At 53.8% G+C, this 126,957-nt stretch overlaps 1 protein-coding gene across 1 annotated transcript; it reads right to left on the bottom strand.

Annotated features, from left to right (window-relative positions):
* Positions 1 to 42,796: 42,796 nt before the first annotated feature.
* RUNX3 (RUNX family transcription factor 3) lies at positions 42,797 to 102,796 on the bottom strand. Its single transcript, XM_026012534.2, has 6 exons — positions 102,302 to 102,796; positions 71,523 to 71,791; positions 69,595 to 69,751; positions 61,474 to 61,578; positions 50,351 to 50,509; positions 42,797 to 45,731 (listed from the first exon to the last, which is right to left on the bottom strand). Exons 1-6 carry the CDS (start codon positions 102,357 to 102,359, stop codon positions 45,205 to 45,207), a joined length of 1,275 nt encoding a protein of 424 aa, XP_025868319.2. The 5' UTR covers positions 102,360 to 102,796; the 3' UTR covers positions 42,797 to 45,204.
* Between the last annotated feature and the right edge of the window lie 24,161 nt (positions 102,797 to 126,957).

The raw sequence follows: 126,957 nt of genomic DNA, 5'->3' as shown, positions 1-126,957 counted from the left end.
ATTTTTAAAATTCATAATGGAAGAATTATGCCCCTCCATAGCCCATAAATATCTGGAGAGGGGTGGGAAACCTAGGAAGCTTGCCTGACAAGATACAAAGACTTAAAAGCTTACAGTAATTGATAGGTAGGATATAGTAGGTCACACCAACACAACATTCATACTGCAATTAACAAAAAACACCAAATAACATTTTAAAATGAGAACAAAAAGCAATAAGGACTAAACAAATTGGAATTTCAAAGAAGGAAGCCTTTCTGAGGTGAACTGATGGTTTGGCCATTTTCTTCCCTGAGGGCATTTTTGGATTCTGGGCCTGAAACAGGATTGGTTTGGGCCATGCAGAAGAGCTCTGCTGCTGAGGAAAAGAAAATCACAAGGCTCTTAGTTACAAGGCTCACTGGAAACCTGAGAACCCCAAGTACATGATGGTTTTCTCACAGGACGTTTGCTGAATTCCAGAGCTGTACATGACATGCTAGAAGCTGATCCCAGGGCTTCCAAAAGGCAGGATGAACTCTCCCATAATCTCACCATATTTAGAAGACTAGATTTCATTGGCAGGAGGAGTTTACCCAAAATACACAGAGAGCAGCATAATGATTGCCTGGCACTTGAGGTGAGAGTGGGAACTGCAAACAAGCATAAGGGATCTTTTGGGGATGATGGATCTGTTCTAAACATGGATTATGTAATAGTCTAGTGTCCAGAATATATAAAGACTTCTTAGAACTGAGTAATAAACGAGCAAGGATTTGAGTAGATATCTCTTCAGAGAAGATACACAGATGGCCAATAAACACATAAAAGAAGCTTAACATTATTAGTCATTAGGGAAATGTAAGTTATAACCACAAAAAATAACCTCTAGTATGGCTATAATCAAGACACGATTATTAAATGTGGGCAATGATGTGGAGAAATTAGAACTCTCAAAAATTGCTGGTGGGAATATAAAATGCAGCAACTTTGGAAAGCAGTCTGGCTGTTCTTCAAAAAGTTGAACATAGAGCTGCCATGTGACCCAGCAATTCCACTCCTATGTTTAGGAGGAATACTTTTTCTACACATCTTGTACACGGATCCTCATGGCCTTGTTATAGTAGCCAAAAAATGAAAGCAACCCAGCTGTCAACAGATGAATGGGTAAAAAAAAAAAAAAAAAAAAAAAAAAAAAAACCAAACACCCCCCCGCCCCCCCAACAACTCTATTCATATAATGAAATGCTGTTCAGCCATAAATAACAGACGCAAGGTAAAAGTGAACCACGAAGGCCTGCTCAGTGAAAGAAGCCAATCACAAAATGCCATGTATGATTCCCTTTATATGAAATGTCCTGAATAGGGAAATCCTACAGAGATTGACAAATAAGTGATTTTTCAGGAGGTGGGGGAGGAAAGAATGAAGGGTGACCGCTGTGAGATGAGGTTCCTGCTTGGGGTGATAAAAATATCCCGGAACTAAATAACAGTGATGGTTGTTCAACTTTGTGTATACTAAAATACAAAAAACCCACTGAATTGTATACTTTAAAAGGATAAATTTTATGGTATAGAAGTTCTCTCAATTTTTTAAAGTTGCATGGAGGCAGCTCTGCCATGCTAAAGTTTTGGATAGTGTATTGACAGGTTAATTGGCAAAGCTAGTGATTCGAATTTCCTTTGTGTTTGAATTAAAGTTCAATTATTTTTTTTAAAGTATTATATATATATATATTTAAAATTTATTTGAGACAGAATACAAAAATGTTGGAGGGTCAGAGGAAGAGGGAGAAGCAGACTCCCACTGAGGAGGGAGCCCAATGCAGGGCCCAATTTCAGGACCTCAAGATCATAACCTGAGGCAAAGGCCGATGCTTAACCAAGGTGCCGCCAGGTGCTCCCAAAGTTCAATTAAAATGTCATCCAAAATATATTCCTTAAAAAAAAAAAAAAAAGAAAAAGATTTGATAGCATGAGAGGGAGAGAGACAGGGAGATGGAGAGACAGAGAGGAAGAAGCAGACTCCCCACTGAGCATGGAGCCCATCATGACCTGAGCCGGAATTAGACATTAAACCAACTGAGCCACCCAGGCACCCCTTTCCAAATATATATTCTTTTTTTTCCCCAAATATATATTCTTCTATAAATTCCAAAATATATTCTTAAAAGGAAAAAAGGAAAAAGAAAATAATTTTCTATAAACCATTTACTTGTGTTCCCCTAGAATGGGTGAATTCTGCAGTTGATAAATTAAGCCTTAATAAAGCTTTTTTCTTTTTTTTTTAAGCCAAAAAGCACAAATCTGCAATCCATTTCATGGGTTTAAGAGCAGGATAGACTGCAGAAGACAGGATTAGTGCTCAAAGGTAGATTAACAGAAAAAATCCAAGCAAAGGCAGTACGAAAAATGCAAAAACAAATCTACAAGAAAACACAGGAGGCAACATAATCTAAAGATGTGTAACTAAAGTCGCAGACAGAAATGTAATGGGGCAGAAGCAGTATTTGGTGAAATAATGGCTGAGAAGACAGATTTATAAGCCTCAGCAAACTCCATATGGAATAAAAACAAAGAGACCACATCTAAGAATGTCATAATCAAACTGCTGAAAACGAAAGACAGTGAAAATCCTAAAGACAGCCAGAGAAGAATGACACATAGCCTTTGAAGGGGTAACAATACTAGTGGCTGACTTTTCAGCAGAGATGGAAGCCAGAAGACAGGAGAATCTTTAAACTGCTAAAAAGAAAAGAAAAAACCCTACCAACTGAGAATTCCATATTTGATGAAAAGTATTCTCACCTGCTAAGTCAAAAAGGGCATTTTCACACAGGCAAAAGCGGAGAGAATTTAGCACTACCAAATCAGTGCTACCAAAGATACTGAAGGAAGTACTTCAGCCCAAAGGAAAATGACCCCCAGAATGAAGTAGGGAACCAGAAGGGAGAATAAAAAGCAATGGCAAAGGTAAAATTTGTAGGCAAATGTAAAAGCATATTGACTATTTAAACAATAACGTCTTGAAGACAGCATTATATATTTTATTTCTGTGGAAGTAAACATTTACATATTTATATTCTGTGGAAGTACATTTTGTGGAATAAATAACTGGCTTATAGAGGTAAAATATAATACGTAGAATATATAACAGTGGTTATGTATGATGAATATATAACGTTGGTGGAAATGTAGTAGGAAAAGTAAGTGGAGTACATGTAGAATCTTTATTTGGCAAGTGGTAAAAGTACTATTTAAAAAAACTACAATAAAATAATGTCCAGAGTAACTATTAAAATAATTACAAGAACAAATAACTTGAAAATTTAAGATTCAAGGGGAAAGGAATTAAAAATGCAATGAATCCCAAACAAATGACAAGAGGGCTAAAGGTACAAAGGATAGAACAAATTGAAAAAAAGCAAAAGGATAGCTATAAACCATACACACTAGTACTTATATTAAATGTAAGTGGACTAAAAAATCTGATGAAAAGTCAGAAAGTGTTGAATGATGAAAAAAATCAAAACCCAATATATGACATATATAAGAAACCAACTGAGAGAAACCAACAGAAAGGCTGAAATTAAAAGATGGAACAATCTGTTGACATGGTAAATCAAAGGAAAGGAGATGTAAACATTTATCGTACACAGCAGGCTTTGAGGCAAGAATTACTAGCGCTGAAGAGGACATTTTATAATACAGGACATTTGTAGTGTCCTTTTGTAATGAGAAGCCTATTTGCTAGGAAGATATAAAAGTTCTAAATTTATATGCACCTAATAACACGGTCTTGAATACATACAGCAAAAATTAAGCCAGAAAAAGAAATAGAATAGCCATCATAATTAGAGATTTTTAACACAGAAAAAAAAAAAGCACCTGTTCCACACACACTAAGGAATTTGAATAACTCAATTAACCAACTTGACCTGATTGCCATTGGAACACCATATCCAACGATTGCAGAATGCACATTCTTTCCAAGTACACATGGAACTTTCAGCAAAGTAGACCATATGCTGGCCCATAAGGCAACTCTCAATAAATTTCAAAGAAATGAAATAATACAAAGTATGTTCTCTGACCACAGTAGAATTAAATTAGAAATCAATGACTGAAAGACAGCAAGAGAGTTCCCAGAATGAGGAACCAATTCTATAGGAAGGGCAACATAAGACTGAGACCTACACAAACGAAAAAATAAAACAAAACAAAACATACGGGCTTCTAACGTGCCAGGAACCCTGCTAAGCCCTTAGCTCAGTCTCCCTAACAATCCTATGAGATGGAGACTGTGATTCCCACTTTTTTTTAAAACTTTTTATTTATTTATGATAGTCACAGAGAGAGAGGCAGAGACACAGGCAGAGGGAGAAGCAGGCTCCATGCACCGGGAGCCCAATGTGGGATTCGATCCCGGGTCTCCAGGATCGCGCCCTGGGCCAAAGGCGGACGCCAAACCGCTGCGCCACCCAGGGATCCCTGATTCCCATTTTACAGATGAAGTTGATGTACACGGCGGTTAAGAAAGTTGCTCCAGGTCACAGCTAGTCACTGACACAGCCAGCGTTAGGGCCCGAGGGGTGGAGCACTGTGCGGACTGTGCTGTGCAACCTGCGCACGCGTTCTCTGCTTCTACTGGGGCGGACCTCGACTTGGCTGCCGGCCCCTGCCAGCCCCCCGGCCCCTGCCAGCCACGCTCCTTGGGGTGCCGGGTGGGCACAGCTCCGCGGGAGCCAGCGGGGCGGGGCTCTGGCGAGCAGCAGGAGGCGGCGCCGCGGCCCCCCAGGGGGGCGCAGCGCCCGGCGCCGCAGGAAGCCGGGACCTCGCCCTTGCTGGGGGGCGCCGCTCGGGCCCGAGCAGCAGGGGGCGCAGGCTCCCCCCGGTGGCCCCGCGGCTGCACGCGGCGGAGGCGGCCGCAGCCCGGCCCGCGGGGAGCCGTCAGCTCCGCTCGCCGCGCGCTTCCTTCCTCTTCACCAGACGTGCCGGGGCCCCCCAGCGGCGCGCGGCGGGGGCACCTCCGGCCTCCTCCCCTCCTTCCGGGGCCGAACGGCCGCTCCAGCCGGGGAGGGGGACGCGCTGCGCCCGGAGGTGAGGGCGCCCCCCTTGGGCTCCGCGCGCCCCCGGGGGGACCGCGACGGCGCAGGTGCAGGTGCAGGTGCGGGTGCGGGTGCGGGGAGGGCGGGCGCCGCCGCGGTGCGTCCCCGGGGCTGGGACCCCGCTCCCCGAGCCCCGCGGGGGACGGCGGGGGACGGCGGGGGACGGCGGGGGACGGCGGGGGCCGGGGGCGCGGGGCCGGGGGTGGGGGACGGCGGGGGAAGGGGCGCGGGGCGGGGCGGGGCGGGGCTGGGGTGGCGGGTCCGGGAGGAGGGGGAAGGGGGGAGGGGGGGAGGGGGGAGGGGGGAGGGGTCCGCCCCGAGAGCGCCCGAGCCGCGGTCCTGCGGGAGGGGCCGAGCTCCAGGCCGCGGCGCCGAGACACAACCCGTGGGGGGAGGAGGAGCGGCTGGGGGGGGGGGGTCCCTCGGGAGAAGGGCCCACGGCGCCGGCGGCGTGTCCCGGTGGCTTCTCCCGCGGCGAGAATGGCCACGCCCCCAGTTTGCCGAGTGATCCTTTCTCTGACTCCCTCGGTCAAATGCGGGTAAATAACTTTCAGCGAACAACTTGTGCCACTTACTGTGTTCAGCTTATGTGTGATGTACAGGTAAATCTAAAGAATATATGAATGTGTAAAAAATGTTTCAGATCTTTTAATTTTTAAAAAAGATTTTTATTTACTTATTCATGAGAGACACAGAAAAAGAGGCAGAGGCAGAGGCACCGGCAGCGGGAGAAGCAGGCTCCATGCAGGGAGCCCGAGGTGGGACTCGATCCCAGGACCCCAGATCACGCCCTGCGCCCAAGGTAGAAACTCCTCCACCGAGCCACCCAGGCGTCCCTCAAACCTTTTAATCTCGTCAGTAATTGAGGTAGGGATGATTTTTACCCCCCTCCCCTTTTTAAGATAAGTGCAAGCATAGAAAAACTAGGTTCAGTCCTTTGCCCAAGGCCACTTGCCCAGGAATGTGATAGAGACGCGTCCTGCTATGTCTATGTCGTGGTCGCTGGGCCTGGGTCAGAAGCTGTCACCTCCCCTGAGCGGGGAGAGGCCCCAGCGGGGACTCAGCAAGGCTGATTTCTGGGTCCAGCCGTGTGGCTGCCGAGAGCCCCCCAAGTAGACTTTTCCAGCAGGCCCCCCGGGGTCAGGGCTCTACCTTGCTCAGCCCCAGCCTCCTGAGCCGGTCAGTGGGCGCCCGGGGAGCAGAACTGAGCCCGCTGCGACACTAATGTGTCGCTGGCACTTATGTTTCCTCTGAAAGGGGAGGGTCCTGTCTGGTGAGACTCTGGGGCCCTGGGAGCCGGACAGGGGCCTCAGAGATAGATGCGCAGCTCCCTGTCTGCAGAGGTCACTGTAAGCCAGCAAAACCGCCCTGCTGGGGAGCAATGGGCCGCTTCCCCATCCATCAAGGGAGGGGCAGGGGAAGAACCGCCTGGGTACTTGTCTCTCCCTTTCCTTCACTGGAGGCAAGTCATGTCAACGGTGTCATGCCCTTCAATAGCTCACTGCACAGAAAACCTTCTTCATCTCTACACGTGCTCCAAGACCCCTGTGGTCCTTAGCGGTTGCCTATTTTAATCATTTTTATTTTTTTAAAAGATTTTGTTTATTTATTCATAGAGACACACACAGAGAGGGAGAGAGGCAGAGACACGGGCAGAGGGAGAAGCAGGCTCCATGCAGGGAGCCCGAGGCAGGTCTCTATCCCGGGACTCCAGGATCACACCCCAAGCTGCAGGCGGCGCTAAACCACTGCACCACCGGGGCTGCCCTTTAATCATTTTTAAAACTGGACCTAAAGACAAAAAAGTGCACATAAAGTGGAGCCCAACTCACCGGTGCCTAGTATTGATGTGATTATCAAGAGAGCCTTTTTTGTTTTTTGAAAGAAAAATTCTGCAAGGCTCTAAAGATACCTTTCAACTTGGCATCCTGAGCCAACCTGCATTCTCAGACGCTTCTCAGAACGCACGGCGACAGCAAGCTGGAAATCCTCCAGCACCCTCGGCTCATCCATGAGTGAACTCAGGATGAGTGACTTGCCCACGGCCCCTTAATTAGTTGCAGGATGGGGGCCCCTAGGACAGTGTTCTTGGGACTAGACAATGCGACGGCCACCGGGTAGGGTGGAATCACATCTTGATCCCCTCTGCTTGGCTCCCAGGGAGTTCTCTGACTTCACAAGAGGTGGGTTTAACAGATGATCCTTGGGATCCAGAATCTTTTTCTCCTGTTAAAACACACTTAACTACATCAGATGCTCCGTTCATTAAAAAAAAAATACCATGAGTGCCTCCTGGGTACAAGGCACCGACTGATTACGAATAAATGGAGACACATGATTTCTGCCTTCCAGGAGCTTCCAGGATCACAAGGGAGCAAAGACATAAACACAACTAACCAGGCAATAAAAGCAGGTGAGAAATGATTCGCAAGAGACTTAAAAGCGCTGTTCATTCCTTCACTCATGCATATTTATGGAGCCTACCTTGAGCTGACTTGAAAGGGAAAATTGCTTTTCACTGGGAAAATCAACAGGATATCAAGGAGAATAATTTCATAAAAGGTTTTTAACTGTTTAAGTGATTGCCAAAGTAGTTCTGCCCCCTGTAGAAATTTTGGAAAGTACAGAAAAAAGTAAAAGAAGCATATACACAAATTTCCCCCAAATTCACCACCAGAGGCAATCCGTTCATGGTGTGTTTTCTCACCTATCGGCTAGGATTTTTTTTTTCCTTTAAGAATTTTACAACTTACTTTCCATTAAAAATCTATCCTATCTTAAGCATTTCCCGCATCATCTGGAACTCTCGATTATTAGAAGGCTATTTGCCCAACGCTTTTCATCACATGGACGCATCATAATGGACTCACTGATTCCCCGGCTCTCTGTTGGGTGTTTAGGTTGTTTCCAGCTTTCTGTTATCCCACATTTACATCGCAGTGGGTATCTCTGCGTGTACATCTTTGACCGAATTTTAACTTTCATGTTTCGGAGAAAATAATCAGAACTGGGAACCAGAAGTTTGAACGTCTTAAGAGAATTGGCATGTATCACCAAGTTATTTGCTGGAGAGTTTCTAAGGAAATGGTTCAAAAAAAAAATACACAGGGACAGACAGTAGGCACATTTTTCAGGCTTTTGATAAATACCAAGTGGCTTGCCAGAAACCTCTCACCGGTTTACCCCCCTCCTCCCAGCACCCAGGCGGATGCCATCTCCCCATGCTCCAGCTAGCAGGGAGCAGTGTCTTTGCTGACTTAATGGCATCTTATTGCTATTCACCTTTTTTGGCCTTTAGACAGACGGAGCATCCTTTTCTTCCCTCCTCCAAGTGTTCTCTGGCCACTTCTATTTGCTTTTTATTAAGTCCATTGCCTTTTTATCCATGAGCATCTTTGTGTGTGTGAATGTGTGTGTGTGTGTGTTTATTGATTTATGTGGGTTCTTCATAAATTAAGGGTTCTAACCATCTGTCTGTGGTATTTTCTGCAAACATTCTTTCCAGTTGTTTGTCTTTTAATTTTGCTTGTATTTTTTAATCACACCGGAATTTTTTGTTTTTTTGTAGCACGGATCTGTCAAACATTTCCTCTGTGGTTTCTTCCACGGCTTTGAAGCTTAGAAAGCCCTTCCCCGTGTACAGAGCAGTTGGGGAAGGGAGTTCCCAGGTGAGGGATACAATGGGGCCTTGGCCCGGAGGCCAGAGGCGATGATGCCACAGTGGGTGCCTGGACTGGACTCGTAGTTTGGGGCCGGATCAGGGAGCGTTTTTGAGGCTGAGCTGTAGCGTGACAGGGGAGCTACCAATGCTTTCCATGCTGGGAGATCTAGATGTAGGGGACTGGGACCAATAGGAACCTATTCTGGAAAGCTCTTACGGGAATCCAAAGTTCATAGCTCAATGACACGTGAGAACTCTCTCCTCTTTCTTGTGAGTCTGCATCCATTTGGGGCTTTGAGGGTGATGTTTCTGCTCTGATTCTGTTCCCATAAGCCCCGGGAAGGATCTCCCAGGGCCGCAGGTTTCCCTCTTATTTCACAGGGGAGGAATTCCTGCTGTTGGCCCACCACTTTGTGACACCTTCGCTCTCCCCCACCCGGGTCCCATCCTCCCAGACCGTGAACCTTGGGAGTAGGCCTTCACTCCTCTGCCTTTAATGTAAAAGGTTGTCGCAACAACCGATTCTGCTAGAGAAACCACACTGGAGCGATTTGTAAAATCTCTGGGAAGGAGTCCTTCTGGGTGGCCGGATTTTTGGTGAGTAAAAAGCTTACTCCTTAGAGGACTGTATTGTAGTTTCTGATTAGACACCCTGCAGAAATGTAGTTTACCTCTTGGCCCTTTAGTTCATTCCTTTGACAAGACTGTCCAATACAGTCTTGAATGAGGAATCCTTAAAGATGTAAAGATGGCCTGGAATCCCCGGCCCCCAACGCAGACATTTCCCTTTCTTTCCATCCTGCCTTCCATGGCGTGTGCATGCGTGGGACGTAGACCACTGTACAGGCTCTCCCTTAGTACAGACCAGAACTTGGTCATAGGTGTCTAGATTTTATACAGTGCATGTAAAATGATCATTTTTAATCATTTTGTATTGAAATGGGGTTGTACCTACAGACTAGTAACAAATGTACAGCTTGATGAAACTCTGCAAACTAAATACACCCATGTTCTGAACTAAACAGCCCCCGAATCAAGAAGTAGATCATTATCAGCCCCTGGGGGCCCCCTCCTGACAGGCTGCAGTCGCTCACCTCCCCCTCTCAAAGGGAACCACTATCCTGATAGCATCAATTAATTTTCAGTGTTTTTTTTTTTTTTTTAAGTCTTATTAAGGGTGCCTGGGTGGCTCAGTTGGTTAAGCATCTGCCTTCAGCTCAGGTCATGATCCTAGGCGCCTGGAATGGAGCCCCTCATTGGGCTCCCTGCTCAGTGTAGGGTGTCTGCTACTCCCTTTCCCTCTGCCACTCCCCTCCTTGCGTTCTCTCTCTCTGTCAAATAAATAAATAAAATCTTACCCCCCCCCCAATAAAGGTCTTATTTGCTTATTTATTTATTTATTTATTTAAATAATCTCTACACTGGATGTGGGGCTCAAACTCACAAGCCTCATGTGCTCCCCAGACTGAGCTGGCCAGGCACCTCAATTTTGAGTGTTTTTGACCTCTGTATCAATAAAATCACCAAGAATGTCCTCTGCTCTCTGGCTTCTTTTGCTCAACATTGTGACATTCACCCACACTGTTGTGCATCGCATGGAGCTCGTTCACGTTCCTTGCTGCGTGGCGTTCCAGTGCATGGGGCGTCGCTTATCCACTGCTGTGGAACAAGTTACCACTAAACCTAGTCACTTAAAATGACAACATTTGTTTATTTATTTTAGTTCTTTTTTTTTTTTTTTTTTTTTTTTTTTTTGTGATCAAAGCATTTCATGGAGGGGCTTTGGGGGCAAAGTCAAGGGCCAAGAAGATGATGAGATCCAATGTCCTAGGCCTGGCTGGGATCTCCACAGCTTCATAGACACCCTACCACAACACTTACTCTCTCATCGTTTCTGTGGGTTAAAAATCTTGGAAGCAGCTCAGTTGGACGATTCTACCTCAGAGTCTTTTCTTTTTTCTTTTCTTTTCTTTTTTTTCTTTTTTTCTTTTCTTTTCTCTTTTCTTTTTTTTTTTTTTTTTAGATTTATTTATTTATTTCTTCATGGGAGACACACAGACACAGGCAAAGGGAGAAGCAAGCTCCCCGCAGGGTCCCAGGACCCCGGGATCACTCCCTGAGCCGAAGGTAGACGCTCAACCACTGGGCCACCGAGGCGCCCCTACCTCAGAGTCTTTCATGAGCTTCACTTGGGACGTCAGGCAGGGCTACGTCATCTGAGAGCGTGACTGGGGCTCCGGGGCCTCCATTCCCAAGATGTGCGCTCGTGTGGCTGTTGGTGGCGGGAGGCCTCAGCACCTCTCCCCACGGGCCTCTCTGTCATGCTGCTTGCGTTTCCTCATGACGTGGTGGCTGGCATCCCTCTCCTTAAGCTGCTTCCAGCTCTTGCTCCATTGCGTCCCCCCGGAGTGAGTGACCGAGAGACCGAGCTGTGGAGGCTGCAGCAGGTCTCATGACCTCACCTTGAAAGCCACCGGTGGTCACTCCCGCCAGAGCCCACTGGTCACCAAGTCAGCCCTACCCAGTGTGAGAGGGGACTTCAGAAGCGTGTGACTACAGGGAGGCGGGGACCCTCGTGGGGCCTCATGAGAGGGGGTGGGGGTGGCTACCACGTATGGACGAGCCATGAAGAATGCCTTCTGTCGCACTGTCGCGTTATGAATGATCTGCTGTTGCAGTTAATATTGACACAAACCTCTCTCCGCACACAGCTCTCTAACTCTGCCGAAGGCCTCCTTGGAAATACATCCCTGGGAATGACATTCCCGAATCAAAAGACCTTAAGCTGCTTCCAGCTCTTGCTCCAGTGTCACCCATTGCTTCCAGAAGGATGGTCCCCGTTTTCAGTGCTGGTAGACTGAGTCCACTTCAGCTTTATCTACAAAACGTTGCACACGGAACGTAAAATGATCCTCCGTCATCAAGAAAATGGCAAGTGATGGAGCTCGGTCACTGTTCTGGGCTGTAATACGGTGGTGCCCGGAGGGGCGTCTGTATCATAAAGAACCGGTGACTCTTCTCTAAGAGGCGTGGGATAATAGACCCTCCGGTTAATAGATCCAAACTGGTTTAGAAGTTGCATTTTCTTCCACCTCAAGGAAGGGAAGCAGAGTGAGGTGGGAAGAGCAAGTCGCTTTATGTGCCTCAGTATATCCACCTGTAAAATGGGGATCGTCACACCAAACTCCCAGGATGGTTGTGAAGATTCCAAGGATAACAGACGTAGCATTCCTAGCACCTCACGTAGCAGGCACCCAACAAACGTTGCTTCTCTGGCCCTCTCCCTCTCCCACGGCCTCTTCTTAATTTAGCAAGTGTCACACATTTTACACTCAGGCTGAAATACGGCCAGTGATATGTCCTTGGTTTCTCCTGGAGAGAGAAAAAAGAAGGATAATATTCTTTGCCTAATTATAATAGTGATACATGGTCACCAAATAAAAATTTGGAAAGTGTGGGAAAGTACAAAGAAGGAAATAAACATCGCCCACAGTTTCACGCCCCAGATCTGTCCCTGTGAACGTCTGGGTGTGTCTCCTCTGGGGTGTTGGGCCACTTCTTATTCTCAGAATTCTAAGGTGTGGCCCTGGGACCAGCTGTGGTCCCAGAGGTGTGACACCTCTGTCGAGGCACCGTCGACATGGAGGATTACAGGGGTGGGGGGCATGGGAGACATGGGGTCCCAGCTCTGAGGGGGTCCTGGAGGTGGCCAAGGGGAGGCCCACGGGCCTCAAGGCTTGGTCCTCACCACTCAGAGAGCAAGACTGGGAAGCCTTGGGTGACAGGCCTGGGCTTTATTTTCCCCCTTCCCCTGCAAGGCCCTGGACAAACTCGTCCAGACTTGGGGCTCCTCCTGTCTCTGGGCCTCAGTTCCCTTATCTGTCAAAGGAGCAGAAGGGCCATGAATTTCGGGACTAACATTGTGTGGCGCCAGAGGCGTGTGTGAAGAAAGGGCTTCGATGCTCGCAGGGCCTTACCCAGAGGACATCCTCTTTGTGTCATTTGTTATTTATTTAAAGATTTTATTATTTATTTGAGAGAGAGAGAGAGAGAGAGGGAGACACAGAACGAGCAGGGAGGAGAGGCGGAAGGAGAGGGAGAAGCAGACTCCCCACTGAGCAGAGAGCCTCCCCAAAGGAGGCCTCGATCCCAGGACCCTGAGATCATGACCCGAGCCGGTGGCAGATGCTTAACCCACTGAGCCACCCAAGCGTCCCACATCCTCTTTATTTCCCCGGTGTCCTCACAGCGCTCGCCTTAGAAGAGGATGGACCTCCTACCAGCCTCCGACCACCTTAGTACCGGGCCAACTCGGTCAGCCTCCTCAGCTGCTCTTGGAGTCCTCGAGTCGGGCACGAAGCCCTCTGGGAGCTGTGTGAGCGTTAGAAACTGCACACGAAGAGGCCTCTAAGGCGATACAGCGGACTTGCGGCCCCGCTGGTGGACAGCGATTGCTCAGGTTCAAATCCCAGCTCCACCACCACCGGCTGCATGAGCTCAGCCAAGTTACTTAACTGCTCTGTGCCTCCTTCGCCTCTAAATTGGGAAAGATGATGGGAATCAGGTGTGGATTAAATGGGTTCATCGGACGTGAGAACCTTAGAACAGCGCTTGACACGTAGCAGGTGCTGGGTGAGCGGTAGGCAGTGTTGCTCTGCTGCCGAAACGCAGGGAGCCCTCGGGAGCGTGCTCTTGAGAATTGTGAACAGATTCCAAAAGTGCAGATGCGTTTGACGTGAAAGTGAAAGTTTCTCTTCCTCCACCTACTCTCACCCTCCAGAAGTAAGCACTGTGAGTTCAGTGGGCCACCTTCCAGATCTTTCTCTAGAATACACAATGATCATATGTACCTAGAGTTTTCTTTTAAAAACAACAAATGGTGCATGTTGCCTTCTCACTCCGAATGCCGTGGGCATCCCCGTGTCCCAGCGTGCGGGTACACAGCTGTTCAAGTTATGCCTCCAACCCTCTTCTTGTGGACAATTATGCCATCTCCAGTCTCTTCGACTATACAGAACGCGGCAAGGCACATCCTTGTCTAGAGTTTCTTACTCCAAGAGGACTATTCTGAGGGGGAGAGGGTGCGGGGAGAGAGCTGTGCGTCTGCGCCCCTCTGGGAGGACCGAGTCAGAGGCGGTGATGGTCCACCCTTCTCGGCACTGGGTTCTGAGTGGCTGTAACATGTTGCCCTGGGAGGACGCTCCTGACGCTCCTGAAGCAGGCAAGGGCCTGCCCTGGGGGTGGGGGGGGGTCTCTCCTGGCAAAGAAGACACCCCTGCATGCTGGGGGGAGGACACAGAGAACTCAGCTGACCCTGGAGCCCCTTTCTCACCACTTCCTTTCAAAAATCTGAGTGAAATAAAAATATTTCATAATTTTTATCATGCAAGCTGTCAAATGTACAGAAAAGATGCGAGAATGGTCCAACGGGGGCACCTGGGTGGCTCAGTTGATTGAGCGAGCGTCTGACTCTAGGTTTCAGCTCAGGTCATGATCTCGGGATTGTGGGATTAAGCTCAGCGTTGGGCTCTACGCTCAATGGGGAGTCGGCTTGCGATCCTCTCTCTCCCTCTCCCTCTGCCCTGCCTCTGCCTGTGCCCTCTCTCCCTCTCTCTCTCAAATAGATAAATAAAGAAAATCTTAAAAAAAAAAAAGAATGTCCAGCATATATCTCTGAACTTGCCATTTGCATATAATAGCTGTTGACACTTGGCCTTCTTTGTTTGCTTATCTATGCTATTTCTCTGTATCTATATTTCTCTAGATCCGTATGTGCATCTATATCAATAAATTTTTCCCGAAACATTTCAAAGGAAGTTGTAAATGTCATGACACATCGTCACTAAATAATCCAATTGTCCTCATCTCCTAAGAATGTGGACCTTCCCCTACACAATTTGATGCCTAAGATAATTAACTCTTATGTTCTAACGTCATCTAATAATAAACTGTTTTTCAAATTTCCCAAGTTTTCCTCCAAATATATATTTATTTATACACACACACACACACACACACACACACACACAGTTTAACAAACCAGTGGCTCACCATTCTCTTCCCCTCGGGGCCTGTTAGGTAGAGACACCGAAGTTCCTGCAGCCCGCGTGAACTGTGGAAGGGCAGGCCTGGGGCGGGAGGCTGGGGACAGGCATTTTCTTACTATAGAGGGATGGGGAGCCAGACAGTGGCCGCCACCTTCTTAGGGTGCCTGGAGCTGGAGTGGCAGGACTTGGCAGACACCGATCCAGGTCCTGCGAGCGGCAGTGGCTGGGGCGAGCTCAGCCAGGGATCCGCAGCACCTGCAGCTGCCCGTGTGGCACTTTGGGGACAGACTGGAAAATGTGTCTCTTGTGGGCACCACTCACATGCAGGTGCGCCTGGCTAGGCAGCCGAGTCAGGTTGGATTTCAGCCCCCGTTCCGGTGACAGCACTTTGTGCAGTGTACAAGCTGGGCAACCACCTGTGGCACCCCTGACCGGGGGGGCTGTGATTTGGCCAGCGAGGCAGGGCAGAGAGAGGCTGTGGCCCGAGAGCAGGCAGGGTTAACAGCGGGCTGGCTCTCTGTCACCGGCAAGGACAGTAATGACAGCTGGTGTTTACTGAGCGTTCACTCTGTGCCGGGCCCTGCGCTGAGGGCTGTGTGGATGCTCTAGTGTTTTCTTCCTGCCCCACATGGAGGAGATGCCAGTATTATCCTCACTTTAGGGATGAGAAGACAGGCTCAGAGGGGTTCAGTTATTGCTCAAGCTTACACAGCTCAGAAGGGCTGGGTCAGGGCTCCGTCTTCTGGCTCTTGGGATTGAGCCTTAAGAATTGTGCCCCACATTGCGATGGTTAGGGGCCTGGGAGCCTAATTCGGGGAATGCCAGGGCTTTGAGGATTCCGTGGAGGAGGTCTGAGGTGGGGGCTGAGCTATCAGTTCGTCGAACTCACCCTGGGGGCACCCCATGTGCCCCCCATCCCGTCCCATTAAGAACCACTGGGTGGCAAGAGCATGTGGAAATCCAGGGCCCCTTCATTCTCATCCACTGTCACTGTCAGGGGCTGCTTGCTGGCCTAAGTCCCCAGGGCAGAAATTGAATCATGTGAAGGCTAAGGTGGGGGGGTGGGGGTGTCGGGAAGCCTTTGAGAATTTGTGACTCAGGCCACACGGGGCCCGGTCTTGTCACTCCCTGTCCCTGCAGCATCAGACGCAGGGTATGGCAGGCAGGGAGGAGGTGTGGTTGGGTGCGGCTCACGTGGGCACCCAGCCATCCCATCACCCTGGCTCGCCCTGGGTGGCACTTTGGGGACCTACCTACCCTGGCCGTGGCCGTCTGCGTGGGCCTGGAGGGGTGGCAGGAGTCGGCAGCCGAGTCAGGGATCCTGGAGCCTCCAGCTCATGTTCCCTAAAGAAGTAGGGGAGTGCGGTCTGCGAGCAGGTCCTGAGGCCCCCTGCAGGCCCTCCTTCAGACAATGGGCGAGTTCCTGGGCACCCCTGCCCAGACGTGGCTCAGACTGGCACTCCCTGCTGGCAGGAGCTGTGGTTAACTTTGACAAATTCACTGAATGTTTGGATGGGGGATCAGAAGGGCTGGGCCACTGGCCGGGTCACCTCCATCCGGGACAGACGTCCAGCTGCAGCCCGCATCAGAGCTCGGGGCTGGTTCTCAGTTGTTAGAGAAGGTCGTGTCTGGGCCAGGCCGGCTTCCAGAAAAATCAGGCAGCGGACCAAAAAGACACTTAGGCTGTGCCTCCTTCTGACTTGTTTGTTTGGAGGGTGAGGCACTTTGCAGAAAGTCTTGGCTGTGGCCCCCAGCTGCGGAGGTGAGGAGGTGAGGGGGGTGGCCGGGGGGGAAGGGAGCACCGCGGGTGTCAGATCAAGCCACGGGTCCGTGCGGAGGTGGGGCCCCCAGGCTCCCAGAGAGGAAACTGAGGCTTGGGGTGGCCAGTGGTGAGCCCAGGGTCACACCGTTGGAGGCGAGGTACCAGTGACGGACACCGTCTTTCCGGGCCACCTTGCTGTCCCTCCTCCTGGGGACAGAGCCTGTGCTTTCCCTGCGCCATGCTCAGCGGGGGGGCGCTGTCCCCATCCTCCTTGCCGTCAGGCACCTGCAGTCCCTTCCTGACTGCCAGTGTGGGAGGCCCGCGCGACTTCAGCCCCCTCACCCCCGGGTCCTCATTTGCCGAGGCCCAGCCCCAGAGCAGCCTCTGGCCTGTGCTACTCCCTGCCCACTCCTTCCCACCCCCTCGGCGCAGGCCCCCCCACCCCAAGCCACTGCCAATGATAAAGAGGAAAACAAGGCCGGGGTGCCCGGGTGGCTCCGTCGGTCAAGCGTCTGACTCTTGGTTTCGGCTCAGGTCACGATCTCAGGATGCTGAGATCGAGCCCCGCGTCGGGCTCTGTGCTGGACGTGGAGCCTGCTTAGGATTGATTCTCTCTCTCCCTCTGCCCCTCCCTCCCAAACAAAAACAAACGAGGAAAAGGAACAGAAGAAAAATAATGCCTCCCATTTACTGGGACTGTACCAGGCACTGCGCTCAGTGCTTACGAGCACCCCTGGGCCCTCCCACACTGCATGGGTGGGGACACTGTCTCCTACTGCAGCCCAGGGAGTGGGGAGCTGGAGCTTCGGGAGAACGTGGAGGACCGGGGTGGGGTGGGCTCTGATGGTCAAGAAGCGCCCTCCACCCATCCAAGGAAAAGAAATTCAAGTTGTGTGTGTGTGTGTGTGTGTGTGTGTGACTATGTCTTGTAGGAGGCCCAGCTCCCAGGCCCCAGGAGGGGACAGTGGGGGGCAGGAAGTGAGACCCGGCTCCCTGCAGTGACTGTGACTCTGGGTGGTCTGCAGGAGCCCAGCGCAGCATCCCGACAGCGGCAGTCCCTCCCTCGCTGCCCAGGGGCCCAGGTTGTGGAAGCTTCTACGGGAAGGGACTCTTCTTGGGGTGGTTCCAGAGCTCTACCTCGTTGTGTGTGCTTTTCCCCCAGCATGGCCATGTGTGTGTGCTTGTATGCATGCACGTGTGCACATACGTGCACATGCTACATACATGTGTGCATGTGCACAGACACACGTGCATTCTTACCCACCTTTCTCCGACCGCCTGCGTCTCCCCTGACTCGGTCTCCTAGACTTTCCGGAGTCGTCCTCGTTAGCAGCCTGTGTGACTCCCCGTGTGAGGGGATTTAGTGCCTCTCGTAAAACTCCACTTCACCTTGTTTTCTTTTCTCCTCTCTCTCCCTCTCTCTTTCTCTCTCTTGGCCCCTTGGCTACATAGGCTGTGTTTGGCAAGATACATAAAATAAATACATTCACTGTGCGGGAGGAAATGACCTTCAGGTTTGGGGGCCTTTTTAATGGGGCCTGAGCGCTGCTGACAGCTCCACGCTTCCCCTGGTTCACCCCTTCCTGATCTGAGTGCCTGGCCCCCCCGCGCTGGATCCCGGCGCTTCGGGCCTCGCAAAGGCCCTCAGTTGCTCATCCGGCTTCACCCTGCCTCACCTCTGCCTGTGGACTTCCACTGGCTGTGGGTTTTTTTCTTTATACTAACAGAAGAAATGCGTGTTTGCCTCTAACACCATACACAGTCTAGACATGATGATCCTCCTCTCTTCTCGTCCGCATCTGGCCCCCCGAGAGGGAACCGAGTGACTGGCACCGTCCTGGAGCAGCTGTCCATTTCTCATGCCCCCTTCTAGAACGTAGGGCTGCTGTTGGAATCTCTATACCACAACCAGAGGCCTGCCCTTCACAAAGATTGGACGAGGGAGTGAATGAATGAATGAATGAATGAAGAGAAGGAAGCTGTGCTGGGCGGTCTGTTCCCAAGCGGGCAGCTGATCCCAGATGATGTGGCTTCAGCCATCCCAGAGCTGGAGGATCCTGCTTGGGGATGTGGTCCCACCCCTTCCTCCTGTGTGACCTTGGGCAGGTGTCTTTACCTTCTAGAGCTTCAGCTAGTCCGTTTGCAAATTGGGGCTATCGCCTGCCTGGCGCGTGTCCACCCAGAAGGGCAAGCGATGGGTGGGAGGGAGGGGAGAGCATGGGGCGTCTCTGAGAATGAGCACCAAGTGGGGAAACCAAGTGAGGGCCCAGGGATACAGGACGGTGATGCTTATCAGTTGAATGCTCCCGTTTATTTATCCAGATGAGGAGAAAAAAATGTGGAGGTCACCCAACCAGCGGTGGTTGCCAGGAGCTTCTTTAGCTTTATTTACAGTGTTTTATTATTATTTTTTTATAACAGAGGGGTAGTGGGGTCCTATTTTTCTATTGAAAATATACATATAAGTAAAATAACATTAATAAGAGTCTCCATGTATTGAGCTCTGTAGCAGGCCGTGGGGATTATGGTGATGCCCATTTTACAGATGAGGAAGACAAAGCCTGAGAGGTGAGTGGCCCAGCTTCCTGGCCAAGAAAGGCTGACAGCCACAGACGGCTGACCCCCATGGGGACTTGCACATCCTTAAATGGACATAGGTCATAGCAGCCACTGGGTGGCTGGCACACCAGGGCAGGGATTCAGAGCAACATCCTTGCACAAGGGGAGAAACAGCCCAAAGAATGTGTTCATGGCGACAGAACTTACCACGTCGTGTCAAAGGACAAGATATTTGGTGTCAGAAAGATGTGGGTTTGTGTCCTAGCTGGCGCCACTTTCTGGCTAACTGACCTCAAGCAAGTCCCTCTATCTCTCTGGGCCTCAATTTGCTCATCTTTGAAAGGGGCGAGAAACTACCTACCTTACAGGCTTGTGTGGCTTGAGCATGTTGTGGACGGAAACAGTGGGTAAACTGTAAAGTGCTGCTTATTTGTTCCTGAAATGAGCCTTTATAACATACCTGCTCTCCTGCTAGGCCCATCTCTAGGGCCTGAGGGAGTAGCAGCAAGCATGACAGACAAAGTCTTGGTCCCCGGAGGTGACTTTCCAGTGGTCAGAGCTGGACAGTCAACCAGGAAACCACTGAGACAGTCTGGAGGGTGGTGGTGAGGGCGAGGCGGTGGGAACTGATGTGGCTGGGCCAGGGAAGTCCTCTCTGGGGAGATGACATCTGGACAGGGCACATGTCCTAACTAGAGGGACAGCCCCGGGGAAGGGAATTGCTGGTGTGGCTAAGGGACAAAAGGGAAGCCAGGGTGCCAGGGTGGAGCAGGGGTGGGAGGTCAGGCCAAAGTGTGTGGGGCATGAGGTGTCAAGACACAGGGAAGATGGCAGGAGGCTTTCCCAGGTCCATGATGTGACTCGTGGTCCCTGCCTGTGTACGAAGTCTCAAGAGGCGAGTGTGTGCTTGAGGACATATGTCCTTGAAACAGAGAGAGGCTCCCCACATGGATGGGCAGGGAAGAAGGCAGGAGGGGTCCCGGGCAGGGCCCCTTAGGGGAGGGTTGAGGCACCTGCTCATGCCTCTGGCCCCGACAGGAAGATGAGGGGTTAGCAGGCGGGAACGGGGATGGGAGGAAACAGAGGGCAGAAGGGGGCAACAGGAGCCCCGAGGCCTACAGGTCCAGGGAGGTGTGGGCAGGTCTGGCAGGTGCCTTGAGCTGGACCGGCACAGGCTCAGGGACACATTTCCAGAAGGGCTCTTGAGGCCGCCCCCAGCGCCCAGGCAGGGGTTGGCCTGGTGAACCCAGAGATCTGGCACCCTCAAAAAAACCCCAAATGTCCAATGACCATCATGAGCCTTAGTGAGATGGGTCTTTCTAGAAATGTCTTTTTCTCCCCACTACAATTGGTTTGGTTGAAGGCATTTTCCCTTTTTAGCTCCCCCGGTAGTTGGCTTCGTGCTTATGATTCCTGGCTGCGGTGAGTACCCGACTCCCCGTCTTTCTGGCTGTGCAGCATCGGGCAAGTCGCACAACCTCTCTGTGCCTCTGTTTCCCCGGCTGAAAGCAGAGGCGAGCCAAAGGCGGGGCAGCTGGACGAGGTCTGTGACCACGGCGATGACCGGTGCTCGGCTGCAGGCACGTTGGTGCACGGACGGGGGCCTTTCCCCGGGAGGCTGGAGCCTGCCTTCCCGTGGCCAGCACGGCTCGGGGGACAGGAGACTCGTGCTGGCCACAGGAAACCGCAGCTCCAGGTGCCCGCCTTGGTCACAGTGTAGGGAGGAAGGGGAGTCTGGGGGTGGGGCAGCAGAGATGGGCCCTCGTGGGGGCTCAAAGGACAGCCACCCCAGAGCTCAGAGTGGCTCGGTGACAGCGACGCCCGCCAGCTCCAGGACACTCCTGTGGCCAGCCCCCACCTCCCGCCCCTGCAGACGACCTCACTGCTCCAGGCAGCGACAGCATCTGCTGGGAGCGGGTCAGAAATGCAGATTCCCAGGCCGCACCGCAGTCCTGCAGGAGGGGACCTGCCTTCACACGAGGGCCACAGGTCATTCGCGAGCCAAGGCTGAGCAGCGCTGGTCCCGGGGACAGGCAGGACGACGTCCAGCACAGCCTTGTCTGTGGCAGGTGTCACTCCCTGGGACGGGACGAGGGGGGAAGGGAAGCAGGGAGGGTGGGCCTGGCTGGCGGCAGGAAGGGGCACGAGGACAGTGTTGGGACAGTTGGTGGAGGGGACATGGACCGTTACTCAGGGAACAGTGTTGCCGTGTCAACTCTCCTGAAAGACAACGTCCTCGTTCTCCGGAGGCACCGGGACATTTAGGGTGAAGGGGCCGGATGAGCCAAAAATAAAGCACGTGGGTACGTGGAGAGACAGCACAGGTAGCAAAATGTTCATAATTGGTGAATCCGGGCGACAGGGACATGGGGGTTTATTATGTTTTTCTCGTCACCTTTATGAGGGCTTCATTTCTTTTTTTCCATATTTAAAGTAAGATAGGAGGGGCCTGGGTGGTCAAGCCTCTGCCTTGGGCTCAGGTCATGACTCTGGGGTTCTGGGATCGAGCCCCACGTCCCGCTCCCTGCTCCACGGGGAGCCTGCTTCTCCTCCCTCTGCCTGCCGCTCCCCCTGCTTCTCCTCTTTCTCTCTTTCTGTGTCAAATAAATAAATAAAATCTTAAAAAAAGTTTAAAGTGAGAATACTAAAAAATTCAGCACAACACATTTGTGCCAGTTTAAGGCAATATTCATTTAATGAGGACAAGAGAGAACCAGCCAGATGGGTGAAGCGAGTGAGAGGTGGGCCTTGCTGGCTGGGCCACTGGTGGCTCAGGAGGACGACGGGTGTGACTCTGGGGGACCTGGCCCCCTGAGCCCTCTCCTCATCTGTGGAGCTGGGAGCAGAAGCACCCCTCCGTCGGCCTTGCTGCGAGGCCTGAGGCTCTAGGGTTTGAAGGACCCATGGCCCAGCACTGGGGCCGTAGTGAGGACTCGGCACACAGGGCTGTCCCAGTGCTGGGTCCTCCTGACCCGGGATCACAGACTCTCAGGGAGGAAGGGACTCTGGACAGGTCCACCCCTTGGTCGTGCGACTGAATCAGCTCTACGGTGTCCTGGGGCCAGGGCCCAGCCTCAGCTTGACCTTCTCCAAAGACAGGACACTCCATGCCAAGGCAGAGGTCATCCCAATTTAGGGTGATCTATGGGTCATTCTTTCTTTTTTTTTTTTCTTTTTTTAACTCCTTTTTAACAAATGGAGGTGTCATTGACATACCCCACGACGTTAGTTTCAGGTGCACAACACAATGATTCCAAATTTGTAGAGATTGCAGATGATTTCCTTAGTGAGTGTCATTAACATCTGTCACCACACATGGCTATGATTTTCTTCCTGGAAGGAGAACTTTCAAGATCTAGTCTCTTGGCAACTTTCAAATATGCAGTACAGTAGTAGTAACGACAGTCGCCAGGCCGTACACTACAGCCCCATGACTTGTTTATTTTATAACTGGAAGTTTGTACCTTTTGGCCCCCTTTCACCCACTTCACCCACTCCTACCTCCACCTCTGGCATCGTCAATCTGTTCTCCGTATGTTTGAGTTTGGTTGTTGTTTTGGGAGGTTTTTTTTTTTTTTTTTTGCCTTTTTCTCTTTCTTTCTTTCTTTTTCTTTCTTTCTTTCTTTCTTTCTTTCTTTCTTTCTTTCTTTCTTCTTTCTTTCTTTCTTTCTTTCTTTTTTTTTTTTTTTATTCTACATATAAGAGAGATCACACAGCATTTGTCTTTTTCTGACTGGTTTACTTCCCTTAACCTAATGCCCTCAAAGTCCATCCATGTTGTTGCAAATGGCAAGCTTTCCCTCCTTGTTACGGCTGAATAATATTCCCTTGTATAGATCGATCACATCTTCTTTATCCATTCATGCGTCGATGGACGCTCAGCTTGTTTTCCACATCTTGGCTCTTGTGAATAGTGCTGCAAAGAACATGGAGTGCAGATACGTTTTTAAACTAGTGTTTTCATTTTCTTCAGATAAATACCCAGAAGTGGAATTACTGGATCATGTGGTAGTTGTATTTTTAATTTTTTGAGGAAGCTCCATACTGTTTTCCACGGTAGCTGCATCGCTTTACATTCCCACCAACAGTGCATGAAGGTTCCCTTTTCTCCACGTCCTCCCCCACACTTGTTATTTCCTGTCTTTTTGATAATAACCATCCTGACAGGTGTAAAGTCGTATTTCACCGTGGTCTTGATTTGCACAAACCTGATGATGAGTGATCTTGAGCATCTTTCATGAGTCTTTTGGCCATCTAGGTATCTTCTTTGGGAAAATGTCTATTTGGTTCTTCTGCCCATTTTTTTTTTTTTTAAATTTGATTGTTTGGGGTTTTGCTATTGAGTTGTATGAGTTCTTATATATTTTGGAATATTAACCTCTTTTCAGATATAAAATTTGCAAGTATCTTCTCCCACTCAGTAGCTGGTCTTTTCATTTTGTTGGTGGTTTCTTTTGCTTTACAGAAGCTTTTTAGTTTTATGTGGGCCGCTTGTTTATTTTTGCTTTTGTTTTTTTTTTCAGTTATGGTGTCAAGTCCAAACTATTATCACTAAGACCAATGTCAAGGAGTTTACCACCGATGTGTTTTTTTTTTCCAAGAGTTTTATGGTTTCAGGTCTTACATTCAAGACTTTAATCCCTTTGAGTTAATTTTTGTGGGTGGTATAAGAGAGGGGTCCAGTTTCATTCTTTTGCGTGTGGCTCTCTAGTTTCCCAGCACCATTTGTTGAAGAGTTTGTCCTTTCTTGGGAATGTGTTCTTGGCTGCTTGTCATAGATCTATGGACTGTATATGTGTGGGTTTATTTCTGGGCTCTCCAGCATGTTCCATTGATCTGTGTGTCTGTTTTTATGTCAACACCACACTCTTTTGATTACTATAGCTTTGAAATCAGAACATGTGATGCTTCCAGCTTCATTGTACTTTTTCAACTGCCAGTTCTTTCTGAGACAGAGACCAGCTTTATGTACCAGGGGTCTCCTCCCATGGGGTCCAGTCCTTTCTCTTGGGACCACCTGGAGCACATTGCATATCTAATCTACTGACAAGTTCCAGTGACCTGGGTCTTCTCTCTGGTCCCCCAACCTTCATCATGATGCTCCAGACCCCCCACTCTTCTTCCCTCCCCCCTCCCCACCTTCTTATTTGCCCAGATCTTTCCACCCAGCAGGCCTGTACCCAGACCCATGGCTGTAGAATGCAGATAAGACATAGGGGCCTTCAGCAGTTTCCTTTTATGGGGTGGACTTAACTGATGCCACAGCCTTCACCAGCATCCTCCTCATTCTTATCTTTCTCTGGTCTCCTAAAAGTCCTAGCTTTCTGCAACATAAAGGTGGGGCTCCTCGCCTGCCCCCTTTCCTCCCTTAGCCAGAGGAGGGCCAGGCTGAGTCTGCCCTGTGCCAAGAGACCAAAGGAGACCCCAGCCAACCAGAGGGATTTGTAACTGAAAATATGTTTTTCCCCCCTCTTTTCTTTTAATTACAAAAATAAAACAAGTTCATTGAAAAAGACGTGAAACAATTCAGAAGTGTGTAAAGTAAAAAGAAAAGTCCTTCTTTGCCTCTCCTCCTCCCCAAATCTTAACCTGTGTCAACAGTTTAGTGTGGCCCCTTCCAGGCATCCCCCCCCCCTCTGTAAATAAATGTTTTTTCCTTCCAAAGAGCACACTACATACAGGGATAGCTCATGTATCAGGGCCATGTTTCCACGTTAGCACATCGAGTCCAACCCATTTTTTTTCTTATTTTTTAAATGAAATACTAAAAACAACTTTATTGACTCTTCTTAGAACAATGGTGTGCCCATGGCAGCCACACAAGCAGTGGAAAGGGTATAAAGCAAAAGGCAAGCTACTTCCCAGGGCAGAGCCCCGTCCCACCCCAACACTGAGGCCCTGCTCACAGTCCTCCACGTGCACCTGAACATGGGCTCCATCGTGGAAACGCCGCGGGCAGAGGTCTCCTGGGTGCCGAGGAGCACAAGGGGTGGGCATGCTACACTTGGGACCCACCTCCACCTGATGACCCTTGGCTTATCTTTAGCTTTTGATGCTTAGACAAGGTGTGGCCATCCCGTGGCACAGATGCCCTGAGGCCCACATAGGAAACATTGCTAGACGGTGGGGCCCCGGAAGTGGGCTGGCTGGCATCAGGTGGGGCAGCACCCAACTGTAATCGAGCTGAGGCACAGCCTCAACAGTGGATATGAGGGCCCCAGTGTCCTGGGAGGCAGGCAGAGGTAGGATAACGCGGGAGGGGAAAGAGCAGCGCGGGGCCAGGCCCTGGGCCACCTGCGTTCCAGCCCCGGCTCTGCTGCTCCCCTGCTGGGAAGGCCCAAAAAGTCACCTTCCCTCCCTGAGCCTGTCTCCTCACCCTCAAACGGGGATGCTGGCCAGAGGGTGCCCAAGGCCTTGCCTGCCTGGCACGCGGGACCCAGTGAGTTTTCTGTACAATGCTTCTCTGCAATCTGGACCCGACTCTCGGCCCCAGGTCCCCAGGGAAGGTCTATGGGGCTTTCCTGGTGTTTGGGATTGGGGTTGGGGGTTCAGCTTCTGTTCCAGGATCTGTGTGGGTGGGGCTGGCCCTCCTCAGAGAGAAGTGGCCCTGAGATGAGAGGGGCCTGCAGGTGCCCGAGTGACAGCCTCAAAGGATCTCACAAAGGACCTTCCGGATCAGCCTCCCATCTGACTTGAAGTCCCATCACATGATGGCAGGAGGGTCTTCTGTCGTTTAGGGTCCAACCGAGAAACAGAAACACCCTAGGTATTTCAGACAGAGAGACTTCATGCAGGGAGTTAGTCACACAGGTTATGGGAGCGCGGAGAGCCGGAGAGGGGATGATGAGTCCACCCGGAGATTAGCTGGTGTGGAAAACTGCCACTGCCCTGGGGATGGAGGGAACGGGCAGGTGGTGGGGTTAGCAGAGCCCGGAACCCCGGGCTGCCTGGGCCAGCTGGAGCCTTGTGGGGTGGGAGCCGGGACGCGGCGGGGATGCAGCTGCTGCTGACCATCTCACTCGAAGAGAAAGATTCCAGCTTCTCTCCGTACCCTTCTTCTTCCATCTCCCCAGGCTGTGTCTCACCTGGCCAGAACCCAGCTGGAAACCCACCAGCAAGGGAGTTTGAGGCACAGACATCAGGCCCCTGCAACACAGGGAGGCACGTGTTTGAGGCCAGAGGCCCAGAACTGGCCCCGTGATGACTTGTACTTAAATGCTTCCGGTGCTGGGGAGCTCACTCTCTAACTCTGGAAGTAGCAGCAACAGCCCATTTCATTGCCAGTTGAGTATGAGTGTTGGCTCAGTATAAGGAAGAAATGGTTTCCCGGTGACTCCCCACCCAAACCGAGGGATCTGTCTCCTTTGTGGACCGTTGGCTGCCCCGGGCCTCCTGGCTTTGCTCACACTGTCATATCTGCCAGGAATGCCCTTCCCACCCTCCGCTGCTTGGCTAATTTACCCATCTGATGAGATTCAGCTCTTCCAGGAACTTTCCAGCACACCCCATGCCCTTCTGACTTTGGTCTCTGTTCAGCACTAACCACGTCACAGTAAACATGGATTTCCCTGTTTGGCCTCCCTGACTCATCGGGGGCACAGAGATTGATGGACCCGTGGAACATCACGTTGCAGAGACGCCAACGATATGCCAGGCCTGTCAGTACTTTGCATACACCACCTAAAGTAATCCTCGCAGCAACTCTGAAAGTAGCTAGGATTAATCCTCATTTTTCACCCGGAGGATCTGCACAGAGCTGGGATTTGAACTCCGCATCTTCCGGCTGTGAAGGCCATGCTCCTTAACCGTGGGCCCCGGGGCCTTGTCACGGCACAGCTGGGCAGCGGGCGTGACTGCCTCACTGGGACGTTTTCAGTTCAGCTTCTGGGACCTCGTCCCCCACCCTCCGTCCCAGCCCCGACGTCAGCCCTTTACAGACGAGGATGCCGTTCCCATGGCCACTTCTCCATTCTGAAATGACCAAGCGGCCGGGCTGGGACGGCGGGTCTAACCGCAGATTGACAGATGTTTCCATGTGTGGAAGTGGGGTTTGAGCCTTGATGTACTGTTTTCGTGGTTCCCTTTTTGGCCCTTTTCCTTGGGTGATGAGCCCCATCATGGTTTTGTTGCCCTGATGTGTTTCCCATGTCTATTGCTCACCCTCTTTAGGGTGTCCTTTTAATAATCCTTTTTTCGAGCACAGCCTGTTCTGGTTTGCAGAGCCTGCTTATCCATATTAGCTCACTGGATCTTCCCAGTAAGACTAGGACTGGGCTCATGTGACAGAGGAGGGTTCAGAGAGTCTAAGAAATGACAGTGGCAACAGTTTGCAGCCCTTGGCTGAGCTCTTAGCATGCCTCCCTGAAGCACGGTGCTCAACCATGCTATGCAGCTGCAGGAGGTAGGTAGCGTTATTGTTCCTATTTTAGAAGTAGGGAACTTGAAACTCAGGGAAGATAACTGACTTGCCCAAGGTCACACAGCAGCAGCTTCAGACCTAGAACCCGCCTCTTAATTCCCGGTCCAGTGTTCTAACCAACACTTGAGAACTGCTGTAAAACTGAACAGAAATGTATTGCCGCATCCCAACAAATCTACGACATCACTGCATCCAGACACGCCGCTACTTTATATGCCATAGGAAATAAAAAGTCAGTGAAACTAAGACAGTACTTTCTTATCGCTTAGAATTTTATTTATTTATTTATTCGTAAGAGACACAGAAAGAGGCAGAGACACAGGCGGAGGGAGAAGCAGGCTCCATGCAGGGAGCCCGATGTGGGATTCGATCTCAGGTCTCCAGGATCATGCCCTGAGCCGAAGGGAGGCGCTCAACCCCTGAGCCACCCAGGCGGCCCAGGATTTGTTTTTATTTCACACTTAATAAGAGAGCTCTTTTAGACTTAGGAGCATAACATACATATATCACTCTTGTACATACATAAAAGGGACATTTATATGAAAATGAAATGATATGAAATGAAATGTACGCGAAAATCAACTTCACATTCAAAATCTGACTTTGAGTCCGAGTGACCAATGCTTGTACTTTTTCAAACAATATTGCTGTCCTCTGTGTCAGCAAGTGTTGGTGATTTCTCTCTCTCTTTGTTTTTAAACCCATTTTATTCAGCAAAAGCTTACATATAATGAAGCGCACGAATCATAGGTATAGCTGATGAGTTTTCATCCATGTAAGTATACATCTCTGATCAGTGGTGGGTCGATGGTTAAATATTTAGGAATTTTGCAAGCCAGCTTTTAAACTGCTTATTCAAAATCAGCCATCATGGGAGTATTTACACCATGGATACTGGCAAATGCTACAATTCAGGGCTTCTTCTCCCCCTCGGGGACCAGTTTACCAGCACAGTATTGAGTGAAGCCACCACTGGGTTTAGGGGAGAGATTTCCAGCACCCCTAGAAAGCTAACTTTATGCCCTCCCTAGCCCCTCTGCAACAAGGAAACCATTCTGAAGCAGCATTTCTTCAAAAAAAATCCACAGGTGGACTGACAGCCACTGGCGCTGGGCCTTCCACCAGCTATGCATTGTGCTGTGCTCCCCACTTTGGACTCCCACACGAAGAATGCTGCTAAACACGTCTGCTTGCCCACCTCCCTTGCCCTGTACCCACAACCATCTGGTTCCTAGAGGCCAAAAAGAATACTCCTGTATTGTCTCCAGGATTTTTTTTTCCAAGCCACAGAAACCCACACTAGAGAGATGCTTGGCTTGAGCAGACGACGAGAACTCCATCCAGACGGCCCTTAGCCAACAGCTATGGTAAGACACACCCCAATTTTCAGAGACATTAAAATGTGAAAAAAAGTGGCATCTCTTAGGATCGCTAAGACACACCCCAATTTTCAGAGACATTAAAATGTGAAAAAAAGTGGCATCTCTTAGGATCGCTGAAATGCAGTGCACTATAATTGCCCTTTTGAATGTCTTCCTTTACGTTTTCCTTTGAGAGGCAGCTTGTTTTGGTGACTGAGCCTAGAACGACGTGCCTGCGTTCCCTCTCTGCTGGTGATCTCGAGGGCACCCCAACCTCTGGATGAGCAGGGTCTGTCTGATTCTGTTCCCCCCTCTGGCCCCAAGCTGGAAAGAGAACCAGAACCCTGCAGGAAATCTCAGCTCTGCCACCAGCCTGCTTCTGGACGGCTCTGGGGATTGCTCCAAGTGTCCCTTACGGGGTTGCACCTCGGACACACCCCTGTGATGACTGTTTCAGGGTCAGTGTCATCTTCTCAATCCGGACATGACCTTCTGCAATGGACTTTAATCACGCCCTGCAGTCCCTCAGAGCCCAGCCCGGCCCAGAAACAGAGCAAGTGCCCAGGGTATATGTGGATGAATAAGCAGGTGACAGACCAGGAATGGAGAGACTTCGTTCTGAAGCCGGCCCATCTCATGGCCCGAGGAGGCCACCTCTCTGTAAAATCCATGGGAGCACTTGAGATGACCGCGCAAAATGTCTTTGCACGACTCAGGCGGGGGTTGAGAACATGTCCCTTTTAGAGTCATCAGGACTGCCTGGGCTGCCTCCCTGCCTTAACCCTGCTGCCAGGGCCAAGGCTTGGGGCAGGGGTGGGGCGGGGCAGGGCATGGCAGGGAGGTCCCAGGCCCTGACCTGCTCTGGGGGCTGGGCAGGGGGTGGCAGGAAGCCACATCCACCGGGAGGTGGATCTGGAGCAGCAGGTTTAGATAAAATCTCCAAATGGGCAGGGAGATTGCAATGAGTTCACTGGGGATGGAAGGGGAGGGCGGGGGTGTCGGGTGTCTGGAACGGACCTTGTGTGTGTGTGTGTGTGTGTGTGTGTGTGTGTGTGTGTCAGGGGCTGGCGAGGGTGGGCAGGATTCAGAAGGAAGTATGACTGCTCCTGCCCAAGGAAGAGCCTTCAACCTAGACCTGAATCCCTGGGCTCAAGCCCCGCCCGTCTTCACCACTCCAGGTAGCCACTGCCTTCTCTGGGCCTCTGTTTCCCCACCGGGAAAACCAAAATCATAAGCCTGGTCCTGCAAACGTCACAGTTGTAGTCGTAGGAATAATTAAAATGGGCTCACGTGCTATTTGGGTCCTTGCTCTGGGGCTGGACACAGAGCACTTTGCATGGATCAATTCGGTGCTTCTCAAAGTGTGGTCCACAGACCAGCAGTGTCAGCATCACTCGGGAACTTGCTAGAAATGCAAATTCCTGGGCTCCTGCTGAATCTGAAACCCCGAGATGTGGCCAGCAGTCTGTATTTTGACAAGTTCTCCCGAAGATTTTGCTGAAGCCTAAAATTTGCAAATCACAGCATGAGCTCGTGAGCCTGTCCAACAATCCTGTGAGGTAGGTACCGTTGTCATAAAGAGCAAAAGGCCCAGTCATGCCAGCTGGTCCCCAGTTTGTCCAGGCTGGAAGAAAGTTGTTTTTTTTTTTTTTTTTTTTTAAGATCTCATTCATACACTGTACAATTAACCCTTTCATAAAGTGTACAATTCAGTGGTTTTTAGTATAGTCATGAAGTCATGCCACCATTACCACGATTTCCACGTTATGTTCATTGTCCCCAAAGAAACGTTGTGTCTCTCAGCAGTCCCTGCGCACTCTCCTTCCCCCAGCCTCTGGCAATCTCTCATCTACTTTCTGTTTCTGTGGATTTGCCTATTCTGGACATTTCATACACATGGAATCATATAGTATGTGGTATTTTGTTTCACTTAGCACAAGGTTTAGCCACGTGGTAGCATGGGTCAGTACTCCATTTTTTTAAACTAATTTTTTTTTTTTTTTTGCGGCTAACTTAATACTCCATTGTATGGATGTACCACATTTTGTTTACGCATTCACCCAATGGTGGGCATTTGGGTTGTTTCCACCTTGTGGCTGTTGTGAAAAGCATTACTAGGAATATCTGTGTACGAGCACTTGTTTGAACACCTATTTTTAATTCTGTTGGGTATATATCTAGGATCAGAATTGCTGGGTCATATGGTAACTCTGTGTACTACTTTTTGAGGAACAGTTTGAGGACTGTTTTCCAAAGTGGCTGCACCATTTTATATTCCCACCAGCAGTGTATGAAGATTCTGATTCCTTCTCATCCTTGTTAACACTTGCTATTTCCTTATTTTTCCCCATTAGTGATAGCCTTTCTGGTAGATATGAAGTGGTATCTCATTCCACTTTTAATTTGCATTTCCCTAATTATTAGTGATGTTGAGCATCTTCATGTGCTTGAGGGCCATTTGCATATCTTCTTTGGGGATATGTCTATTTAAATCCTTCGTTTGTTTTTAATTGAATTGTCTTTTAGTTATTGAATTTTAGGAGCTCTTTATATATTCTGGATATTAATCCCTTATAAGATATACGAGTTGCAGCTATTTTCTCCCAGTCTGTGGGTTGCTTTTGGACTCTATCAGTAGTGTCTTTTGCTGCATGATTCTTTTTTTCATTTTGATGAAGTCCAATTCATCTGTTTTTTCTTTTGTTGTTTGTGCTTTGGTGTCATATTTAAGAATTCAAGGTCATGAAGATTTAACCCCTCTGTTTCCCTTTTTTCTTTTTTTTAAAGATTTTGTTTATTTGAGAGAGAGAGTGTGAGTAGGGGGAGGAGCAGAGGGAGAGGGACAAGCAGATTCTGTGCTGAGCATGGAGCCCAATACGGGGCTTAATCCCACGACTTTGAGATCATGACCTGAGCTGAAATTAAGAGTCGAATGCTCAATCAACTAGTCACTCAAGGGCCCCAACTCTTGCTTTCTTCTGAGAGTTTTATCGTTTCAGTGCTTACATTTAGGTCTCTGATCCATTTTGAGTCGATTTTTGTATATGGTGTGAGGTAGAGGTTGAACCTCATTTTTTTGCATATGGATGTCCAATTGTCCCAGCACTATTTGTTGAAGAGACTAGAAGGAGACAATGCTTTAACAAAAAATGTTAAGTAAAATACTCGAGTAGCTGATACGTGCCATATATGATAAAAAGTGGGAAGGTGGTACTTGAGCGAGTTTGGGAGATGCTGTTTCTAGTGGATTATTGCTCCTTAAGACTTTCCTCTGCCCTGGGGACATGCTCTGTTCACCAGAAGATGCCAGGACTGAGGTGACTATAGCCATTAGTCTCCTACCCAGAGGGGCAATTTGTCAAGACCAGAGCCAGGTCTCTGCTTTTTCTAGACGCACGTCAATGAACAAATGGTCTCTGGGAACAAAGGCGAGTGATCCCCTCACTTGCTCACCTAGTGCTCAGCTGCTCCCTCTTCTTCCCGTAACTGGATCTTGGTCCAGCTGCCAGGCCTGGCACCTCTCCCATCTGGCCCGATGCAATTCCAAAACAACCTCAAGAGCATTTGGGTGTGTTTTCCAGCCTGGACTAATGACACTTCTGTCCACATCCTGGACCCAAGCTCTTGTTGGGTGGGACTGCAATCCTCACCTCCTGAAAGTTGGTGGAAGTGTGTGGTTTTTCCTTTTCTCATTTTGCTTTTTTTTTTTTTTTCGTTTATTTATTTTTTTTCCATTTTGCTTTTGGAACATAAGTATCTTTCCAAGTCACTTTGGCCAGAAGATGACAAGTGCGAGCCTTTTGGCCTCCCTGTCAAAGCCAAGTGGCTCCATGTGCCGCCTGCCTTACCACCACCCACATGGTCCCAGGTGTATTCATTTCCTAGGACTATCATAACAAAGTGCCACACGCTGGGTGGCACAAAATAACAGAAATGTGTTCTCTCACAGTTTGAAGACTGGAAGGCCAAGATTAAAGTGTCTGAGGAGTTGGTTCCTTCTGGACGCTCCGCGGGAAAGTCTGTTCCATGCCTCTTTTTTGGCTTCTGATGGCAGCTGGCAATCCTTGGTGCCCCTTGACTTGTAGAACACCAGTCCCTGGCCTTCTCCCTATGTCTCTTCTCTGTTTATAAGGACACGGGGTGGATTAAAAGCCAGCCTGGCTCCAGGATGACTTAATCTTATTTCATCTATAGAGATCCCATTTCCAGATAAGATCACATTCTGAGGTTCTAGGAAGGCTATGAATTTTGGAGGGAGACTATGCAACCCACAGCACCATGCAATACCAAGGGCACAACTGAGAAAAGGCTGCAGCTGACTCTCCATTTCTTTCTTTGTTTTTAAAAGATTTTATTTATTTATTCATGAGAGAGAGAGAGAAGCAGAGACATAGGCAGAGGGAGAAGCAGGCTCCCCACGGGGAGGGCCCAGTGTGGGACTCGATCCCTAGACCCCGGCATCACAACCTGAGCCAAAGGTAGACGCTCAACCACTGAGCCACCCAGGCGCCCCTGACACTCCATTTCTGAGAGCCTCCTGTGCGGCTCCGCTTCTGACAGCCTGCATCTAAGCCTGGGAGGTAGCCCTGCCATATAGCGCTTCTTCCTCCATGTGAAGGGGCTGCCCAGACGTACTGCTCACGGTCCTGTGTGCAGCCCATGAGCCCAGCATGACAGCTTTGCTCCTCTGACAGCTGACTGTAGGGAACTGTGACCATGAGGCCACAGGTGTGTGTCTAGTGTTAGGGATGGAAGTGACAGAAGCAGGTGACATGGGGAGGGGAAATCTGACACATCTCTTCACCTGCTTGGATCCTCTGGATCTGCCCAGTCCGAATTCCAAACAGCATACCATGTCTATTATGACTCGGTGGATCTGCTAATACCCAGGCTCACGATGGAAGCTCAGCTAGTAGGGTTGCTTCGTGTCCCAGGCGCTCCGTCTCACTTAGGATCCAGTAGCAGGCCAAACACTGTTTTTCAAAAGGAGAGGTTTGCCGATGACTCTGCCCACTATCCTTGTCCACCTCTGTGGAATCTGCTTGGTCATGTGGCTTGAAGAGCAGGGCTTCAAAGCTTGGGCCTCAGCAGAGTCCTCTCTCTCTTTGCCTCAACGCCGATAGCTTCCTATAACAAGCATCAGTGAGGATGTGGAGAAATTGGAACCCTCGTGCACTCTTGGTGGGGATGTCAAGTGATGCAACCACGGTGGAGAACAGTGTGGCAGCTCCTCAAAAAATTAAAAATAGAACCACCCTATAATCCAGCAATTTCACTTCTGGGCATGTACCCCCCAAAGACTGAAATGCAGGGTTTGAAGAGATATCTGCGCACTCACATTCACAGCAGCGTTAGTCACCGTATCTAGAAACGTGGAAGCCACCCAAGTGTCCATCGAAGGGTGAGTGAATGAGCAAACTGTGATGTATCCATACAACAGAATAACATTCACCCTTAAAAAAAGAAGGAAATCCTGTCATATGCTACAGTGCGGAAGAACCTTGAGATTATGCTAAGTGATTCCCCTTACATGAGGCACTTAGAGTAGTCAAGATCATAGAGTCCGGAAGTAGAATGCTGGTTGCCAGGAGTCTGGGGGTTATCTTTTAATGGGAATAGAGTTTCGTTTTGATAAGACATAGAGTTCTGGAAATGAATGGTGCGAGGATCACTCAACAATGTGAATATATTTCATATCACTCAGGATGGCTGGCATAGATTTAAAGCGGTTAAGATGGTCACTTGTATGTGTATTTTAAAACAATTAAAAACACCTGCTAGCTTTCGGATCACCTGATAAATAGGTCAGAGTAGTATTCCCGAGTGTGGTAGTTGCTGCTTCAAAACTCAGAGGCCAAAGAGGGTGCCTTTAAACAATAGATTCCCTCCAACAGATTTCAAGGTGGAAGCCTGAAATCAAGGGGTTGGCAGGGCTGTGTTTCCTCCGAAGGCCCCAGGGGAGAATCCATCCTTTGCCTTCTCCAGTCCCTGGTGGCCCCTGATATTCATTGGCCTGTGGCTTCATTACTCTAATCGCTGCCTCCGTGGTGACACGGCTTCCTCCTCTTCTCTGTGTATCTCTTATAAGGACATTTGTCATTGGAGTTAGGACCTGCTCGGATAACCCAAGATGATATCCTCATCTTGAGATCCTTAAAGACCCATTTTCCAAATAAGGACCCATTTTCCAAACAGGTTTCAGGGATTAGGCCCTGGACATATCTTTTGGGGGGCCTTTTTTTTTTTTTTGCCTACCACATGATAGAAGGTGAAAGGCACATAAACATGTGTTTTGTCTCAAAAGTGACAGCTTGGCACGCCTCAGCCTGCTGGTCCCTTGGTATCTTCATCAACACAATAGACCCCCGAATCTTCATGACACACTTGTTCTTGCCACTCCCTTGCTCCCTAGATTCACAACAGCAGGCGAAGGGGGGGGGGGTGGCCCATGAAGGACATGTGGGTAACCTTCTGGGACCTCCCACTACAATGTCCTTGATAATCTTGACATTCCACAGACATCACCTGGGGCCATCATGTTGACGTCACATGAGCGTTGGCTGCTAACAGCGCACATCTGCCCCTTTCTGTGGAGAACCGCTCTCTGCCCGATAGTAGGGATCTTACCAGGGAGGTTGGGTCTCTTCCGGGATCAACAAGCCACAGTCTGGCTGACTGACATGGGAATACAAAAGGCTGGCTCTTGGTGGGGAAGGGGCACCTCAGAGAGGCCCCTGTGAGGCCAGAGTGAGGCCAGTCTCCAGCCCAAAGACACCACGGATTAGCTCTCTTCCCTTGCTCTGTCTCCCTTCCCTCATTCCCCTCCTGAAAGCCCCCCACACACAGATCCCTACTTCTGGATCCTTCTAGGAACCTGAGCTAAGATCATCTCCCAGGCAATGATCTGATGGGGAACAGAGCATCAACATAGCCCTCGGGCAGGGTCACCAAGCTGTCCCTGCCTTGTAAGGGCAAACTGCTTTGGCTCCTCTCTGCTGCCAGATGTCATGAAGAAAATCTTTGCTAAATCAGTGGCCACGTACCAAATTCCAGCCGCCGTGCCGGGCTGCCCGCTGGAGAGACCACAGGGGAGGCGGGGTGGGACGCGGCCTGGCTCACGGTCCTCCTGTGCAGTCACTTCCTCAGAGGGACCCTCCCTGACCTCATGTCGCCCCCCAGTAACCAGTCTTCCTCCAACTCACTCTCCTGTTTTATTTTTTACAGCCCTTATCACTATCTGAAATCATGTGGCAGTTTTGACCGTGCCTTCCCCTCCACCTGGGGCCTCGCTGCGCTGGGCCTGCCTCACAGACACCCAACTCTCCCATAGGTGCTGGACCAACACGCACCAAACGATTGAAAGAACAGGCCAATGCTCTTTCCCCTGAAGTGGACAGAAGGGAAGAATCTGGGTTTTCTGTGGAGATTCGAAAGAGAAGGCCATCCCTGGGAGGTCACGAGGGTTGAAGAGAGCAGGTCACAGTAGGCCGTCCTCCAGGTGCTGAAATCCCCTTGGCCCCGGCCAGCCCCTCGCCGGCCCGTCTTCTTGTTGGGTCTGGCGCAGACCTCAAGGAAACATAACATTTTTAATAAAACCCCAGAGTCAATAAAGCCGAAGGGTCTCGGGTGCCTCTCTTGCTGGCCCCAGCTGTTGACTTTAGAAGTCAAGAGGTTGGGGTGTTGGCCAATCCCCGCGTAGTCCAGGGAGATATAAGCTAGGAGGGCCTGGCCCATTTTCTGCAAAAAAAACCCAAAACAAAACAAAACTCACTGGGCCCTGGAAAGATTCCACCGCCAGCCAGAATCAAAGGTCCATTCAGAGCGACAGAACTCCTCACATTCGCTGCTAATGAAAACCAAATTTCTCGTCCCTCTGAGCATTTCCAGGGGCTGCAACTGGAAGGGGCCGCCGCGGAGCTCTTGGCCACCCCTCCCGCCACCGGCAGGGCCCCACCGTGTTAAAATAGTTTTATGATAATATGGGCCTCGTATTTTTCTAATTTCAGGCATTGGTGATTTAGGACTGAGTTGTTTTCATGGAAAAAGAAATAGGACTTGTTTGAGGCAGGGCGAGACTGCCACCTCGGCAGATACTCCCCCTGTGTGCGAATCCAGGGTGAGTGGGCCCCCCCATAAAGAGGCCCCGGGACCCACCCCCAGGGAGACCTTATTCATGGGATGCCCTCTCGAATGGGGAAGGATGGGCTGAGGGTGGTCACCAGAGGGTGCAGGGACATGGATTTCCGTCTTTCGATGGAAAGACCCTTTCAATGGACCCAGAGAGGCAGACACATCACTCTCAGAAGCAGAGAAAGGGCCATAAAGCTTTGTGTCCGTTCTGCTGCTGCTTTTTAAAAGAAAAGACCGAAAATTAAAAAATGATTTCTTTTTCCTTTCTTTTCCCCCCTCTGATGAGCAGTCTTGATGCCCATATAAGCCATGGGGACAAACTCAGGTGTGCAGGACGTAGCATGTTTTCCCTGAAGCCAGTTCTGACTTTGAGTCTCCAATACCTTCAGCTGATGAGAGGCAAACAACCTTTTCAGGTGTGGCTCTGCCCTCATTAGGATTGGGAGGGATTTCTGTTCTTGGTCCTCAGTTTCCTCATCTGTAAAATGGGAATAGTGACAGGACACATCTCAACGAGCTGAGTTAAAAATGGCAAAATATTTACAATACTGTCTGGCAGGCAGTATTAGCTTTTGTTGTTGTTGCTATTATTATGTCAAAGGTAGATGCACAGAGAAGCCACCAAACCTAGCACAGGGTTATCAAGGAAGGTTTCCTGGAAGAGGTGATGCCTCTAATGTCAAAAAAACATCCAAGCAGACGATGTTGTGCTGAACGAAATCAGTCAATCAGAGAAAGACATTTATATGATCTCACTCATAGGTGGAATTTAAGAATTCAAACAGAGGACCATAGGGGAAGAGAGGGAAAAATAAAACAAGATGAAATCAGAGAGGGAGACAAACCATGAGAGACTTTATTTTTTAAAGGTTTTATTTATTTATTCATGAGAGACAGAGAGAGAGAGAGGCAGAGGCACAGGTAGAGAGAGAAGCAGGCTCCCTGCGGGGAGCCTGATGCAGGATTCGATCCCAGGACCCCGGGACCACGCCCTGAGCCGAACGCAGACGCTCAACCGCTGAGCCACCCAGGTGTCCCAAGAGACTCTTAACCATAGCAAACAAACTGAGGGGTGCTGGAGGGGAGGGGCGGGGGTGGGTCGGGGGTAACTGAGGGATGGGCATTCAGGAGGGCACGTGATATAATGAGCAGTGGCTGTTATATAAGATTGATGAATCACTGATCTCTGAAACCAATAATACTTTGTATATTAATTAATTGAATTTAAATTAAAAAATTGGTCCAGATCCAAACTCCTCTGCTTGTATATTTATCAAGGTCTAGAAGTTTAATATATGATCCCCTTGACAAATGTGCTCATTTTGGAGAACTTCAGAAAACACTAAAAAATATAAAGAACATGGAAAACAGCTATAACCCCAACTTCCAGTGATTTCTTTCTAGATTACTTTTATTTCTATCTTTAAAATGCATTAATTGATATACTGTTAAACAATGTATACTTGGCCAGAAAAATGTTTATTTCTAGAAAAGTATTTATGTGTTTATAGAAAATAGAGTTCTAAATGGGAAAAAAAGCACTGAAAATACTAACAGTGGTTATCTTTGGAGGGGTGGGATTATAGACGCTTCTTCTTGTGTTCTTTTTTGGTGATCTGTATTATCTTCTTTTTCTCCCACGACTATGTATTATTTTGTGTAATTTTTTATTTTACTTTATTATTATTATTATTATTTCAAGAATCAACATCTTCAGCAGGCTCCATGCCCAGGGCAGAGTCCAACACAGGGCTCGATCTCACGACCCTGCGGTCATAACCTGAGCTGAAATCAAGAGTCATACGCTTAACCGACTGAGCCACTCAGGTGCCCCATTATTTAGTGTAATTTTAAAATGTGATTTTACAATTTAATACAACTTGGGAACCTCAAACTCAGGGTCTTCTCATTATTACATCTTTGGGTCATGGCGGAGAACAAGGTGGCTGGACCAGACTCTGAAGCCTGAATGCTGTAGTCTGAGAGGCTGTGTGTGGCCTTGGGTGTGGTGGTCAGGGGGTTGTCATGAGGCAGGACACCCTGTGGGGTGGGAGCTCAGGGAGACGGCAGGGCGGTTGTTTCTGCACAGCTGGCAATAACAAAAACTATTCTTGTGAACTCTTATTTGCAACTGTTTGTCCGGTGGTTCCATCAGATGCTGCAAATCCTGAGAAATGGAGAAGAACAAAGCTGAGGTTTGGGGTGTGGGGTCCCTCCTGTGACTTCAGTGCTAGAGCTGCCTTAGGAATCCTTCGCTCCTCCTCCCACCATTTCGCACAGGCTTTGCCCTCCTTTGCCCGGACTATTGCAGTGGCCTGGGAACAGGTCTGTGCACCTGCACGCAGCCCACAACACCACAGCGATATCCCCTCCAACACACACCTGTGTGAATGCTTTGCCGCACCTCAGCTTGGCTCCCCAGTGTCCGCAGAACCAAATCCCCTCCAGTTGGCCTCTGGCCCCTATGACCCGGGCCCACCTCTCTCCCCATCCTGTCGCTGTTATCCTTCCTTCCCCACTGCCACGCTCCGGTCCTTCGGGCCTGGGCACGTGCGGTGCCCTCTGCTTCGGGAGCCTAGCTGCCACATCTCTGCTGAATACCTGATCTTGCCATCTTGTCTCATCCAAACCATGTAGCCCATGGGTCAGCACACCTGTTTTCCTGCCAGCCCTATGCACTCCTCCAGAGCATGGCTGTGACTTATTTTTCTTTTCTTTTCTTTTCTTTTCTTCTTTTTTCTCTTCTTTTCTTTTTTTCTTTTCTTTTCTTTCTTTTCTTTCTTTCTCTCTTTCTCTTTCTTTTTTTTTAAAGATTGTATTTATTCATTAGAGAAAGAGAGCACGAGCTGGGGGAGGGGCAGAGGGAGAGGGAAAAGCAGACTTCCCCTGTGCGAGGAGCCTGATGGACATGGGGCTTGATCCCGGGACTCTGGGATCGTGACCTGAGCCAAAGGCAGAAGCTTAACCGCCTGAGACACCCAGGAGCCCCTTATTTGTCTTTTCTTCTTGCTGTCTGGCAGCTGGTGGTACGGTGGGGCTTGGGTCTCTGGCGAATGGTGAACAAAGCCTGGCCAAGGCCTTGCTGACATCAGGCCGAAAGAGCAGAGTGGGGTGGTGTGGCCCAAACAGCTGCCACCCATTAGGACACCAACGAGGCCACAACCGTTTCCAGCAGTCGGCGTGGGCACAAAGGCCGGGTGGCTCCAGAAAGCTGGCTCTGGGGCTGTTCCACTCCCCTTCCCCTGAAGGCTTCCTCCTGGCTGGGCTCAGGGAAGGCTTTCTCTGCGGGTGAATATAAATATATAAAACAGCACGAGTTTAGCTGCAAAACTAAAAATAGGAAGCCTGGAATCCGGCCCCCTAGGCTCCTCTAGCCGCTGGACCACACAGGTATGGATGCGGATATTGGGGGGTGCGGCCCCTCCCCCTTGCAGCTCCCCGGCCCTTGTGGGGAGGAATGGGGGGCACTCTGGGTTTCCGCAAGGAACAGTTCATTCTTTCACTCTGGCTGCCCCCACCCCCATATGTTTGACAGCTCATTTCATTTACGACCCCAAAATGAACCGACCCACTGAGGTGCCATTCCCTGCTCACATGGCCAAGCGGGTGTCTGGTGTGGCTGAGAGCCGCCCCCGGACCATGCCAAGGGGACCTAAGTGCCTATGTTTATGGGGTCTGCATCCAGCCCTGCCCCCTCCCCAGAATACCCCCAGGTGGCCCCCAGGAGTCTTCTAAGAGCCTCACAATCTTCCCCTTGGGCACGTGTCACTATCTCAGGCCATGAAACCCTGCCAGGATGTCCATCTCAGAATAAAGGCCAGAGCCATCCCCATGGCCTGAAGCCATTGCAGGGCTGCTCTGAGGTGGGTGGTGCTCCGTTTGGGGACCATGTCACCTCTCAGGAGGTGCCAAGCACAGCCCCGTGCCCAGGAGGCCACCTCTGGGAACCCCAAGGCCTGCACTGCCGCTCTCAGCCTATGGCCTGGCCAGCCACACACAGGCTGTGGGGCAGGCGTGGGGCTGGTGAGGCTGTGGGCACCGCCCAGCCCAGAGCAACCCCTGGAGCCTCCAAAACAGAATTCTGGAGGCCAAGGGGCTCCCAGACTCTGCGACAAAATGGCTCCTGTATCCTGGATGGGCTGCTTCATCCTCAGCTCCTGATGGTGGCTCGGGGAGGTGGGGGCGCCTGGCCAGGGCTCCAGGACTCTGGGGTGGCTGAACTGGGGAGGTCATCCTAGCCTTCAAGCCCCATACACGGCTGTCCCAAAGCGGGGCCTTCAGGGGTCACGGGACCTGTGATTCCACTGTGCACACTCGCACACGGGGCTGGGCACAGTGTGTGCTCAGGTACTACTTGAATAAAAAAGGAAGCTCGGAGAGGGACAGGGACCACCCACTGCCACACAGCTACAGGGGAAAGCAAAGCCTTCTTCCAACCAAGGCGCTTGAAGTTCCTCTGCACGACCACCTTGAGGGGCTCGCGCACGCGCCCCGTCTGCTGCCACCTGCAGGCCTCCGTGGTTACAGCAGCGCTGTCCCCACGCCCGGAAGCTCCGTGACCCTGGATGGAGCCGGGGCCAAGTCAGGGACTGCTTCCCACCTGGCCTGTCCCCTCGGCTGCGCTGGGCGCGCCCGTCTGTGCCTGCTGGGTGGAGGCTCTAGGCCGCAGCTCCTCTTCCATCGACTGTGGCACCGAAGCGTGGCCGGGAGGGGCTCGAGCTGTGGTCCCCTCCCAGTCTCCACCATTGCCTACAAAGTGACCCCGACGCATCTATGGAAGCAGAGTGTTGGCCTGGTGAGGACCAGCCCTGCTCACCCCGGCGGACGCCACCCAGGGCACACTCGGGGAGTTCTGCAGCTGTGTCTGGGGGCTCGCTGGGAGACAACCTGCCCGCCGGGGACCCTCGGGGTGCTGCCGGGGCGGGGGCCTGGATCAAGGGTTTAGGCCGAGGAAATGGAAACTTCCTGTCGGGTGTTGGGTTTCAGGCAGACCAGCCTAACGGAAAGGGGCAAAGTCTTGGGATTAGTTTTGAAGTATTTTCATTAGAGAATAAGGTCGTTCTGTGAAAATTCCCCTCCTCAAGTCCCACCTGGACAGGCAGGGAGGGGTGGGTGGGGCCAGGCCTCGTGGCTGGCAGTTCCCCACCAAGTCACACGCACAGCCCCTGTCGCCAGCCACAAACAACTCCGGGGCGATGTGGGGCCAGATAACACCCCCACTTTGCACCTTCGCTGCCTCATCTGCAAACTGGAGGAGCTGATGTAGCTGCTGAACTACCCCTGTTCCAGCAAGCACAGGCCCCAAAGGGGCTCCGCCGGGGGCCGGTCCACCCCTACCCACCCCTGCCCCTGCCCCACTCCCAGCCTCGGGCACCAGAGCTGGGTGGCGTACATCGCTCCTGTGTACGTGTAAAGAGTCACAGGCCGCTCGGGAGGGGTGGCGGCACCTCAGAGATCTGTCTGTTTGTCTGGGGTTTCGGCCACACCAGGAGGAGGCTCTGCGGGCTGCACTTGCCCAGAGTGGCCTCTGTGGTCACTACTGATGGAGCTGGATGCAGGGAGGCCAAGGGGCTGCAGTCTCCGAAGCAGTGGGTTTAGTCCTATTCCTGTCCCCAGGCCCTGCCCTGTTCCTCCTGGGCCACGGTGGGAGGTCCCCTCCACCCCCCGCTCCCTTCCGCCCCCCACCCCTGCACACAGCCCTAGAAGTCTGGCATTGGGATCCTTCAACACATCTCAGTTATATTATTGTAACAAATCAGTCAAAATTCCATTTTACAGTTAAATATTACAGAAGACAGACAGTTTACTGTACAGCAAGTTGTGCATTGAAAACAAACACACCAAGCAAATTATAGTGCAAAGCAGTTTCCACCCCACCCCCTCCCTCTTGCCAGCTCTGGGCCGGTTTTACTGAAAGATGTGTGCGTGGCAGGTATTAACACCTCGGCGTGACAATATGTCACAGAGGATCCGAACCCGCCACCAACAGGCTTACAGTAAAATGGTTGTTTCCTTGTGCTTTCTAGATCAGTGTGGTCGCCTAGGACGACCTTAAAGCAGCCTTGTAAATAAGGACCCACTTCCCAGCAGCCCAGGCCGTCTGTACCCACTGTGGGCCTTAACAACAGACGTGGCGTGGCTGTCATCACTTCTAGTTGGGGGGTGATGGAGGGGGGCATTTCTCTCCTGCCTCTGCCCCTACCAGGGCTCGGCTATTGGGCAGGGCGAGCCGACTGGAGCTACAAAGTGCTGGGCCCTGGGAACCCCGGGGCGCCTCCCACGCAGGCCTGGGGCCGGGCGGCGGGCACAGAGGACAGGAGCGGAGAAGGGAGGACGGCAGTGGATCTGTAGCTGCTTCCTGAGAAGGGGTGGAGAGCCCCCCCGGCGCGGGGGCTCAGCAGGACACCCCAGCAGCTATCTTGACGAGATGGGAGACTGCTTTTTCCAGTGAGGACAGGACCAGAGAGACTGCAGCAGGAGGGGTTTGGGTAAGATCACCAGCAGGGCTTCCGAACTCGGGGTGGGGATCGGGGGTGCATCATCTGGCCGCTGCTGCAGGCTGGGGGTGGCGCGGCAGGCCCGGAGCTAGCACAGAGGCGACGACGACCACGACGATGAGCGAGGGCAGATTGTCACATCCACAGAGGATGTGGCTGAAACGATGACTGAAAACCACACGCCGTCTAGCCCTTACAGGTTTTCTGGTCCTTTTCCACTTATGCCTTTTTAGGACTAAATTCAGACACGAGAACCCATGTCGCCCGAACCCCTGGGCAAGTCCCGCTTTCCCATCTGCAGACCAAAGTGGGGGCCGCTCACCCGAGTACAGGGGTACAGCCGAGGGGAGGCTGGTGAGCCCTTCGCAGCTCTTCTGTACCACCGCCCGGCCCTCTGCCTCTGCACTTCCTCCGGGGCGGCGGGCTGAGAGCCACAGATGTGAGTCCCGGCGTCGCCTGGGGTTCCCTGAGTCCCCACCAGCCCGCGCCTCCAGTGGGAGACGGTGGGGCGCCGGAGGGCCTGAGGATGCCACCTCCTCAGGAGGCAGAGGGGCTGCTGTTCGCTACTGTAGGGCTTTACCTCTAAGAGACTGTGTGTTTGAAACTGTTTCCCGCTCCTTATTCTAAAATCAGCTTTAAGACCTGGTTTTTGCTCAAGACTGCTTTCGGAGCACAGACTGGTTACAGACAGAGCTGTCTGAGGCCCGAAGAGCCGCTGGGCCTGCCTGCAAGGCTGGGGGCGGGGGTGGGCACGGCTTGGCTGGACCCAGCTGGGACAGGGGTGCCGAAATCTCCCCCCACGGCCTCTCACCCCAATGCCTTCTGCTAGGGCCTATCTGGTCCCTGGGGCTCTCTCCAAAAATGGCAATTCTGAGACCAGCCTAGGGGGCAGGGGATTCCCTGGCCCTCCACCCCGAGAACAGAGGGTGAACGCCTTGGGCTGGTAAAGTGCACGGAGGACCGGTCTGTGGGTGTCTTTCCTGGTTTTAGGGCCCTGCTGCCGTTGGCTAGTCTCCTCTGGGGCCTGGGACCCACAGACAGCTGGGACGGGGTGGGAGCTTTGAGCTGTTAGGAACTATGGGGAAGCAGAGCTGGGGCGGGGACTGGCGTGCGGGTGTTCTCATCCCATCTCTGGGGCCTCTGGATGGGTCCCGTCCCCATCTGTACAACGAGGGGACACCCTCTCAGGGGTGGGGAGACCTTCCAGTTCTGACCCAATTTGTATAAATGCTGAGGGAGGGCTGGGCCCATGGGATACAGGGTCTCCGGGGAAGGTGAGGGGCCGGGGAGGTCTTGCCAGGGCCCCAGGGGGAGGAGGCCAAGCCACGTGGGCAAGTGCCACCTCTCTCTGGAACGGAGATGGTCTCTGCCCCAGGGGCCCTGGGCCCTGTGATAGCACCGGGCACGGCTGGGGACAGCCAGGTCATTCCAGGGGAGGCGGCAGGAGGATGCTTTCCCACGGGAACGTGGGATGAGATGACGAGGATCTGGGCTGGGGCAGTGTCCTGAGGGAGGTCCCTACCTATCTGTACAACGACGTGGCTGGACTAGACGCTCTCAGAGCCCCCCACCAGCTCCGGGCCCCAGGACTCGGGGCCCCTGGGCCCATGACCGGCCCGGAGCTAAGTCCCACTGCTGCCTGGGCCTCGCTTGCCGGGAAGGTCCGCTGCGCCCCAGGCGGTCAGTAGGGCCGCCACACGGCCTCGTCCATGCGGCCCGGCGTGCTCAGGGCAGTGGGCGAGTTGCTGTGGCTGCCGTCCGCCTCCACGCTGTCGCTCTGGCCGCCCAGGCCGGGGTTCATGAGGTTGCCGGCGGCCGCGGCGCTGCTGGTGCAGGAGGCCAGCATGCGCGGGGGGGAGCGCTCGCCCCCGCTGCCGCCGCCGGCCACCATGGAGAACTGGTAGGAGCCCGACGACGCGCCGTAGTACAGGTGGTAGGGGGACGGGTTGGCCTGGAAGGGGCCGCTCTGGTTCTGCGGGGCCCCCGGGTAGGGCGGCGGGAGGTAGGTGTGGTGGAAGCGGCCGGTGGCGGGCATGCTGGCCACGCTGAGGCCGCCCGACGGCGAGGCGCTGTAGGGGAAGGCGGCCGGCATGGCCCCGGGGTAGTGCATCCTGGGGTCCGGGAAGCGGCTCTCGGTGAACGTCTGCAGCGCCGGGAAGGAGCGGTCAAACTGGCGGGGGTCGGAGAAGGGGTTCAGGTCCGAGGTGCCTGGGGGACGGCAAGGGGCACAGTCAGGCGCGGCCCGACCCCGCCTCCGGGGGCTTCTCCAAGGACCGCCTTGGCAGGGGCGCCCCCCTCGGGGTGGCTCAGGTCTGGGGTCGTGAGATCGCGCCCCGCGTGGGGCTCCGCATTCAGGGGGAGTCTGCCTGGGACCCTCTCAAATAAAATAAATAAATAAATAGTAATTAAAAAGAAGCGCCCAGGGCTCCGGTTCACAGGCCGTTTGCGGGAGTCCCCGCTTCTCTATCTGCCTCTGCTCTTGCTGCCCCGGGGCTGCTTGAGGCTGGAGCCTGCCGGGCTCAGAATCGGGCCCCACCTGGGAGGCAGGTGAGAGCAAGCGCCTGGGCCACAGGGGGCCATGGGACGTCCCTGGGCCGGTGGACAAGGGGGAGGACTTGTCTTTCTCCTCCTGGAGTCCTCTTCACAGCCTGGCAGTGCAGAGGCCTGTCCAGGGCACCAAGGTGGGCCCACCTGGGCTGCTGGGGGTACGAGGAGCAGCTTCTGCCTTCCCGCCTCCCCATTCACAGCGTGTAAGACCCTGGGGAGGAAGAGAGTCTCTGATGGTGCTCCGAGCTTCGGAGCCGGTGCTGGCTTTTACAGGTAAGGAAACTGAGGCCCAGCGAGAGATCCATTCTTCCTGATGTGGCACAGGAAGGGCTGGAGCTCTCGCCAGGCCCCTGCCGTCTGCTCCCTGATGCTGGGTGTGCGCACCTCTCCTGCCCAGGTGGGGCTCAGGTAGCTCATATGAGCTCCTGCCGGTGCCATGGGGGCTGGTTCACAGCAGCCCCGTCTGTCCCCCAGCCTCCCATCCCTCACCCAGGGCTGTCCTGTGGGCTGGAGCCCATTAGTGGCCAGACAGCCATGAGATGCCACCTTCACTTGTCTCAGCAGCAAAGTGAGATGGCAGCCGGAGGGGTTCAGTGGCCCAGACCCTGCCGTCACCCAGAGGGGCCCAGTGTCCAGCCCAGGCCCTGCCCTGGCTCCCTCAAGTATGGCTCCTTGCTGGACTCCGAGACAAGAGCATCTCAGCCTCTGCCCCCTACTCCTGTAGTCACAGACCCCTGAAACCTCAGCATTTAAAGGGGCTTCAGGATTGAGTCTAACCCTTTCAGTAGGAAAACTCAGGCCCAGAGAGGATGAGGCACTTGGCTAAGGGTCACACAGCACCCTGGACCTGGCACAAAATCCTAGGGTTCAGGTTCTGAGCCCTGACCTGTGCCTGATAGGCAGCTGTCCCATCTCTGAGGCAGCCCAGCGCAGCACTAATCCTAGGTCTGCACTTACTGGCTGTGTGTCCTTGGGCAAGTCACCTAACCTCTCTGTGCATCTGTCTTCCCACATGAAAAATAGACACAGTAACAGTTCCTAGGAATTAAATTAGTTAATACATGTGAAGTCCTTAGACGACAGACTGGAGGCTGCTGAGGATTTGCAAGCTGCCCTGGCTCTGACACCTCTTGCTCTGAGCACCCAGGAGCACTGGCTCATTCAGGGCCCGGCAAAGATGAGTCCCTGACCTGGGCCCTTCCTTGTACCCTGGCCAAGGGGCTGACTCTGGGCAGCAGTAGAGAGGTGGGCAAACCCTCAGCAGTGGTCCCAAGGGCAAGGCTGCCGGGCCCCAAGCCCTCTGTGCCACCCCACCGAACAGGACGCAGAGGGAGACCCGTCTGTCACACGGCCAGCTCTAGGCGGGCACGACCTCCTCGGACTGAGGCTGGGCTGAGGATGTGGGGCAGGTACCCTCAGGCCTCGTTTCCCCAGATGTGCCTGCGGTGCTGTGTGATCTCAGGGGAGACCTGTGACTTCTCAGGGCTTTGGGATCTTCCTGACTCCCCCGGGGTGGGGGTGGGGGGTTGCTTAGCAGTGGGCTCTGGTTCTGGTCCTGGCCGTGAATCAGAATGGAACAACGCTCCCAGGCTCAAGGTGGGTGGATGTGAGGACAAGGGGCTGGACGACTGGGGCCTTCTGGGACACGCAGCCTTCTCTCTAACAGGTCCCTTGGCTGGTCAGTGCTGCCCTGAAGCATAAGGGATCAGAGGTGCCTGGCTCCCCACCATCATCTCAGGACACCAGGGCAGAAGGTCTTGTTGGCAGTGCCTGGCACCCCGAGCAGAGCCAGGCATGAGGCTGACACCTCCGCTCTGAGCGAAGCAAATTGAGCCCCATGCTCCAAACAAAGGAAACCCAAACTGGGCCCCCAGGATGTGACAGCAGGGCTGCAGCCCATGAAGCACAGGCCATGCATGGTGGGCCTGGGCCTGGGGTGTATGGCCCTTGGAGTTCCCACGGGCTGTGGGCTCTGAGCTGGGCTGGCCCGGACAGCCACTGTCCTCTCCTGCCTCGCGGCCAGGGTGGGGGGGGAAGCGTCTGCCCTGAGCACCCCTGTGGCAGCTGCCCGCCCCCCTCCGCCCCCCACCCCTAGCCCAGTAGCCCCAGGAAACCCGAGCTGGTCGGCTGAGGAGCAGCCAATCCCAACACTGGAAGGAAATGTTTATTTTCTTCTCGAAATTGCCTCAGCTGCTGCATGGTGGCTGAATGAGCCCTTTGAACGGTCAGAAGCCCCCACTGTGGGCAGCCACAGCTGAGGGGGCCGGGGGCTGGGGGCTGGAGGGGTCGGGGCCTCATCACTGCTTACTAGTGACCAAAACTATGAAGGGGCATCAAGAGAAGTGACAGTGGGATGCCCCGAGGGGATCCCCAGGATAGAGCCTGAGGGCAGAGGCTCATCCTACCATGGTGGGAAGGCCAAGGAAAGGGGCCCAAACCCGGCCCTGCCCACATCCCCCTGCAGCAGGCACCTTCTTCCCACATTACAGATGAGAATACTGAGGTTCAGAGAGGTGGAGTAATCTGCCTGAGATCACAGCTGAAGGGGAAGGACTGGGTCAGCCACGCCCCATACAGATCCAACCTCCCCTCCTGGCTGCCCCAGAGTGGAGGGAGGGGCTCTGGCCCTTCAGGGCTGGACAGGGGGAGGCTTGCCTCAGGCTCCTGCGGGCACTGATTTCTAAGCCAAGTTCATGCAACTGTGCTTCCATGGGAGCTGTGGGGCGGGAAGCCACTGTTTACTTTCACCTTCTAGGTTTTGGGGCTCCCTGGCTGGGCCCGATACCCACTGGGCCCCAGCTCTGCCCACGGCAGGGAAAAGGCCTGGAGTGTTAGACTACTGTCCCTTGACAAGTGCTGGCCTGCGAGAGACTAAAGCATAGACAGCTTTTGGGCAGGGGTGGGCAGGACCCCCGGGAGCAGAGTACCTCCCACTGTCTCTGGGGGTCAGACCCTATGCTGCAGGCCCCGGGGCTCAAGAACCACCGAATGTCTCAAACTCACTAGCCCATGGGTCTCTCCCGACCCTGGGGGCTCAGCAAGGCCAAGAATGGAAGCTTCCCACACCAGATAAGAAGGGACCCCCTCTTCATACTGAGGGGCTGTAACAAGTCCCCCCGCCACTGGATCGTGCCTGGCACACACGGCAAGGGCTAGGGGCAAGGCCTCCCGTAGCGGAGAGCCCCAGTGAGCCCCGAGCTCAGCCTGGAGTGTGAAGGGGAGAAGGGAGTCAGCTTGCACCCTCACCCTGGGCTCTTCCTGTTTGTGATGCCCTCATCTGCATTCTCAGAAGTGCAGGGACTAGGGGCTGGGGGGACATTGGACCTGGTCATTGATGGGCTCTGCGACCAAGAGTGGCTCTTAATCTCTTAAGCCTCAATTCACTCATCTGTCAGATGGGTTGTAAGCAGGCCCTGCAGGACCGGGAAAGAGGGGCCACCCACCGTCCATGGTGGCAGCCGGCCCTGCTGCCTCTGTCCAGCACTCTGGACGAGAGCTCTGTGCCCCAGGGCCCGCCTCACCCCGGCTCCTGCGCCCCAACCCACCGGCTGAGAGGGCCCGGGGAACAGGGCAGATACTCCTCACCCGGCCATTCATGGGCCTGCCCTGTGCCAGGCGTGTCTCCGCAGTCCGGCCTCGCTGTGCCTGTCGTGTCCATCCAAGCAGGAGGGACAAGGACACCTAGAGGCCTCCCTTGTCTTTTCTGTTTGTAAGAAGTCTCTGGGCCAAGGGGGGACTTTTCCCAGGTGCCGCTGTGTATCTCCAGGGCCGTGACATCACTTTGCTGTTTACGAGGGTCACCTGAGGGCAGTTATGGCATCTGAATGTCGCCCCAGGGTTGGGCAGAGGCATCCACCCCTGCCCCTCTTTCGGAAACCACAGCTGAGGCTCAGGCGTGGGGCACATGGTATCTCTGGCAGGGGGAGGTCTGTCACGGGCTCCTTAGACAAGTCACGCCCCAATTTTAACGGGTACGCTATGGGATGAATGCCCATATCCCTCAGGAGACGGCGGGTTCCTGGACGCAGGGACTGTGTCATGCTGACCCCTGGGGCCAGGCACCTTGCGCGTGGCACATGGTGGGTGTCGGTGAGTGTTTGCTGAGTGAATGAATGGAGGGCCTGGCCCAGGTCTGGGCACGGAGCATCCCTAAGGACACATCCGTAGGAGCCAGTGGGCAGGAGCATCCTCCTTCACGAGGCAGTGCAGTGCCTGCTCCTCCAAGTGCGCTCTCGTCCGGGGCCCCGTCCCCGTCCCCGCCCGCTCCCGCTGGGCCGTACCTTGGATGGGGGTCTGGGCCTGGCTGCTATAGTGGCTGGTGGTGCTGATGGAGCCGCGGGGGCTGGGCGTGCTCGGCGTCACCCGCATGCGCAGCCGTTCCAGCTCCCCGAAGCGGTCGGGGAACGCCTTGGTCTGGTCCTCCAGCTTCTGCCGGTGTCCTGCAGAGCACGGGGAGCCCGTCAGCAGCCGGTTCCCGAGAGTCTCAGGGGGACAGAAATGCCTCACTCTGCTGGGAGGTTCTCCCGGAGGTCCAGCCCGAGACCTCTCCAGGGCAATCCTCAGCTTACTCCCAACCTCCTTCCTGAGTTCCCCAAAGACTTTCTGGACAGAGGATGGCCATGACGTGCTGCCTTGGGGCTGCGTGATGGCCCGTCTCAGCCCTGCCTGCCTGAGTGGGAACAGACATCCTTCTACCTGAACTTCTACAACCCACTGTGCAGAAGGGGAAACTGAGGCAGCGGGCCTGTGAAGGTGGTTCATGGGGGCTCCCGTGGTAGCGAGGGAGAGAACCCAGGAGTGCTGCCACCCTCTGCCTCCTGGTGTCCCAGACGTCACACTCCCCACATCTACAAGAATAATAGGTGGTGCCGGAGTGGGACAAGTGGCTGCTCCAGCCCTGGGCCAGCCTGGGAACCCCCAGCACATGCTGCTTCTCTCCTGGCCTCAGACAGGGGGGGAAGATTCACCGAGACGTGCACAAGACGCATGGGGCACTTCAGGGAGGGGCCGAACTCGCACCTCTGACTGGAAGCTGGGGACAGAGGGCCAGTGCCCTGGCCTGGGGCGTCACACCTGGAGAAACTATTAGCATTTCCTATTACTTCCAAGCCATGGCCCACACAGGAGGGCCCCAGCTTTGTCTCCTGGTCCCCGGGGAGACGGGCAGGGGCGGGGTGGTCATGCCCCTGCCTCTGTGCAGCTAGCTGAGGCTACCCTCATAGCTTCTGGAATGACATCAACTTGTGGGGACCACCCCCCACCTCCCACTTTTTCAATTATTCATTTTACATTTCACAAGCAGCACACGAACCTCTATAAAAATAAAAGCATTGCCAAACTATAGGTAAGGCCAATGGTTCCTCTGACCCGCTCTAAACCCCTCCCCAGAAGCCCCCACGTGGTCAGTTGGGTGGTCTCTCTTTCCAGCCTTTTTTGGTGTCACATGCATGGAAAACACAGAACCAGTTTCTCACGGAACTTCTTGAATGGTCTCAGGTTTATCATTCTCTAGCTCGCTTTTCCAGTAGCACATCCCAGAGTACCACCTCAGTCTCCTGATCTGTAAAATGGGGGGAGGAACCCAGCACCATAGAAACAAAAGAGCTCCCGCTACACCTGGGGAGCCCTCCCGGGGGGCACAGGCAGGGCTCAGCACTGGCCAGCAGCTGTCCCTCCTCCTGCCCTGGCACGGCCCCTGGAGGCCGCAGCTCACTCAGCCGGCCCGGCCCTCTGGGATGGATGATTAGGTTGTTTTCACATTTCCTCCGCTATTCACGGGCAGTACACCCCGGAGCAACGCTGTTCACACCTCATTGTGTCTGGGGATCTCTCCAGTGCAGACACCAGCCACGAGCCTAACACCCGAGGCTGGTGGCTGGTCCGTTCCACTCCACTGGACCCCACCCCAATCCCAATCCCGACAGAGGCAGGAGGCCAGGCAGGCAGGGCGGCCGGGTTCTCTTTTTACAAAGAGAATTACAGCTCAGAGAGGTGAACAGGCTTGCCCTCAGTCACACAGCGAGGAAGAGAAGGATGTCCTCAGAGAAGAAGCAAGGGGAGCGGCTAAGGGCCTTGCCTGAGTCCTCAGATCTGCTGACCTGCCGAGTTTTCTAGACTGGCGAGGAGAGAAGAGAGAAGTAGATGGGAGGTAAAACAGAACCCCTCACGGTTCTTTCTGAGGCCCCGACATGTGCTGGAGGCCTAGAAAAGTGTGAAATGACTAGTGAGGGTCCCTGGGAATGAGAAAACAGAGGTAGAGGCCTCAGAATGGGTTTGATTTCTGATTTTCAAACTGGGGATGCAGTGGATCCTGGCACCATAGATGCACCCAGGCTCCCTGCACATCCCTGCCTCAGATGGGCACCTGGGGGTTCTTAGAGATGAACAGGGAGTCCTGGGAGCCACAGCAGGCTCAGCAAGTCAGCAAGAAGCAGGGAACCCACTTTCTCCTCGGAGGAGGCCCCAGTCCTGGAGGCCAGGGGATACCGTCAGCCAAGATGAGACCACTCGGCTTCCAGCCAGGCCCCTGTGCTGCCTCCTAGGACCGTTGGTAAGGGGGCAAATGAAGGCTGGGGGTGACCTGAGCTGGAGCTGGGGCTACAGACTCTGACACCTGTGGGCACCAGGCAAGTCACGTCCATGAGGCACACGGGATGGGTGGGGAGTGGGGCAGAGTGGAGGGGGTGTGCTTTGCAGAAGGGCCAGTTGCCACCCAGTCCAGCTGGCCGGTGCCCTGATGAGGGTGGGCCCAGTGTTGCCAGAGCCTCCAGGTTACCAGGAGAACCCCGCTTCTATGTGAACTCTTTATATGCCGGCCATTAATTCTAATACTGAAAACGAAAACAAAAACAAAAAGAAAACAAAACCCTCTAAAAACCCCAAACCAACCTGTAGGATGTGTCCTGCCTACCCGCTGCCAGTTGGCAACCTCAGAGTTCGAGATTTCATTTTCTGGTTGGTTGGGTAACCTTAGCCACTGAGGCCTGCTTAGCGGAGACCCTCAGGAGGTGGTCTCTAGGGGAGTGTCGCAGCGCAGCCCTCAAGGACCTGGGGAGAAACACCGTCGACGCAGCTGTTGCAGCCACCGAGGGTGGCAGGGTGACGTGTGGCCAAGCTGGACGACACATGAATTCAGGACGATCCCAACAGGGAGGAAGTCGGCCGCGTAGACGCGGGGCTGCAGCCTGACCTGACAGCAGCTGGGTGCAAAGATTCTGGGTGCCTCGGTCAACCACAAGTTTGAAGTGAGCCAATGGGGCCCACACAAAAACTGGTGCAGAACGTCAGGCCTTGTAATTATCGTCACCGCGGAACGAAGTCCTGTTTCTGAGTCACACTGTGTACGAGGTGTTTACGGTTACTCCTGCAGCCCAGCGGAAGGAGGGCAGAGTTCACAGCAGCCTGGGCTCAAGGATGGGCCTGCCACTTGTGCAGCCTGGTGGCCTCACTCGAGTCACACTCCCCTCCACCCCCCTGCCCCCGCCAAGCCGCAGCATCCCTGTCCTGGCCAAACAAGGTCTAGGAATGCGCTCCATCTACATGGGTCGCTGCTATCTTGACTGTCACTTCTACGCAGGCTCACAAGGAAGAGGGCAGGATTAGCATCCTCACCCGAAGCCGAGGCCACAATGGTTGAGTCTGGGACACAGAGCCAGGGTGGTGGGGGTGGGGTGGGGGGGGAGCCTGCACTGGCAGGCAGACCCCTGAGGCCAAGTCCTGTGCATGTTCTCTCTCCTGACACTTTCCGTTTTGCTCCCACTGTACAGGTGGGACTACTGAGGCTTCTAGAGGGGACCGACGCTACGTGCTTGGCCTGGGACGGACACCAGGCGGTCAGGCCCGAGAGCACGCGCTCCCCATCTGCTGCTCTCTGCCTTCGCCAGGGCCACACTGGAGCAGGGCAGTTCTAACAGTACTTGGGGAGTCGCCTCCTTGCTGCCGCGGGACTCCGGAGCCGCTGCCAGGGAGGGGCGAGGGGAGGCTGAGGTGGCTCCGCGTGGCCCGGGCGCCAGAGAGTCTTGGAGCCACAGGGCCCCGGCCGTCACATTTGGAGCAGAACGGAACTTCCTGTGCCTGAGGATAGATGGGCCTACAGAATAGACCTCTTTCATTTGGCCACCCACCATGGGAGCTGGGTGGGGCGCGCTGGCCTCGCTTACTCGGTCACCTGGGGCCCGGCCCTGTCACGTTGTGCCTCAGTTTCCCCGCTGTGCCGCTTGCTCCCTGAGGCCCGTCTAGCTTTGAAAGTCTCTGGCATAAGATTACAAAGCTCAGCCTCTGGCCGTAGGAGGGCCTCCAGAAGGAAAGAAGGCAGGGCTGCTCACGCAGGGTTCACCCCCTACCACCCGCCTCCTCTTGCTGCTGCTGTTCTCGGCCTTTCTCAAGCACTCTCCGCCTCTCACACTTCAGAGCCCCAGCTCAGCTCCAGCGCAGCCCCTGTCAGGAGGCTTCCCGGTCCTTTCGGGCTCAGCCCAGAGCCCCTCCTCCCCTTCAGGCAGACCCGCTGTCTCCGTGCCCAGCCCACCCGGCAGCACCCTGCAGGCTCCGAGCAGTAGGAGCACTAGCCGAGCACAGAATAAGAGCTGCAGCCAAAGCTTAGCTTGCTGAAAGCTTCTTCCGCTCCAGCGTCTGTGTCGTCACTGACATGCCCGCCTGGCTTCACCCTGCACCGTCCCCACTGTCCCTATTTTACAGGTGAAGAAACAGAGGCTGGCTATGGGTCAATGACATGCTTGAGGTCACACAGACAGCTTGAGGCCACCTTCTCTTCCTGGAGGCCTTCCTGCAAGAAAGGGGCCTGGGTTTTGATCATCAGGGGGCCTCAGACAAGGGTGTTAGGGCCCGGCCCAGGCTCAGGGCCCAGACTGGCTCTCTGTGGGCCCAGGAGGGTGGGCCTGGGGAGGAGAGGGTCTCGGTGGACCCACCAGAAGCTCTGCCCTGCTCCGAAGCTAGAGCCTCACTTTGCTCTAACCTACAAGTCCCTCTCCCCCTCTGGGCCTCAGCTGCTACTCCTGTAATGTGGTTTTTACACGGTCTAGCCCCCCCAGGTGAAGATGAGCTGCAGGACAGACCCCCCAAGGGTCTAAAGGTAAGGCACTTTGCTGGGAGGATGGGGGCCACCTGGGTAAGGCCCCACCTCGGCCTGCCACACCTGGCTCAGGCGACCTGTCAGCCTCCAGTAGCTGGGCTCAGGTCACTGACAGCCCCTGCAACACTGTCTTCCTTAGAGCTGCGACCCCCATTTGTGGGAGGGCAGGTCCCAGTGGCCCAGGCCTGTAGGAGACAGCTCTCCCTGACTGGTGATGGGGGGCAGGTCCCTTTCTCCCCTGGGGCTTCAGCTGTCTCATCTGTAAAATGGAGATCACAATCTAACTCCCAAGGGCGGGAACAGGCTGCAGGAATGAAACCAGCAGTCTGGCCTGGAGCCTCAGGGAAGGCGTCCTGGGCTCTGCAGTTCTTCCTTAATGTGTCTACAAAGTGGGGGTGCCCAGCCTCGCAGATGTAGGAGAAGGGTCAGAAGGAGGGGAATGAACACTGGGGCCCAGCCAGACCGCTGATTCACCCAGGGTCACGCAGTGCTGGTGGCAGAGGACAGGGCTAGGTTCTGGGCTGGGGGCTCCCTTATCCGCAGTCCCAGGGCATCCTTCATCACCACCAGCTGGGCCAGCATGGGGACCCCGCACCTACCAGGCACCTGGTACTTCTGGGGAAACGGTCGGAGCCATCGCCCTGCCTTCACGCTGGCCCAACGCAGGCCCCCATGATGAGAGTGCGACCACTTCTGTGGGCATCGACGATGGGCCACGCACTGTGCTAGGTGGGCCACGCATGTCACCTACAAGGGCCACAGCCCTCTGTGAGGCTGCTACTGTTGTCCCCATTTTACAGATGGCAAAGTGGAGGCACGGGGTCAAGGTCACACCTGGAAATGGTCAGCACCTTGCATGAAGCGTGACAGCTAAGGTCTTGGCCTCCTGAGACCTCCAAGAGGGGAGTGCTGTGTTGACGGGCGGTGAGGCTCCACTGGCCAGAGGCCAGCTCATCATTCTGCCTCAGCTGGTGGGAGAAAGGAGGCCACGGGGGCCAGGGGTCAGGGGCCAGGGGCCAGAGAGAAGCCGAGCTGGGCAGGGCTCAGGAACAGCATCAGCTGCCGGGAACAATGTGGGCCCCAGTGACGGGGCCTTCACCCATCTGAAGCCACTCGGCTGCCTCCTCGGCTGCCTGGCCCAGCCCTGGTGCGGTCACAGCCCAGACACAGCCGCCACTGTCCGCCCAGCCACGGGGTGGGGCACCCGGGCCCAAGGCCCGCTCTGTGGCCTGTCAGGAGATTTACACCCGACTCTTAACAACCGCGCGCGGAATCGCAGGCGGGTGCTGGGCCCCGGGTGGTCTGCCTTGAATCGGCCCCCTGTGAGCAGATGAAAGCTGGTCGGTGGCTGGGCAGGGAAATGGGCTGGCGGGGGGCCAGCGGGCAGGGAGGCAAGCTGCTCCCTCCCAGGGCTGCAAGTGGGGCTTCCAGCGGCCTGGGGTTGATTAGGGGAAGCCGGGAGGTCTGAGGTTAACCCCTTCCCTCCTGCTGGGTGCACTCCCCTGGGGAATCTAGGGGATCCTGGGAGCCAGGGGCCAGGAGCAGTTGCCTCTCCTCAACCCAGGCACCCCTCTGCCTCCCCGTACCTGGAGCTGAGAGCGAAACTGTGGCACCTTGAGGACCCTTGAAGGTCCAGAGACAGGCTTAGGGTCACTTCTCCTGCCCATGCTATCTGGGGGCCCCCAGCAGCCACAGTGGCTCTGTGCTTACTTCCTTCAGACCTCTCTGGCCAAATGTCACCTCTTCAACCGGCCCCCCTGGATCCACTCCCTGCCCACGTGCTATCCCTGTACTCCCTACCCCTTCACCCAGCTCTGTTTTTCTTCATTAAGACTTCTCGCTACCGGGGCACTTGGGTGGCTCAGGGATTGAGCGTCTGGCTTTGGCTCAGGTCGTGATCCAGGGTTCTAGAATTGAGTCCCGCATTGGGCTCCCTGCAGGGAGCTTGCTTCTCGCTCTGCCTGTGTCTCTGCCTCTCTCTCTGTGTCTCTCTTGAATAAATAAATAAAATCTTAAAAAAAAAAAGACTTCTCACTACCTGAAATTAAATCAGCTAATCATTTGTTTACTTCATTTACTCAACAAACATTTACTTGAGCACCTCCTAAGTGCTCACATCTGCATTTCGGGCTCTAGGCCAGTGCCTAGCAAAGCAGAGGAGAGAACCTCTGCCCCATGGAACACAGACACTGGTGAGGAGAGATGAGAAATAAATGAAATAAATGCATGAACTCTATAGCATCTTGGAAAGTAACCAGGGCTCCAAGCAAAATCCAGGCTGGTAAGTATGGGTGGCGGTGGGTGAGTGTGTGATCTGAAGCAGCATGTCAGGGCAGGCGGCTCACTGAGAAGTTAGGGTAAAGACTTCATTCGGGGTGGAAAAGAGTCAGCCGTGATTCTAGAGGTGTCTGGGGAGGATGTTCCAGAGAGAGAGAATAGCAGTGCAGAGGCCCCGCGGCAGGGACGTGGCCGCCCAGTTCGAGGACCAGCCAGGAGGCCGGTGTGGCCAGAGTGGGGTGAGTGAGGAGGAAGATGTCAGAGAAGAAGGCAGGGCTAAGGAGCACAGATCAGGGAGGGCAGTGTGGGCCACGGTGACAAGAGAACTATTTACCATCTTTCCCCACTGCTAGCATGTAAGACCTGAAAGGGATGGAGCCTGTCTATTGGATTCACTGTGGCATCCTCAGCTTCTAGAACAGTGCCAGACACCTGAAAGGTGCCCAGGGAAATATTTGTTGAAATCATTCCGTGTGCATTTTTGGGAAGAAAGGGCCCACAGGCAAGATGCCAGAACCGCCCCCCTCTGCCCCAGGCAGGATTAAGAACTTGGGTCCTACGCTTTCAGGTACCAGCACCTGCTAAGCTTGGAAGATGGGACGAGCGGTTCTTAAACCACGGTCCATGCCAGAATTGCCAGGCACTGGACTGCCTCCTGCCTGAATCCTGGATTCTGCTCAGCCACCTGCTTTTTAAACCAGCCCCCGGTGACTATGAGGGACACCAGCATTGAGAACCTCAGAAACCAAGGCCACACAGGCAGGAAGCCACCAAGCCAGCCTTCAAACCCAGCCAGCCACCTGGCTGCAGATCGGGCATGCTCTGCAGGGCACCAGAGGGGAACGACCCAGCCACAGAACCCACAGCTGGGCCTCAGGGATCTGCAGACTCCCACTCCTTGGCTCCCAGGACCAGCCCCTACTCCCACCCCACCCAACCCCACAGAAGGCTCAGCCCTCACATGGGGCTGGGAGTCACAAAGCAGGAGAAGAGCCCAGAAAGGAAATCCTGTGATAATCCATGAGGGTTTGGGTACTTCCTGTGGGCTGGGCAGCTGCAAGCTCCTTTAATGCTCAGACAACTCCCCAGAGCAGAGGCTAATTATTAGCTAATATCATCCCCATTTTACAGATGAGCACAGTGAGGGAGGAAAGGCCCTTCTAAGTGGCCTCCACTTCCCTGAGTCCCAGACCAGAGCCCATGGGATGTACTGAAGCTCACCCTCAGGCAAGTGGCTCTGCCTCCTGGCCTGTCTCCTCCTGGGCTGGCTGAGGACCCGTTAACGGGGACTCTGCACCAGGTATGTAGGAGACACCCGGTGACCAACAGCACTGAGCTGGTCCCTTCCCTCTTCTAGGAGGGGAAACAGAGGCCAAGAAAGGAAGACGATTTGACCAAGCTCACAGACTGAAGGCCAGGTTGAGGTCAGAAGCCCGGATGCTGGTCAGACCTGACCTGAGGGCTGGGTGGGCAGGGGCAGGAACACGCAGGTCCTCAGGATGGGAGGCTGGAGAACTGCTCCCTCCCACAGCTGCTCTTCTCTATAAATAAGCTGCTGTTAAGATTATGTTTGAACAAGTCGCTTTAAAGCCACAGGTCTGGCCCATGCCAAGGCCCAGAGAGGGGTGCTGTCTGCCTCAGGTCCCAGGGCTAGCCCGGCCTCTGACTCCAGCCTATTTCCTGGCCTCCAGCTCCTTCTCCTTCCTCTTGCTGCCTTGTCTCCCTCTGGCCTCTGTTGCCTTGTCCTGTGCCACCCCTTCCTCTGTCAGCTTCCCTCCCAGAAGGGCTATCTCAGGTCCGTGGGACCCTAGGAGAGAAGAGCAGCCAAGGGATTCTAACTGGGGGCGCCCAAAGCCAGGGCTGAGCCTCTACTGTCACCCAAGGGACTCCAGGGGGAAGGAGAAGGTGGGCAGCTCTGGGAGGAGCAGGGCTGGACAGAAAGGGCCCTGAGGGATTCCAGGCATTACTGGGCCCTCGGAACGTTCCTAGCAAGCTCCAGGACCCCCTGCTCACATGCCTCCATGGACTGGGTGCTTTGTGGACTGGTTCCTAAGTGCTGTCTCATCACACTGAGCCTGACTGTAGCTTCTGTCCATCCCCATCCTGCCCCTGGAGAACAGAGTGGCACATCACCTCCTTTATACCTCTATGGCCATAGCATGGGTTTGTCAGCATCCGCGTGGGTCACCAGAGAGGGTCACCAAAAGAGGGTCACCATTCCCTAATGGTGGTGGTGGCAGTGGGAATGCATGGCAGTGGCCAGGTACTGGGGATAACAGAACACCACGGATCCAGTGACTCAGCAGGACCCTCCCTCTGCCACAGCCAGATGCTATCCACATGCTGTCACTGATCTCTAGGCCTGCAGTGTGGGTGGTATCACCCCACTTCCGGGAGGAGGGGCTGAGGCCCAGAGAGGCTAGCAACTTGCCCAAGGTCCCTCTACCAGGCAGGCTGGCTCAGAATCTGTTCTCTGCACCATGGGGGCCTACGGTTCACAAGGGCTTCCCAACCATCACCACCTTGAGACTCTTGGGATCACTGACCCAGTTCACAGATGACAAACGGAGGCTAAAAAGAAGATACAACCTATCTGGGGCTGTGAAGCCCAAAGCCAGGGGCATGGACCCATCCAAGTCCAATCCCAACAGGAATCTGGCCAGAGCAGATGCCCACCTGTGGGCCTGATGGCCATGCGTGGGAGCTCAGGGGGGCTGGAGGAGGAGGCCCTGAGAGCCTGCAGGGAGGACTTCCCATGTGGCCAGACACTGGAGTGGGCCCAGGAACTGGACAGATGGGGAGCCAGGCTGGGCTGATTCCCAAGAAGGAAGGGGCCAGCCCAGAACCTGGTCTGGGTGGCCCTCACTAACGACACCCTGCCATAGCCAAGCCTTGTTCTGAGCCTCCCAGGCTCAAGTCTCCATTCTGTCTTCCTGCCCCAAGTCCACCCAGCTTGGAATGGAAATTGAAGACCGTCTCTGGATGGCAAGGCAGCTCCCAGCAGACCGTGGGAGGCCCTGGCAGGTTCTCAACATCCCCTGGCCTGGATTCTCTTCTCACTGGCACTGGGGTGACCCTTTGGCTCCGCTGTCACAAGGATCCCATGAGATAATAAACACAAGAGGGTTTCTAAACGCAAAGGGCCACTATCACAAAGAGAAAGACAGGGCAGCTCTCCGTACCCCACACTGAGCATGCTGCAAGTAGGGGTGGGGGGCTCCAGACAAGCACTCTGGGCAGGGTCCAGAAAGCAGCCAGTCCAAAGGTGGCCAGCTGGTTCTCAGTTCCATTTATTCATGAAAGCACAGTCATTCATTCATTTGGTGAACACAGGCCTCTGGCCCACCCTGTGGCAGCTGCCCCTCCCACCCCTCTAATCTAAATCTGCAAACTCTGGGTCCTTTGGCAGACAGAAGCAATTAAACACAAATTCTCTCTGATGCTAAACTGCACACATCAGGACTCCCTACACATAGTAGGTGCTCAATAAACATTTGCAGAATCCAGTCTGCATTCTTGAGTATGGGTTTTGGGGTCAGATGGCCTGGGCTCTGTGTGACTTAAGTCATATACTGAGATCCAAAGAAAGTTTCCAAGGAGGGGATCTGGCCTCGTAGCCAGACCAGCTCCTGTTTTTGATGGCTCCCTCCCTCAGCCACTGGCAGAGGAAGCTGGGGTGGAGCAGAACAAACCTGGCTCCACCCCGCCCCCCTCACAAATACCCTATCTGAAGCTTTTTCCATCCTATTCCTTTCCTTAACAGATGCAAATTGCAAATCCATACTCCTTTAGCTGCGCCCCGCCCCTTCGTGGGCAGTCATCCCACAGGGAAGGAGGTCAGGCCAGGGCTAAGCACCCAGGGTTTAGGGTTTGCGGGCAGGTACACAGTGTGTTGGGAGGTAGAGCCCAGGACTGGGATCCTCCACAGGGGCACTCCAGGGACCCGGTGCCATCTATCTGACCCTGGCTGCTGCCCCTCCCGCCCCCCGCTGGACTCTTCTCCCCCACACCCAGGGGATCAGGGACTCTGGCACTTACGTCTGGGTTCCCGGGGTCCATCCACAGTCACCTTGATGGCTCGGTGGTAGGTGGCCACTTGGGTGGGGTTGGTGAACACGGTGATGGTCAGTGTAAAACTCTTCCCTGGGGAGAGTGGAGGATAAAGGCAGAAGGTTGGCACCTGGAGCTATTAACATAATTAACTTCACCCTGTTCTCCCTTCCCGAAGGCACAGATCTCTCTCCTTTGAACCTGGGCAAAGGGGCTCTAATTCTAGGGTGAAGTTCTAATTGCTGGCCTTGGCATTCAAGGTCTCAGGAGATCTTGCACCAATTTTATCATCTAACCCCACCCCATGCTCTGGGCACCCTGCTATTTCCTCCTGCTCCCCGCAACCTTTGTGCCATTCCTTCTAACCAGAGACCCTCATGATTTTGGGGTGTGGAGCATCTCAAGTATATCTTTAAAATATGTATAAAAATACATATTTTGGGGCCACCTGGGTGGCTCAGTGGGTGAAGCATCTGCCTTTGGCTCTGGTCATGAGCCCGGGGTCCTGGGATTGAGCCCTGCATTGGGCTCCCTGTTCAGCAGGGAGCCTGCTTCTCCCTCGCCCTCTGCCCCTCCCCCCAACTTGTGCTCTCTCTGTCTCAAATAAATAAAATCTTTCCAAAAATACGTTATTTTTTTTCCTGAAAGTAATTATGACCTTTGTAGAAAATTTGGGGAACACAGAAAAATCACCCGCAGTCCCACTAGCCAGAGAAAGTTCGGGAGTTGCCTTCCCTAATCCCTTTTGTGTGGGTATGTGTGTTTACAGAGTGGCAAGGATACCAAAATACGCATCTTCAGATTTTGTTTTTCTTCATTTAACCTCACATCATAACCACTTTCTGATGTCATTAAAAATCCTTCATAAACTTCATTTTTAAAGGCTGCAGAATGCTTCAACGCACAGAAGCCTCGTCTTTTCCTTCTCTGCCCCCTTACTCTGGGGGGCTGCCCCCCTGCGGCCTCCTCACTGCTGAGCGGAGGGGGCGCTGAGAGAGGGCCGACTGGGGAGCTGCCGACATTTCATTTGTAGACGCAACTGTTATTTCCAGAACTCTGTTCTATTTTTAGATAGACGTTTGGCTCCAAAGTCTCCATTCAAAATTCCTAAGAGAGGAAAAACTTTTAAAATAATAATTTTTTTTTTTTACCATTTAAAATAAAACGAAAATGACCTTTTGTTTATAAAAAATCTTTGTCTCCGTCTCTGCTTATTGCCTTAGAACGGGTTCCAAGAAGCGGTGAGTGATTTCATCGCATCAGAGGGTTGGGATGTATTCAGGGACATTGATCTCGAGTGAGAGGATGCTCCGGAGAGTCACCGTGACCGCTGCGAGGCTCCCCCACCCGGCGCAGGGCTGCCTGTCGAGGTGGGAGACGCTACTGGCTCCTGCCTCCATCCGCGCCCTGCCAGCGCGTGCGGAGACTGGAACTTTTCATAGGCTTATTGTCTGTCCTAACCCAACACAAATGATTGCTTCGTGGTCCTTATTAGCATCCTCTTGCCTTTTAGAAATCACCCAGTGATAACCTGCTAACACTTTCCCTAACCTCTTTGTGGCGACCAGTTTCTCAGTTCAGTGGCCTTTACGTTTTGCCTTCTGACACCGAGCTGCTTTGCATTTTCAGTTCTTCCTCTTGTTGGGTGATTTCTCCTACTGTTTTATGTTTAGGCACGTTTCCCCATGTGACAAGCAGGTAAAGCTGACCTTCGGTGAACAGGGTCCTCTCTACCTCCTACCTTCAATTCTTTGATTCTTCTGGGGGTTTAACTGGTGGGTGCGGTGAAAGGTAGAGTTTTTCCTCAAAGGGCAACCCAATTTTCCCATCACCTTCACTGAAGTAGGCGTCCTCCCTCTCCTGCCCTCCCCTCTGTTCGCATCAAAGCCCCCGGCTGTGAGACTGGGGAGGCTGTGGGAGGAGCTTCGCTGATATGCTAAGCTTGGCCTCCTCCTTCTCTGCCTCCGAGCATCCCTATCTGTGGGACCCAGTTAGGATCCAGGGGCTCCCTAAGGGCAGGGCCCATGGCCTGGTGCACCTGTGTCTGCCAGGGCTGGCCCAGAGTGGGCAATTGAGAGAGACCACCTGTGTGGACCACTGTGCTGCCCTGTGCTCCCGGCATCTCTCCAAGGCAGCCGGGGTGGTCTTGACATCCCCCTTTCACAAGTAGGAGATGAAAACTCAGAGTGGGGGACGGTAGCTTGAGGTCCTCTTTGCACAGCCGGGTTCACTGTGATCAAATGAAAACTTGAGTCTCAGAAACAGGAGAGTCCAGAACCAAAGTAAACCAGCTCAGGCTCCCAGGGCCACACCAAGGAACCCTAGGGCGTCTGAGACACCAGTGGGTGGTTTTAAATTGAGGTGTGACTCAAACTGGGGCAGAGTGGGGCCTTCTGGAAGGATTTTCCTGAGCCAGCCCACTGGTGGCCGGGATGGAAATGCACACAGCACCTGTCCTTGGAGTCCTGGGTCAGAGGAAATCGAACCCCTTACCCAGACCACAGGGGCACTTTCCACGGTTTCTGGAAACCGAAAGTGCAGAAGGTCTAGGGAAATGCCAGGCAGATGGCCTCAGGCTCCCTGCCCACCTATCCCCCTTCCTGGGATCTGCTTTCCCATCCCTCTCTGGTCATTTTTGTCCTGGATTCCTCCCTCCCCTGCCAGCTGGGCACTTTCCCAAGGGGTGTGTGTGTGGGCTGTCCCTGGGCCTTTGCCGCTTCCATCACCTCCTAGACACTGCAGGGTGCTGGGCCAGATGGGTCTCAATTACTGAAGTGCTCCTGTGTCTCCCTCATTTCCCTCAGGTCTCCACTGAAAAGTCACCACCTCACTGAGGCCCCCTCTGGTCCCTTTACCTAAAACTGGGTGATAGGCACTAAGGAGGGCACTTGATTGGATGAGCCCCGGGTGGTATACTATATTTGGGAAATTGAACTTAAATAAAAAATAATAAATAAAAAATAAAGCAAGCATTTTAAACTTGGCATCTGGCGGAGCTCCTTTTTAGGATTAAGTGGGCCCATGAACAAGGACAGGAAAAAAAAGAGGACTGTATTGTGTCTAACCTCTAGCTGCAATTTAGCATCTCCCTCAAGTATGACCATGGGCAACAAACCACAGAGGTATTACAGAAGTCCCTGTGACCTTGTCACCAATAGACGTCACAGATATTTACATATCATATTACAGACGTTGCAAACTTCTCTAAATATCTTCTATGCTCGTCACAACTTCAAAATCATGGTCGTCATCAGACCCATTGCCACATCTTATTATTTAATATCCTAATAAAGCAGCACATTTATCCCAATTTTTTAGACATTTTGCTAACTATGTTTTATTATAATTGGTTTCCATTATAATCCTTTGTATTTTATTCTTTAAAACACATTATTCTCAAACTGTCAAGTGGCCCATGGGGTAAAAAAAGGTTAAGAAACTCTATCTGAAGCGTCAGACCCTCCTGCTCCCACCTTACCTGCTCAAACTTCCCCATGATGCTTACTACTTTTGGCAATTCATCTATTTATTTTCTCTTGTCCCCTTCTACTAGGTGGTAACCTCCCTGGGCACTAGAACTTTTGTCTTCTTCACTGCTATGTCTCCAGCCCCCAGAACAGCATCCAGCACATGGCAGGTGCTCAAGAAATGTTTGTTAAATGTATTAAGGGAGAGATGACTGTTTCCATTTTACAGATGAGAAAACTGAGACTCATAGAGGGGCAATGAATGAGTCATTCAGGTCAACAGTTATCTAGGTAGGGCTAGAAAGGTTAGAATGTGCTGGAGCCTGCCCAAACCCCCACCCCATATTAAAGATCTGCTCCTGGGGAGTGAGAATCCCCCACTCTCACCAGGCAGCAAACCACAGGCTACCCCTGAGGTAGGTCACCAGCCCTCCTCAACAGCTTCCTCTCACTTTCCAAGCCCGGGACCACCCCTCCCAGGTACCCAAAGAGAGAAGGGAGGAAGGAGGACAAACGGGAGAGGCTGGGACCTGGCAGCAGGAGTGGAAGGGAGGGGCATGTGTCAGGTGCCATGGGAGGCAGGGGCCCCGGTCAACAAGGGGTCGGGAAAGCCGTCTCCCCGAGTGCCCCTCACTTCTCTCTCTCTGCCTCGTGGCAAACCCATCTCTCCATCTCTCCCCGTCTCAGCACAGGAAGCAGAGATGACCGAGAAGGTGGACGATTTTGCGCAGGAACCTCAGGCAAACTTGCAACCAGTCATTAGTCCAAGGGCTGGCCTCGGCTGGAGGGCAGAAGTCCTAGTCTGGAAATGGCTTCCCCTCAGGGCCCTGAGCGACCCCAGGCAATCTTGGGGGACCCGGGGCTCTGGACCAATCAACACATCCAGCCAGGTCTGGCGGTGGTGTGGCTTTGGGCAAGTCCCTGTCCCTCTCAGCCTGGGCTCTTGTGTCATAAACCCCCATCACAGGGGCTTCACGGGCCTCTGGGTTTTCTAAACATCCACCTAGAAGCTTGTAAGCTGCACCCACACGTCTCATCCCAAATCTCTCTCCACCTACTCTCATTTCTTTTAAACCAGCTAATGACAGTTCAGGAACTCAGGCTTTTTTTATTTTCCCCTAGGCCTGTGGCCGCCTCCTAGAGGACATTTTGGGAATTTGTGGTATGTGGTCCTGGAGAGGGGACGTGGCGGGGTGGTGGGGATGGACACTTACATCCATCCGTTCCTCCATCAGGGCACTGCACAGGGTACTGAGGTAGTCATTCTTCCTGTGTGTGCGACACTTGTTACAAAGATTCTCCGAGCCATGAACCTAACTCAGTTTTACACGAAATAAAGCAAAGTTTTTTGCACACTTCATAACAACTGAATTTTCCAGAAGATAATCCATCTTTTCCTTTCCTTTCCTTTCCTTTCCTTTCCTTTCCTTTCTCCTTTCCTTTCCTTCCTTCTTTCCTTCCTCCCTCCCTCTTCTTTCCTTTCTTTCTTAAATTTTGTTCAGAATTGTTCGCAACCTCAGAAAACCATGTCATTGACAGCAGAGGACTTGGAGTCCTGGGCTGCGTGTGCCGTGGGCTGGCGGTCTGCCGTGGTGGTCCCAGGGCTTCTGCAAGCACCCACTCACCTCAGCATAGCCTTGTCCGACATTTACACATTCAAATGGATATTTTATCATAAATCACTTGCCCATTTTTTCTCCGTTATAGCTATGGACTTATATAGATTCTGAAACTGCAGGTAAGTAGGTAGGTTCCATCAGCTACACGTTTCACTGTAGGACAATGAAGGGTGTGTTATGTAATATTTGTTGGAAGAAGGTCACTGCGTCTGGTGGACTGGGATCCTCAGCCCTAATCACTGCAGGAGGCATCAGTGACTTGGTTTCTTTCTCTCCCTTTTCTTGGGTCCACCTTCAGGTTTATCAGGGCTCTGGGGTGGTGGTGTGTCTATGCATCCATGGAAACCTATCTTCCTAGAACTAAGACAGAATCAAGGACTAAAAGGTCAGGAAAACAAACAGAGGAGTTCCTACTTGGCTTCTCGGGCTTGGCAGAAGTCGGAGGGCCAGGGAAAGGCTCTGGGTCCCAAATTCCAACCTGTCCCAACTCCTCAAATGCCCTGTGGTCTGTGTCAATCACTGATGGGTCCTCTCAGTGGGACTTTCCCGATGGGCAGCATGGGCACAGCAGATGCGCTGCTGCATGCCACAGGACCCCGGAGCCCTCCTTCTCACTGCTACCCGCCTCCACTTCTCCCACTCAACAATTCACACCTTCTGGGTTTCCCCCACCCCCGCCCAAACCACACCATAATCACAGAATCAGTGACTATACCACTCAAAGGGACTTCAAAGATCTCTTCCACTCGCAAGCATTTGAAGTAACAAAATCTGTAACGTGTATCCAACCCTCGATATGAGCCAAGTGATACACTGTGCCAATTTCCTTAATCCTTATAAAATCTCACCAGAGAGGTGTCATCATTGTCTCTAGTATACAGACGGGGAAACTGAGGCACAGAGTGGTCAAGCCATTTGCCCCATGTCATCAAGCCAGTCAGCGGCAGAGCTGGGGCTGAAATCCAGGTGGGGTGATTGTGGCACCCAGGCGGTTGGATATCATGAGCCTCTGAGGTCTGAAAGTCTTGTCAATTCCCCAGGTACTGGAACTCCCACTCGGGCCCCTTCCTGTCCCCCCCCCCCCCCCGCCCCCGGCCCAGGACCAGTGAGACTGATGGGAGAAGGGTGGTGAGAATGGTTTGTAAACTCAGCCTCCTGCATCTCTCAGAGCCACAACCCCAGCCTCGGCCTCACCTGCTTCAAGAGCACCGGCTAAATGATGTTCCGCAAACCCACCTGTCTCCCCCCAGGCCCCGCAGGGTGAGTACAGGTCCCTGGGCCTAAATGCCACAAAGAAATCACTTTCTGAGGCAGAATGGCCAGCCGGCCAGCCATGCTCTTGGTAACTCAGGGAATCACCGTGTCTTCTCTTTCTCGATCTCACCTGCTAGGACAAGGAGTAAGGTGCCATGCTCCTGACACCTTGCTGGGCTCCCGGCATGGGCCTCCCCCTTCTGCCTGCCTCACCAGGGCTTTGGCTACAGCGGGACCTCCCTGTGCCTCCCCTGCGCATCCTCGCATCCTCATGCCACCAGGCCCTGCACACCTGGCCACCGCCCCAAAGGCAAGCTGCAATCCCAGTGAGCCGCCACCGGAGCAGTGGCCAGTGGTTCTCCACTCAGGGCTGCAGCTGGGATTAAGCTGCAAAAGGCTTGAGAGATTGGGGATGACAAAAGGGGCTTGGAGACTAATTAGGAGCAGCAATGAAAGCTTAATTCATAAAAGCAAACATTTTCCATCCATCAACCTGCAACCAGTTAAGGGCAACGTTTGAAAAGAAATCTGTGCGTGGGGAAGGGAGCCAACAGGAACAGGAAATGTTTGAAAGAATGTAAACTATTTCGGTTTCATAAAAAGTAACAAGTAAACAGTTATTACATGCAAATAATGCCCTGGTTTTAATTAATGCTGAAAAGTCAAAATATGTTTGACATTTGTATGTATACATTGAACGGTTGGAGAGGAAAAAATGGTGCCCAGATGCCCGTTTCTGAGCAGGGCTGGCGGCTCAGAGGAATCTAAAACCTTGAGAAGGTCTTGTTTATTGGTGATGAAAAGCACAATGCTGCCTCCGCCTCTGTGGAGACTGGGGGCAGAGGGAACCTAGCTTACTTTCTTGACAAAGCTGGAGGGGCAGGCTGGGTCTGGGCAAGGGCACTCCCCACTTTTTAGCAGGCTAGTCTTAAAGGGCCAGTGAGTCCTCAAACCTCCATTTCGCTGGGGCAGGGTTTTCTAGGACTTCTCCACCCAGAAGTGATGATGGGTTTCAGGTCCCAGCAGCCTCCCACTCAAGAGCCCCGGGGCCGGCAGCCACAGCGGCGGCGGCTGGTCCTGCCTTCCTTCGTGCTGCCAGAGGCAGCTCACACACAGGCAGGGGGTGCACTGGCCTTGGTTCTGGGGCGGGGGATGGCAGCCTTCAGGCTGTGCTTTCCAGCATTCGGCATCCTGCGCCGCATTCTTGTCTCTTCTAAACCACCTTAAGGCTCAGGGTGCCGGGGAAACAGGCTCGGGGAGACCGCAACTGGGGAGAGGCGGCCTGGAAGCTTGAAGCTCAAGCTCCGGGAGATCCCAGCCCCCTGCGGAGGAGAGTGGCTGGGGTGCCAACCGCCACCCCCCCCCACCCGCAGACCAGCCATTTGTCTAAGCCAGCCTAGCCACTAAACCCGCTTGCCACAAAAGACCTATGAGGTCCCCTTTAGAGCTCTTTAATCCATGATCTCCCCCCAGCATCTTTTATGAGGCCAGAATACTCCATCAGGAAAGAGGGGTGACATGGGCAGCTTCGAGAGTCAGTAAACCCCAGAAACTGGGAGCAAACTGCTGTCTTTTACTGGCGAAGGACGCATATCCTCAAAGAGCTCTGTAACTCCCCCATGGGGCTCCAAATGGCTGTTTGAGACCAAGCCAGGCCTAGGGACCTGTTTCTGGGGCTCCCACTGGGACCCCCCCGGGCTTGCTCTCAGCTTCCTTCCCCGACCTTTGCCATTGCTGGCGTTAGGGTTCGCAGACTCCCTGCCGCTCACCTCGCCCACTGCGGCCCACGAAGCGGAGGTCATTGAACCTGGCCACCTGGTTCTTCATGACTGCCGAGGCATTCCGCAGTTCTGCAGAGTAATTCTCATCATTGCCGGCCATCACAGTCACCACCGTTCCATCGGGCACATCTCCCAGCGCCACCACCTGAGGGCACAGGGGCAGGGGAACAGCTTAGAACGGCAGGGGAGGCCAGGGAGAGGCAGGGAGGGGCCGCGCAGCTCCCCTAGGTCCCAGGCGCACTGCAGGATTTCTCAAAGGCAGAGCGGAGAAGAGGCTTAAGGGCAATGGACACCTTCCCCCCAGAGAACAAACACAAGAAGCCAAAATCGTTGCCTTCCACTCCCAAATCCTAGATTAGCTGGTGAAGCCATGCCCTGAGAAACTATCCTTTCAGGGAATCTAAGCGGGAGCTGTGAACGAGCTTCATCAGTGTGGTGCGGGGTGCAGTTTTCCTCTTTTCCTTCGGCCCGAGCAAAAGAGGAATCAACGTGCTCCTAGCAACCAAGTCTCTAAGTAAAAATAATATCAACAACAATAATAACGGGACTGCTCCCCACGCTCGATTAATGCAAGAGCCGTTTGGGGTATGAAATTTGGCCCTGAAATGCGGCGCGGGCCCAGTCTGCTGGCCTCTGCAGAGCCTGAATTCGTTATGCAGGGAAAATGCAAAAATGCAAAACAAACCAGTGTTTTGAGAGGCGTTGTACAGAAAACCCCCTTTAAAGTGAGAGAGGGGCTTTCGATAGCAGGAGGATGCACCTGCTGGGAACTGCAGGATGGCGGTGGAGATGCCCCCCCCTAATACGGTCTCCCCCACCCCTCACCCCAAGCAGCGCGCAGAAGCAGATGCCTTTTGAAAAGGAATCACACTGCAAATGTAGTCACAGCCATTTAAACGTGGCCACCGCGTGCAGGGACTAGGGATCCAGATGGTAAAAATTTCAAGGAGAAAATGTTTGGGGTCTGATTAAAAAGGCCAGATTTCCTGTCAACATCCTGTCTTCTTTTAATTTCAAAGATTCCTTTTAAGCTCCAAGTGACAGTAAAACCTCCGATCTGAGGATTAAAGTCACACGGGCCTCCCCCTCCCCCCCTCCCGGGGAGATTTTCCCCACTGGCATTTTAAGATGTCACCCCGGAGACCTCCAAGAGCCACTCATCCTTTTTTTTTTTTTTTCTTTTCCAATTTGGGAGTCATCTTAATGGGGGAGCAAGGATGGCCTCAGCTGCCAGAAGCCGCTGTTTCCAGCCACCTCGGGCACCCGCCACCCCCAGCCGCTGGCCCTTCCTGCCCTGCCCTTTCTCACGGCAGCTGTGAGAGGTTTAGGGGAAAACCAAGGCGTTTTCGTTTCATCTCGCTGCCCCCTTAAAAAAATGAAAATGAAACAGTCGCCTACTCCCTAGCAGAGAGAAAAAGATCCTCTGAATGGCTGGGGGCTGCCAGGGGTGGGAGCGCCCCCCCGACTTGTGCCCGACGTTCGGGATTCCCGCTGCAAACGTTCAGGGTCCGGTGCACCCCCCCCCCCCCCAAGCCCTAGACTCGCCCGGTGTAAAATTTCAGAAGCCAGCGGCTGCGGGCGTGAGCAGGAAGTGTCTCTGAAGCGGTGCCGGAGGAGGGGTGCCGGCGGGGGGGCCATGCACCCTGCGCACCCTGCGCACCCGCCGCCCGCGTCCTCGCCCTGCGCCCCGGCTCTTCCGCCCGCCCCTCTGCCCGCCGGGCTGTGTCGGGGGATGCGGAGCCGGAGGCGCGGAGCCCGGGCCGCCCGCCTCGCCATCAACGTGCCTCGGCTGGGCTCCCGGCCGCGGAGGGGCGAGCCCCTGGCAGCGCTGCGCGCCCGGGGCAGCGGGAGGGACGCCAGGGTCGCCCCCTCCCTCCCCGCGCCGGGGCCCGCCGACCCCGGGGCCCCGCACTCACCTTGAAGGCGACGGGCAGCGTCTTGTTGCAGCGCCAGTGCGAGGGCAGCACGGAGCAGAGGAAGTTGGGGCTGTCGGTGCGCACGAGCTCGCCCGCGTGGTCCGCCAGCACGTCCACCATCGAGCGCACCTCCGGCCGGGCGCGCCCTCCCGGCCCCACGGCCGCCTGCGCGCTCAGCGCGCCGCTGTTCTCGCCCATCTTGCCGCCGCCGCCGCCGCCGCAGGGGAAGGCCGTGGAGGGAGGTGTGAAGCGGCGGCTGGTGCTCGGGTCTACGGGAATACGCATACCAGCGGCCGTCAGCGCGCCGGGCGGGCGGGCGGCGGCGGCGGGCGGCTCCCGGGGCGGCCGGCGCGGCGGGAAAGCAGAAGCGGCCGGGCCCGGGCCTCGCGGCGAGGGGGCGGCGCCCGGGGACGCCCCGCCGGGGCCCGCCCGCAGCGAGGCCTCGCCGCCCCGACGCCGCGCGCAGCCCGGCCCGCTAGCCCCGCATCCTGCGCCCGCGGCCCGCGCGGAGGGACGAGGGTCTCGGCCGCGGCGGGGCCCCTGCGCGCTGTGCCGCCGCCGCCGCCGCCGCCGCCGCCGCCCCCGCAGCCCGCGCGCAGCCGCCCCGCAGACCGCGCGGCCGCAGCCCCACGGCGAACCCTCGAGGATCAAGTGGCGGCGCCGCGCCGCGCCGCGCGGGGTTAGTACCCCGGGGCCCGGGGGGCGGGGCCGGCCCGAGCGACGCGTCGCGCAGCCAATCGGAGCCCCCCTCGCCGGCACCTCGGCCGCGCTCGGGGGGAGGAACGGGGACCGCCGGGGCCGCCCAGAGGGGTGGGGCGGCAGGCCCCGCCCCGGGAGGACGCCCGAGCGGGGCCCTGCGCGTGAGCCCGGGGCTCCTCGAAAGTTCGGGGGCGCGGGCCGACGCTGACGATTCGGCTGAGCCGCCCAGGCCTGCGGGGGGCTCCCTGGCCGCCGGTCCCAGGCCTGCGGAGGGCTCCCCCACGCGGGGGCCGCCGCTCCCCTCGTCGCGCCCCTTCCCTGCAGCCCAGCCCGGCCTTCCCCGCCTGCAGCTCCCTCGGCCTCTGCTGCCCGCGCCCTGAGCTCGGGGACCCCGGGGGGAGCCTCCAAGGCCGGTGGCACGGAGCGGGGAGCGGCCCCGTGGAGGTTTTCCACCGTCCCCCGCGCCCCCCGCCCTGCGCGGTCCCACGAATTATTTTGGCCCAAGCGCTCCCGCCGCACACGAGACTCCACGACCACCAGCCGCTTCCCGCTCCCGGCCCACGGCGGCTTTGGGCCCGGCCTCGGGGGTGACAAGCGCGGTGCCTCTCCGCTCTCCCCGCAAAACAGCTCTCAGGACCGGGCAGGCCTCGCTTCGTCGTACTTCGTTGCGGCGGCGGCGGCCTGTGAGCCTGACGCACGGCGGGGCCTGCAAACGGGCGTGTTTGCCCCCAATCGTGGCCCGGCGCGCGGAGCCACGGCCCTGCGTCGAGCAAGGGGACGCGGCCCAGGCAGGAGGACAGGCGTGCGGAGAACGCGGGTCGGGCCGCGCAGCCACGGGCCGGGCGTCGGGAGGAGGCGGCTCTCCTCCACCGCGTGGGTGCAGACGGGCCCCACGAGGGCCTGCGCCCCGCCCTCCCGGGCGCCGTGCTCCGGCCGCGGGCGCGCGGCTGCTCTGCGGAGGCGCCAACGCTCCCCCCGCGCCCGCGCGGCCCAGCGCCTCCCAGGGCTTCCCGGCGAACAGTCCCGGCCTCTCCCGCCGCGCAGGCCACAGGGTCAGGCCTAGGGAAAGGCCACGGCGCGGAGGGGAACTGCAAAGATCGAGCCCCCAGGCCTTCGGACTCGTCGCCCCACGCGGGCTCCCTGGAGCCTGGGGAGCGAACGAACCAACGGACCGCGCGCCGGCTCTCCCGCCGCCGCCGTGGAGGCTGAGCCGAGTACCCGCTGTTCCCGGCTCGGCAGGTGCAACCCCACGAATTCCAGGGCTCGGACGCGAAGGAGCACAGGATCCGAGGGGGCCGCAGGATCGCGCCCCGGATCTGACCCCGGCCCGGGCGCGCCGCTTAAGTCGTTGCGGAACGAAGTCAAGCCCCGCGTGCGCTCCAGGGCGGGCAGGCTTTGGCCCAGCCTCGGCCACCTGGAGAGCTGGTCCCTGCCTCTGCCGTAGCCTCGCGTCAGCCCCCGGGGCCGTTCGTTGGCGGGGACCGCGAGGGACCCTCCCGGGATCTTGGCGAGCCCGCGTCTCGGGGCTGCAGGGCCCCTGGGCCAAGGGCCTCGCGCTCCCGGGAGCGCGGGCAGTAGCGGCAGAACCAGAAGAAAGCGAGGGACCGAGCTTAGGCGCCCCCAACCTCTGGGAGCTTCCCGTCAAAAGGCCTTGCAAGTCGTGGCCAGTTAGGGCCCAGGGCCGGGGCGGGCGGGCGGGCGACGCGTGTGGCCCGGGAGCGGCCGTGGGGCCAGGACCCGCTGCGTCTGGGGTTTGTAAATTCGTTGCGTCTAGTGGTTTCGGTTTGCACCCGTGCCCTTCCTTGTCCCTCCGCCTGATTTCTCCCTCATTTTACGGCGGCTTCGCAAACGGACATCCTGAAAAGGCGGTTCCTGTGGGTCTCAGCACCTGGCCGAGGACCCGGCTGCCTGCAGCCCTCGGGAGGGTGCTCGCTGCGCGTGGGCGCGGGAACCCGGGGACGCTTGGGTCTCCAGCCTGAGGTCGCCGGGGGCCCGCGGGCCCGGGAGCAGTTCCGGGAGCCACCGCTAGTTGGCGCCTGCACCCTGCCCGCCGCGGGGTTGCCCGGCCCGCCCTGCCCACAGATGTGAGCCAGCTGCGCCCCTGCCCGGCCCAGCGGCCCGCCTCCTATGAGCTGCCCTTTCTGGACAGATGTCCCTACGATTCCTCACCGTCTTTGCGGCCAGGCTCTGTGTCCGACCGGAGGCTTCCCTGCGCCCTGCCTGCCTCTGATGGGCACAGATGCCTACTGACTGGGCCTATCTGGGACCCCACAGTCCCTGTGCCCTCCCACCTGCAGAACATTCTCCCTGCCTGAAATGAGTCCTCTCCTGCCCCACTCTGAGGGGCCAGAGGGTGAGGAAGACACGCAGAAGAAGGGGCCGGCTCATTCCCAGTTTTTCCCTGTGGCTAATCTACCTCCTCCCCATCCCTGACCAACAGAGATCTACAGTCGCCCCTCTCTCTGTTTCTCTTTGTACTGTTTCCAGAGACAGTTGGACAGCTCCCACTCCCGCACATGGGACAAGTGGATACCCTCCCCCTTCCCCATTTTGTATGGCTAGCCACCTCCTTTCCCTCTTCCAGTGAGTGGACTGGTGTACAAGTCTCCTGCTTTCTCTTGAAGGACTCCACATAGGAGCACCCCAGATTGTCTGCAGCAGGGTGGGGAAGCCAGGAGGTCTGGGCCTACCTTAGCCCAGAGTTGGGGGGGGGTGGCAAACCTGAAGCCCACAGAACTCAGGATCTGGGGGCCACTCCTCCCACCAGCATCCTTTGACCTTGGGAGTGGGATTCATGGCATCAAAATGACCCTGCATCAGGGCACCCTCCTCCGGCCACCTGAGAGTGTCTAGGAGTGCACTATAAAGGCGTTGGTGGTAACGAGGTGCCTGCATGTGTCTCCCCACAAGCCAGAGAGCTTACAAGGGCAGGTCTAATTTCTCGAGAGTCTAGTAGCAGGGGAGGGTGAGGATCCCCCAAGGGTGCCACGACGCTGGACAGACCTGATATGGAAAATCTTCTAAGATGTTCAGAAGGGACTGTGGAAGGGGCCTGGGCCTGCAGTCCCGCGGCTTCAGTTTGTCTTCTCCCACCACCTACCGTGATCTAGGTAAAATTGCCTAAACGTTCTCTGACCCTTATCTATTTCATCTGTAAAGCAGGGCTGATAGTGGCCTCCTTACAGAAACGTGTGTAAGGTGCTTAGCACAGGCCTGGCACATAGGGGGTGCTCCATCCATGCAAGCTGTCACTGTTATCACACTGAAAAAATAAGGCCTGATTGCCCCTTATTGGGGGCCTTTGGCAAGTCTCTTCCTCTTTGGGGGCCTCACATTTCCCATTGGTGAAATATCCAGTTCTTATGTTCAGAGCTTGTCAGGACTCGGAGCCTAGTCCATGGCTATCCTGTCCCTTGCTCCCCCACACCTTGGTTCGCCTAGGGGCTGCCTGGGGGAGGTAAGGAATGTCTCTGACCTGCTTCCAGGCAGAGGAGACTTGCAGGAGGGTTTTTCCAACAACCTTCACAGGGCTGCCTGAGTTAAGACTCACCTTCTTTCCCCTGAGCTCTTAGACCCTCACTCTGGAAACTCACTGGCCCCTACTCCCTATCCCCCTGTAGGCAGACATTCTCTTGACTAGGAACTGGGTCTCAGCTGACACTGCTAGCCACCTCCCTGTCCCCAAGGAGGCTTGCGTTCCCAAGTCTCATAGGTGCCCCAGTCCTGTTACTAGCAGAGGACTGTCTTCTAGACGTTAATGATTTCTCCCAGCCTGGCATCGACATTCCCGCTCTGGTGAAGCCCTCCTTCCTGGTGGCCTGGAACTTAAGGTAGGACACTTCTGTCCCTCAGCGAGCCTTGGTTTCCCCTTCAGTGAATGGAGGTGGTTCTCATCGCTCCATTTCACAATCCAGAGGATTAAAGACTCCCTCTAGGAGGGGAGGAGCATTGCATTTCACCACATCTAAAATGCCATCACTGTTCCATGTGAAAGAAAAAGAAAGAAAATACTGCTAGTTAAACCAAGACTTGCCTGCATCCCAATTTCAAATATGTATGTTTATGCATATATATTATTATACACACACATAAAAATCAGTGAGAAAGGGTCATGAAAAACAACAATAATATGGTCAACGGATTGTTGCTGGCAGGGTTGGGGGCCCTTACCCCAGAGAATTCTTTCTGGGCAGGCTCTCTGGAAGGCTCCCTAATGTGCAGAAGGACAAGTGTGCTTCTCAAATTACAGGGTGGCTTTTTTTTTTTTTTTTTTTTTTGGAAAGGGCCAGACTGTGAGGGGAGGGAGAGGGAGCTGGAGAGAGCCCTGTGGTTAGGACGCAGCTACTGGCTCTGCCACTGACTGCCTGTGTCACTTTGGCACCCCCCTGAGCCATGGTCCCCTGGCAGGGGCGGGGAAGAGGGGAAAAGGCAATAGCGTGGATGGCTGAGGGATTACCGTGCCCAGGCCCCTGTGTTTGGGCTGCAAGTACTTGCTTTCATTCCACTCCAGTAATGGTGTGGGGTAGGTGTCATGCCCATTTAAACAAAGAGAAACATTGCGCAATATTTTCTGGGTTAGGGAGAATCAGAGTGGGGTGAAAAGTCTGCTCTGACTCAGAATTTGGGGATCAGAGGCACCACCTGATTATGCACCCCCTCGCTGGTTGAATAAAATACTGGGAAGAGCCGGCATATAGATATTGGAAGCACTTGATAAGCGTTAACTATCACCGTGGTGTTGGAATAGCCATAGGGAAACAGCCATAGGTGTGGAACCAGCAGGCCCTTCCAACCCCAACTCCCCTGTAGGTCCTCCTGAGAGGGCACTCAGCTTGAGGAATTAGAGAGACAAGAGGGAAAGATGGAGAGAGATGGTCTCAGCATGAGCCTGTCCAGGTGAGGGGAGGGAGGCCCCATCAGTAGCAGGGGACGTGGGCTCTGGTGTTGGCTCCAGTCAAGGGGTCTGGTCTTCCTACTGCCCTCGCTTTGGTCATCTGTGAAACAGGGAAATAATTCTGGTAAAGCCCTTGGGTGTATGACTAATAATTGCCCTACTTAGTTGGAATCCTGCGTGCTGGGAGTTTTACCTTGATTATTGCTAACCCTCACGATGCCTCTGCAGGGTATTTTATAGTCTCCATTTTACAGATGGGGAAGTTGAGGCTCAGGGAGTGAAGAGCTGCCCACCCTGGGCCCGAGAGCCAGAGGGCCCTTCTTTCAACAGCGCTTCTTGGTCCAGACTCTATCTCTGCTCAGCTGGCTGGTCAGAGCGCCTTAGACTCTCGATCCTTGTCAATGAGTGGGTGCAGAGCTCCCTGCTGGCAGAGTCATCAAACCAGAGGATTCTCCATGGGGTGCGGGGTGGGGGTGGGGTGGGGAACAGAGTCTGGTAAGAGGTTGACCTGGGTAACTCAGAGCCCAGGAGTGTTCTGGGAAGGGCATACTCTTTACCCAGCCCAGGATGGGGCTTCAGCTCTGGCAGTCAGGCAGGGAAAGAGCTCCTCTGAGTGGCTGTCATCTCTTGTACTCCCTATGACGGAGGAAAGACGGGAGGATTTTCAGGTTCAAAATGTCTCCAAACCTTAATCAGATGGCAAGAATGGGAGCCAGTCAGAAACCAAATTTTGGAATTGAATTGGAACCACGGGATTAGAATCTTGAGCTCTGCTAACCATTACTGACAACAACAGTTAAGCTCTTCCGGCATGGGCATGCCGGGCATGATCCCACACTTTCTGCTCATTTGTGCCTCCCAGTACTCTTATCGGGGACATCCAGTCATCATCCACATTTTATAGATGAGAGAAGGGAAGACGTAAACCTGCCCAAGGTCACTCAGCTGGGCAGCTAGGAGCTGGGATTCCAACCAGGCAGCCTGGCCCCACACTCTGTTCTCATCGACCAGAGTCCGATGCTTGAAGTTATGGTCGTGGAAAAGAATTAGAATCCTGGCATGAGAATTGTGGGCAGGATTCAGAATTTTATAATGTCAGATGATGCCCCTCAACTGGACTCTGCGATTTCATTTCCAAATCTCCCATTTGTCAGGCGGCAGAGCTGAGGCCCAGGGAAGGAAAGGGTCTAGTTCAGAGTCACAGCCTAGGCCAGGGGCAGAGTCTGGAACCCCCTCCCACCACTTACCCTTGACTCTGGTCCAAGGTGCCTTCCTCTCCGTGGCGGGCCCTGCTCACCCCACCGCCCACCCAGTGGCTCCCCAGCCCAGCCAGTCCCATTAGGGATTTTCCACCTCCCCAAAAAGATCCTAATGACAGTCAGTCCTTGTGAAGCCCTAATTAATCTCAGAGGCTGATGGCTCGGAGGAGACCGGGGGCTTTGGCCTTACGCAGATGAAGATTACGGCTCCATTTCATGTGGTGGTAAAGGAACGCCTCAGACATTCCTGCCAGCAATAAAAGCCACATGGCTTTCCAGCGTCGCCCTTGGAAAAGAAAAAAAGCGCAGCCCTTTGCGGAAAGAAATCAACTATGTGCTGTATGCATGGCATGAGATAAAAACGGGGCATAACGAGGTGGAGAACAGTTGGTCTTTTATGCTGCTTCCAGTGGCCACCGAGTGGCAGGGCTCAGCAGTCGTGATCCCAGCTGCGGCCCTGGGGAGAGGCGGTGGCCACCTGAGCTGGGTTTGAGCTGCCCTAGCCTGTCCCATTGGCAGGGCTGGCTTCCCGGGCCCGTGACCCGTGCGGTTGTACAGCGTCCCGCTTGCAGAAGTGCCCCCTGCTCACTCTCATGCTCTGCCCTCACTGCCACAAAATTATCCTGACTTTTCGAACAAAGGGCCTGCATTTTCATTTTGCGCTGGGCACCCCCCCCCCCCCCAATTATGTAACTGGTCCTGCCCACAAGCCACCACATCAGCCAATTGCAACACCTCCCCTGGCCTGGGGAGGAGTGTTTTTCCGAGCACCTATTTTGCCCACATTATCTGAGATAGACTTCAAAACAATCCCGCGAATTGCACAGATGTGGAAGCTGGGGCTCAGAGAATCTTTCACGTGGCAAGGAAGCCTAGATTGAGAGTCAGGTCCCTCTTACTCCAAAGCAAATGGCTTAACCACTCCATATTCTGCAATATTTCATCTTCACATGGTCCATGGAGGTGGCAGTACAAGTGGTTAAGCTTTTTTTTTTTTTTTATTTTCATATAACAGAAGGAAAAACAGAGGCCAGAGAAGTGAGGGTGCTCACAGGCGTGCCCAGTGGCTAGTAGAACACTCAGTACCATGCTGTACGGTAGTGACAGGGGCCTGGATCCACCCAGAGGGCCAGGGCCGGGGGGCAGGGGGCGGTGCCCCGGTTTTATGGTTATTTCTTCCACTCGTAAATATAAATATATTAGCTCTCAGTGGGTCACTGCCTCGAGTCTGGCCTGGGATGTAGCAGGAGTCCCGGCTGCCCCTACTCGTTTATGCTCCAGTCCTTCCTCTGCCACCCTTACTGGTTGGGGAAACAGTTGCACCTTGTAACTTGATCAACTCAAAGGAGTCCCAGTCCTCAGTGAGTCCTAGAAAATTGGGGCTGAAAAGAGCCTAAAGACTGTCACGACCTATAACCTGGGTAAGGCCCAAGGCTCATGGACCTGGCTGCTGGCTCCAGAGGAGCCGTCCCCTTATTTCTTGATGGGTGACCCTGGATAAGTCCCTTCCCTATCTGGGCATCAGACACCTCATCAGGGAGATAAGTGCATTGGGCCACACTTGATCCTCAGGAGGATGGTCCATCATCAGTGTTCTAGAATTCCATGTTATTTTTTTAAAAGATTTTATTTATTTATGAGAGATACAGAGAGAGAGGCAGAGACACAGGCAGAGGGAGAAGTAGGCTCCATGCAGGGAGCCTGACGTGGGACTCGATCCCAGGTCTCCAGGATCACGCCCTGGACTGAAGGCGGCGCTAAACCGCTGAGCCACTCGGGCTGCCTTAGAATTCCACGTTAATATATGACAGTTCTGGGGCTACTGACATCCAGGAGAGATCAGAGACTTGCTCAGGGTCACACAGGAGGCTCCCTGGCAGCTGGATTTGACTCTGAGGTCCCTGCCTGCCAGCCCAGCTCTCCCCTACACAAGTCTTGGTTTTGTACCCCTGTTCTCACTCCCTAGTCCACCTTAGCCTGTCAGGTACCCTGGGTGTCCTGGTCTGGAAGCCACAGCTATGGGGGCTTCTGTTCTATTATTTATTCTGGACGTCTGTTTATTATTATTCTTTAAACAATATCTATGTTTTATAGCCTCTTCCTTTACTATATTTTACAATAAACATCCTAAAAGAAAGGCAAAAGGTAAAAAATAGAAAAAGCTCTGCTCACCCAAAGTTTCTCTAAAAAAGAAACGGACAAAAATGTCTACATTTGTATACAGTTGCAAAACTGCCCATGGTGTGTCAAAACTGAGGAGTGTTTATTCTCAGCCAGATCATGGTTTCAACCAGATTGTCCCATCTATCAGTTCAATCTCAGCCGAATGATCTGCTGGCCCTAGAAGCCATCCTCCTCATGGCAATACCCCAAATGGGGCATTTCTGGGTACCCAGACCCTGCTGAGCACGCTCCCTACTAAGCTACTTAAATCTTACCAGTAGTCCTCCAGATGCGTGTCAGTGGGCCTACTTTATGGGCGAGGAACTAGACTTCCCTGAGGAAGCCGCCTGGACCGAGCCAGGAAGCAGCAGAGCTGGGATTTGAATCAAGATCCGTTGACTCTGAAATTGTGCTTTGCTCACCCCAGGAGCTTCATCCCAGGGCCTTGGGCCCCTCAATTATAATAACTAAAGCTATCTATGCTTTGCGTGCATTATATCATTTAATTCTCACGGCCACCTTATGTGTTCGGCCCCCATCATCATCCCCATTATAACACTAGAACAACTGAGGCACAGGACGGTTAGTAACTCACTCCAGTTCACACTGAGGGTAAACATGGGAGCTGAACTTGGCACCCAGCACCTGGTGCTGCCTGGCCTGGATGCGTGGAAAGTAGACACCATGGAAGCAAGACAGAGCAGCAGCCTTGGGACCACAGGTGACCCCGAGAGACCAGAGGCCAGCAGGGCTGGATGGCTGGGGCTGGGGGGTGTGGCCTGGGAGATCAGCCTCCTGGTCTACCAGGCCCATGGCCCTTGGGGAGGTGCTGAGGATGTGGGCAGAGCCAAATAGAGACTTGCACAGGCTTATAAACCCCTACTGGCATGTCTAGGCCACAGGCTCAGACACTGGGCATTCTTTGTCATTTGCTGTTGGCCTGAGTTTGTCATTGGCAAGAATGTGGCATTTGTCACCTGTGTGTCTCTGGCTGCACCTGAGGGGGCTTCTACAAGGGGATTGTAGACAGTACAGAGATCTAGGGTCAGGGCTGGGCCCTCTTACTGCCCCATCTTCAGGCCGCAGTTAAATCAGGGATGGGCCTGATGATGTGAAACTCCTTTAGCTCACAGAGGCCTGGGCCCATCCCCAGGAGCGCAGGGGACGATGTTCCAGGTCCTATGCCCAGGGAGCCCTGTGCTCTATGGGGGGAGCTGGGATGGAAAGGAAGAGGAGGAATGAGCAGCAGACGGGGAGGAGGCATAGATTCGTTAGCTCAGCAAACACTCATTGAGCACCTACAGCCTATGTGCTAGTGGCTGTTTGGACAAGACCAGCATGGAGGTCCACGCAGCTCTGATTCCAGCAGGAAAGGCAGGAGATGAACAAGGAGGTAAACAAATAAACGCACCAATATTTGAGAGTGTCTTGGGATGTTGGAGAAAACAGACGAAGGCCAAGGTGCAGAAGATGACTGGGTTGGTGGGTAGGGCGAGGGGGTGGTCACCAGCACTTTAGAGCAGGTGCTTAGTGAAGGTCTGTCAGAGGAGGTGACATCTGAGCCGAGAGCTGGAGGCAGAGAGGGACCCAGACAGATGAAGGGAGAACTGGCTTCTCCTACCTGCTTTCTCCCTCCTCCTCCGTACTGGGCATGTCCACAGTTTTTAAAACATTTCCTGCCTCTGTCTCTTCTGCTTTGCTCACAATGGGCCCTGAAAACCAGGAGGGGTGAATTGAGGTAGCACCAGGTGCAGCTGAGGAAACTGAGGCTGGGGGGGAGGGGCTCATACGGCTTGATGCCCGAATGCCAGGAGCAGAGCCGGCCCCCGCCCTGGGCCTGGTGTTCCTCTGGCCGCCCCGTCGTCCAGCTTGTCCTTCCAACGCCCAGGTCTGGGCAGGCTGCAGCCAGGGGGAGTCAGGCAGTGGGCACCGTTTCTCAGGGGTCACGGGGCTGGAAACGTGGGCTGCTGGGCAGGGCCGGGGAGGGGCAGCAGCTCGGGGCTGGGCGGGGGGTTGGGGGGGAGTGGGGGGTCCAGAGCGGAAGGCGCCCAGCCCTGATTGGAACAAGGTGGCTGCACTGGGAGCCCAGCCTGGTTCATTGATCTTGCCCGGTGTTCCAGCCACCAGGCGGGGCCAGCGCCGGGCAGGCTGCCGGTTTTCCCAGGTGTGGGGACACCCTGGGGGAATGGCTTTTCATGTGGTCCTGGGGTAGGCATGCCACCCAGCACGTGGGGGAGGCCAGGGCGTTGGGGGCACGCTGGCCGTCGGGGCGGGGGTGGGGTGTCCTGGAGACTTGAAATCCCACAGCCGGCAAATGTCAGGCTCCTGGCGACAGGGTCACAGACTTGAGGCTCCAAGACTGACAACGTTAGAATCCTTGTCACTGGAGCTCATGTTAATTGGGTGCTCCCTGTGTGCTCGGCACAGTCACTGTCACCATCACCCTGCCCGCAGAGGTACGTTTTGCAGTCGTCCCCACCTCCAGTTGCCCAGACTGAGGCTCGGCAGGGGAAAGTAACCTGTCTGTGGCCACACAGTTATGAGGGCTTTGTCCTAGAATATACGATCCCTAGAATCAGAGGGCCTTAGGGTACGGGGATCACAGCTGGTCAACACCGGGAGGACCTTGAAGATCCTCGAGTCCAACTCCCTTATGTGGGGGAAACAGGTCTGGGGAGGGGACATGGCTTCCTGAGGTCACAGCATGGCCAGTGGCTGAGGTCAGGACTCACCACTCCCCTCAAGAGCTTGGCTGGTCCTCGAATGCAGGGTCGAGGCCACTTGGGCCCTTTGACCCTCAGTTAAGACCTCTTCTCTCCTGTTTTCAACCTTTCTGGTAGGTAACCAACAGTTTCCTGGTAGCCCACAGGAGGTTATTTTAAATAGTTACTCGAATCCCTCATATTGCAGGGAAACTTTCCTTCTAATCTTGTAGGACTTCTGGGAGGAAGTCTGCTCTCCGATGCAGGAGCAACTGTCAGCTTAGCAGAACAGATGGCATTAGGGACAGGGCTTGGGGAATTGAGGGCCAGGAGGTGGGTCATCAGTCAGCCCTTTGGGATTCTGCATGACCAGCACCCCTTCTATCTCCCCATCTTCATCCCCTTCCACTTGCCCCTCCAGCCACACTAGCTTCCTTGCTGGTCCTTAAATACCAATCGTACCCACACTGCAGGGCATTTGCACATACAGTTCCCTCTCCTCGGAGAGCAACTCACATTCTGTCTGCCTGGCTCCACTCACCACTTCATTCAGGTCCCTGCCACCCTGTGAAAGGCCTCCTAGGAGCCCCTGTAGGTCAATAACGGTCCTGCAAAATGTCCACATCCCAAGCCCCATAATCTATGAATATTCGACCTTACACGGTAAAGTGGACTTTGCAGATGCGATGAGGGTTAAGGACTTCGAGATGGGAGCTTACTCTGGGTTAGTAGGGTGGGCCTAGTTTTTCACAAGGGTCTTCGTGAAAGTGGAAGGAGGAGGCAGGAGACGATGGTCAGTGGATGATGTGATATGGAAAACTGGCAGAGGAAAGCGGGTGACCTTTGGAAGCCAAACAAGGCGAGGAGATGGGTTGTCCCACGGCCTCCAGAAAGAAACGCGGCCCTGCCTGCATCTGATCTTAGCCCAGTGAGATGCACACAGGACTTGTGACCCCCAGAACTGTAAGATAATACATGCGCATTGTGTTAAGCCATGAAATTTGTGGTAATTTGGTTTAGCAGCACGAGGGAATCAATATATCCCTGTTCCTTGATTTATACGTCTTCGGCACCTTCATCATTGCCTGATAAATTATGCCTCTACTTATGAACTGTCTCTTTTCCCCTGTGGAATGTCGACTTCAGGAGGGTAGGGTTTTTGTTTTTTTTTTACTTGATGCAGCACTCCCAGTTAGAGTTGCCAGATTTAGCAAATAAAAATACAGAGCATCCAGTTAAGTTGGAGTTCAGACTAACGACAGACAATTTTTTTTGGCATAAAGGTATCCCAAATATTGCAATTATTTATATGTCTGAAATTCAGATAATCTGGGTGTCCCCTATTTGGTCTGGCAACTCTATCCCCAGTGCCTAAAAACGTGGTTGGGTACATACGAGGGTCTCAATAAGCATCTGTCGAATGAATGAAATGCATAAAAGAATGAATTAATATTAATTTCTAGCTTAAGAATACTTTGGGTTTCCAGAATGCCTCCTGGGTAAAGTGTAAATAATAGCAAATAATCAAAGCAAAGTATGTTATGGCCCTGCCTACACACCTGGTGCTGCTCTGAGTACATTGCAGTTGTTGCCTTGCTGGGTTCTTGCAATGACCCGATGAGGTCATTAGCTCATTTTCCAGGAAACTGAGGCCCAGGAGGTTTTGCAGCTTGCTCAGAGTCCCATGACCATTGAGTGGCACAGCCAGGCTATACTCAAAGCCCTTGAAGAACCTGGCTCACAGAACATTCTAGTTTTATTTCCTGACACACTTCCCCACACACAGTAGATCCTCTCTAACAGCCCGTGATACCTTTGCAAGTGGTACCTGCCTCCATTCTGGGGCTCCAGAACTCCTCCTTGTGCTCTGAAGCCCTTGTCCTAATTTCCCCTCATCGTGAAGGGAGTGATGATCAGACATGATGCTCCTGGGAGGCCTCGGCCCCTCTCTCTTCACTATTCCTGTGGCCCCTCGTCTGAAGGCATCATAAAGACTTACCATCATGCCCTTTTCTCCCCCAGACTGTGATGTCCCTGAGGTCAGAGACAGATCACTTTCAGCTCTGGCTGTGAGGCTTGGAGCCTGGCTCTAGGGAGGTGTCTAGAAGCTTTTGAGAATGAATGGATGCATGGATACACGGATGCATGGATGGGTGGATGGATGAATGGGTGGATGGATACATAGATGGATGGATGAATGAGTGAATGAGTGAGTGAGGGAATGAATGGATGGATGAGTGAATGAATGAATATCCATCTTTTTCACACTGGGCCTCAGTTTTAAAGTCTATGAAAGGACAAGAGCAATTTCTAATCCCCCTGCCCCATCTCTTAAAAACACATTTTTTTTGATTATAAGAATAATACACATTCATTAAAGAAAAATTGGAAAATAATACAATTATGAAGAAGAAAATTAAAACCACCCATAATCCTGCCACCCAGAACAATTGTTAACATTTTGGTTTTTGGCCCTCTGGTACTCCTACTGTATGTACAGATTTAATTTTTTCTCACCTCCCCCCACCTCCTTCTTTTCTTTTCTAACATTGGAAACACATAATACATGCTGCTTTCAACCTGCTTTTGAAGCGCACCAACACGTTGTGTGCGTTTCCTGCCCTGCTTGTTGAATCCTCTCCCCATCGGCAGGGCATGTGTCTGTGCTGTCCGGCATGGGGTGGCACGAGAGGTGGGGGGAGTGTGAAGACACCCCCACTCCCCCAGCTGGACCACCGTAGTGTTCCCTCCTGGCCAGCCTTTTCGGGTGTTTCTGCATTTGTTATGAAGACACTGCTGGGAACACCCCGGTATCCACTGCTTAGCCCCATCCTAGCTTCCTCCCTGAGGACCAGTTCTGAGCCAGCCTGTTCCACTGGGCTGAAATACCCATTTATTCAGCCATTTGTCTACATTATGGTCTAAGGCTTATGGTTTCCATCCCAGATAATCAGTTCCAACCAGAATAGCCTCACAGATGACCACGATCTGAGGGTGCTTGTGACCTCGGGCGTGTGTAGACCTCATGCTTGTTAATAATTCGCTACCTGAGCTCACCATGTACCAGGCCTGTGCATCTCAGTGTGTCCTCACAATCACTCTTGAGGGCAGAGGATGGCTGTGTCTCCTCTTACAGATGAGGATCCTGAGGGTCTGAGAGCTAAGTGGCTTGGCTGAGGTCACAGAGCAGGGAAACAGGGCACCTGGGATCCGCCTGAGGTGAGCCTGACTGCCCCACCCGCCAGGAGCCACACTCATGTAGACCGCAGATTCTGCTCCAGGGAACTGTGGGCTTTGTAATCTGGGGATGTGAAGACCGTGCACCACTATTTCTGCTGCTTGCTCCCCGAGGGTGGCACAGTCCAGCATCACTGGGAAGCAAGCTGTGGCCTAAAAGCTGGTGGCCAGATCCTGTCCTATGTCCTGACTCCACTGTGCCTGGTCTCACTCCATCTGTAAGATGGGTGAGCAGAGACTCATATGACAGCCCCCTGGGCTTGAGGCTGCTTCAGCAGAGTGGTGGTGATGCTCAGTGCTGAGTCAAAGGGAGAAAGAACTGGTCAGATGGGCCACCTCACCAGACAGCCAAGCCTAGTCTTGGGAGTGGGGGGTGGTGTTGGAGTGAGCAGGTCTGAGTACTAGGCTGGGCTAGGGGGACCTGACAGGCCCAGATGGAGCCTGCCCCCCTAACCCCCCCCCCCCAGCCCTGGCAGATGGGAGGCTATTTTTTAACTGACCCCACAGGAAGAAGAGGCCAGAAATGAGTTCAGGGGGTTAACCCAGGTCCCTAGGGCCCCTTCCTATTTGCATCCTCTTTCCCCTACCACCCAGGGAGCTGTGTGGACTTCACCTGGAGCTCCCTGAAACCTTCCAGAGCTCCCAGAAGATCAGAGTGCTGGAGCTGGAAGATCCCCACATGGCCCTAGTGAGATGCATGGGAAGCTGAAGCGCCCAGAGCCAGCCCTCCTTGTTGCTACCTCTGCTGTGCACTTCCACAGAGCTGGGCCACCTCCTCCACTGCCACCTTCCTGGGGACCCTGGGCAGCACCTCTCTCTCACAGCTTCAGTTTCCCCACCTGTCAATTGATGGGTCCCCTGTTGGCATCTCTGAGGCCTCTCCTAGCCAGGAAACCTTGTTCCGGGCCAGAGCCTGTACCCTGTCCCATCGGTCCCAGGTTCCGTGAGGCCTCATCCCTCAAGCACCAGCCCAGGGGACTGGGGCCATTGGCAGGTGTCTGGGGACTCCCAGGAAGAGGAGGGACTTCCTGGCCAGAGAAGCAAGACCAGTCTGGGTAGGGGTGAAGCAGCTTCCCCCTGCGGCCTCCCTCAGACCACATTACCAGGTGTCCCTTGGTCCCCATGGGCAAGGGTTCCTGAAAAGTCGGGGTGTCTGTTGTAGTGGGTGTGGCCCCTCTTGTATGTCTGCCTGTGTGAGCATGTGCATGTTCCTGTGTGCACAGTGGGGGTAGGCGAGTGTGGGGTGGGGGTCATGGGCACACAGGCGTGGGTGCCTAAGGAGGAGGCAGGGCTTTGCTGAGCTGTGACAGGGGCCCCACCACACCCAGGCGTCTGACCAGGAACCCATACCGGTGCTGGTCTGACCTGAAGGCTGAATGCCTGTGGGGGAGGGGGAGGGGCCCAGGGCAGGGGTGCATGCCCTGGAGGGCACAGGGCCCAAATGCTCTTAGGGCCTCTGTAGGCTGGGACCCCAGGGAATATTTGCCAGAAGCTGACTCTGACTTGCCTCCATTCATTTATTGTCTTTAAAATAGCGCTGTTCACACACAGCATTGATTGGATCCCTCACGCAACACACCTCTACCCCCGTGATACAGCTGGTTTGACCCTTGAACAATGGTGAGGGGTGGGGGTGTTGACCCCTGTGCAGTACATAAAAATCTACATATAAATTTTGACTCCCCCGAAATTCAGTTACTATCCACCGGAAGCCTTACTGATAGCATAAACTGTCAATTGACTTTTTGTATGTCACGTGTATTCTATACAATAAAATAAGCTGGAGGAAAGAAAATGTTATCCAGAAAATCATAAGGAAGGGAAAATATTTTTACAGTGCTGTATTGTGTCTATGGGAGAAAAAAAATCCATATATAGGTGGATCCTCGAAGTTCCAACCTATGTTGTTCAAGGGTCAGCTATGACATGGCCACCCTGGAAACAATTAGGTAATATAGAAAAATACTCAAAAAACGTTGAAGCCTGAAATCTGAGAGCCAGAGGGAATACTTTGAGCATCTTTGAGGAGGTAGAGGTCTGCGGGCTTCTTAATATAGTATTAATTCTCACACGCTGAGCGTTTCACATGGGCTGCGAGCAGAGCTGAGCACTTGAAATACTGTCTTAGTAAATTCTCTGTCCTGTCATTCTCCCCATTGACCAGATGAAGAAACTGAGCAAGAGGGAGAGTAACTAGCCATAGGGTAGGGGAGTGAGCGGCGGAGCAAAGATGCCAGATCTGGCTGATTGGAAAGTGCAGGTCCTCTTAGGGTCCATGGTTCGGCTCCCTGAGCAGACTGTGTTTGCTCATTCATTCCTTCAGCTCTATTTCCTGAGCCCATCCTATGAGTTAGATCTAGGCCTAGCATGGGGGGCTCGGTTGTGAACAAGACAGACAATGCCCTAATCTGAACCTCTTAAATGGTCCCAAACCGAGCCCCAACCATGACCAGAGCTTGATCACAAGTTCAGGTGGTCACTGACTAAGCCAGAGTCCTGCCTCCCCCAAGTCAGTAGGGGCCCTATGAGCTTTTATCAGCCACCATGTGTCTAAATGCCCAGGTGAGGTGCCTGTATGACCAGCCCTCTGTCCACTATTCTGGGCCAAGGGCTCGGTGTTGTCCTGGGGCCTGACCCAACCAGGGAGGGCATAGAAGCCCAGGTCTCCTCTTGCCTTAGCTAGGAAGCAAGTCTCTGCTCAGGCTATGGGGCCACCTTGGGAGTCTGAGCTGGTGTGTACCTCTGAGCAGCCCCACGCGGCATTTCCCAACTCAGGTCAGCCACTGGAAGGGCTTGTGTGTCCCCAGGCCCTTGAACTGGGTCTTCTCTTCCTGATAAAGCCCAGGACGCCCCAGGAGACACTATCGTTCCTCCTCTCATGTGGACAAAAAGCAACGTGGTAGGTCTAGTCTGGGCTCCCTTGCCACGTGTGCTCTATTTTTGGGGGCCCCACATGTTCCCCCAATCCTCAGGCAGGGCCAGCTACCTATTCTATGGCATTCAGTGGAAAATGAAAATATAGGGCCCCTGTTGAAAAAGCAGGAAAAAAAACCAAAAAACCTCTTGGCTTTCTTCCATGATATCTCTGACTTGCCATGATGTCTGTATTTTCTATTTATTGTTGCAGTCCCTTGGACATGGGGACCCTCACAGACATCGGGTCCCCCCAAACCTTGATGTATATATGGGTCATGTGCACCTGCCCTCCCCATACCCACATCACTGCCCACAGGGTGGGCAGCACTGAGCCTAGGTGCCAAGTCCCCACATGCACCTCTGTCTCATCCAACTTCACTTACAAAGCACAAATCCAAAGATAAAATTATTAAGAACTTCAAGATGGCAGCTGCAGAGCATTAACCCAAGTGTGGGGTCCCCTTCTGATCTCGGAGCCCTATGTCCCCGTCTTGGGTTGGAGCCTGAGAAGCTGGCCCTGCTTGCGGGAGGGACCCAGCTCAGACATGAGGGTTAGCCACTCACCAGCAACAAAGCCCCTGCCTGCAGGGGTGCAGAGGAAGTGTGGGGTGTGTAGCACATCACATGTATTCAGGAACTGCCTTTTCTGCCCCAGGCTGTGCCTGTGGAAGGGCTGGGCAGAGCCTGGGTTTGAACCTGAGCTATACCGCGTATAAGCCACGTGAATTTAAACAAGTGCCTTCACTTCTCTAGGCCTCGCGGTCCTCCTCCACAAAACACAGACGAACACTCTGAGTCCATAGGGTTGTGAACGTTTGCAGGGACGTATGTAAAGTGTCGAGCCCTGTTCTGGCACAGTCAATTTCAGAGGTGACTCAGGGCAGAGGAATGTACCACCAGGCAAGCGTGGGGGTCTGTAAACAGGGGAAGAGGCCTGTCTGTGTGCCTGTGCCCCCACCCCACCCCGCATGGGGCACCTGAGAGGGGAATTCCAGGGGACTTCTGCAAGATGCCCAGGCCAGTAGGCTTGGACATGATGCTGGATCGAGTGATGCTGCACTGGGTGGGAGGGACCCCTAGGAGGGCTAGGGGCCCAGGGAGAGGAACCCAGAGGGAGAGGCCCCCACCAAAGTGCTCGTAATGCCATTATGGGAAGGATAACCCAAAGCCCGGCCAGATGAGAAAGAAGCCATTTGCTTGGGCCACGTGGGGACTGGGCTAGCCACGTGACTTGGGCCTGGCTTGTTGGAGAGCTTTCCAAGCTCAGCTTCGGCCATCTGTGGGGAGCCAGAGTCCAGGCTCCCTCTGGGCCTCAGTTCCCCATCTATGCACTGGTGGGAGCCAGGGCCACTGTACATCAAGTGCTTTCTGAGTGGACTCTGCAACTGGGCTTTACGAACCTCCCCTCTTTGGTCCTCGTATGACAACTGGCCCATTTCTCAGATGAGAAAACTGAAGCCCAGTTTTGACTCACCCAGCAAGAATGTGGCAGAGCTGGTTCTGATGGGCGGGGCTTGTGGAAGTGCCACCAGCCCTTCCCAGGAAGGGGACCAATGGAAACAAAGGAATGTTCCTCGATGGAGGAAACCTTGGTGAGCTCATAGCTATGGTGCTGTGGTGAGGTGCACTGGCTCTAGATGCCTGCGGGTGGAACCCCAGCTGGGTGAATCTGGGCAGGTGGTTTAACCTCTCTGGCCTTCAGTTACTTCATCTATAAAGCTGACTTAATTATAGCATTTATCTCATAGGGTTGTGAGGATTTAATGAACAGAGATATGTAAAGCATGTTGTGCCTGGTATCAGGAAGAGCTGTGTGTAAGTGTTTGCTGCTAATATTCTAACTATTTAGGAGTTGAGAATTGGTATAATTCCATTTTCTAGACAATTATGCATTTATTAATCCCAATTTTGTACTTTTCTTTTTTGCATTGAGGACCCAGCTAATTTCTCTTTCAAGTCTTAAACAATTTCCTCTGTCCTTGAAAAAATAATCCCTGCCCCCCCTCCCCCATGGGGCCTGTAGCCAGGGTAGATGCAAAATCTCCCTTGGAGCAGTTTACCCCAAAGTGGGCTCCTCAGCACACCAGACTGAGGAGGAGCCTGTGTTCATTAGCATATTAAAGGCTCTGAAAAGTCCTGCAAAATCCTCTGTTGAACATTGTTTGATACAGCCCTCCCCAGTCTTGTTTGGTCACAGAGCCCCTTTATTTCTGCTCAACACCTGACAACATCTGCTGAACACACGGTGGGAGATGCCCCCCTCATTTCCTGGTTTCTAGGAAATGGCAGGCAGAGCCGAGCGAGAACTGTGAGTAATGCCCCTCACAGAGACGCGTGGTTACACCCCTGCAGAAATCATCTGCACTAAAGCTCTTCCCTGATCCACTGGTCCCCTGTGCCCTCACCTTCACTGCCCGATTCAGTCCCCACAGCAGCCAGGGGAGGTCAGAAGCATCAATATCCCCATCTTACAGACGAGGAAATTGAGGCTCAGGGAGGTTAAGTGGCCAATAAGTGGCAGATCCCGGAGATAAGCCCACAGCTTCTGATTCTAAACCCCACGTTCTTTTTCTGAACATTGATAGGAAAAGTAAAAATAGATCTCATTCTGCCAGAATCAATCTTCCCCAGTGATTTGCTTTTAAAAATCTAAAGTGTTTCCCCCCCGTACATTGAATGTATTACAAACTTAAAAATCTTCAGTAGCTTTTTTCTGATGACAAAAGCAATCCATGCGAATGGAGTATAATAAGATTGTTCAAACATGTTGGGAAAAGAAAAAGTCCATAATCTCATTCCAAGAGATAAGCTGGGTTAGCAGTCGGGCATCCGCTCCTCTACATCTGCGTGGTCCAACAGGGTAGCGGCGGTCCCCACGGGGCTATTTAAACTAAAATGATTAAAATGAAATAAGATAGAAAATTCAGTCCCTCAGTTGTGCTACTTGTGAACTAGGCGAGCACATTCTCAGTTCGGCCTGTGCAGGCATTCATGCCGCAATGAGCGGCACACACATAGAACATTTCCAACATCAGAGAAAGTTCTGTTGGACAGAGCTACTCTAGACTCCTCCTAGACAGAGCCTGATGTACACGCATACTGATTATTAACATTCCTGATGAGGTTCCTGGATATGTGGCATGGGTCTGCATGGCCTCAACCCATGGAGGGAAGAGGCAAAAACCAGACACAGGGAAAAATAGTCTGGAAGGAAGTAGATCAAATGAGAGTGGTTTTCTTTGGGTGTTGACATCATAGTGGTTTTTTTTTTTTTAATTTCCTAGGAGATATACAACATAAGAGGCAGGTGGGGTGGGGATGTTGATGAATTCATGTTTTCCCTAATGCTCTTGCTGCTTTTAAAATCTTTAAGGTATGGGGGCACCTGGGTGGCTCAGTGGTTGAGTGTCTGCCTTTGGCTCAGGTCGTGATCCTGGGGTCCTGGGATCGAGTCCCACATCAGGCTCCCCTCAGGGAGCCTGCTTCTCCCTCTGCCTGTGTCTCTGCCTCTCTTTCTGTGTCTCTTATGACAAATATAATCTTTAAAAAAAAATAAAATCTTTAAGGTATGATCTTACCCTAGGCTTAATTTATTATTGTTATTTCTTATATTGTAGACTCATGAAGAGTGGAAGGCTGCACAAGTCCAAGGAATAAAAGACAAAAGAAGGAAAGGCAGACAGAGGTTTATTCTTAGGCCCAGGGCCCTCCCAGCCTAGGACTGTTGTAGGCGGGGCTGGCTTCTTGGGCCCATAAGCCATGCAGTCGCTCATCGAGCCTTGCTTAGGAGAACCCCACGCTGGGTTTAATGTTCTGTGATTGCCATCCTGAAATCCCTAATGAATTTTGCAAGGGGCCCTGTGTTTTCCTTTTGGGCTGTGCCCTGCAAATTGTGTCGCCAGCATGAGTGCTGGGATTCTCCCCCAGATGGGTCGCATTTTGACTGCTCTGAACCATGGCCCTTGTCCTCAGCAGACCACAGACATGCCCTTCCATGGAGCACTCACGTTACGTGCCTGAGAACAAGTATGATTTGGTCTCTCAGATGTGTGTCTAGAGAGTGACAAAAAATAGGGCTTATGAGTGGGTGCGGGAGGGCCCCTGTGGTCTCTGTTCACACACGTACATGGGCTCAAGGAGCACGTCAACACTGGCCTATTTCAGAGGCGGCCCAGTGCATCATGGGATGTCCTATCCCACATCACTGCCTAGCTTGGATCCTGCCTAGAGTCCTTGCACGCCAAATGCCATACCCGACCTTTGGGCCCAGCCTACTTCCCCTCTAGTCTCTTGTCCTACAACCTCTCCTCAAGACCCTAAGCACTCCCATCTCTAAGAAACCCTTTCTATGTGGTCCTTCTTCCATTCCTTAGCCTACACCATTAAGTCTGCCTGGACCACCAATGTTCCTTCCTTCCCAGACCTGCTCATCTCAGGCTCCACCCATACTGCGAAGTCTTCTAGAAGTATTTGAGAAGGACCTAGAGGTGCGTTGGCTGCATAGAAGAGGATATGAATCACTTTGCCTGGGGTGTCAAGGAGGGCTCCATGGAGATGGTGAGTCCAGGCCTTGAGGAAGAATAGACGCCTGCCAGGTAGAAGGAAGAGCTTTGTTGGGCTGGCTTTGACGTCAGACGGAATCTACATGCGTTTGAGCTTCACCAGCTACCAGCTACAGGTCCTTGGGTGAGTCCCGTCCCTTTCCTGGGCCTAGTTTTCCCATTTATAATAACACCCCTACCACATGGATTATTGTAGAGATGAAGTGAAATGAGACACCCTTGCAAAGGAACCGCCACAGCGCCTGGCACACAGTAAGTCATCAACAAATGTGGCTCCCGTATCCCTTCCTCATTGCCTTCTCCTCCTAAATACTACTTTCAGCAGGCCATCGCTGAGTCTGTTCATTTACTCATTTCTGCAACAGAGGTGGGGATAGCTTTGATGAAGATTTAATGGTGTCATGGGAGCATTTACGGAAATCCTAGGGGGCTGACATTGATAGGAAGGGCATAGGCCAGAGGGGTGCTGGCCTATCTCACTGGGGCATTTTGCAGAGGCGAACTCTTTGCCCTCATCACTGGGACACTGGGTGCAGGAGGATGGGTATCTTTGCCTCTTATTGGCTCCTATATCCTCAGTTCCTAGAACAGTGTGTGACATGCATGCAATCGATACTCAGTAAATGTCCGTTGGGAGATCAACACCACCAACTGGTCCACATCCCATCCCAAGTCCTGGGCATTCCGGGAAAACTGCAGATTGGGACCACAACAAAGGCCACAAGCATTTCCTGAGCACCTGCTGTATGCACAGCTCTGCTCAGCCCAGGGCAGACCCTTCCTCTATACCCTATAGAGGTAGGACCCTGGAGTAAGATGACAGACACTGTGATTTTCGAGAGGAAGAGAAGGGGGGTGGCCAGTGAGGCCTCGGCTAGCAGGAAGCCCAGGTCAGTGTTTAAAGGTTTAGAAAACAGGCAATCACCAAATGATTAGTGACAAAGCCTCCCTGCCATAATTGTGCCATGTAGCATTAACTATGACATTTTAGTGGTTTACTTCCAGTCTTTTTTTCTAAAAGCTGCCTGGTTCTCAGAGGTGGCTTCCTTTCCTCTTTGGAAGGAATTTGGCTGCTCTATAGGAGGAAACAGGCTCTCCCTGGGGCCCCCTACTGCCCCTAACGTGGGGCTCCTCTCTTGAATTTCCTGGACCTGACACAGCTTCCTAAGATATGAGGGTGTGCAGAACCATGGGAGGGGCTTTGGAGGCCTCCCCTCCATGGGCAGGGACAGGACTCAGGTCCACTGAGGGAAATCCTCAGGGTGGCGGGGCCTTCCTGGGGCTGTGGGATATTGGTGCTGAGCCACAGAGCACCCAAGCAAATTGAGTTTCAGGCCACCAAAATGGACCTTTCTTCTCCCCACCCCCTAACATTTCACCCTGTTTTCCATTTGCATTCCCTTAATACTCTCCACTCGCTCTGCACCTGCCACCTCTCTCCTCTAAGCAAAAGTGAGTACCTGGCTGGCTCAGGCAGTGGAGCATAACACTCTTGATGTCTGGGTTGTGAGTTCGAGCCCCACATTGGGTGCAGAGACTTTCTAAATAAATAAAAACATAAAAAATAAAGCACAATAAACAAAGGTGAGCAGACCAGGTGGACTCACTGCTGCTAAAGTATGGTGACTATAGGGACCCAGATGGGCACCCCGGGCTGAGTGCCCAAGGTGGAATTTTAGTCACCAGGTCACACAGTGAAGGATGTTTTGAGGGGGACCGACTTTGGTCACCCTGCAAATTGTAAGTTATGGGCATCCACCCTTTCCGCCCACACGTAAGTCTGAACCTTTTGCCAAAAACACTTCCCAGACGCAAAAGAAAACCCCAAAGAGGAACCTAAAACTTCACGCTGGGGTGCGATTGGACGGGAGTGCTCAGGCTCCCACCAAGCAAGCGTTTCAAAGAATGAGCCAGACGGCAAAGGGGGAAGTGAGGAGGCCCCTTGGAAACCTCCCAGGCTGGTCAGTCCTGGTTCATTCAATCACTTGCCCATTCATCCTCCCTTTCCTCCACCCATTTAGCAAGAAACGCTGGGTGGTCCTTCTCCACAAGTGGGGGGTGAGTGAGGGTGGAGCAGGGCACTCCCAAGGCCTGGAGGGGACAGGGGAAGGACCCAGAGAGGCACCCCAGGGGGGCAGCCAGGAAGCTGAGCCTTGAGAGGAGACAAGCAGCTGTCTCACTTTCCCTATTCTGCTTAGAGTCAGACAGGCTCTCGCCGAGGATGGATAGGGGTGGGGAGTGGGGGATTGAAGAGCAATAATTTCTAGCATTTATGGACGGCTTGATTCTGCACCAGACCCCGCGTTAAGCACATAACATATGTTCTCATTGAATCCACCCAGCAAGCTTTGAATTGGCTACTGCTTGCTCTCCCCATTTTAAAGATGAGGAAACTGAGCTTAGAGGGGTGAAGCACTTCATCTAAGGCCACACAGCGAGGAAGTGGCACTGCCTGGCTGCGGCCTGGGCTGGTCACCACATGTCATGTTGCCCTGTCCTGAAAGAATGTCCCCTTCCCACCACCTTCCCAGAGAGCCCTTGACAAGGGGCCTCATAGTCCCTCTATGGTCTCCTCCTCCTTACCCCTCTCCAGCACTGAGAAAACCAGACGTCAGAACATCTACCGTGGAGGCGCAGCGAGTGGCCAAGCCCAGCCGGAGACAGACTCTAAGTGAGCCCTGCTGCCCACCAGCCGCACGCAGGGCTCCAGGGCCCGTCCCATTCACTCTGTGGAAGCCCCCCTGGAGGTCAGTGCTCCCAGCCCCAGCCCCAGCCCACAGAGGAGGAACCTGGGCTCAGAGAGGTGCGTTAACGTGTTCCCTACAGAACAGCTCACACCTGGTCAGTCGGACTCCTCAGCTACGTGCCAGGCGGAAGGTTTGTCACTGGGTGGACAAGAAAACTTGGCTTCTTGCTGCTGAATCCGACCTTCCACAAGACCAGACGCCCCTTTGGACCTCAGTTCCCCCATCTATAAAATGAGGACGTGGCACTCTCTGTCTGCCAGCTCCAAAATCTGCCTGCACTGGCTCCTGTTTCTGGCTCTTGTGACTTCTCCGGGTACCAATGGGGCTCGCTCCCACCCCGGGCCTCCTATACCCAGCGTCCTCCCTCGCACAGGGTGGGCTGGGGGCTGCTCTGGGGTGGTGCTCAAGGCCAATGTCAGAGGGCCTGAGTTCTGCTGGGGGCTAAAGCTATTCCTCCCTCCCTCCCTCTTGCCTTCCCCTTACTTCCACCAAGGAGGGCAGGATGCTGGGCACCAAGGCTGACCCTGGGGCTGAGAGCTTGGAGGAGGCCAGGGCTCCTTGGTGGTTGCAGGTGGTCCCAGGCGAGACTCCTGGCAGAGGGGGTGTTTGAGCTCAGTTTCGAAGATGGGGTGAGACTCCCCAGTACCCGGGGGCGGGGCACACTCTGAAAGGTAGATTGAGGAGAGGGCCTGCAGACGAGGCATCTCCGGGAGATGGAGACGGGCATAGGGACTCATGTATCAGCTGCTGCCCTGCTCCAGCGCCCAGGCAAACTCTGAGCCCAGGCCTCAGTTTCCCCACCTATTGAGTAGTCTGAGCTGGCTCAGGGGCCAGGTTGGGGTCAGAGTTTGCTGCTCTCTTCTGCCTCTCAGAGCCTTCTGGAAGGTCAGGTTTTCAGGGCCTGTTGTCCAGGGGCATCCTTCCCCCTGCTCCCCTCCTCTCCATACACTCCCCCCACTCCCTCAGGTAACCAAGCAAGCCTCAGCTTTGATGCGGCCACTTCAAGCCTCAAGGCCCAGGCGTCAATGGGCCCTCTATGTGACCGGTGGGGCCGCTGGGGGCCGCCCGCTGCCGTAGTGGGCGTGGGTAAGGCCTGGACACACAGTCCCACTGTGTGGGGCCGGCTCATGCCAGCCCAGACCCTGCGGCCGGTGGGGGGCTCCCAGGAATGTCTCCCTGGGGGGCACTTTGGACAGCCAGGGTGGTCTGGGGAGACGGGTGTGTGCAGGGCGGCCTCAGGAGCCACCGTCAAAGGGGCCTAGCAGACGTGGCGCCAGGTAAGCACCCTAGTGGGCGCGGGATGGCTGGCGGTCCGTCTGGCTACCCTGTTCATCTCCCAGGCTTGGGGGGGCAGGTGGGGGCGGCTGCCATGGGCGCAGCACTCAGGGTGACCAACTGTCCTGCGGTGCCTGGGGTTTGGGGCTTTCAGTGCAAAAACCAGGAGAATCCCCTGTTGTTGGCTCCTGCCCAGAGCTTAGGAAAGGACGGCGACTGACCTCCCTGGTCTGGGCAGCTTCCTCCCTGTCCGGTGACCTCTGAGTCAGACCATCCGGGCTAGGTCTGCCCGGCGCCATTTTGTCCGCCCCCTGCCTCCACATGGGCCTGCCTCCTGCCCGAGAGGCCATTTTCCGTTTCTCCCAGGCGTCTTCAGGGGAGGAGCTACCCTCCGACTACCCAACCATTGCTAAGAGAATCGTGGCCAGACTGGAGGCCCGACAGACTGGAGGCCCGACAGACAGGTTGTCCGTCCACTTCAGCACTTCCGCTCGCTCTGGCCATTGGGTGGGTGGGTGGGTGGGGGTGCCCAGGGTCATCTCATTCCTGTCTCCACCTTTGGCCCAGGCTGTTCTCCCTCCTGGGATGTCTTCTCCCCCTTTGTTGTTTCTTCACCCAGCAAGACCCAGCCTGAGTGCCACTTCTCCGGGAGAATTGTGCTTCCTTCCCCCGGGGGTGGGCTAGACCCCTCGTCCCCCCCACCCCCTTAAAACATTGATCACACCCCAGTACAATTTCCAGTTTACTTATCTCTTTCCACACCTTGACCTTGAGCTCTTCAAGGGCCGAGAGCCTGACCCAGTCTCTCTCTTGTATCCGAGATCCCAGCCAAGACCAGGCTCGTGGAACTTCTAAGAATGAGGACATTTATGGGGCGTGGACTCTGTGCCGGGCTCCCTGCTCGTTTCATTCTCTCCAGAGCCCCGTGAGTTTGGTGGAATCATCATCCCCGCTTTACTGATGAGAAAATGGGCACAGAGAAGCGAAAGGACTTGCCTGAGGCTACAGAGGGCCAACTTCCGATTCCAGAGCCCCAGCTTGAATCTCCACCTCTACTCCTTGACAAGCGTTTGTGGAATTACTGGATGAATGGAAACCTTTGCCTCCCCAGGGTCTCCTAAATCCCGCATGTTACAGTTCAGGCCCATTTCCTCAGTCTCTTCCCCAGAAGGGAACGCTTCCTCAGTGTCCCCAAGGGGAGTGCTTTTGCCTACGTGGGTAGGTCAAGGGATGTGCTGCGAGGGGGGTGCCCCAGAGAAGGGCCTCACGGGCAGTTTAGGACAAGGGTGCTGGCCTTCCATGGAGCTGCGGATGGGCCCTTGGGCGTCCTCAAGGCCGTTGCCTGTGCTCGCCAGATGGGGAGACCGAGGCCCAAAGAGAGGAAGAGCCTTGCCCATGGTCCTGCCGTATGTCTGAGTCAGAGCCATGAGGCCTCAGAGTCTCCATTTGTCAAAGAGAGGAATAAATACCCTTTGTCCGGGGGCTGGTCCTGGCAGAGGAGGAGGAGGAGGAAGAGGAGGAGGAGGAGGAAGAAGAAAAATGGAGAATTGCTGGGGGCCCAGGGGGGTCCCTTTTGTCCTCTTTCCTCCTCACCCTCTACTTCACGGTGGGAATGGAATGGCTCTCCACCCTCTGCCCAGACCTCTTCTCCAGAGTGAACTGAGGTGCGTTTTGGATTTGGGAATCCCTGTGCTTGAAAGCTCCAGGGGTGGGGGTGGCAACATCCTGAGCTCCCCTGCAGAGGGACTGGGGCAGTCGGCCTGGAGTTCCCACTTGCACTGAATTCAGGACATCTGTGGCCTGGGGTGGGAACACATGACATTGTTCCCACAAGTCGCAGGTGTTCTTCGGTGTCGTTAGGGCTGTCACAGAGTATCTGGAAAAGCCATTTACGCTCCTCACCACTGTGTGGTGGCCGATACCGAGCACCCAAGGTCTCTGCGCTCCGTATGTCACGACAGAGGCACGTGGCCACAACCTCACCGCTTGCTTTTTTTTTTATAGTTGGATTCCCGCATTGCCATAGATTTGGTTGCCTGCATCGGCCTCTGGATTTGGGTTTATGCATCTGAATGTGATTCTGAAAAGAAGTCTAGGGACTTCCTGAGGCTCTAGAAAGATCTGTGGTTCAGAACAGGTTAAAAACCCCGCGTGGGGCAGTGGGGATCCCAGTATTTTATCCAACCCAGAGGCTGGACCTCTTTGGGGATAGAATCGGCAGCTGCGGCCCTGCAAATCTCGGGGGACAGGTTTGGGAGACAGATCCCCCAAAGCAAGTTTGCTGCGAGCAGACACGGTGGACAGAGCGGGGCCGGAGAGAAGGGGTCAGTCAGACAGGGTGTGGACAGACGCCTCAGCCCCCGGACCTGGAGCCATCCCCGAGGACCCTGGCTCACAAAGCATATCTGTGTCCCTATTGGCCAGGAATCAGCCTCCTGGGCACACACTGAGCCCAAAGCCACCCGCTCTCCTCTCGCTCCCCCTGTTGCTCTGTCTGCCATCTCTCCGGCCCTGTGGCCTCAGGAACCCATCTTAGGTGGCAGCTCCTTAGGCCCGTCTCCCCAAATTCCTTTGTTTTAAACACTACATTTCCCCATCTTGCTCACGGAGGGAGAAATACAGATTACAAAGACCCAGCAAATGGTTTTTATAAACTCTTATTTTCTTGCCACAGACTGCCTTTAATTAGCTCCGGGGACTACAAAGGGAATAGAGTTATAATAGGAGCAGCTTGAAGGAAGGAGCCACGGCTGTCAGCTCCCAGACCCGAGGCTGCTGCCTGTCACCAGCCACAACCAGGTTTGGCGGGAGTGCATCCGCCTCGGGGACGGCAGCCCCCCTTCCTCCCCCACTCAGTTCCCATCTGCCCCCAGACAGCCTGCCTCAGCTTCCCTCCAGGGAGGAGGAAGGCGCCCCACCTCAGAGAAGCCCTCGCAGAAACCTTTAAACAACAAGCGCCTAAACGTGCTCCGGTCCCTGCCCAGAGCTGGCCGCCCAAGGACTGGCTCGGAGTCACTCGGTTGGTCAGCAGTGGGACTGGCCGATGGACAGAAAGGCAGACAATCGGACCAACTTCTGTGTCTCAGCTGCGCACTTCAGCTGAGACAAGGCGACACCAGCCCCCTAACCCTTGGGGTTTTAGATCCCATCCGGCCCCTCTATTCTGGAAGAGACCCTGTCTCCGTGTATAACGCAGTGGCACTGCCCTCATACACAGCCCATCCCCAGCCTCAGACAACCCGAATGTCACAGCCTGGGGGGCCTCCGTTTGGAGCACAGAGAGGTGACATTACTTGCCTAAGGTGGCTGGCAAGGTAGCCACTGACCTGGGACTCAAGCTCAGGGCCTCCTGACTCCCAATTTCAGGTGCCACAGCCCCATCTGGACTCCTGCTGGTGAGCAGAGTGGGTGCAGGGGTTGGGGGGGGAAGGAAGGCAGCAGGGGGTTGTCTGAGGCCAGGGCGCATCAGCCCTAAAAGCCAGGCAGAGGCAGGAAAATTCTCCCCCTGGGTTCCAGCCTCCATCAGAGGTTCCAAGTGGGGGATCCTGGAACCCTATCCTTGTTGAGGGATGTAGCCCAAACATCTGGGTCACTCTAGGCCATGAATAGAGGCAAAAGCCACGCAGAAACACTTTCTTCCCCCCACCCAAAACCTGTGGCCAAGTCTGTAAACCTTCTGCAGGCCTGCTCCCCCCACCCCCGATGCTTACCCAGTTTCAGAGCACCCCAGAGCTATGCAAGTTGTCGACAAAAGCCTGTAGCCACCTTCTCCTCCCTCTGCCTCCCTCAGCCCAGGAGGACTTTGGAAAGTCTGGGAGAAGTCCTCAGAAAGATCTGCAGATCCGTGGCTCTTGACAGAAGCTGGCCTGGCTCTGGGAGAACTGAGCATGTCCCAGAGCCCCCGTCTGCCTGAGCTCAGGTGGAGGGTCTGAGCTCTCCGGGTGGGCCAGGGGCTGGGGCTGCAGGGCCCGAGGGCCCCGTCAGTTAGGCAGGAAGCCTCAGGTCACAGGAAGACTCTCCATGTCCTCTCCACCCCAGGAGCCTTCCAGGTCGGCCTCTGAGGTCTTAGGGCATCCATTCCCCCCCCAACCACTTACTGTCTCCACCACCTGAGGGTAAAAGTCCCACAAAAGTCCACCCCAGGAGACCACGGAGGCCACCAACCCCTCTTCCCACCTCAAGCTTTCAGGAGTCAGCAGATTTAGGTAGGCAGGCCACGCACTTGAAGGCAGCCAGGGTGGTCGGTGGAGGGACGCGGTCCGGGGCCTGGCCACAGCTCCCCACCCAAAAGGATCAGCCCAGGGCCCTGGGCAGTCATTACTCACCGCGGATGAAGGTTGGCGAGTAGGTCGGGAAGGAATCGAAGATGCTGTTCGATGCCATGCCCCTCTCTGAGGAAGGCGAGAAATCAGACCTTCAGGGGGTTGGCTTGGGATTGACTTGGTTGGCTGTTGTTTTATTTTTTCCTAGCTACTTTTGAAAATAAAAGTGGGGGGTGGGTAGTGGTGTCGCTTTTTGTTTTTTTGTTTTGTCTCTTTTTTTTTCCCCTATTGCTACGAAAAAGAAAAAAGGAAAGAACGCGAGAGTGTGTGTGTGTGAGCGAGAGAGAGAAAAAAAAAATCCCCAAGGAAAGTAAGTTTCTGTTTGTACCCAAGAATTTGGATTCCCAGTCCCACAGGAATGTCTAGCCACAAATTTTCAACAGAAGCGTATGCAGAGTGTATCATTAGATGGCGGGAAGGGGCCTTCAGCAGCCAGGGCGGAGGAGCTCGCAGGGCAGCGAGAGCAGAGCCAGGCCCAACATCAGCGCCACGGGGAATGAATGAATGAGCCTCACCCCCAACAGAGCCCGGGCTCCAGTGGGTGCGAGGGCGGCCCGGGGGTGGGGAGGACCAAGAGCCAACCAGCTCCCGCGCAGGGCCCTGAAGGCGGCTGAGGGCCTGGCCTTGTGGTTCTGTGGTTGAGGGACCAGGCCTTCACAGTGTCAACCCAACCTCAGCTCACAGGATGCAAGAAGGCAGCTCGCGGCCTTGGCCCATTGGCTGGGCTGTGGTCACCTGGGCGGTGACGTCACGGCCTCTTAGAAGATTTTGTGGCTGCCTCTCTCTTTTTGGAAAAGAGAAAAAAGAGAGAGAGAGAGAGAGAGAGAGAGAGAAAGAAAGAGAAAGAGAGGGGGGGAAAAGTGGTGGCTTTTATTTGTGGGGCTGGCCTCAGCACGCGGCCCGGGAGCAGAACTGAGAGAGTTGGAGGGGGTGGCCGGGCGGTGGTTTGGATCCTGTAGGAGACTCATTTTTAATTAAGGCCAGTGTTGGCCTGGGCGGGCTGGGAGCCCCGAGGGCCCTGGCCAGACCCACCAGCGGGTGGTGGGGCTCCCCTCCACGCCCCCCCGCCCCCGGGCTGCGGCTGACACCCTGCCGTGGTCCACCACCGCTGCTGCCAGGGAGAAGCGTCCACATGTGTGGCACTTCAGGGGGATTTTATGGCAGCTGGGATCAAGTACAAAGGGAAACACATGGAGTGGCATCACCCGCGCTCACGCCCCAGTGCAGCCTGCCCACCGAGGCCTCCCCCGTGAAGGCTGGCAGCCGGGCCGTCTGTGCCAAGGAACCCTCTGCAGAGCTCGGGTTCTGAGCCCTGAGCTTGGCATTCAAGGCCCTTTGCTCATTTGGGCCACTTTCATCTTGTTGGGGTTTTTCGTTTTAGCTTAGTGGGCCTGGGCTTCCCTTGCCTTCACGGCTGTCCCCCCACCTCCCTGAACACCCCCCTGCCTTATCCTTTATCAAGGCACTTTTGGAATCCTTTGTGTCCCAGAGGGTTCAAGGCTCAGAGAGACTTCGAAGCAGAAAAGACATGGAAAGTGATTCAATCCTATACTCTGTCCCCAGAAGCCCAGGCAGGTCGGGGGCGGCAGAGGGTGGTGGTTTCACCGTTTCCCTTGTAAGCTCTACTCGCCCATCTTATAGGTCAGACACTGAGGCCAGGATGTTGAAGTCAGCTTGTGCAAGGCCACAGAGTATTGTGAGTGGGATTAGCACGCCAGCCTCTGATTGACCAGCCTGGCTTCAGCTGTAATACCACAGCACCCTGCAGTGCCCTTGAGCTCAGTCCGGAGACTTCAGGAAGCCCTCTGCTTCCTGGGCACTGCCCCTGGCCTCTCTCAGGAGGCCTCAGCGTGGAGCCGGCCCCAGGAACCATCCTCGCACACGCGGTGGTCTCTGTAGGCCAACGTGGAGCAGGGGGGGCATCCAGGAGGAGGAGGAGGGGCCTGTCTGAGGCCCCACAGAGACTTGTTCCCACCCACAGCCACACTGGTCACCAGGGAGCAGTACGGCCCTTGGAAACTCAGCTGCTTGTGCCTCCTTTGGAACCCCATGAAGGTTCAGTCTTTTTGTTCCTCAATGGCGAGTGGGTGGTGGTAGTGGTGGTGGGTTGTAATTTGTCCGGGGAGGAAGCAGGTTTATGGTGAAAGCCACAGGGTTCTAGAGGCAGATTTGAGTCCCACTCTCAGCTCTGCTGAATCCCAGTTGCAAGACCTGGGGCAAGACACTTCCCTTCTCTGGGCCTCAGTTTCCTTCCCTGTCAAATGGGGATAACACATTTCTCAGAGGGACAGGCAAGCGGGTGAGGGCACGGGAAGCATGGTTTCCTTGCCAGTCTCCGTGACGCAATTTGGGGTCTGTTATGAGTAGGCACAGGTAAAGAAGCATCCGTCACATGGGAGGACAGACGGCCCCCATTGTGAGCCAACCGTCTGGCCTGGCCCCGGCAGGGCTGTTTGGGTCTGTGGCACAGATGGAATCTGCCAAGGGGCCCTGGCCTCCTGGTTACATTTGGAGCATTTTGGAGGTGGCCACGTTGCAAAACAGATCAGAGACAGGCACAGTAAGAAAGACCCTCTTTAAGAGAAATGGAAACTGAGGTCCCCCAAAGGGCAGAGACTCCACCAAGCTCATCCTGTGAGTCAGTGGAAGCCTGGCCCCCTGCTTCCCAGCCCAGGAGCTGTTTCCGATCTAGCAACACCACCTCCAGTTTCTAATATCCCCCCTACTACACGCTTCGCTGTTTTTTCCATGGGTAAATTGTGTCCCCCCTAAACTAACCTGTGACTTGGTCACCCCAAGGGACTTCCCCTCCCCCGAAAGCTGAGTCCTGGCCCAGGAACTGGAGGAGGCCTAGAAGGCTGTGTTGGGCCCCTGGGGGGCACATTTGCACTGCAGGTGGCTTAATGTGTTCCCCGGGGCATGGGCACCAGGTTTGGTCCTTCCCTCAAGAGGCTTATAATCTCCGCTTGCCCCCTCCAAGGTGTGTGTCAGCCTGAAGGACCCTCTGGAGGTGGCTGCAGAAGCAGAAAGAACATTCCTGAGGCCTGGCTTTGGAATATTCGTGAAGCTATGAGACTGTGGGCCAGAGGCTTTATTTTTCTGAGCCCACTTCCTTGCCTGTAAGATGGGCCAATTGCAGCACCCGCTTCTCACAATGGCAAAGATGATTAAATGAGAAAATATTGTGAGTGCGCCTGGCACGTAGGAGCTGCCCAGTTCCTGGAATTCCTGCCTTTAGCTCAGACTGTGCAGTCTCCTGGCATGCAGCGGACAGCCGGGTTTCCTTTTCTTTACCGAAAAGAATATCTGATACCATAGTGGCCTCTGAACTGATCAGATCAAACATTTTTTTGAGGAAAGGAATTATTAAAAAACAATATTTATGTTCTATAAACACTTTATTTTAACTTTAAACTGATAAATGTACATGAAATGGTCTTCCTCTTGTTCTTCTGGCTTCAGCCAGCCCAGAAGGCATCTCCTACAATTTCCAATTTGGATTTTCTTCCTTCCTTCCTTCCTTCCTTCCTTCCTTCCTTCCTTCCTTCCTTCCTTCCTTTCTTTCTTTCTTTCTTTCTTTCTTTCTTTCTTTCTTTCTTTCTCTCTTTCTTTCTTTTTCTTTTTTCTTTCGTTCTTCTTTCTTCTTTCTTTCTTTTTTGAAGATTTTATTTATTTGACAGAGAGAGCAAGAGAGCACAAGCTGGGGGAGCAGCAGAGAGAGAGGGAGAAGCAGGCTCCCCACTGAGCAGGGATCCTGATGCAGGGCTCCATCCCAGGACTCTGGGATCATGACCTGAGCCAAAGGCAGACACTTGACCGACTGAGCCACCCAGGCACCCCTAGTTTGGATTCCTTTAAAGTGGAAAGTGAGTGTAAAGATGCCTCTGAAGCAATCCGCATCCAGTATCTAGATTTTACTATTTCCCCCAATTTTTTTACCATGTCCCGCCCATACTGGATTCATTTTATTCTTAGCAACTTGCCTTCATCACATCTTTCCAAGGTGTTCAACCTTGTTTCCTAGAAAGAGGCCTTCCTGTTTTGCATCATAGTGTTGATAACACTGCCTCCCTTTCAGTTAGGGTCCAATCAGGAAAACAGAAGCCGCTTTGAGTATTGAAAATTGGAAGTTGGAAATTGAGTAATTGGGGGGTTATTGGCAACGCAGGCTTTGGAAGAGCTGAGAAGCCAAATGGTGGTGAGGAGCCCTGAGATTGGCCACAGCAGGAAGCCACTGCCATCCTTTGGCAAGAGAGACGCAGGGAGAGGCGGTGTTGCCAGCACACCCTGCCCCACCTGCGGCAGCAGAAGCGTGCTAGAACAGAGTCGCATTTGCTGGAGCCACAAAGGAGACTCAGCCACCAAGGCAATGCCTCTGAGACAAATAACAAAGGGGTCTCTCTTCCTCCCATTCTTTAACCTCCTCCCAGTGCCTCCCATCAGTGGAGTGGAGCTGAAACCAGCTGACTTAATGGAATCAGAGCCCTGAATTACAGAGCCTAATGAGGGAAGGGGATAGAATGGGCCTGAGGGCAAAATGGCCCTAGACTGGCATAATATCCAATGAAGTTTTGTAACCATAAAAACTCAACTGGCATCAATGGGTTTGAGAACAAACCCAACTGATGTTTGGCAAGTTGACGGCTCAATGGGTTGATAGGAGCAGAGGGTGTGGATTCCAGCAAGGGATCTGCTAGCCAAGGGGATCGAATGACGTATAACACACCATGTACAACACCAGAAATGCCAGTGAACCCCATGAGCTGGTTACATGGAGATTAGTTAAGAAAGCACCTACTGTGAATGGTGATAAAATCTGTTTTCTCAACCTGTGTGCATAATTGATACTTTCACTATAACCTTGGGCTCCGATGACTGGGGAGCTATGCCACGGATCATGAGCACTGGTTGCGGGGCCTCTCTAGGAACTGTACAAAGGTGGTGTACCCCTGCACCCATGGGGCCCTCCCAACCTCCTACAGGGCAGAGGTGGCTCTCTTCACCTTTCTGATAAGGAAAAGATGAATCCCAAGGATTCACCCCAAATTCTAGCCTCTAGGAATCAGCTTGGATGAAATGGGCGGCAGAATGGAAGCAGGCACTGGCCTTAGAGTTCGAATCCTGGCTTTGCACCGGCAAATCACAGTGCTGGGCTCAAGGAAGGTTCTGGGGTGATACCTACTGCAGGCTGCCCAGGGCTCTCCACGTTCAGCACCCCCCCAGAGACATCAAGATACGCTTCCTCTCCCCTCCCCTCCCCTCCCCTCCCCCGACACTCCATTCCCTCCAACCCCAGCCAGGTTCACATCCTGCTCTAGCATTAGGCCCATGTTCAGGGTAGAGGATGAGGCCTGCAGGCCACGCAGCCCACCCGGGAGCCAGGAGACCCAGGCCAAGCCAAAGGATCCATAGCTGAGGACCAACCATTCAGGATGCACATGCTGAGAGCTTTATGCGCAGTGTTTCCAATGGCGGGCTCTCAGAACGGCCACCCATGCCCAGTTTCCAGGGGGCAGTCAGAGAGGACCTGCCCAAGGTCACCCACTTTGCAGGTGGAGGAGGCAGGAGTCAAACCCAGCATGCCCTCTGCCTGCTTTCTGGGCTCCTTCTCTCCTCCCCACGCTCAGCCTCTCTCTTTCCTGTTGTTTGTTTCAAAAAAAAAAAAAACTGCTCTCGGTGCCCCCTTCAGAACCGAACCCCTCCCTGTCCTCCTCCCCCTTCCTGCACCAGCCCCCTCCTCCAGGGCCCCCCTCTAGGTCTGCTGGGCCCCTCCCTGCACCAGGTTCAGTGGGCACTGAGGACTTTATGGCTGTCTTCAGCCACAGCATCTGCTTCACCAGGGACCCCAGCAGCTCCACTCAAAGCTCTTCCTCCTGCCTGCAACCCCACCATTAGTGCACCTTTGGGTGGGGATACATTTCACTCATAAGCTCTGTGTTACAAAGGTCAATGCGACTGGGTGCAGAAGCAGTGGAGCCTCGCAGAGGGGTTGGCCATGGGGGGGGAGGCGGGGGGTGGGGAAGACCGGTGCAGGCTGAGAGCATCCCCGGCCTCCACTAGAGGATGTCCGCCACTCCCCCCTCCCGCCACCACCTACACGCAAAGCCAACCAAGCAGACATGGTTCACCCCGTTTTACAGGCGGGGACACCCAGGCTCGCCAAAGGAAGGACACCCAGGCTTACACACAGTCATGAGATGAGAAGGGGACTCGCCCGCAGGTGTGCTGCTGCCCTGTCCCCCCCACCCCGCCCCTTGAGCCCCCTGCTCTCCCCCAGGTCTCCTCTGGGGAGGTCCAGGTGCTGGGGCCTCAGAGGCAGAAGAGCCAGGTTCAGATCCCAGCTTTGGCACTTCCAAGTCCTCAGGTGGGCTGTCGGTTGGCTCTATCAGCACCCCACCTGTAAAATGGGGAAAAAGCCCCTCTTTCCCAAGGTGTGCAGGTGAAGGGGGTACCCCTGGGGAGGGCCCGTGGCAGGACTTGGCAGGCTAAGCTGCTAACAGCCTGGGAGCCCCAGCGCAGCCACGGGGGCCGGGGAGGCTGGCGGCCGGAGGGGGCCTGTGGCTGATTCACAGCTTTCGCCCGGTCCCTGGTGCCCCCAGCAGATTCCCACCACCCCGTCCCACCGAGGCCCTGCTGGGAGAGCCCCTGACCCTCCCGGCTGCTGGAGGCGATCCCCAGCAGAGGGCCGCCTGAACCTGGGGCCCAGGCTGCAGGACGGGGCGCGCAGGAGAGGTCACTCTGGCCACAGCACGTCCTCCCCAAGATCCTGGTATTCCTTTGAGACCTGGAAAATCTTGCCCATAAGACATTGCCCTCCCTCAGAGTCCCGGGCCCCTCAGAGGAAGAAAGAAAACCCCAAACTGCAGCCCCTTTTGGCTCATAAAACCATCTTTCTCTGAGTCTTTTGGTGGAATAATCTATTTTTAGCATCAAAGAGCTCTGCCAGGGGCCTAGACCTGCTGAGGGACAGCTTTGTGTGCCCACAAAGGGGCGGGAGGCGGGGGCACTCCTCTATGGGTGGGGTGGGGAGGGGGGGCGGGAAGGGTACCCCCACCCGCAGGGCTGGCAGAGAGGGCCTGGGGGGTACAGGTTGGGCGCTCCTGCCGTCCGGGGTTCCTCCCTTCCCATTCAGGGACCTTGTCTGGGCCAGTCCTGTGTCCCCCACCCCCCAGTCCCCATTCCTTCTCGCACATTCTCCCCCACAAACCTGATAATAACAACCATAGCGATAATCATAAACTAGCGTGCTTACCATGTGCCAGGCATTCTTCCAAGAAGCTTCTGTAAATTAATTCACTTAATCCTCATGGTAATCTGACCATTGAGCAGATAAGGATCCTGAGACTCCGAGTGGTTGGTTGACTTGTTCAAGTTCAGCTCAGAGGGGTGGAACCAGAAATGAACCCGACAATCCATTTCGCCATGATTTAGTCTCCTTTTGCAGCTGAAGAGGAGAGGGTCAGAGAAACTGATGAACTTGCTCCAAATAACCTGGACACCAAATGGTAAGGTCAGAGTTCATGACCAGGCTCTCCTTCCCCAGGGCCCCTGCCTCTGGGCACCTGGAACCTCAATTACTCCTCCAATAAATGGGGTGTGTTGGGGGGTACTCCCTTTGTACTGAGAAAGAAACTGAGACCCAGGGGTGAAGGGACCCCTCTGTGCTTGCCTCCCCTGCACCCTCCTCCCACCCTACCCTCCTCCCCCTCCTGTCCCCCAACCCCCAGCCCCGGCTGCTGCTTTCCTAGAGGAGGTTGGGCCCCCAGGGAAGCCAGGATTGGGTCATAATGCTTAAAAACTGATTTGGTCTTAATGCTATTTCCCTCCCCCAGCCCCCCACATCTCGCTCCCTTTTTCTCTCCCTCTCTCGATCATAATGACCCCGTTTGCAGGGGTGTGCCGGCCAGTAAATTTGCTGACCCAGGCAAAAGGAAGGGGGGGTTGTCATTATGTGGTTGGGAAATGGTGGGGCATTTCATATGCCACCGATCTAGCATCCCAGGAATTTCAGCAACCCTCAAGGAAATTAGAGAATTAGCTACCATCCAGGGCTGTGGCTTCCTTGTCGCTGTGTGTGTGCATTTTCTTGACTTTAAACTAGGGCGCTTTGAGCATTTGCACATACGGGGCGGCGTTGCAGGAGGAGGGGGCTTCTGAGGTAAGGAGAAAGCCCCTCTAGCCGATGAGGCTATAGGCCGAGGCTGACACTTGGGGGACCCGGGCTCAGAGACAGGCAGGAACTTGCCCTAGGCCACACGGCTAAGGCCAAGATCTACATCAAGTGACTCACAGCCTGATGCTCTTGCTATGATGTCAGACTCTGCAAGTAACTTACTGTATGAAATCAGACAAGTTCTTTTCCTTCTCTGGGTCATTTCTCCTCATCCATGGAAGGAGGGGGTGAGGTCATCGTCTTCGTTTCAGTTCCCTAAAGACAGACCTTGAGTCTCAGGAGTAAGTGTAAGCAGTGTATCTGGGAAGTGATCCCAGGAAGCAGGGATTGGGGGCGGGGGAAGTGACGTGGGGGGGGGGGGAGGGAAGGCAGCCCATCCATACAGCAAACAGCCAAGCTGGGCACCTGGAGCTGCCCGCCCCCCCTGCCCCCCGGGATCCTCTGTAGACCTGGCGGGAACACCATGCAGAACTCCTACGCAGGCACGGGGGAGCTGGGGCATGAATCCACCAACTCTCATCTCTCATTGGTTGAGGGTTGTTGTAGGAATGAGGACTCTCCAACAATTCTTGCTTCTCCTCTTGGGCAAAGTTCACTCAAGGCCAGAAAACGTCCTCAGGATAACCTGTCCTGTAGGGGAACTATCCACTAAGACTGGATAGATGATTTCTAGGGTGCTCATAGGCAAGGATTCACTGCTTCACATGCTGTACCTTCATCCGTATCCACTCTCAACCCTTCTAAACCACCATGACATCAGGGAAACGATGTGTTAGCACCGTTGGTGGGGTTCAAAATCACTCTCTCACCACTTGTCCCAGGGCCGGAGATTCCTTTACCCATGCTTCAGCTGTTAGCCATTAATTTTTAGTGTCTGGTGGAACCCCTGGTAGGCAATACCTCGGGGTGCCCCGGAGGAGGGATGTGCCAAAGATTAAGCTGAATGTGGGGAGGGGGACTCTGCTCTCTCCATCATGTCCACCAGAGAAGCCTGCCTTATCTGTCGTTTTATTATTTATTGTAGCTTTTATTTTTCTCTTCAAAGTTATAAATGTTTAAACAGTCAAATGTTTCTAAAAGACTTTCCTACCCACTCCTTTGGAGAAACCACTTCCAACTCCTTTAACTGTTTGTTTTAATATTTACTCTATTTCTCAAAAAAAAAAAAAAAAAAAACCCAGAAAACAACAACAACAACAACAAAAACCAAACAAACATGCTTACCAAGCTCATTGTGATCTTTCAGTTCTAAGAATTACCTTTGACCTTCCAATATGGAAGAGGATTTGGCTCCCTTCTACCTGGCCCTCTCCTTATCATGCACCCTTTCCATCTTCCCAGGATAGTTATTTTAGTTAGATTAATTGTTACTATTCGCCTTTTTTTACAACTGGTAAATGCTTTTTTCACAGCTGAGTCATCCATATGTTTTGACTACATTTCCTTGTTTGTACAGCTTTTTGTTTTCCCCGGAGTTGTAGTTTGTTTAGCTTTTCATTTGCATAATTTTCTGTGTACTTACACCAAATCATCCCCAAACTCTCCATGAGTTGTCCAAATCTCCTACTGGGAAATTCAGTAACAAAAGGTATTTTATTTATTTTAATTTTTGAGGTGCTCTTTTCTGGAACCCCCTACTTGCTCCAGTCTGGACTGGTTAATCTCTAGTCTTCTGCTCAGCTATCAACCTGGGATCTTTTTTTACTCTCATCTCATCTTTCACTTTCATTCTCTTTGACCCTCTTACACTGGAGCCTTTGTTTTCTGGATTCTTTCTCTTTCTTGGTTTATTCCCTTTGATGGAGAACATCTTCTGGTAGCTTCCTGAGAAAGGGTACATGGGAGGTAGATTTATTTGTGAGCTTGTTACATTTGATGATAATTTCAGTCATACTTTATGGGTAGTTTGAAATCATGTTCAGAATAACTTTTCCTTTTCAGAGACATTTTTCCATTGCCTTTTTGCTTTTTGTGCTGCTATCCATAAGTCTGATGACATTCTAATCTCTGAAAAGAGCCAATTTTTTCTCTCTGAAAGCTTTGCAGATATTCTCTTTGTCCCAGGTGTTCTGAAATTGCCCATTGAGGGGCCTTTGTGTGGTTCTATTTTCACCCATTGTTCTGGACATTCAGTTAGCCCTGTGTTCTGAACATTCACAGTGATCATTCCCAGGTAGTTTTGCATGGATTATTTCTTTGATCATTTTCTCACTTTCTCTTTCACTGTTCTTTTTGTTGAGCTTTCTAAAATTCTAAATTATTTAAGATTCTAATACCTTTTAAAATTCTTATTCTCTAATTCTCTACTTCTTTGGGTTTTGTTTTTTTAGTCTTTGGGGGGAAGATATCTCCATCTGTTTCTTTTGGCGTTTCTACTGAATTTCTCATTGCTGTTATAGTAATTTGAATTTGTACTTTTTGGATTCTAATGATTACATTTCACAATTGTCTATTCTTACTGCATAGATGTAGCACCTTCTTTTAATTCTCTCAGGATACTAATGATAGAATTTTTTAAAAAAAGATTCAATCTCCCTGCCTAGTGTGCCTCCTTTAAGTTACCTTTTCTTTTTTTTTTTTTTTTTTCATTTTATTTTGCCTTGTCTTTCCTAGTAGAGGCCTTCTTCATATGGCTGATGATCCTTGTCTATATGCTCTGTTTAACAGTGGGGAAACTCTGGTGAGCAGCTCTGTATAATTGTGTGGGACTGCCTGACTCTGGATTTCATATAAAGGGAGTCCGGCTGGGTCAATTCCTTGTTTAGTATCTTTGGATCTTTCCATTTAGTCTGCTGAGATTCCTAATGTGTTTGTAGGATACTGGAGTGGCTGCCAGTGTTCTGGGGCAAGAGGGTTCTAAACATGTATATGTTATGTTCACTTGATCCTTCATGTTCAGTGTGGTAGCTTTTGCCTTTTATGTGGCTGGTTCCCTCCTGTCCAGAGACCCTCTGTTTTTTCTCTCTCCAAAAAATAAGCCTCAAATATTCCACTGGGGTGAGGGAGAGGATCTGAAGGACTAACTACTTCCTACAGATTTTCAAATATTCCTCTTGCTCACAGTCCCTCCCTTACCCCCTGTTTCCAGACACATGCTTCGTGCCCAATCTCTTGTTCTTTGGCTGTTTTGCCATGTAAGAGACTCAGCTGCAGCTCTGTCTATGGGGAGGGAATTCAGCTCTCCTGGGTCTGCCAAGTCAGTGACTCCTCACACAGATGCTCTCTAGGTTCCTACACTCTTTTGCTGTTATCTTTTTTCTTATTCTCTTTGATCCAGTAGGCTCAGGCCTAAAAAACCCTTCAAAACCAAAAAACACACTACCACCAACCAACTAACAATGACACTTTATAGATAGGAAGCAGAGGTAAATGCATGCTTTTAATCCACTCCTTTCTGTTTTCTAAGTTGTGGGGAGGATTTTGTTTGGAATGTCTTGTTTGTGTTTAGGAAGACACAATTTTTAAAAGCTGCAAATACTCCCCTAATTAGGGGCGCCTGGGTGGCTCAGTTGGTTGAATGTCTGCCTTCGGCTCAAGTCATGATCTCAGGGTCCTGAGATTGAGCCCCACTACCCAAGCTCCCTGCTTAGCGAGGGGTCTGCTTCTGCCTCTCCCTCTGCCTGCTGCTCCCCCTGCTTGTGCCCTCTTTCTCTGTCAAATAAATAAATAAAATGTTTTTTAAAAAAACTCCCCAAATTAACTTATAAATTATATTAGCAAATCGAATCTTTTGGAATCAAAAGATTTTTTTGTACAGAACTTAAAAAACTGTTTCTAGAGTTCAAGTAGAAGACTAAACGGCCAAGAAAGCTAAGTTGGTTCTATAAAAGAGGAGCAAGGAGGAGAGGGTCGCTCTGACAAACCGCAGGATCTAGGATGGTATGGCCATGAGGTCAGAGAGGGGCCAGCACGAGACGGCACAACTAGCCCATGAGTCCAAATAAAGAAGCCAGAAACCAGTGCCCCTGTAAAAGTGCATCAGTCAGGATCCTGCAGGAAAAGAGATGGCCCTGCCCACACTTTTACTGACTTCCCACTTGCGACTGGAAACCCCAGTCTTCTGCTCCACTGGCGGAAGACTCCACTCCAGCCTTCCCCACTCCAGCCCCAGCCTTCCAGACCTTGCATGGTGTTTCCAGTGCTCCATGCTGCTTCCCATCTCCAAGACTCTGCCCCTGCCCCAAGCTCCCCTGAGAGGCCTACCCCCTCCCTGCCATAGCTTCTTGTCTTCGGAGACGGAGATGTTGCTCCTCCATAAAACTGTGCCTCACCCAGACTCCTCGCCCTCTCCATGCTTCTAGCTGCATCTGCTTCTTGGGTCCAGCCCCTTCCACCAGTCTGAGGTTTGGAAGACAGGGAGTGCGTCCCCGGCTCCCAGCACAGGCATCCACGAATGTTTGTTGAATGAATATGTGATTGAATGAACGTCCCTGCTTTTCCAAAACACTGAAGAAGAGGGAGCTTGGGTAGTTGGGCAGGATGCTCATTTCATTTACTCAACAGCTACATCTTGTGCACCTACTATGTGCCACAGTCGAAGCTTGGTGCTGAGGAGACATCAGTTACCACAAAAGCTACGATCTCTCCCCCATCGTGGGACTTAGAGTTTGATGGAGGAAACCCATGTTCAACAAGTAATTTCACAGAAAGTCATTTACTTTTAGCTACAAGGGCTTCATGGGTGCAGTGAGAGTTATACTTCATGGGTGGTGGTGGACCCACGAGGTCAGCGCTGAGTAGGCCTGGTGGGGAAAATGCACGGGCCCAGGACAGAGGAGAGCAAGAGGCAGGCCTGGTTCAGGAGGTGATGGAGGGTGCTGGACGGGAGGAGAGGATAGACTGAACAGGCAGGCCAGGCCTGGCTTGGGGTGGGGGCTGCGTATGAAAGTAACCACAGGTAAGGAGAGTGTTGACAAGTCTTGGGGCGAGAGTGCGACATGATCAGAGCTGCATCTGTAAAGTTTTCTCTAGAGGACTAGTTAACGGAGCATGGAGGGCTGGGGTCAGAGGTGCAGGGAATCTGCAGCCCCTGTCACTAGGAGCAGACTGGCACAGTGATCCCCACCTCCAGTCCCTTCACCAGCCTCTGCTGGTGGCTTCCTGTCAAGGTCAGCCCCGGAGTTCCTGTCCCAACCATCTTTGAGATAAGCCCATCTCCTCTGAATCTGCCCCCTGCTCCCCAGCACCCCTCACAAGGGCATCCCTGGAGGTCCCATGTCCTTGAAGAAACAGGCAACTTCCCAACGGCCCACCAGGCCAGCCTGGCTATTGTGCATTGGATTGCGATGCCCCCAAAAGATATGTCCACGTCCTAATCTCCAGAACCTGGGTTACTATCCTATATGGCAAAGTGGTGAATATTACTTTATGTGCTAACAGATGTGATAAATCAAATTAAGGATTTTGAGGGACGCCTGGGTGGCTCTGTGATTGAGTGTCTGCCTTCTTCAGCTCAGGGCATGATCCTGGGGTCCTGGGATCAAGTCCTACATCGGGCTCCCTGCATGGAGCCTGCTTCTCCCTCTGTTATGTCTCTGCCTCTCTCTCTCTGTGTCCGTCATGAATAAATAAATAAAACCTTAAAAACATTAAGTATTTTGAGATAGGCAATTACCTGAGGTCCTCCAGGTGGCCCTCACTGTTGTCATAAGATGTTATAAGGACAAAACAAGGGCAAGTAATGCAGAAAAGAAGAGGCAGAGACTGGAGGGACGTGGCCCCAAGTCAAGGGATGCTGTTGGCCCCCAGAACCTGGCTGAGGCACAGGAGGAGGCCCCTCCTCTAGAGCCTTTGGAGGGGCATGGCCCTGCCAACACTCGTCTTGGATTTTCAGCCTCCAGAACTGCGAGGGAATACATGTCCATTGTTTTAAGTCCCCAGCTTGCGGTCACTTTGGTAGCCCCAGAAAGCTGCCATGCAGCGGAGACCGCTTGCTGGAATCCTGGCCTGGCTACTCGGTGCTCTGTCCAGGGCCCACAGCTCCCTTCCAGAATGCCCGGCATGGGGCTTGCCACACCACAGCTGCTCAATACACGTTCGTTGAGCTGAACCAAGGCGAATTCGTAAGTAGAAAGGCAAGGCCTTGCCAAGCCAGGTAAGCGCGTGCCCCACAGCGTGTGACACAACTCCCACACCTGTAAAGCGGAGGTGATGGCTCCTATCTCCCAGGGCAGCGTGGATTCAGGTGAGGCAGTGGATGAAAAGACCCTGGGCTCCAAGGGGGCCACATGTGCTGCCGGGGTCAGATGGCCCTGTGGCATCTCATGGCACAGCTCTGCCCCGGGCTTGCTGTGCACCTCGGGTCAGTGCCTTCACCTCTCTGAACTTTTATTACCAGGTGAGGGTCAGAAAGGTGCCAGGGAGTTGGGATTGGGACAACTAACTGACAGGCAGTTTTAGCAGGTCCCGTATGCCCCAGGGACCAGGCCCCCTGGAGATGCTGACCAAGGTGTCACCATCTGTCCCCATGTGATGGATAGAATAACAGAGGCTCAGGCCAGGCCACAGCCGAGCTGACTCCCTGCCCAGACCCAGGACTAAGTCACTCTTTCGCCAGCTTTTCTCCCTCTAGTTATGCTCCCCTCCCCTCCCCGATGACAGAAGTCATCCGAGTTCAACACTGAGCAGTTGGAAAGACTCAAGAAAATAATCATTGCCCCAGTCCCAGTACCCAGAATTAAACACTGTCGGGATTTGGGGGCACATCTTTTTCTTGAGTCAGTGTCTTTTCCTCTCTCCTTTCTGTTCCAAAATGCCATCACTATGCCTAAATGTTCACAAATCTTCTCCCATTTGGATAAATCCTATCTGACAACGGGGCTTCTTCCCCTGGACACATCAGCTTCGGGGGGGGGGGGTCTCTGGACCCCTGAGAACCACACTCAGAGTCATGGAAAATATGACTTTTCCATGGAGAGGGGCTCCAACTCTCATAAAATTCCCAGAGGAGCCTGGGGCCCAAAGAAAGGCTAAGAGGAGGATGGCTCAGGTCACAGCCAGGAGCTGTCCTATGAAAAGCTAACCATTTGGACCTGAATTGGGGTATGATCACCCCGGGAACGTGGTACCAGATAGGCTGGAGGTGCCCACACAGTAGGGTCTCAATACACGGGGGTTTTTTAGGCAGATGTCTGGGACCCACGTGCATCTTGGGTTTGTGGAAACACAGATCCCCAGATTTGTAGCCCCGTTTCCCCCCATCCTTGTCACATCCTTGTGTGACAACTATCCGAAGAGCCCTCCAGCTCCATCCCTCCTGTGCTACGAAATGTTTGGCAAGTGCCCACTGATCTCTGAGGTGCCTCTTAGCTTTGTGGAGCCCAGGGGAGGCGTGGCTCCTGGGGGACAGTGAGCCAGATGGAAGGATGGACTGCTTCCTTCCACTCACAGATGTTTATTTAGACCTAGGAGGCACCAGGCACAAATCTCAGTTCTAAGATTCACGGGGGACAGTGAGCTGGGTCCTCGTCAGGGAGACAGCTGCAACGTCAGTGTGCTCTGGGCCAGGTGGAGTCCTGCTTCTGGGAAACCAGAGCAGGAAAAGGAACAGAGAGTGAGGGAGGGGCTACTTTAGCTGGGTGGTCAGGGAGGTCACTCAGCAGGTGACATGTGGAAACGGGGGGTGGAGGTGGATGGGGAGGATGGGGAGGGTGCTAAATGCACGTGGGCACAGGGAAATGTGCTCCGGGCTGAGGCAGCAGCAAGGATGAGGCTGTACAGAGGAACAGCTGGAAGTCACCCCTCTCCCTGCCGGCTGGCGGGTAGTAGGTTGGCTCTGGCTCCCCGAGGGTTAACCTAGGCAGCCTTCAGTCAAGGCCATTGGTAGGCAGGGGACCCAGCTTGAGCTGGCTCTGAAGCCGAGATTGCCAGATTTGGCAAATAAAAATACAGGGTGCATAATATTGCACGGGCTATAGTAAAAAAAAATGATTCATCATTTATCTGAAATTCAAATTTAACTGGGCATCCTGTATTTTATCTGGCAATCCTCTCTGGGGCTGGACTGGGGACAAGTGGTCCTCACAGCAGCAAGGGTCAATTCTTTTTTAAATTTTTATTTTATTTGAGAGAGAGAGGGAGCAAGCGATGGAACAAGGGGGGGGGGAAGGGGGGAGGGAGAGGGAGGAGCAGACTCCCCACTAAGCAGGGAGCCCAGAGTGGGGCTCCATCCCAGGACTCTGAGACCTGTGCCAAAGGCAGCCGACTGAGCCACGCGGGCACTCTAGCATGGGTCAATTCTAAAGGCATAGCTGGTGGGACGTCTGGGTGGCTCAGCAGTTGAGTGTTTGAGCGTCTGCCTTCGGCTCAGGTGGTGATCCCGGGGTCCTGGATGGAGTCCCACATCGGGCTCCCTGCATGGAGCCTACTTCTCCCTCTGCCTGTGTCTCTGCCCCTCTCTGTGTCTCTCATGAATAAAGAAAACTTAAAAAAAAAAAAAAGGCACAGCTGGTGTTCCTGGGCCCCCCTTTGTGCTTAGCCCTGGGTGAGCAATGGGGAACCCTGCAGGGTATTGAGCAGGGAGGGCAGGCTCTGATTTGCATTCGAGAAGAGTTATTGGGTAGGAGGAGAGATTTGGACTGGAGAGATAAGGGAGGCAGGGAGATGTCCAAGAGGGGGAGCCAAGGCCAGAAACAGAACAATGGCTACATGGGAGGGGGTGGTGGGAGACGGAGTCAGGAGGCATTTAGGAAGCTGGGTTGAATGAACCGAGAATGACTCTGAGTTTGTGGCCTGGTGCCTGGGTGGATGGTGGTCGGGGCACGAGGCGGAGCATGGAGTCCAGAATTGTGAGGGTCTGGGTTGGTGCCACCATGTCTGAGCAGGTCTCCGGCCGGGAGTGTCCAGCAGGCAGGTAGATGTATAGCTCTGGAACCCACAAGAGAAGGCTGAGGACCTTGGTCATCACCCACCCGCACATGGCCACAGAGATGTTGGGTGTGAAGAGATCCAGACCGAGGGCAGGAAGCTGGGTGCTGGGGAATGGGGAGTGAGGGGAGATCAGAAAGGTGTCTGGGATGACAGAGGGGGGTCCAGGGGAGGGTGTGGAGGGAAGGTGTCATCAATGCTGGCAAGCGCTATAGAGAGGATCTGAGATGTGACTGTTGGATTCGGGGGTGGGGGGTTGGGGGCGGGATGTTGAAGACACATCAGCTAGGATTTCGGGTCAGGGAAGGAGGGCCGGTGAGGCAGCAGAAGCCAGACCATATTCACTTATTCACTCATCCATTCATGGATTCGTTCATCCTTTGAGGCTTGGGGCAGAGAGGGAAATGGCCCTCCAGGAGCCAAGGGCTGGAAGGGCTGGAGGGTGTGACCAGGGGACCGGGATGGGGTACGAGAGGAGGGGATGACCTAGAGGAGCAGAGGGTTTAACAGGAGACGGAGGGGGGGGGGGCTGTCTGGGGCAGCATCTGGAAGCAGCCTTGCTAGTGAGGAGTGGATGGAGGGGCAGGCTCTCCTGGAGGGCTGCAGGGAGGTGGTGTCCTCTGGGACAGCCAGATTCAAGGCAGGTGGGGACACCCAGATTCAAGGCAGGTGGGCTCTCCTGGAGGGCTGCAGGGAGGTGGTGTCCTCTGGGACACCCAGATTCAAGGCAGGACACCCAGATTCAAGATCTTGAATCTTCAGAGACCCAGTGGACCACAACCTGGGAGGCCCAGGGGCTCTGTGGCAAGGTCTGGCTGGTAGGGAGAGGGGTCGTAAGCCCAGGAAGCTCCAGTGACCAGCAGAGGACTCTGGGCCAAAGAAGGCAGAGATTGGCTTCCTACGTCCCAGGGCCCCAGTCTTCCCCTTCCCCTGCCCACTTTCTCCCGACCCCCTCCCCTCCAATCCCTATGCTTTCTCATTCTCTCCCCTGCAGAATCTGCATCCAGTAAGCAACAGAAATGACTCCCCTCTGCGGCCTGAACCACAGATCGACCTTCCCAGCACCCCACCCCCGCCCGCCCCCGACTGCATGGCGCGCCACCCCACATTCTGGGGAGTGGACAGAGCAGGCCACAGGGAGGCCGCTGAGGTGGCGGGATTTCAGGCAGTGGGGAGCGGAGGAGAGAGCCAGACCTTCCCAGCATCTCCGGGCCAGCTACTCTGACGGTGTGAGAGGACCGGGCCCCGCGTCATCCTGGGGCCTGCCCCCCCAGGTGGAATAATGACAGCCTCACATCCACCCCTACTTACTCCAGCCCCCAGTGAGGCTACAACAGTAGTCCAAGGCAGAGGAGCCAGAAGCCAGAGAGAAATCAAGACACTTCCCTCGCCTGCCCTGTCAACTCTGAACATTAAGGCACATCAGATAAGCTTCTCGTCTTGTATGTGGTCGAGGTGTCAGACGGGCCGGCTGCTGTCTGCTTCCCTCCGTGGTTCTCACTGCTCAGCTGGGCCTCCGGGAAGCCTGGGGAGGGTGTGGGCAGAGGCCACTCACTCTCCTCTCGGAGCCAGGGCCGGGGTGGGGGGAATCCTCAGCCCCATCGGATGCAAGATGCCTGGTCCTCTCCTGGTCTGCAATCTCCCATATCTCCCCGGGCCCAGCAGCATCGCCTCCACACTCCTCAGCCTGGAGGTAGAGGCAGGCCTTCCAGGTCACGCTCTTGCTGTTTCTCATCACCCGTGGTGCACTGGCCAGGGCGAAATAGGCTCTGCAGTCATTGAGGTCATTGTTCACAGGGATTTCTCCTCCTAGAGCTTTCTCTCTTCCTCTGCGCGGCCTGACTCCTGCTCATCCTTCCTTCGTGGCCCCGCTTCAAAGCCGCTCCTCCAGGAGGTCCTCAGCTGCCAGCCTCACCCTTCTACTCTTCTGTGCTTTTCATGTCTGTGGGGCCCCCTAGGCTGCACCGTGGTGTGTGGCATCCACGTGTCAGTAAACGCATCCAGTGGCTTTTCTACCTGGTTCAGATTGGGCTCACATATATTAAGCGCTTGCTATATGCCTTAAGCTTCGCAAACTCGCCTCCTTAATATTTGCACGATAATGGGGTGTTTTCATCTTCCATGTCCCGAAACAGGGCCTCAGAGAGGCCACGGAGTAACCCGCAGTCACACAGCCACCAAGTATCGGAGTGGGCTTACGCTGAGCCTTTGCTGAGTTCAGAATCTCGATGTTTCTACTTCACGCTTTGCGCTTCCAGCTGGAACACCCCATGGCTCTTCCAAAGGGCTGTCGGAGGAAGCAGAGAGGAGTGGTTTGCTGTTTCCACACTGACTTTGTTTTCAACTTGCTCTTTCTTCTTCGTTATTTTTTTTTTCTTATAACAAAAGAAATTTGTGTTCAGTCTGGCTCTTCAATGCAGCGCTCTTTCCAAGACACTCCATTCATCGCGTCTGTTCCAGGCGGAGTGTCTGAGCTAGGGAAGCACAGAAAGGTCACCTGGTCCCCCTGCCTCCAGTCAGGACCCAGCTGTGATGGTGAATACGATGTGCCCACACGGCTGGGCCGCAGGACCCAGATATGCGGCAAATAGCAGTTTAGATGTCGCTGGGGAGAGAGTTTCCCCGCTGGGGGGATAGTTTCCCGACGACACTAATATTTGAATGAGTAGCCTTTGAGTAAAGCAGATCACCTTCGGGGCACCTGGGTGGCTCGGTCAGGTAAGGCTCAGCCTTTGGCTCAGGTCATGATCCGGGAGTCCGGAGATCCAGCCCCTCGTCGGGCTCCCTGCTCATCATCCTCGGGGAGTCTGCTTCTCCCTCTGCCTCTCCCCTCGCTCATGCTCTTTCCCTCACTCATTCTCTTAAATAAATAAATAAAATCTTAAAAAAAAAAAAAAAAAAAGCAGATCACCTTCCATAATGTGGGTGGGCCTCATCCAATCAGTGGAAGGCCTTAAGAGAAAAGAGACCAACTTCCCCGAGGAAGAGAGAATGCTGCCAGCGGTCTGCCTTTGAACTTGGAGCAGCAACGTCAACTCGTCCCTGGGTCTCAGCCTGCTGGCCCATCCTGCAGATCTGGGACTTGCCAGCCTTCACAATAGAGTGAGCCGGTTCCTTGGCATCTCTCTCTCTCTCTCTCTCTCTCTCTCTCTCTCTCTCTCTGCTCTGCTTTCCGCTGTGTTGGCTTCATCCACCAGCAGGCTTGCCTCAGAAGATGCAAAGAAAGATGCCAGCCATTCTAACGTTGTCTGAGCTTAGCAAACCACAGAAAGGCGGGGCTTCTTTTTGAACAATTCCAGCAAAAGTTCTGGGGCTGACGTTCATTGGCTTGGCTCAGGTGATGTGACCACCCTGAGTCAACTGCGGAGGCTCTGACTGGGCCAGGTGTCCCTCCTTACTGTGGCCTGACAGAAATATGGTTCCTACATATTTGTTTGCTCCCTGCCTTGAGGCAGATCCAAGGAACTGAATCAGCCTGAAATTGGAACTGCAGATCTGAAGAAAAGGCAAGCTAGCGTGATGGAACCTAGGGATTCATTTGCAGAGGGCTGGAGGTGGAACCAAACTTTAAACATTTCCTTGGAGGGCAGTTTGGCTAAAACTGAAGCCTGGCTCATGACTCCTCCTCTCCCCTCATGGAGCTCAGGAGTCCTCTGCCCAATGCTTGAATCCCTTCTATAGCATTTCCAAGTGGTTGTATACCTGTAGTGACAGGGAGCTCATTACCTATCAGGGCAGTCCATGCCATTTTTGGCTACCTCTGACTAGGGAAAGTTCTACATCATGTTGAGCTGAAGTCTCCTCTATACTTCCATTCATCCACCCCCGTTCTGCCCTCTAGCCACCCCCACCCCTTTCTGCCCCAATCCAGCTCTATGCTAATCCTTCATCCACTCTGAGGGCCTTCAGGCCTCTAAGTCAGCTCTCCTATCACCTGTGCTCTAGACGCTGAGTCGAGCACATTACTCATGTTATCTTATGTTTGCCTCTTTGAGGTGGACACTGTTATTGTTCCCAGTTTACCGAGGAGGAGACTGAGCCTCAGAGATGTGAAGGGGCTTGCTTAGGGCTGCCTGAGCAATATGAGCCAAGTAGACCTGCACTGACCTCAAAATCCACGTTCTTTGCTACCAGGTTACCTTACCTTCAACTGTTCCTCAAATGACATGGTTTTGAGAAGAACCCCCTACAGTCCTTGGGTTTTTGTTTGGTTTGGTTTGGTTTGGTTTGGTTTGGTTGTGATCCAGTTCTCCAAGTAGGTTGTCTGGGACTGAATTGTACTGGTAAAGGCTCTTGTAGTTCCATATTATGGAACTCCCTCTCAAACTGGCTTAATTATGGGCTCATATATCTGAAAAATTCCAGGGGGTTATGGCTGTTATGGCTTCGGGCACGGCTGGATCTAGAAGGTCAAGCAATATTATCAGGACTCAGGCTCGCTTATTCTCCTTCTGCAGCTCTCCATAATGCTATTCTCCGTCTTGGTCTCATTTTCAGGCGGGCCTTTTCCCTTAGTGGCCTTCCACAACCAAAGTTTTACATTCTGTCCGTTTAGTAACCCCAGGGGAAAGACTTCCAGCTGCCTGGAACTCCCACATTCTCAAGTTCTCAACTTGAGAGTTCTAGGCAAAGTCCCAGGACTGATTCTCATTGGCTTGGCGTGGGTAATGTGCTCTCCCTTAAGCCAATGGCTAGTTGCAGGATCCAGGGCTCTGACTTGGGTCACACTCTCACATCTAGAGCTGGGGAATGGTGTCACCCAAATCACATGGACTGAAAGTATGTATGTATTTGTTGGGGGGAGAGGATGTTGGGGAATTCTCAAAAGAGAACAAAGGCGGTGTTTACAGAAGAAACAAGAGCGGGTGGCAGACACAGAGGTCTACTCATGAGCCAGACCTTTCCTATTGCTGCGGACTGGGGTGTGTATGAGCCTTATACTGGAGAAGGTGACTCTCACCTCCTTCTTCTGGGCGCCCTACCTTCAGTAACACAGCTAAGAATCTCAGTGTCAGTTTTAGCAGCCATGTCACCCAGTCAATGCATCTCCGAGGGCTGGGTCCCTGCCCTGTGCACCGCAGCTCAGACCAGCCTCTTCCTGCAGGACTTTGGACCCAAGTCCAGCACTTTCACATGCATCCCTCTGACATTTTTTCTTGTTACACGCAAATGAGAGCTCTGCAGAGGCGGGGGTCTTTGCCTGTCTTGTTTTCTGTTGTGTCCCCAGCACCCAGAACAGTGCCAGAACCCAGCCCAAAGAGATACTCGGTGACTGTTTGTTGAATGAATGTGTAAGAGCAGCCATGGCTCCAGCCTGCCGAGACACCATAACACCCCTAATCCAGCCACCTGGGGCATCTGTAAGCCTGGGCCCTCCCTGTTGGATCGTGCGTCCCAGTTGACCATGGGCACCTACTACGTGCTGGGCATGGCCCACCTGCTTCATGTCCACCATCTCACTTGACCTTCCATCCTGATGAGCCCTGTGAGGCAGGCGTTAGTTACTTTCTTCTCTGGCAGGTGAGGGACACAGGGGCTCAGAGGGGTGACACGTCTCATCTTTCTTTTTGCTTTGTGGTTTATTATTTGTCTCTGATGCCTCCACTAGAGTGTTGTCTGGGAGGCCAGGGATCTTCATCTATTCTATTCGGCTGGATGACCAGTGCCTGACAGAGTCATCAGATGGGGGCCAGCTGGGACCTGGGACACTGCCCAGGGAGGTGGCCGTGAAGAACTCAGCAACAATCATACCTTCAGATCCCAGCTCAGCCACTTACTAGTGTGTGACCTTGGACATGTCACTTAACCTCCCTGCACCTCAGCTTCCTCACCAGTTAAATGGGATACAAGTGCCTGCACCCTGCAGAGTTGCTGTAAAGACTAAATGCAATGGGACGATACACGGAAAACCCTTAGTAGGATGCTTGACGCATGATGAAGGCTCAGTACGTGTTTGTCGTGGTTATTACCGGCCGCTCCTTGGGATAGGGCTCCAGCCTTGTCCTCCTGTGTGGGTTCTGGTCTCCACTCTGCACTCCCTGGATATGTGATCTTGGGTGAGTTACGTGACCCCTCTGGGCCCCTGTGTTTCTCACCTCCCAGAGAAGGAAGTAACACCTGCCTTACAGGACTCTCATCGGGATGGAAATTGCACAGTAAGCTGTGCCCTTATCACTTTTCAGGCAGAGGGACAGCACATGCAAAGACCCTGGGGTGGGAGCAGGCTGGCACGATCCAGGAACAGCAAGAAGACCAGTGTGACAAGCTGGTGACTGGGGGCAGCGAGTACGTAAGGGGCAGGTGGGCAGTAACACAGGCTAGACCACGGCGGGCCTGAAGCTCACTGTGGGGAGCTGGCCCTCTCTTGCCAGGGTGCTGGGAGCCACTGGAGGGATTTGGGAGCAGAGGAGTGACCTGGTCTGACTCATGATAAGGTGATGCAGAACCATCCGGAGGGAGCACAGAGGAAGGGTCGTTCCCTGCAAGAAAGCCCAGATGTTGTTTTCAAAGGAAGGGAGGACAGATGCCGAGGACACCCATGCCCCGGGTATCCACTGCAGAGGGAGGGCAGCTCCCCAGCTTTGCAGAGGACGGCTGGCACGTAGGACAAGGCGCTGTCCACAAGGCAGTCTGGTGTGGGGGAGCCTGGCCTCTGGTGATTCTCCTACCCCCACTTCCTCTCCTTGTCCTGCCCATCCATCCATCCATCCATCCATCCATCCATCCGTCAGTCTGTGGAGCCGCTCCTGCTGGACGACACAAAGGTGTCCTTCCTCGGGCACTCCCTTTGCAGCTCCTGCACCCCCTGCAGCCACTCAGCCTCCTCACTACCTATGAATACCCTCTGCCTCGTCTAATCTCCAGGCCTTTGCTCACTGGACCGTCCTCCTCAGCATCCCCATGGCTGCGATCCGACCAGCCTATAAAGGCGACCACACCACACTGCACGGGGCTGCTGGTGGGCTTGTCTTCCCCACTTGCGTGGGGGCTCCTGCAAGGTGGGGGAGGGCATGCTGTCCTCCCCACCTAGCCTGGGTGGGGCGGGGCAGGATATTGGCTGAATAATGAATGATGGATGAATAAATTATAATTGAATGATGAAAGGGAAGGGTGAAGGATAGAGAGGAGATGGAAGGAAGGAAGGAAGGAAGGAAGGAAGGAAGGAAGGAAGGAAAGAAGGAGGAAGAGAGGGAGGGAGGGAAGGAAGGAAGGACCACCCAGTTCAAATGGGCCTTTCTTGGGAGCCTCCCCTGGTTTCCATGTTTCAAAGCCACGTGTCATTCATTTCTTAGTGCCAGTCATCTCTGGACATGCCACCTCATCTCTCTTTCCTGTGACTCCAGAAAATATGGCTTAATCATCTCTATCTTTTCCTCCTGCCTCCCCATCCCCTTCCCGGGCCGCCCCTGACATGCTGCGCTCACGGAGAACTCAACAGCCGCACACTGAATTCTAACGACAAGGGCCTTAGAAACACAGCAGCGTCAGGCCAGGAGGCTCAGTGCTTTCCCACGGAATGGGGGGGGGGGTGCTTAAATCCACTGCTCTCGGCAGGGAAGCCTCAGCCCGAAGGGGAGGTGAAGGGGCGAGGGGGGCAGGCTTCTGAGCTGTCCACGGGCAG

Source organism: Vulpes vulpes, chromosome 2 (genome assembly GCF_048418805.1).
Source record: "Vulpes vulpes isolate BD-2025 chromosome 2, VulVul3, whole genome shotgun sequence".
Taxonomy (NCBI): Eukaryota; Metazoa; Chordata; class Mammalia; order Carnivora; family Canidae; genus Vulpes; species Vulpes vulpes.
Note: the sequence above shows the minus strand (reverse complement) of the source record. Positions and strands in the feature narration are given on the sequence as shown.

Coding starts and splice junctions, on each gene's coding strand:
- RUNX3 (XM_026012534.2), bottom strand. CDS start 102,359: ATGGCATCGAACAGCATCTTCGATTCCTTCCCGACCTACTCGCCAACC. Junction 50,510..61,473: donor TGGACCCCGGGAACCCAGAC/GTAAGTGCCAGA, acceptor CGTGCTCTGCAG/GACACCGGCAGAAGCTGGAG. Junction 45,732..50,350: donor GGCCCAGACCCCCATCCAAG/GTACGGCCCAGC, acceptor GCCGTCCCCCAG/GCACCTCGGACCTGAACCCC.